At 46.2% G+C, this 144,179-nt stretch overlaps 1 protein-coding gene across 1 annotated transcript; it reads right to left on the reverse strand.

Annotated features, from left to right (window-relative positions):
* Positions 1 to 2,145: 2,145 nt before the first annotated feature.
* Positions 2,146 to 108,041, reverse strand: LOC126426487 (ankyrin repeat domain-containing protein 39-like). The gene is made up of 3 exons (XM_050088397.1): positions 107,742 to 108,041; positions 73,833 to 73,984; positions 2,146 to 2,596 (listed from the first exon to the last, which is right to left on the reverse strand). Exons 1-3 carry the CDS (start codon positions 108,039 to 108,041, stop codon positions 2,146 to 2,148), a joined length of 903 nt encoding a protein of 300 aa, XP_049944354.1.
* Between the last annotated feature and the right edge of the window lie 36,138 nt (positions 108,042 to 144,179).

The following is a 144,179-nucleotide window of genomic DNA, read 5'->3' on the forward strand; positions in this document are numbered from 1 at the left end:
CTCGTTGTAAATGGATTAGTCAAGTGTCTGCATGAACTTTTAACTATTCAATCTTCGTATTTATGGTCAGAGTATGTCAGAGACCTGAGGGTCCATAGGAAAAATTCTGACACCCAGCAAACCACAAAAATTTTGCAGTCATGCGGCAGTGAGTGTATGACACCTACTTGAATGAGGTCAAGATAGGATGTTGTGTTTCTGGTTGGCAAAGTTGTCAAGGTCTGGCATTTCATTCTCAATACCCAGTTAGAGTGTCAATTTCTTCTGCTCCATGTCACACTAACCTCTTCAATAAAGTGTGAAATTATTTGTCAACAGGGAGCTAGGTATGTTTTTCCAGTACTAAATTTGGTTTGTGTGGTTTATGACTTTTTAAATGAGGAAATTGTGGGCATAATGGAGCGGTAGTGGAGGCGATGGAGAATAGGAAGAAAGGTGGATTGCAGGCCATACATGCTGTGTCCAACGACCTGGCTGTGCAAGTGATTCTGGGAAGCGGTGGTCTGTGGATTGTACCCCGAGAGGGGCTTCAGGCCATGGCACTCCCCTCTTTCCACTTACGATCAGAGCAGGAGAGCGCTGGTTCGCAAAAAATTTTATCTGGGCTAGGTAACAGACATCGACAAGGTAGCCAGTTGACAAAAAGTGGGTGGAGGAAACCATTTAAAAGAGACTACTGGAGTCTGATCTTTTGTGCAAACAGTGCTATGGTTAAACTCCAAGCATTCTCAAATTTGGAGCTGGGACGATACGGACAGAATGGCTGGTGCACGTGTTTAGTGGAGGCAAGACTGCAACTCGCCTGACGCCAGGAAGTCAGCAGCTTCTTTTAGTGAGCGGCAAAAACACATTACATGGGTTGGGGGGGGGGGGGGAGGAGACTGACTGGTAAGCTTAACAGCTTCTTTCAGAAATTGGAAGTGGTCGGCCTGGAAAGGTTAGATCTCTCCATAAAAGACTGTTTTCCCATCTAGGTAGAATTTTTGCCAAAACACTGCCATGCTTACTGTGAGAAAGACACCTCCTTACTCTTAAAATCTTTTTCAGACGAAAGCGATTTTGAGTCGCTGATTGGCTGCTCTCACAAAATGCAAATCAGATACTCTCCAGCGTGGGAACCCTGTGCTGTGTCTGGATTGGCTACCCAGATAACAGAACAGTCAAGGGAGTAGAGGATAGTTCGATTGGTTTGTACAGCTAGACGCTTTTTTGCTAATTTGGCTCCTGTGCCAAGGCTTGGTGGAAAGTGACTGTCTTCTGGTCCTCCTCTGGAGGGGAACTTCAGGTCTTTACCTAGTGGGAGAGAGATGTGGTGTGCAACTTATGGTGGACTAAGAGCCAGTGGCAGTTTCCAACTTCACTGACAGTAGAACTGCATATCATCTTACATATCGTGTGTCACAAGGGTGGTCGCAGTTTAATCCATTTGAATAAAATTGAACCTCACATTAGATTCATGTAAACAAAGATTACATTGTAAAAAAGATTAATTCATAACAAAATTTGTATAGTTTCCACCCCAATGAATGCTTTGTCAATCAAGAATCATCCATTTTTCTGATTTGTGTACTTTCTGTAAGAGTTATCAGTTGGTTGTAGTTATAAAAGGATGAATAAAAAATTTTCATTACCTTTGCAATCTTAAAAATGCCACTGTCCTCGTATGCCTGAACTATTATCGTTTTTTTTGGTAATAAATGGGTACACAGTAATTAAACGGTTAATTTTATTAAATTAGTTAATTTGATTGTTAAATTGAGTTATGAAAGTGAGTGCAGATATAGGCAACAAAAATGTGACGAGTAAATTCATTAATTTCACAAACAAAAAATTATGTAGCCCACAGTTTGAAGATTGTTGAGAGTATTTTCTGTATGTAAAGACAGTAACATTTAACGTCACTCAGATATATTTATGATAAAAGTAAGCGATGGCTTGCAGCCTCTTGTTAATGTAGAGTACTCATATCTACCTGTACCTGAGTTTTGCTGTAGTATTACTGGAGATGGGCCCAAATAAGAGACTGCAGGATCAAATTTTTGCATTCTTTATTAAAACTTATTAAGAAGAAGTGTAAAAAAACTGTTTCAAGTTTCTTCCACAGTCATTTGTTGCACAGATAATTTCATGTTGGCATATCTCTGCTTATTTTGCTCTCTGACGATAACCAGGGGGCTTGTCTTCCTTTGGATCCCTGACCCCACTGTTTGCCCCTGCCTCAAGCAGTGCAGTCGCCACATCTAAATGGCCCTCTCTTGCTGCATCGTGCAGTGGCGTCCTCCCTAGAGCATCTCTAGCGTTGGGGTCAGCTGATGCCCCAAGCAGCAGTCGCACCACAGGTGTGTGGCCCTCATATGCAGCCAAGTGCAGAGGTGTGACTTGTCTGTTGTCTCTGGCGTCCACCTCTGCCCCAGCCCCCAGCAGGCGCTTCACCGCTTCCAAGTGCCCACTCTCCGCTGCCCAGTGCAGAGCAGTAGTCTCGCACTCTCCTCTCGCCCCCACATCCGCCCCTGCCGCCACCAGCGCGATGACCTCCTCCATGTCCCAGTCCTCAGCTGCTTCCATCAGCTTGCTGCGGCTTTCCTCTCTGGAAAGGCTGCAACACGAAACAAAAATTCTCTCAGTACTGCAAGCACACATACCTGACAGAGAAAGCTATCATACAGGGAAAAACTGTTCTCAATGCTTATCCATCCAGCAACAAACCTGATATTCTCCTACGATCCAAAAATAGTGTGAAACTGTATTAAGCTGCAGAGGTTCTGTTGTATCTCCTTAATCAAATTCATTTAACTATCCATTAAAAATTGCTTTATTCAATTACTCAAGAAATTATCTTGCCATATTTATTTTCACATTGACTCCTGCAAGTCAGTTCCTGTTACCTGAGGATGCTACTCCATACCAGTCTTTGGTCTACATTGAAATGGATGCTTCTTGCGGCAAATATCAGTGCATGCACGTATGTCTGACAACTAATACAATCTCCAGGTATTTAAAGACATTTTTCTGATATGAGGCCAAACAGATCAGTCCAGTTATTTGCAAATTTCGTGATACAGCCTCACCTAATAGTGACAGTTTGTTTCACACACAACCAGCTGATCGAAACATTTCATTTCAGACATTACAATGACACTAAGGCGACTGCTATTCCAAGTACACTAAGCTTACAACACGATCTTATCACTGAAGTCCATTTTCTTGGATCACCTCTTTAATTAGCAGTTGTTTCTCTCCATACCACTCCCCATGCAAGGCACCCCCAGCTCCTTTCTAACATTTTCTATATGGTGGAGTTGCTTTAAATCTACACAAGCTGGGACATTCATATGAGCACTTTTGTGCCTCAGTGGATTTGGCTAATAAGAGGAGAGACAGGCTAACGTAGCAAAGGCCTGGAGTCTAGGTAAGGATTTCATCTGGGTTATGTCGTGACAAGATGGGGCTCCTGAAATCAAATGTGTAACTGTAAAGCATATAAAAAAAACCTGATGTGAAAACAAATCACAGTTTAGCTATGACGTTGAATATGATGAAGCTTAAGAGAACCATCAGCAGGAATCTATGTGTAATGAAGTCAGGTACTGAAGTACAGAGGAATAAAATGCTAGTTTGCCAGTTGAATGAGAATGGACTTCTCTAACACTGCCTATTAAAGAACGGGAAAAGACAAATGCAGGTACAGGAAAGGAAAGCTGAAGAAATCTTTGTAAAGAGGAAACATAATGATAGGGGTACAGAAGTAGAGACCACTAAAGAATGAAATAGACAAGTACAGGAAAGAAAGCAAAACTGGGCAGGAAGAACTAGAAGAATTTGAAGAAACGCTCGTAAGAAAGAAATCGCAGCAGGCGAGCATAGGTGATGCTTTACGAAATATAGCATAGCCTTGAAATGTTGCTGTGTCAACCTGGCACGTGTAGGAATAGTTAACACAGGAGTACTCAAGCAGCAGATTTGACAATCGTTCCACACTGGCAGCTGTGGAAGTCTGATGTACATGCCAAAAGGCATAGCTCAGGCCAAACACACGCAGCTCGACGGAGTACTTGTACCAAACCCATTTATAGTAAAGTCGTTGTGTGAGCACCACTTCTCTAACACGAAACAGGCTGCCCCTTGAAGCTGTTTGATACTGGAGCAGTCACTACACACACTGCAATTGGCCAACACTGGTCCAACACTATTCGAGGCAGAACAATTCCTTGGCCGAGCTGCAGCCATCCTGTAGTGGGCTGCTGCCTTCTGTATTATAAGGAGTATCAAGAACTTACAGATTGTTTCCGTGGCACACTCTTGCACCCATCCAACATGATCAGCTACTGACTGGATTACACGCCTTGTCAGAATTGCTACCAATGTATGTTCACCACCACATCTGAACTTCCAGCTTACACAGCAGTGAATCAAGAGCTATGATTATTTATTATGGAGAGAGTGTCATGGAAAGAAAGCTTCACCACCACGCTATGTGCAAAGTTTTGTTAAGAATAAGGATCTGTGGGTGTCACTATAGGTATTGGTAAACAGGATTCGCCAGTAACTGTCAGATTCATGTAGTACAAGTTGCTCGATACAAGTTAAAAAAGTCTGTAGTGTAATCATGATGGTGTAGTGCAAGTCAGCATAGGTTTTACGAGGGAGAAAAAGGTAATGGGAATCCCTGTACTCAGGTGTGGAAAGACTCCTGCCTTCTTCAGCTGAAGTGCTGCAGTGTGAACTCTGCACAGCTCACCTGGCCAGCTCACCTCGCAATGCACGACTGCTGCATTGGGATTTGTAAGGCGTAACATCACCTGTGGCTGTGTCTGCTTTATTCTACTCCCTGCTTTGCACGTTTCCGACTGAATATGGTATGTGTGCTACAGCGACAAACTGCACATCAAAAGTGGCTACCATAAAGTACAAGACTTTAAGAAATTCTACTGCATTGAGAGTAAACTTACAAAAGTCGCCGATATGCAGTGGGATTCTGGAACATATCGTGTGGGAACGTTATGAATTACCTCTAAAAAAACGGTCTTTTCACGCACACACAACATGGATTCAGAAATCATCATCTTGTGAAACACAACTAGCTCTTCATTCGCATGAAGTGTTGAGTGCTATTCACAAGGGATTTCATGTCGATTCTGTATTTCTAGATATCCAGAAGGCTTTTGACATTGTACCACTCAAGCGGCTTATATTGGAACCCTGCGACTTCCTGTCTGGGGTCACAGCTTGTAGTAATTGACAGAAAGTCAGTAAAACAGAAGTGATTTCTGGCGTTTCCCAGGTAGTGTTATAGGCTCTTTGCTGTTCCTTATCTATATATACGATTTGGGAGAAACTGAGCAGCAATCTTAGGTTGTTTGTTGATGACGTTTATCGAGTAATAAAGTCATCAGAACATCAAGAACTACGAAACGATTTAGAAAAGATATCTGAATGGAGCGGACATTGGCAGCTGAGCGTAAATAACAAAAAGTGTGAGGTTATCCACGTGAGTGCTAAAAGCAATCCGTTAAACTTCGGTTACACGATAAATCAGTCAAATATAAAGGCCGTAAATTCAACTAAATACCTAGTAATTACAATTATGTACAACTTAAATTGGAAGGAACACACAGAAAATGTAGTAGGGAAGGCTAACCAAAGACTGCGTTTCATTGGCAGAACACTTAGAAAATTTAACAGATCTACTAAGTAGACTGTCTACACTACGCTTGTTCGTCTTCTTTTAGACTACTGCTGCACGGTGTGGGATCCTTACCGGATAGAACTGACGGAGTACATCGAGAAAGTACTAAGAAGGGCAGCACGTTTTGTACTATCGCGAAATATGTCACTGGATGCAGGATTTGGGCTGGATATAAAAGAATGGAGTTTTTCGTTGCGACGGAAACTTCTCGCTATATTGCAATCACCAACTTTCTCCTCCAAATGCGAAAATATTTTGGAGACACCGACCTACATAGGGAGAAACTATCACCTCGATAAAATAAGGGAAATCAGAGCTCATAAGGAAAGATACAGGTGTTCGTTCTTTCCGCGCTCTATACGAGGGTGGAATAATAGAGAATTATGAAGGTGGTGCGATGAACCCTCCGCCAGGCACTTAAATGTGATTTGCAGAGTATCCATGTAGATGTAGAGAGGTACAAAGATTTTCAGAAACACAAGCAAGCACAGTCAAAGACAACATCCTTTGCACAACAAAGCTATTGGTACTGAACATAGCCCTTGAAATGGGGAAGAAATAGCTGAGAATGCACAATTGGAACACTATTTTATAGAAGTAGTTCGTGGATTGTGGGGGGGGGGGGGGGGGGGGGAACAGGAAAAGAAGGGAAATAAGCGATCGGAATGTGGTGGCATAGATGTGTGTTGAAAGTTAGGTGACCTGACGTAAAGCAACTGAACGCCTCTACAGAATCAATGGAGGTGGTAGTAGTAGTAGTAGTAGTAGTAGTAGTAGTAGTAGTAAGGTGAAAACCCTGACAAGAAGAAGGGACAGGATATTAAGAACGTGTGTTAAGATATCATATGATTACTTTCATGGAACTAGAGGGGGAAAAGTGTAGGAATAGATAGAAATTTGAAAGCATCCAACATCTAAATGAGGAATTAGGGCGCAAATGCTACAAACGAAGTTGTCCCCGTTCCCCCTATAGAAAAGGAAATACCGAAGGCAAAGTCTGAACAGTAAATCGGCAGTAGAAACAGCCACAGTCATCATCTACATTGGCCGAGATTTTACCTCATTTGTGTGGGGTTACTGGAGCGGGCAGCTGTGGCAACATTGACAGTGCTTCCAAGATGTTCCACATCCTGAGAAGCTGAGGCAGAAAAGGCAGTCTCCTGTGACAGTTCTGTTTTGATTGTCCAACAATATAATTCTTGTTCCTCGCAGACTTCCCCCTCTCTTTCCTACGATAGACCCCATACTGTCTTTCTTTGTCAATTCCGTAACCACAGTATTTCAATACTGCATCATTGTGTGTTCATCTGGATTTGCACATAAAATTATCTGTTCAATGTTGTAACATAGTTATTCTCTCACCAAATTTTCTACACGCGACTTTGGATTACATACCTTTATTGTTGACACTGGTTTTCTAAACCTGATGAGAATTGTTCTATCACTGAAGTGATCACAGTAACTTATTTCTCTTGCATTCCTATTTTAATTAACCTTCCTCATAATACAATTTTATAGTACAGTAGATATTGTGCCACTGTTCATCTGATCAGATATCTAGATCTAGGCTGCTCCTTAGATTTCCTTCACACATTTTCTAGTTTCCTTACCACAGAGTGGTACTGTGTAATGGTACTTTGTGTGGATGCCATTTCTCGTGTGCACTTAGGAGAAGTAAATGCTAAGTTTCAAAGTGGTGTCCGCTACTAGCTACTGAAACTCCTGGTACAAACCTACTGAGATCTCCACACAAGGATAGCACTAACTAGATATGGCACCCCCCCAGTAGCTGTGCACTCACACCAGTAGAGGTAATCAATGAGTAAAATGTGAAACCCATTGAAAGTAATTATTCAAAGGCTTTTCACTGTTGAAATAAAACAGTTACCGGGTAACGAAAGTCTTTATTATTTGAAATATCAGAATGCACAACATAAAAACACAGTAAGTGAAAAACCCGGCACATAAACATCACAAACTGTCGTTAGTAAAGGTAGGATAGGACTGGAAATCAATCTTCATACTTTCCATGCATAGCAATTTTGGATAACTTACTCTGGCTGCGAATAGAATTCAGAAGTTGGATGATTGTGCACCGAGAAAATGCCCTAGCAATAACACTGTTCATCTGAAAACCGGTGGAAATAGGCTCTCCACAGACAGTTAACTAACATTCTACTTTCGCTAACTGCAAGTCTGCAAATATTATCAAAAGACACAGCCATCTGCAAGAAATTATGCTGCGGCAAAGACCTGCTATTTGTCTTATTGGTGCTGGTGGCTACGCTTGCTCACTAGGCCCAGATGTAAACAACACAGGATTCTGCGCCTATCTGAATCAGACTGTCATTAGGCGCCTCACACCCTTCCGTTAACAAGCTTCCCTGCTCGACACACCATGTTCATTTAACTACAGAACTCTCTTACTCGGCGCACCACGCCCATCTGCCTATCTGCCACGGCAGAACACTGCAGTTCCATGAGGACTGCCCCAGGAGCGCCTTCAGCCATTCGGAGAGAGCGCTTTTTCAGCACCAGTTTAATCAGCTTAAACACACACACCACCACCACCACCACCACCACCACCACCACCACCACCACCACCACTGCAACAGGAAGTTAGCCAGTTGGAGCTTTGTCCAGAAAAATGAGGCAGCTCTATGATTACTGAGCAACTGTGCAGGTAATCAGAGTGAATTTCACGGTTTCCAGCAGGAAAGTCATCTTGCTGGCGTGGTTGGTGTAAAAAGACCTTGCACTCCTCTGTCAGGTGGGCTAGTGTTCTGCCCACATCGTCATGGCATCACACACACCATTTTATCCCTGGTCGACATCCTTCTCTGGCTAGCAGAAAGTAAGTTCTGCCACACCCAGCGTTTTTTTTTTGTTTTTTTGGTTTTAGGGCGCAAAACTTCTATGGTCATTAGCGCCCAGCCCGTGACTTAGGAAACAGTAAAAACCCGAAATTTAAAACCAGCAGCAATGGGAACAAAGTCATAAAATTGGAGAAACTAAAAGCAGAAGGAATGCTTAAAAATCCACTACAGAAAGGGGTTGGTTGTCCCAAAAAAAAGCTTCAAATGACTGACGTCATTTCACTGTCACTAATAAACTGGAGAACGCGGTCGGCTGAGCGCGTGTCATCTGCTAAAATCGACGATAGATCAGGCGATAGCTGTAGACGGGAGCGTAACGGATTAAAATAGGGGCATTCAATTAAAAGGTGTCTTACCGTCCACAGCCGAGAGCAGTGGGGACAGAGTGGGGGAGGATCGCCGCTTAAAAGATGTCGATGGCTAAAAAGACAGTGCCCTATCCGGAGTCTAGCTAAAATTACCTCCTCCCGACGACGCGTTCGGGAGGAAGAGGTCCAAGCGCAAGGAAGGGCTTTCACTTCCCACAATTTATTATGGGGAAGTGTTGACCAATGCGCATGCCATAATTGAGCAACTTTGCGACATAAACCGCTCCGTAGATCGGTGAAGGGAAGCGACTGAATAGCTGGCCGAGGAAGAGAGACTGCAGCCTTGGCCGCTATATCGGCCGCCTCATTCCCACAGATACCAGCGTGTCCCAGGAGCCAGAGGAACGCCACCGTGACGCCACCCAGGTGGAGCAAGCGCAGACAGTCCTGAATCCGGTGGACCAGAGGGTGCACAGGGTAAAGAGCTTGGAGACTGAGGAGAGAGCTGAGAGAATCTGAGCAGATTACGTACTGTATCCGCTGATGGCAGCGGATGTAGTGGACAGCCTGGAGAACAGCGTAAAGCTCCACAGTATAAACCAAACACTGGTGGGGAAGCCGAAAGTGATTTGGGGTGTCGCCAACAATATAGGCACTCCCTACACCTAATGATGTTTTCGAGCCGTCGGTGTAAATAAATGTGGCGTCCGTCATTTGTGCACATAGAGCAGCAAATGCCCGACGATAAACAAGTGTAGGGGTACCATCCTTGGGAAATTGACAAAGGTTACAGAGCAAGTAGATCCGCGGATGGAGCCAAGGCGGTGCTGTACCCCAAGTTGTCAAGAAGGTTTTAGGAAAGCGGAAGGAAAGAGAATGGAGCAGTTGACGGAAGCGGACTCCCGGGGGTAGTAGGGAGGAGGAGCGGCCTGCATACCCTACATCAAAGGAGGCGTCGAAAAAAAGGTCATGGGCTGGATTAGCAGGCATGGAAGACAGATGCCTAGCGTAACGACTCAGAAGGGCTGCCCGCCGATTGGACAGCGGAGGTTGAGCAGTCTCAGCATAAAGGCTTTCCACAGGGCTGGTGTAAAAAGCTCCAGACACTAAACGTAATCCACGGTGGTGGATAGAGTCGAGACGCCGAAGAATAGACGGCCGAGCAGAGGAGTAGACTATGCTTCCATAATCCAATGTCAAGCGCACTAAGGCGCGATAGAGGCGGAGAAGGACCACTCGGTCCGCTCCCCAGGAGGTACCATTCAGGACACAGAGGATGTTAAGGGAACGCAGACAGCGAGCCGAAAGATAGGAAATGTGGGAGGACCAGCACAGTTCTCTGTCATACATAAGACCCAAGAATTTACCGACGTCTGAAAACGGAAGGTTGACAGGACCTAGATGTAAGGAGGGCGGAAGAAACTCCTTATGTCGCCAAAAATTAACACAAACGGTCTTACTGGGTGGGATACGGAAGCTGGTTTCGATGCTCCACGAGTGGAGGCGATCGAGACATCCTTGAAGACATCTTTCAAGAAGGCTGGTCCGTTGAGAGCTGTAGTAGATCGCAAAATCGTCCACAAAGAGGGAGCCCGAGACATCAGGAAGGAGACAATCCATAATTGGGTTTATGGCGATGGCAAACAGTACAACACTCAGCACAGAGCCCTGGGAAACCCCGTTTTCTTGGGAGAAAGTACGGGAGAGAGTAGTGTTCACCCGCACCCTAAATGTGCGCTCTGCCATAAATTCGCGAAGAAAAAGGGGCAGCCGGCCTCGAAAGCCCCAAGAGAACAGTGTGCGGAGGATGCCTGTCCTCCAACAGGTATCGTATGCTCTCTCCAGATCAAAAAATATTGCTACCGTTTGGTGTTCCCGGAGAAAATCGTTCATCATATAAGTGGAGAGAGCAACAAGATGGTCAACTGCAGAACGATGCTTTCGGAAACCGCATTGGGCTGGTGTTAAAAGACTGCGGGATTCCAGCCACCAAGCTAAACGGTAATTCACCATATGCTCCAAAACCTAACAGACACTACTCGTGAGAGGAATGGGGCGATAGCTAGAGGGGAGATGTTTGTCCTTTCCAGGTTTCGGAACGGGAACGACAATGGCTTCCCGCCATCGTCTGGGAAAGGTACTGTCGGTCCAAATTCGATTATAAAGGCGAAGGAGGTAACGCAGACTATGGGTTGACAAATGCAGCAACATTTGGACATGGATACCATCCGGTCCTGGGGCGGAGGAGCGAGAAGAAGAGAGGGCATGTTGGAGTTCCCACATGGAGAAAACAGTATTGTAGCTTTCGTGGTTTTGAGAGGAGAAAGCAAGATGTCGCACTTCCGCTGCACGTTTCTTCGGGAGAAACGCTGGCGGGTAATTTGAAGAGCTGGAAATCTCAGCAAAGTGCTGACCCAATGAGTTAGAAATTGCGACGGGGTCCACTAAGGTATCATGCGCAACAGTGAGCCCAGAGACCGGGGAGAAACTAGGCGCGCCTGAGAACCGCCGAAGCCGACTCCAAACTTCCGAGGAGGGAGTGAAGGTGTTAAATGAGCTAATAAAGAATTTCCAGCTTGCCTTCTTGCTATCGCGGATGACGCGACGGCATCGCGCACGGAGCTGCTTATATTGGATACAGTTGGCCAAAGTTGGATGGTGACGGAAAATGCGAAGAGCACGTCGCCGCTCACGTATTGCGTCACGGCATGCCTCGTTCCACCAAGGAACTGGGGGGCGCCGGGGCAATTCGGAGGTGTGTGGTATTGAACGTTCCGCAGCTGTAAGAATAACGTCGGTAATATGTGTGACCTCATCGTCGACGCTGGGAAAGCGACGGTCATCGAATGTCGCTAGAGACGAAAAAAGTGTCCAATCGGCTTGGGCAAACTTCCAGCGTCGTGAGCGCATATATGGCAGTTGAGGCTGCAATCTAAGGACACATGGAAAGTGGTCACTCGAGTGTGTATCATCAAGGGCGAACCATTCGCAGCGCCGAGCTAGCGGAACAGTACCGACCGCAAGGTCCAAATGAGATAAATGTGTCGTGGAGGCAGACAAAAATGTGTGGACTCCAGTGTTGAGGCAAACTAGATCCGCTTGGTGGAAGACGTCTAGCAATAGTGAGCCACGTGGACAAGGCTGTGGAGATCCCCAAAGCGGGTGGTGGGCATTTAAGTCCCCAACCAGCAAATAGGGGGGTGGAAGCTGACCAAGAAGATGAAGGAGATCAGCTCGTGCCATTGGTGTGGACGATGGAATGTATACCGTACAAAGAGAGAACGTGTATCCAGAAAGGGAAAGACGGACGACGACAACTTGGCAGGAACTGTTTAAGGGGATTGGGTGATAATGGAGAGTATCATGGAGAAGAATCATGAGTCCTCCATGGGCTGGAGTGCCTTCAACAGAGGGGAGGTCATATCGGACGGACTGAAAATGAGGGAGAACAAAGCGGTCATGGGGACGCAACTTTGTTTCCTGAAGACAGAAGATGACCGGCGAGTAGGATCGTAAGAGGATCGACAATTCATCCCGATTGGCTCGAATGCCGCGGATATTCCAGTGGATAATGGACATAGGGTGAACAGAAAAAGGAGGAATGTTACCAATAGCGCTGTCAACTCAACGACTGCTCTGAGCTTGCGACCAACAGCATGGAATGGCATTCAGTCGAAGGCAGAAGATCCTGATCCATATGTTGGTCAGGAGCAGCTCCTGCCACCAGCGATCGGCCGGTTGACCGGCCACCAGCAGTGCGCCTCGGCGACACAGAAGACGGCCGAGGGCGATTTCCGCCAGGTGGTGCTGTAGATGGGACACTCCTTGGCGGAGAAGGAGAGGAACTGGGTTTCTTTGTAGCCTTCTTGGAAGTATGGTGTTTAGATGAAGGAGGAACCGATGGTTGTGAAGTTGCGGTACGTAAAAACTCTTCACGAGTATGCTCTTTTTTCGAAGACTTTGCGTCTGACTTTTGGGCTCGAGATTTAGCAGAACCCGACGAAGGGTGAGATATAGAGTGGGCAGGCGAAAGTGGTGAGGTTGAACGGGCGATCTTTGCGCTGGCCGATCTGACGACCGTGGCACTAAAGGTGAGGTCGCAAGTCTGTGTGGCCACCTCCTTTGTTGGCCGAGGAGAAGCAAGGACAGTGCTGTATTTTCCTGTCTGAGGCACGGTGGGCTGTCGACTGGCGAATAATTTTCGAGCAGCAAAGGTCGACACCTTTTCCTTCACTCTTATTTCCTGGATGAGCTTTTCGTCCTTAAAAACGGGGCAATCTCGAGAGGAAGCAGCGTGGTCACCCATACAGTTGATGCAGCGAGGGGATGGAGGTGGACAAGCACCCTCATGGGCATCCTTGCCACACGTAACACATTTGGCCAGATTGGAACAGGACTGGCTGGTGTGATTGAACCGCTGACATCGATAGCAACGCGCAGGGTTTGGGACGTAAGGGCGAACGGAAATTATCTCATAGCCTGCTTTGATTTTCGATGGGAGTTGAACTTTGTCAAATGTCAAGAAGACAGTGCGGGTTGGAACGATGTTTGTGTCAACCCTTTTCAGAACCCTATGAACAGCCGTTACGCCCTGGTCAGACAGGTAGTGCTGAATTTCTTCATCAGACAAGCCATCGAGGGAGCGTGTATATTCGACTCCACATGAGGAATTTAAAGTACGGTGCGGTTCCACCCGGACAGGGAAGGTGTGTAGTAGTGAGGTACGCAGCAATTTTTGTGCCTGGAGGGCACTGTGTGTTTCTAACAACAGGGTGCCATTCCGTAATCTGGAACAAGACTTTACAGGACCTGCAATTGCGTCGACACCTTTCTGAATAATGAAAGGGTTGACCGTGGAGAAGTCGTGACCTGCGTCAGACCGAGAAACAACAAGGAACTGTGGCAACGAAGGAAGAACTGACTGTGGCTGAGACTCAGTGAACTTACGTTTGTGAGCAGACATAGTGGAAAGTGAGGAAACCATTGCGGAAGAATCCCCCATGATTACCGGCGTCTCCGATGGCGCGCTCCTCCCTTGTGGGGGCCCTCACCGAGGGCACACCCGCCTTAGGTGATTGTTCACACCTCAGGTCACACCTCCCGACAAACGGACGGAGGGACCAATCGGCACTTTCGGAAGGTATCAGCTCGGGTAATCACCCCTCCCTGGGCCTGGCCGTTACCAGGGGGTACGTACGTGTCGTACCTGTCTACCCGGGGTGGGGAATTACGCGTTACCCCGTCACCGGCTACGCATGGAAGTGCGTGGGTCGGCCTTCAGACACGCACAGGGAGGAAAAAAGAGAAAGGGAAAGGAAAGAAGAGGTGGTCTCAAACGCCGCAGCAGAGAAAAGGGCAAAGAGAAGAGGGAAGGAAAAGAGAAGGACAGAGGAAGGACGAGGACTTGCAAGTGTAGAAAGCAAGGAATTTGGAACAGTTTCGAGCGTCCGTCTCCGGACGTAGGCACAAACCATACTCCCAGAGGGGGAGAAAGGGAAGGGAAGAGCCAGAGGTGAGGGGGGGGGGGCGAAGATGGGGGACGGGCAAGGATGCAGAAAGGGAAGGGAAGGTATGCAGCCCGGAAAGGAAGGAGGGCCACATTAGCTCGGGGTCCCGTGCTCTCTATGCACGTGTCCACAAAAGAGTTGTGGACCCCTGGGGGGACACGCCCAGCGTGACCAATGTATACATTCACCGCTTCTCCGCCCCTGACAGCACCAGTCTGAGGCGAGACTAACGTATAGATTTACCTCCAGCATGTCCAATTCTCCGCCTGCCCTTTTGCCTTTGTGGGGGGCCCTAGCCCATTAGCAGGCTTACAGAGTCTCAATTCAGAGCATACTTGATTGATAATTGCACAGAAAAAATAGCGCAAATGAAACCTGAGAGGTGAAGTTGAGGCTACCTGAAAGAGCAACTCCCTTCCAAATTCTATCTTTGTTATGAAGGCGAGAAACGAAACCTGGCGTGGGTAGAAACGGGGATGGTAATCACAGAGGTCATTAACCTGCCATCAGATAAACTAAACAATTGCACTTTTAGTGAAGCAAAATTTTTTTTATGAATACAATTCCATATTTTATGATTATTAAATTCATAGGCATCTGTGCCATTAAATATGGGTTCTATGCTACGTTACATGGAAGGGGGGATGGCGCTGGAAGAAGACAGTAAAAGACTAAGCTGCTCCAGAACCAAACCCTGGGTATGCGATTAACAACTAATGCCCAATAATGTATTAAATATGAGGCAGTGAATAACGTGATGGTCAAGAATAATGACAAGGATCTGATGCAGATCATAAAGAATGGTTGAAAAATGCGTAGATAATAAAATTTTCCAACATAATATGTCGTTTGACACCATGTGTAGTAGGAGTTAGGAGTCTTCTAGATAAATATATTTCTGTGTAATGTGTTAAGGAAATACTTTATTTGCAAGGAAGCGCATAGCAATAATAAGTTGCTTGTTGCAAATGTGAGTTTTTGTGTTAAACTAAAGTGAACAACGACAGTGAAGTATGGTACAGGTTGTAATATAATTCGAAATGGTCGGTAGGGTATAACGGTGCAAGAAATGTCACCTCAAAGGAAAGGTTTCCATTGACTGAAATAGCACAAAGAACTGCGTAAATATTTATATCTAGATGGGAACTACATGACGATATAGGAGTTTTATTGACTTCTAGACTCGCAGGAGGTTTATCAAGCTGACAAAGGAATGTTAGATCACAAGTCTTCAGTGGTCAGTTTTTTTTTGTGGTTTTAGGGCGCACAACTTCAATGGCCCAGACTACGTTAGGAATGCACCGCGAGGCACAAGTTTAAAACAGCAACTAAAAGGGAAAACACGATAAAAGATTGACAGGCATAGGATTAAAAAAACAGTATAATCAAATGTCCTTAGACAGGTTTGTCAAGTTGATAAAATGAACACGAGCAGCTGCTCCTGGGTCATCTGCTAAAATGGCATCGAGAGTACATGGCAGACCAAGATCAAGACGCAGTGTAGTAAAATCCGGACAGGACGTTAAAATGTGGCGGACCGTCAGCAATTTCCCACATGGGCAGAACGGCACCGGCGCAGCCGTCAGCAGATGGCGATGGCTGAACCGGCAGTGTCGAATACGTAACCGGGCCAAAACTACCTTCTCCCACCAAGAAGGGCGTGAGGAGGACATCCAAGCCACGGGAAGAGGTTTCAAGGCCCAAAGCTTGTTGTCTGTAAGTGCAGCCCGATCGGCATGCCACAGCGATAAAATGCGCCGACAAATGACCCTGCTACAATCTGATGAAGGGACACAACAAGAAGCTGTCCGAGGCTGGAGGACCACAGCCTTGGCTGCACCATCTGCAGCTTCATTCCCAGGGATACCGACATGGCCAGGAATCCACATAAAGCTAACTGGAGAACCGTCTTCCACCAGCTGCTGAAGAGAGCATTGGATCCGGTGCATGAAAGGGTGAACCGGATACGGATCACTGAGGGTCTGGATGGCGCTCAGGGAATCGGAGCAGATGGCAAACAGAATGTCGGTGGCGGCAGATATAAAGAACAGCCTGGTAGAGGACAAAGAGCTCAGCTGTGAAGACCGAACAGTGGCCATGGAGCCGGTATTTGAAACTTTGTGCCCCGACAATAAAAAGGACACCCGACCCTGTCACTGGTCTTAGAGCCATCTGTATAAATGGAGGTCATATTAATGAACTTCGAACAAAGTTCGACAAAACGGGAGTGGTATACCAAACCGGGGGTAACCTCCTTTGGGAGCGAGCTGAGGTCAAGGTGAACGCGAACCTGAGCCTGGAGCCAAGGTGGCGTGTGGCTCTCGCTCACTCTAACGGTTGCAGGGAGTGAAAAATTAAGGTGTTTAAGGAGGCGACGAAAGCGAACTCCAGGGGGTAGCAGGGCAGAGACATACAACCCGTATTGACGATCGAGAGAGTTGTCAAAAAAGGAACAATAAGAAGGGTGGTCGGGCATTGACAGTAGCCGACAGGCATACCGACAAAGCAGTATATCGCGCCGGTAGGTCAGTGGCAATTCACTGGCTTCAGCATGAAGACTCGACGAGACTAGTATAAAACGCTCCGATCGCAAGTCGTAAACCCCAATGTTGTATGGAGTTGAGGCGGCGTAAGATGGATGGCCGTGCAGAGGAGTATAAGACGCTCCCATAATCCAGCTTTGAGCGGACGATCGACCGATATAGGCGAAGTAGGACGGTTCGATTCGCTCCCCACGACATACCACTGAGAACACGGAGGACAGTTAGAGAACAGGTTCAATGGGCAGCCAAAAAAGACATGTGGAGACCAGCTAAGTTTCCTGCCAAATGTAAGTCTAAACATTTTGTTGTCTCCACGAATGGGAGAGCAACGGGACCGAGTCATAAGGACGGCAGAGAAACGGAAGCCATTGGCGACACTCCAGGAGTAAAGATGGTCAAGAGAACGCTGAAGACAGCGCTCCAGGAAACATGTACGCTGCGTGCTGGTAAATCGTCCACGAAAAGGGAGCCTGATACATCAGCTGGGAGGCAATCCATTATTGAATTGATCGCTATGGCGAAGAGAGCGATGCTCAAAACTGAGCCCTGTGGCACCCCATTCTCCTGGCGAAAGGTGTCTGACAGGACAGAACCCACATGATCCTGAACTGTCGATCCATTAAAAAGGAACGAATAAAAAGGGAGGCGAACGCGAAGGCCCCATGTATGTATGGTGCGGAGAATGCCCGCCTTCCAACAGGTGTCGTAAGCCTTCTCCAAATCAAAGAACACAGCCACGGTCGGGCGCTTCCGCACGAAGTTATTCATAATGAAGGTCGACAAGGTAACCAGATGGTCAACGGCAGAGCGGCGCCTACGAAATCCACATTGTACATTAGTAAGTAGGCGTCGAGATTCGAGCAGCCAAACCAAATGAGAGTTAACCATTCACTCCATCACCTTACAGACACAGCTAGTAAGCGAGATGGGTCGATAACTGGAAGGCAAGTGCTTGTCCTTCCCTAGCTTAGGAATCGGTACAACAATAGACTCGCGCCAGCATGCAGGAACATGTCCCTCAATCCAGATGCGATTACAAGTACGAAGAAGGAAACCTTTACCCGCAGGAGAAAGGTTCTTCAGCATCTGAATATGAATAGAATCAGGCCCTGGAGCGGAGAACCGTGACCGGGCAAGTGCATTTTCGAGTTCCCGCATGGTGAAAGGGGCATTATAACTTTCACGATTCAAGGAGCGGAAGTTAGGTGGCCTAGCCTCCTCTGCCTGTTTTCAGGGGAGGAAGGCAGGGTGGTAATGAGCGGAGCTCGAAAAGTCTGCGAAAAAGCGGCCGAAAGCATTGGAGACATCCTCAGGGGCCACAAGGACGTCATTCGCGACCGTCAAGCCAGAAACTGGTGAGTGGACCTTAGTGCCAGATAGCCGGCGCAGGTTACCCCAGACAACAGAAGAAGTAGTAGTAAAACTGTTGGAGGTGCTTGTGAAAGCAGCCCAGCTGGCTTTCTTGCTTTCTTTAATAATACGACGGCACTGCGCACGCAATCGTTTGTAAGTGATACAATTCGCCACTGTAGGGTGGCGTTTAAAGGTGCGTAAAGCACGTCGACGAGCACGTAAAGCGTCTGTACATGCTGCGGTCCACCAGGGGACCGTTACGCGACGTGGAGAAGAAGTAGTGTGAGGGATGGAACATTCAGCAGCAGTGAGAATGACTTCCGTGAGGTGTGCGACCTGACTATCGCAGCTTGTGAAGGTTTGATCCTGAAAGGTCGCCCTGGAAGAGAAGAGCCCCCAGTCTGCTTTGGAGATGTTCCACCTAGTTTAGCAGGGAGAGGGGGTATGATGCAGGAGATGGATGACACACAGGAAGTGTGTCGCTCGAATATGTATCAGAAAGGGCATACCACTCAAACCGGCGTGCAAGTTGGGTAGTACATATAGAGAGGTCTAAATGGGAATAGGTGTGAGATGTGTCCGAAAGAAAAGTAGGGGCGCCAGTATTGAGGCAGACAAGATTGAGCTGGTTGATAAGGTCTGCTAACAGGGAGCCCCTCGGGCAGGATGCTGGAGAGCCCCAAAGGGGATGGTGGGCATTGAAGTCTCCATTTAACAAGAATGGTGCAGGTAGCTGAGCAATAATTTGCATCATGTCTGCCCTGGTACCGGCAGACGACAATGGAGTGGAAATGGTACAAATGGAAAATGGAAAATGTAAAAGTGGGGAGAGTAATTCGGACGGCAGCTGCCTGCAGGCCGGTGTGCAATGTGATGGGATCGTAGTAAATATCATCCCGGACCGGCAACATAGCCCCTCCATGAGCTGGAATACCTACCACAGGGGGTAGGTCAAAACTCACAGAGGCGTAGTGTGCCAAGACAATGTGATCGCATGGGTGTAGCTTCGTTTCCTGGAGGGCTACGACGAGCGGACGGTGCAAGCGGAGCAGCAACTTCAATCCTCTCGGTTGGAGCGAATGCTGCGAATATTCCAGCGAATAAGTGCCATCATGATAGGAAAAGGAAGATGAAAGAAGGGGTCACCTCGAAGGCCGCTGAGGGACAGGCTTCGAGAGAGCACTGCCGCCGCTATCAGTAGGCGGACAGTCATCGTCCATTGGTTCTATAGGTTCATCCGCCATCTCATTAAGATGGCCGGGAGGAGCAGCTTCCTCCGCCGGTGGACGGCCAGATGTTCGGCTACCAGCGGTGCGGCCAGGCGAAACGGATGACGGCCTGGGGGCGGCAACCGCTGGGTGGCGCAGGAGAAGAAATGCGCCGTGGTGGAGAAGGAGAACTGTGCTTCCTATGAGCCTTCTTGGAAGGTCGTTTAGTGGAAGTACTGGTCGACGGCTGGGAGTTCGAAGTACATAGGAAGTCTGTACGGGACGGTTCCTTCTTGAAGGCCCGTGCATCTGACTTCTGGGTCTTCGTCTTGGCAGAAGCTGATGAAGGTACTTGTGTCTGAGGGGTGACGGGAGGAAGAGGAGACGTCGATCGCGCGATCTTAGCACTGGCCCAACGGTCGACCGTGGTGCTGAAGGTCAGATCGTATGTCTGCGTCGACACCTCCCTGGTAGTCCGAGGAGAGGCGAGGACAGTGCTGTATTTTCCCGCTGGGAGCAGCGTGGGCTTCCTACTAGCAAATATCTTGCGAGCAGCCGAGGTGGACACTTTCTCCTTGACCCGAATTTCTTGGATACAGCGTTCTTCCTTGTAGATGGGACAGTCGCGGGAGGACGCTGCATGGTCACCCTGACAGTTCACACAACAAGGAGAAGGAGGTGGAGAGTCACCCTCATGGGCATCCCTGCCACAAGTGACACATTTAGCGGCATTGGAACAAGACTGACGAGTGTGATTAAAACGCTGACACTGGTAGCAGCGCGTAGGTGTCGGGACATAGGGGCGAACAATTTTTTTTTTGTGGGGGTTTAAGGGCGCTCAACTACTGAGGTCATTAGCGCCCAGTCACGTTTGTTAGAGCACATGGAATCTAGTAAAACTCAAGGGGATGGGGGGGGGACACCAGAAGGACCTGACAAAGATGCAGATAAAATAAGTAAAAAGGTTAGATGTCTTTGGACATGCCAGTCAAAGTTATAAAACGCAGAATACGAGCAGCTGCTCGAGCGTCATCACCTAAAACATCTGGTAAAGTAGATGGCAGGGACAGGACAACACGAAATTGACTAAAACGGAGACATGAGAATAAAACATGGCGCACTGCTAATGCCTGACCACAAGGGCACTGCGGTGCTGGGTCACCGGAGAGCAGGTAGCGGTGGCTAAACCGGCAATGCCCAATCCGCAACCTGGTCAGAAGGACCTCCTCTCGCCGAGATGGTCGGGAGGAGGTTGTCCAAGCAGTTGGGAGCGGTTTTACTGCCCGGAGCTTGTTTCCTTGGAGGGATGACCAAGCATCCCACCACAACGACACAAGCCTCTTACATACATCCCCACGAAAGTCAGATGACGGGACACAATGGGAGGCTGGCCGAGGCAGGAGGACTGCAGCCTTGGCTGCAGAATCCGCAGCCTCATTCCCAGGCACTCCTACATGTCTGGGAACCCACAGAAAGCTGACAGGAGAACCATTATCAGCGAAAGAATGGAGGGACTGCTGTATCCGTTGAATCAAGGGATTCAACTCAACGACTGCTCTGAGCTTGCGACCAACAGCATGGAATGGCATTCAGCAGAAGGCAGAAGATCCTGATCCATATGTTGGTCAGGAGCAGCTCCTGCCACCAGCGATCGGCCGGTTGATCGGCTGCCAGCAGTGCGCCTCGGCGACACAGAAGACGGGCGAGGGCGATTTCCGCCAGGTGGTGCTGTAGATGGGACACGCCTTGGCGGAGAAGGAGAGGAACTGGGTTTCTTTGTAGCCTTCTTGGATGTAAGATGTTTAGAGGAAGGAGGAACCAATGGTTGTATAGTTGCCATATGTAAAAACTCTTCACGAGTATGCTCTTTTTTCGAAGTCTTGGTGTCTGACTTTTGGGCTCGAGATTTAGCAGAACCCGACGAAGGGTGAGCCATAGAGTGGGCAGGCGAAAGTGGTGAGGTTGAACGGGCGATCTTTGCGCTGGCCGATCTGACGACCATGGCACTAAAGGTGAGGTCGCAAGTCTGTGTGGCCACCTTTGTTGGCCGAGGAGAAGCAAGGACAGTGCTGTATTTTCCTTTCTGAGGCACGGTGGGCTGTGGCGAATAATTATCGAGCAGCAAAGGTCGACACCTTTTCCTTCACTCTAATTTCCTGGATGAGCTTTTCGTCCTTAAAAATGGGACAATCTCGAGAGGAAGCAGCGTGGTCACCCATGCAGTTGATGCAGCGAGGGGATGGTTGGTTGGTTGGTTGTTTGAGGGTAAAGAGACCGAACAGCTAGGTCATCAGTCCCTTGTTTCAAATAGACTCCATTCTGCTAACGGGACATCTCAGAAAAATCAGAACAATAAAACGGAAAAAGGGAAAAACGTAAAAGGGTAGTCACGTTGTCATTAGTAAAAACAAATGAGGGAAGTCGGCAAGAGAACGAACCCAACACCATGCTGAAGCAGCATAGGCAAGACCACCTGTGACTTAAAAGGTACAGCTGCCATAATGCAGAAAGTACGTATGGGAATAGAAAGACTAACCAAGCCTTAAAAAGAAGGGGTAAAAACAGAGTAAAAGGGGAAAAAAGAGGATTCCGGTCAGGGAGGTGAATCGGGAATCTCTGAACACTGCCTACAGTGGGAGACACCCAAACACTCACCGCCCTGCCCCAACACCAGAGAGAGATTAAAAACCTTAAAACTGAGAATAAAAACCACTCTCCCGGAGGAAACCGAGAACCAGAGAGACCATCCGGGAATCGTCAGCCAACATCAAAGGTAAAGTGTGGGTGAGTCTGTACTTAGCACGCAGAGCCAAAAGAAGGGGGCATTCAACCAAAATGTGGGCCACTGACTGGAAGGCTCCACAACCACATAGCGGGGGTGGCTCATCACGCAAAAGAAAACCATGGGTCAGCCTGGTATGGCCAATGCAGAGACGACACAGTGTGGTCGAGTCCTTGCGGGAGAGGCGAAAGGAAGAACGCCATGGGCCTGGTGTCACCTTAATTGCACGAAGTTTATTAGACAGTGGAGTAGCCTCCCAAGAATTGGCCCATGACTGTGCGAAGTGGGATTTGATGTGAAGCTGTAAATCCGCTGCAGGAGGGGTTACAGAAAATGGGGGGTAAGAAACTGCTTCCCCAGCCAAACGATCAGCGAGCTCATTACCCGGGATACCCACATGGCCCGGGACCCACAGGAAGTCAATGGAACAAGCGGCACGGTGAAGATCAGCGAGATGGTCATGGATGGCAGAGACCAAGGGATGGCGCGAAAAACACCGGTCAATAGCAAGAAGGCCACTATCGAGTCCGTACATAACAAAACGCGGTTGTGTTGGGATTGTTTAATTAAGGTAAGGGCCCGGGAAATTGCCATCAATTCCGCAGTAAACACCCCACATGTAGGTGGCAGCAGATGATTTTCCGTTCCAACAGAGGACGTGAAGGCATACCCAACATGATGAGCAGATTTAGAGCCATCAGTGTAAAAAACAACAGCATCCCGAAACTCCCATAAAATTTGGTGGAAAAAGGTACGGAACACCACCGGGGGGATGGAATCTTTCGGACCGCGGCGGAGATCCATCCGAATTCGAGGCCGAGGAACTGACCAAGGAGGGGTGGAGGGGAGGGAGCGAGGAAGACAGGACAAAGAAGGAAGCTGAAAATCACGGTAAAGAGACGCAAGGCGCAGCCCAACCGGTAAACCCGCCCGAGGGCGGGAGTCGGGTGGGCGACGTCCATGGTCTGGGAACAGGATAGAATAGGAAGGATGAGTGGGAGAAGAACGGATAGTAAGGGCATAAGACACCAGAAGCTGGGACCGCCGAACAGAAAGGGGGGGGATCCCAGCTTCAACCAGGAGACTATCAACAGGGCTAGTAGGGAAGGCACCGGTGGCCAAACGGATACCACGATGGTGGACTGGATCCAGCACGTGCAGTGTAGAAGGAGCAGCTGAGCCATAAACTTGACAACCATAGTCCAAACGAGACAGAACTAGAGCACGATAAAGACAGAGGAGGAGGGAACGGTCCACACCCCAAGAGGAGTGGGCAAGGAAGCGAAGGACATTGAGTTTACGGAAACATCCGACCTTCAGGAGTCTGATATGGGGCAGCCAAGTGAGCTTGTTGTCGAAAAGAAGACCCAGGAAACGAAACTGTGGAACCACAGGCAATCGTTGTGCAGCGAGATAGAGCTCTGGATCAGGGTGGACCATAGTACGGCGACAGAAGTGGACCACCCGCGATTTTAAAGGAGAGAATTGAAACTCGTGTGAGAGGGTCCATGCAGAGGCACGCCGTATAGCCACCTGGAGCTGCCGTTCTGCAGATGGCATCGAGGAGGAACTAACCCAAATGCATAAATCATCCACATACAGGGCAGGGGCGACCAAGGGACCGACAGAGGCCACAAGTCCATCGATAGCAATGAGGAAAAGAAGGACACTCAAGACAGAACCCTGTGGGATGCCCGTGTCCTGGGTCCGTGGAGAACTAAAAGCAGTACCAACTCGAACTCTGAATGACCGATGGATCAGGAACTGGCGGATAAAAATCGGGAGTGGGCCCCGAAGACCCCACTGATGAAGGGTTAGTAAGATGTGATGGCGCCAGGCCGTGTCATAGGCCTTGCGAAGGTCAAAAAACACTGCAACCAAATGGCGGCGCTGGGAAAAAGCCTGCCGAACTGTGGATTCCAAGCGAAGTAAATGATCGATTGGAGATCGTCCCTCTCGAAAGCCACACTGGTAAGGGGACAATAGATCCCGAGATTCGAGGACCCAAGTGAGCCAACGGGCTACCAGCCGTTCAAGTAACTTACAAACAACATTGGTCAAACTAATTGGCCGATAGCTGTCAACAGATAGGGGGTACATACCAAGCTTAAGGACAGGAACCACAATGCTATCCCTCCACTGAGAAGGGAAGTCACCCTGGAGCCAGATACGGTTAAACACCCGAAGAAGATGTTGCCGTTGTGGAGCACTGAGATGTTGAAGCAGTTGGTTATGAATGGAATCTGGGCCAGGGGTCGTATCATGAGAAGAAGATAGAGCAGAAATAAATTCCCATTCAGTAAAAGGTTCGTTGTAAGATTCTGACTCACAAGTGGTGAAACATAAGGTGAGAGCTTCAGCCTGCTGTTTTTGATGAAGGAAAGCAGCTGGATAGGAGGCTGACGCTGATGCCACTGCAAAATGGGTCGCAAGATGTTCTGCGAGAACTAATGGGTCCGTACAAATGCCATCTGGGAGGTGAAGGCCTGGGAGGGTGGACTGCCGATGGCAACCTTGGAGAGAGCGAAGTGTAGCCCATACCCGTGACAGATGGACAGTGGAACCAAGGGAAGAAACGAATCGTTCCCAACATATCCGCTTGCTCTGTTTGATTAAATAACGGGCTTCAGCGCGAAGGCGCTTAAAGGTACTAAGGCTGGCTACGGATGGGTGCCTCTTAAAGTGCTGCAAAGCTCGACGGCGATCACGGATGGCAATGGCAATGGCCGTACTCCACCACGGGACTTGCCGGCGACGAAGTGGTCCAGATGAGCGCGGGACAGCTAGGTTAGCAGCGCGAACAATCGCATCAGACACGTCACGTAGGACGTCATCAATACAACCCGACAAAGAGGGAGAAAACTCGACCTGTGCAGTGTATAGAGGCCAATCGGCGCGGTGGAAAGACCAACGAGGTAACCTGTCCATCGGGGAGCGGGAAGGGAGCGTGATAATCAACGGGAGATGGTCACTATCACAAAGGTCGTCGTGTGGCGACCAGTGTAATGAAGGGAGGAGAGAGGGAGAAGAAAGAGAAAGATCAATGGCAGAAAAGGTACCATGACCGGCACTGAAATGAGTAGGGGAGCCATCATTAAGAAGGCACACGTCGTGGTCTGAAATAAATTGGTCTATAAGAAGACCTCGTCTAGATGGAAAGGCACTGCCCCACAAAGGATGATGAGCATTAAAATCCCCAAGGAGGAGGAACGGAGGAGGAAGTTGCTGAAGAAGGGTGGTTAAGGCAGCAGGTGTAAGAGTCCTGTCAGGAGGGAGATAAAGATTGCCAACTGTGACTGCAGAGTCTAAGTGGACCCTAACAGCAACCGCTTCCAATGTAGTTTGGAGAGGAATCCACATGCTAGCAATATCTGTACGGACCAACGTACAAACGCCACCAGAAGCCCGCAAGGGTCCGACCCGATTTCGACAGAAAACACGGAACCCACGGAGGGTCGGTGAGTGAGCATCAGTAAAATGAGATTCCTGGAGAACCACACAAGCTGCAGAGTAGGACGAAAGAAGGGATTTCAATTCCGGAAGGTGACGATAGTAGCCATTACAATTCCATTGGAGAACCACAGAACGATGGTTTAAATGAGGGCTGAACACGCTAAATCCAGTCATACCGCCGAGTCCCCACCCGTCATCGACAAGGAGGGGGCGACATCCATGAACGACAGGTCAGAATCCGGTTGTGAAGTCGGGGAAGGGACCTCCGGTGACACCAGAGGCTCTTTGTCCCGGGACTTATGTTTCTTCTTTTCAGGCTGAGATCGAGGAGGGCTGTGTGGCATAAAGGAGCCAGCTGCAGCAAGATCAGGAACAGAAAGAGACCGGGCGACCTGGGGGCCGATAGACCGCGGCTCTCGCGGTCGCCGCGCGGCAGCAGACCGTTGACCTGGAAGGTGCCGGGAAGGGGCATCCCGGGAGAGGCGCCCTTGACCAGCAGACGCCGAAGGAGTGGGACACTTCTCCGGCTGGGGAGGGGGAGCAGCGCCCATTGGAGGTGTTGGAGCCGCAGGGGAAGGGGGGAGGAGAGGGGTCTGGGATGGGGTAAGGAAGGGGGAGGAAGGGATGAAGATGTAACCAAGGCGTAACTAGATGTCATGGACACAGGGTGCAATCGGGCATATTTCTTACGGGCCTCTGTGTAGCTTAAACGATCAAGGGACTTATACTCCTGTATCTTTTTTTCTTTCTTATATACTGGGCAATCTGGTGAACGTGGAGAATGACTACCATGACAATTGACACATACAGGAGGGGGAACACAGGGACTCCCCTCATGGAGTGGACGTCCACAGTCACCACAGAGAGGGTCCTGGGAACAGCGAGAAGACATGTGGCCAAAACGCAAGCACTTAAAACACCGCTTAGGAGGTGGGATGTACGGCTTCACATCACAGCGATAGACCATAATCTTTACTTTCTCAGGAAGGGTATCCCCTTCAAAGGCCAGGATAAAGGCACCAGTATCAATACGATTATCTTTAGGACCCTTCTGAACTCGCCGAACAAAGTGAACACCCCGCCGTCCGAGATTGTCCCGAAGTTCCTCATCAGTTTGAAGGATGAGGTCCCTGTGAAAAATCACACCTTGTACCATATTTAGAGACTGGTGAGGGTAATGGACACAGGAATTGTGCCAAGATGGGTACAGGCACAAAGGGCCGCAGACTAGGCAGCTGAAGCAGTTTTTATCAGCAATGAACCCGACCGCATCTTGCTCAGGGAGTCCACTTCGCCAAACTTGTCTTCAATGTGTTCCACAAAGAATGAAGGTTTGACACTGGTGAAAGTATCTCCATCAGTCCTGGTGCAAACTAGATAACGGGGGAAAGGTTTTGCCCCTAGACGACGGGCCTGACCCTCTTCCCAGGGGTTAGCCATGGAAGGGAAGGCCGAAGGGGCAAGAGAAGCAGCACTTGAGGAATCAGTACCACGCAGAGAGACGGCCACAGAAGAACGGCCAGAGTTTTGAACCCGTATGCGTTTCATCTGCATAGCGTCCGCCCCGATACCACCCACTCCGATCAGGGGCTCTCCTCACGGGCGCCACCCAGCCACAGCAAGGGCCGTCTGGCACGGCGGCCATTGCCGGGAGTTCTGATGCTCCAGGATGACGAGCAACCACTCCAAGGCATGCATGAGGAGGTCACAGCTCAGGTATCAGAAGTGTGATCCCTGTGTGTTCAGGGGGCTCAACCAAAAGGGTACATAGCGACCCCACCACACGGGCTGGCTACCGTGCTGGCTATGCACCCTAGCATCAGACAACAACGTAAAAGAAAAGGTGGAATGTACTAGGAGGGCGCACGTCGGAGACACTAGGTAAGGTGCTCTTCCCCAAATGGCTCACACTACGGAAGAGAAATTTTGGAATGGAGGTCAAACCACAGATGGGGACCAAGGAATGCCAAAAGGAGGAGATGATTACGCAACAAAGCCGGAGTGTAAAACCAACAGAACCAGGAGGATAGTGGGGGCCAACACAAGCAAGGACACCAATAGAGGGAGAGGAGAGGGCGAGGGGAAAGGAGCATGGAGGGGAAAGGAGGGGAAGGGAAAGGAAATGCAGCCCAGGGGAGAAAGAAGGCTGCAATGGCTCTGGGCCCCGTGCTCGCCACGCACGTATCCACAAAAGAGTTGTGGACTCCCTGGGGGGAGCGAGGGGATGGAGGTGGACAAGCACCCTCATGGGCATCCTTGTCACACGTAACACATTTGGCCGGATTGGAGCAGGATTGGCTGGTGTGATTGAACCGCTGACACCGATAGCAACACCTAGGGTTTGGGACGTAAGGGCGAACGGAAATTCTCATAGCCTGCTTTGATTTTCGATGGGAGTTGAACTTTGTCAAATGTCAAGAAGACAGTGCGGGTTGGAATGATGTTTGTGTCAACCCTTTTCATAACCCTATGAACAGCCATTACGCCCTGGTCAGACAGGTAGTGCTGAATTTTTTCGTCAGACAAGCCATCGAGGGAGCGTGTATATACGACTCCACATGAGGAATTTAAAGTACGGTGCGGTTCCACCCGGACAGGGAACGTGTGTAGTAGTGAGGTACGCAGCAATTTTTGTGCCTGGAGGGCACTGTGTGTTTCTAACAACAGGGTGCCATTCCGTAATCTGGAACAAGACTTTACAGGACCTGCAATTGCGTCGACACCTTTCTGAATAATGAAAGGGTTGACCGTGGAGAAGTCGTGACCTGCGTCAGACCGAGAAACAACAAGGAACTGTGGCAACGATGGAAGAACTGACTGTGGCTGAGACTCAGTGAACTTACGTTTGTGAACAGACATAGTGGAAGGTGAGGAAACTATTGTGGAAGAATCCCCCATGATTACCAGAATCTCCGATGGCGCGCTCCTCCCTTGTGGGGGCCCTCTCTGAGGGCACTCCCGCCTTAGGTGATTGTTCACACCACAGGTCACACCTCCTGACAAACGGACGGAGGGACCAATCAGCACTTTCGGAAGGTATCAGCTCGGGTAATCACCCCTCCCTGGGCCTGGCCGTTACCAGGGGGTACGTACGTGCCCTACCTGTCTACCCGGGGCGGGGAATTACGCGTTACCCCGCCACCGGCTACACATGGAAGTGCGTGGGTCGGCCTTCAGACACGCACAGGGAGGAAAAAAGAGAAAGGTAAAGTTAAGAAGAGGGATCTCAAACGCCGCAGCGGAGAAAAGGGTAAAGAGAAGAGGTAAGGAAAAGAGAAGGATGAAGGAAGGATGAAGACATACATGCAAGGAAGGCGAAGAATGCGGTACATTTACAAGCGTCGAACTTCGGCCGTAGGCACAAACCATACTCCCAGTGGGGGAGAAAGGGAAGGAAAGAGCCAGAGGTGAGGTGGGGGGGGGGGGCGAAGATTGGGGATGGGGAAGGATGCGGAAAGGGAAGGTATGCAGCCCGGAAAGGAAGGAAAGCCACATTAGCTTGGGGTCCCGTGCTCGCTACGCACGTATCCACAAAAGAGTTGTGGATCCCCTGGAGGGGAGCACTGAGTGAGTCAGAGCAGAGTACATACGGTGAATGGCGGCGGCGGCGGGCATACTGAACAGCCTGATGGAGAGCAAAAAGCTCGGCCGTAAAGCTCGAACATTGGTCAAGGAGCCGGTATTTAAAGGTGGCGGCCCCAACGACAAAGGCACAGCCGACACCATCGTCAGTGTTGGAGCCATCGGTGTAAATAAAGGTGTGACCGGCAAGTCGAGCACGAAGTTCGACAAACCGTGAGCAATACACTGCAGCCGGAGTACCCTCCTTCGGGAGTGAGTTGAGGTCGAGATAAATACGAACCGGAGCCTGGAGCCAAGGTGGTGTCGGGCTCTAACCCTTTCTGAAGGTGGTAGGGAGGGCAAAATCCAATTGTCGAAGCAGGCGACGGAAGCGGACTCCGGGGGGCAGCAGGGCAGACACATACAACCCGTACTGACGGTCGAGAGAATCGGCGAAGAAGGACTGGTAAGAGGGGTGGTCAGGTATAGACAACAGCCAGCAGGCATACCGACACAGCAGTATGTCGCGCCGGTAGGTCAATGGTAATTCGGCAGCTTCAGCATAAAGACTCTCGACAGGACTAGTCTAGAAGGCTCCGGTCGCAAGACGTATCCCCCGATGGTGGATGGAGTTGAGCCAGCGTAAGAGGGATGGCCGAGCGGACGAGTAGACGAAGCTCCTATAATCCAGCTTCGATCGGACAATGGACCGATACAAGCGAAGCAGGACAGTGCGATCCGCTCCCCAAGATGAACCGCTAAGAACTCCGAGGACATTAAGGGAACGTGTACAGCGGGCAGTCAAATAAGAGATATGTGCAGACCCACATAGTTTCCTGTCCAACGTGAGCCCTAGAAACTTAGTTGTTTCCACGAATGGGAGAACAACGGGACCGAGATGTAAGGATGGCGGAAGGAACGCTTTATATCGCCAAAATTTGATACGAACCATCTTCTCGTCAGAGAACCAGAAGCCATTTGCCACGCTCCATGAGTAGAGGCTGTCTAGACAACGCTGAAGGCAGCGCTCCAGTAGGCATGTTCTCTGGGCACTGCAGTAGATCGCGAAGTCATCGACAAAGAGAGAGCCTGAGACATTAGGTGGAATACAATCCATAATTGGATTGATCGCGATGGGGAAAAAGGGCTACGCTCAAGACGGAGCCCTGAGGCACTCCGTTCTCCTGGAGGAAGACGTCGGACAATACGGAACCCACACATACCCTAAACTTTCGATCCGTTAAAAAGGAATCAATAAAAAGGGGCAGGCGACCGCGTAGGCCCCACCTGTGCATAGTGCGGAGGATACCTCCTCTCCAACAGGTATCATAAGCCTTCTCCAAGTCGAAGAACACGGCTACCGTTTGGCGCCTTTGCAAAAAGTTGTTCATGATGAATGTCGACAAGGTCGCAAGGTGGTCAACAGCGGAGTGGCGGCGACGAAAGCCGCATTGGACATTAGTAAGTAGCCGTCGAGATTCAAGAATCCAGACTAACCGAGCATTAACCATGCGCTCCATCACCTTACAGACACAGCTTGTAAGAGAAATGGGGCGGTAACTAGAAGGAAGGTGGCTATCCTTCCCGGGTTTGGGTATAGGAACAACGACAGCGTCACGCCAACGCATGGGGACCTGACCTTCGGTCCAGACGCGATTGTAGGTACGAAGGAAGCTTTTGCCCGCCGGAGAAAGGTGTGCCAGCATCTGAACGTGAACGGCATCTGGCCCCGGAGCAGAGGATCGGGACAGTGCAAGCGCACGTTCGAGTTCCCGCATAGTGAAGGGGGCATTATAAGTTTCCAGATTCAGCGAGTGGAAGGAAGGTCGCTGAGCCTCTTCTGCCTCTTTCCTGGGAAGGAAGGCAGGGTGGTAATGGGCGGAGCTTGAAACCTCCGCGAAAAAAACGGCTAAAGGCGTTGGAGATATCCACAGGATTAACAAGGACCTCATTACCTGAGGTCAGGCCAGGTACCGAGGACTGGGCCTTAATGCCTGACAGCCGGCGCAGGCCACCCCAAACGACGGAAGAGGGAGTAAAACTGTTAAAGGAGCTGGTGAAAGAGGCCCAACAAGCTTTTTTGCTGTCTTTGATGACTCTACGGCATTGCGCTCGGAGACGTTTGTATTCAATACAATTCGCCAACGTAGGATGGCGGCGAAAGGTACGTAAAGCACGTCGTCGAGCACGGATAGCGTCCCTTCAAGTCTCGTTCCACCAGGGGACGGAAACGTAATGTGAAGAAGAGGTAGTACGAGGAATGGAACGTTCGGCAGCATTGATGATAACAGCCGTGAGGTATTCGACCTGACTGTCACAACTGAGGAAATCGTGGTCTGGAAAGGTCGCCAGGGAGGAGTCAAGTCCCCAGTCAGCTTTCGGTATGTTCCAGCGCGAAGGACGTGGGGATGGGGTGTGGTGCAGGAGACGAACGACACAGGGGAAGTGGTCGCTCGAATAGGTGTCAGAAAGGACATACCACTCGAACCGACGGGCAAGAGTGGTAGAACAGATCGAGAGGTCCAAGTGGGAGTAGGTATGAGTAGAGTCCGAGAGGAAAGTCGGGGCGCCGGTATTGAGGCAGACAAGATTGAGATGGTTGAAGACATCCGCCAAGAGTGAGCCTCTTTGACAGGATGCAGGAGAGCCCCAAAGGGGATGATGGGCATTGAAGTCGCCAAACAAAAAAAACGGCGGGGGAAGCTGAACGATCAGTTGCATCATGTCAGCCTGACTAACAGCAGATGACAGTGGAGTGTAGATGGTACGAACTGAAAAAGGAAAAGCAGAAAGAGTAATACAGACATCTATTGCTTGGAGTGGGGTGGTCAATGGGATGGGATGGTAATAGACATTGTCCCGAACGAGCAACATGACCCGACCATGAGCTGGGATACCATCCACAGGGGTGAGGTCATACCACTCCGAAGTATAGTGGGTAAAGGCAATACGGTCAGTCGGGCTCAACTTGGTTTCCTGGAGACCAAGGATGAGCGGACAGTGCAGGCAGAGGAGCAGTTGTAAATCCTCCCGATTAGATCGAATACCTCTTATGTTCCAATGTAACGAGGCCATCGCTAGTCAAAAAGTTGGGGGAACGACACGGGGAAGAGGTGGTCACCTCGACGGCCGCGGAGGGCCAGGTTGCGAGGGAACAACGCTACAACCGGCGGGAGGCGTACCCGGTTCCATCGAGTCGTCGCCAGCTGCGGCCGCTGTCCCCGGTTGTGTAGGAGGGGCAGCATCATTTGCCGACGAGAGGCCAGCTGAGCGCCTGGCAGCAGAGCGTCCCGGCGAAATTGAGGACGGCCGGGAGCAGCGACTAACGGATGGAGCGTCAGACGAAACGCGCCGGGGTGGAGAGGGGGATAGAGACTACTTCTTGGAGGCCTTCTTGGAAGGCCGAGGAGGCACAGGGATGGTGGGCTGGACCCGAAGAAGGTCCTCACGCGTGGGGTCCGTTTTGGAACGCCGGACCTCGGAAGCTGGGGTTCAGAACGTTTCCCCGATTGACGCCTGAGAAGAGGTTCGCTTCTCAGGTGGCGGGGGGAGAGGAGGAGGAGGAAGGGTGGCCCCTGCGGCAGAGGTGGCAGGGGCCATGGGGAGGAGGATTTGGAAGGGAGGGATTTGGGAGGCGGAGGCAGAGCCCCCTGATGGGCGGAGGAGGCGGAGGGGGGACAGGATAGGGGTGAGGATACCGCGGAAGGAGTGGACACAACTGAGGCAAACGAAGTGGTCAATGGCACGGGATGGAGGCGGTCATACTTCTTCCTGGCCTCAGAATAAGAGAGCCGATCCAAAGTTTTGAGTTCTTGTATCTTCTTCTCCTTCTGGCATGCGGGGCAGTCTGAGGATCTAGGCGAGTGGATGCCAGGACAATTAATGCACCGAGGTGGTGGGGTGCTTGTACGTTGCTCACGAAGAGGACGTCCACAATCGCCACAAAGGGGCTCAGCCTCACATCGTGACGACATGTGCCCAAAGCGCAAACACCGAAAACAGTGCATAGGAGGCGGGACGTAAGGTCGCACGTCGCACAGGTAGCACATCACCTTTACCTTCTCCGTGAGAACGTCCCCCTCGAAGGCGAGGACAAAGGCCCCGGTGTCGATGCGACAGTCTTTGGGGCCGCGCTGGACAGTCGCCGGGAGAAACGCACGCCTCGGCGCACCAGGTTGGCCCTGAGCTCCTCATCAGATTGTAGCAGGAGGTCACTATGAAAAATAACCCCCTGCGTCCTATTTAGTGCCAGATACGGGACAATGGACACTGGGATGTCCCCTAGGCGGTCGCACGCCTGGAGCGCCGCCGACTTTCTTTTGAAAGACTCGGCCGCAGAGCGACCTGATACGTGTTGACGTTTCATCTGCGAAACGTCCGCCCTGATACCACCCACTCCGACCAGGGACTCTCCCCATGGGCGCCACCCAGCCTCAGCAAGGGCCACCAGGCAGGATGACCGTTGCCGGGAGTCCTGATGCCCCAAGGAGACAGGCATCTACTCCTTTGCCGTCGTGGGGAGGGTGCAGCTCAGGTATCGGCAGTACGATCCCTGTGTTGTCAGGGGGCTACAACCTAGAGGATACATGACGACCCCACCACAACAGGCTGGCTACCGTGCTGGATTTCTGGTGCCATGCGAAGTCCATCATGATCGCTGGTGCAGATGGGGACGCACTATGGGCGTAACTTGTACAACCCATCAGGCGTTTAGGCCCAATTTGAGGAATAGTGGGTATGGTTACAACGCCGGTACAATGCTTAGTGCCAAGGTCTTAGTGCACTTAGGACCAGTGGTACACCACGTAAGGTGTCCTTCCCCAAAAGGCTCGTACTTCAGTAGAATTTTGAAAAATGGAGGTCAAACCCCAAGTGGGACCATCACATGGAAGGCCGAAACAGTTGAAACTCCTTTTAGTCGCCTCTTACGACAGGCAGGAATACCTCGGGCCTATTCTTACCCTGGACCCACAGGGAGAGCGAACAGAAATAACCTCGTAGCCCGCTTTGAAACGCAACGGCAGCTGAACACTATCAAAGGTCAAGGAAAGTGTCCGGGTCAGTACAAGGTCATTGTTGACCTTTTTCATGACCCTATGGACAGCTGTCACGCCCTGCTCAACGAGGAAAGACAATCTCCTCGTCAGTCAATCCGTCGAGTGATCGAGTATATACCACACCTTGAGACGAATTTAAAGTGCGGTGAGCCTCCACCCGGACAGGGAACGTGTACAGGAGTGTGGCCCGAAGCAGTTTTTGTGCCTGAAAGGCGCTCTCAGTTTCTAGTAATAAGGTACCGTTACGCAACCTGGTACAAGATTTGACAGATCCGGCTATGGCATCTACGCCCTTCTGGATAATGAAAGGGTTGACAGAGGAAAAATCCTTGCCGTCCTCAAATCGAGAAACTACGAGGAACTGTGGGGCAGACGGTAGTACTTTCGTCACTGGTGGCTGGTCAAGTTTCCATTTATGGGCAGAAGTCGAGAGAGAAGAAGACAAATCCATTGTGGAGGAATCTCCCATGATTGCCAGCGTCTCCGATGGCGCGCTCCTTCCTTGTGGGGACCCACTCAGAGGGTACTCCCGCCTTAGGTGAATGTTTACACCTCATATTACACCTCCCGAGAAACAGACAGAGGGACCAATCGGCATGATCAGAAGGTATCAGCTCAGGCAATCACCCCTCTCTGGGCCTGGCCTTTACCAGGGCGTACATGCATGCCTTACTTGTCTACCCAGGGTGGGGAATTACTCGTTACCCTGTCACCGGCTACGCATACGAACGCGTGGGCCGGCTTTCAGGCGCGCACAGGGAGGAAGGAAGAAGGAGGAGAAGGCGGCGGCAAGGAGAAGGCGGCGGCAAGGAGAAGGCGGCGGCAAGGAGAAGGCGGCGGCAAGGAGAAGGCGGCGGCAAGGAGAAGGCGGCGGCAAGGAGAAGAAGAAGGCAAGGGAAAGAGTAAGGAGGACAGTGAGATGGAGAAGAACAAAGTAAAGAACCAACCAAAGGAAGGAAGAAACGAGAAGTGAAAAACAAAAATGACAGCAAATATAGGTCGTGGAACCGTCCGTCTCTGGACGCAGGCACCAACAACCCCCTAGAGGGGGAGGGACTCCTTTTAGTCGCCTCTTACGACAGGCAGGAATACCTCGGGCCTATTCTAATCCCCGGACCCGCAGGGGGAGTGGTTAGGTTGTCAGAGGCTTAACAGCAATTGTAACAGATGGGATTTAATAAGTTATTGGCACTGCCCTAATTTAATACTGTGGTATTCGCCAAATGGCTTTAGTAAAGCCGTAGAGATCTTGAACGAAGGCAGACAGCTCTGATGTCTTTCCATCAAGGATGGAAGAAAGGCATATGCCATGGCCACTTTGCCAGAAAAGCTAATGTACCGAAGCACGACATTCACTGTGGATCATCCATATTGCATATACACTACTGGCCATTAAAATTGCTACAGCAAGAACAAATGCAGATAGTAAACGGGTATTTATTGGACACATATACTAGAACTGACATGTGATTACACTTTCACATATTTTGGGTGCATAGATCCTGAAAAATCATTACCCAGAATAACCACCTCTGACCGTAATAACGGCCTTGAGACACCTGGGCATTCAGTCAAACAGGGCTTGGACTGGGATCAAACGAAGGGTAGAGCCACGGGTAGTAACACATCTGAAATGTAACGTCCACTGTTCAAAATGCCGTCAGTGGAAACAAGAGGTGACCGAGACGTGTAGCCAAAGGCACCCCATACCATCACACTGGGTGATACGCCAGTATGGCGATGACGAATACACGCTTCCAATGTGCGTTCACCGCGATGTCGTCAAACACGGATGCGACCATCATGGTGCTGTAAACAGAACCTGGATTCATCTGAAAAAAAAAATGACGTTTTGCCATTCATGCACCCAGGTTCATCGTTGACTATACCATCGCAGGCGCTCCTGTCTGATGCAGCATCAAGGGTAACCGGAGCCATGGTCTCCGAGCTGATAGTCCATGCTGCTGCAAACGTCGTCGAACTGTTCGTGCAGATGGTTGTCGTCTTGCAAACGTCCCCATCTGTTGACTCTGGGATGGAGACGTGGCTGCACGATCCGTTACAGCCGTGCGGATAAGATGCCTGTCATCTCGACTGCTGGTGATACGAGGCCGTTGGGATCCATCACGGCGTTCCGTATTACCCTCCTGAACCCACCGATTCAATATTCTGCTAACAGTCATTGGATCTCGACCGATGCGAGCAGCAATGTCGCGATGCGGAAAACCACAATCGCGATAGGCTACAGTCCGACCTTTATCAAAGTCGGAAACGTGGAGGTATGCATTTCTCCTCCTTACACGAGGCATCACAACAAAATTTCACCAGGCAACGCCGGTCAACTGCTGTTTGTGTATGAGAAATCTGTTGGAAACTTTCCTCATGTTAGCACGTTGTAGGTGTCGCCACTGGCGCCAAGCTTGTGTGAATGCTCTGAAAAGCTAATCATTTGCATATCACAGCATCATCTTCCTGTCGGTTAAATTTCGGTTCTGTAGCACGTCATCTTCGTGGTGTAGCAATTTTAGTGGCCAGTAGTGTATTTAGTAACAAAGTGAAGCACAAATATGCAGGATAGAGAGGTGTAGCACTGAGGCAGATACAGCGATTACTGTGACCGCCTGCTTTACTACACAGAAAAATTTCCACATCAGCACCGTATTCTGCCTGTTTGCACATCTCTGTATTTGAATACAGATGCCTGTATCAGTTTCTTTGGCGCTTCAGTGTAAAGCTATGAGTAAGGCAAAAATGATTTTTTTTACCGAGTAGTTTCTGTAAAATTGGTTGCGAAACCTTCAAGGCGTGAGTATTCTGTAATCAAAGCACGTCACTAGCTGGCCGAAAGCGGGCATACAATGTCGGTCTCTCTTTCCGAACAAATCGTCCAGCGCTTTGGACGAAAACTGGTCGCTGAGCGCGTCAGAGTGTCCTGTGCAGAATCTGCAACTCTTCCTTAGAATTCTTCTGATGGCCCAGTCTAGCATGCGCCGTACTTCCTATTAATTTCCCTTGATCGTTCCACTTCAGACCACTCTTTACACATACTCCTGGATATGCTATGTAAGTAACTGCATCCCATGATTATTCTGCAATTGTGTAATCACACAACAAAGGGGTTTCTGTCTATGTATTTGCAGTACGTTACTTTTATGCTGAAGGACAACTGCTATTCCCTGCACTAAGTGTCACGACGTCTATGTACAACAGCATCATCCGCAGAAAGCTTCCTCGGACTTCCGATGTCTACAAAGCCATTCACACAATTATATTGTGAAACTTAATGGTTCTGGAATGCCATCCTGAGGCACTCTTATGATTACATATACTTTAAGAAATTCCTCTGTTCAGAATGACAATGTTTTCTGTTTGCTAGAAACTCTTCAATTAAATGACACTTGGTCCTATATTCCATAGATTCGTATTTTGTTTATTACTTGGCAGCGTAGAGCTGCCTCCAATGCCTTCCACAGGTAAAGGAGCACGGCATCCACCTGGGCACCTTTATCAATTGCTTTGTGGGTCTCCTAGGCGAACGGAACAAGCTGGGTTTCACCCAAGCGTCGTTTCTGGAGCCCGCGTTGGTTCCTACAGAGGGGGATTTTCAGTCTACAGAAATGTTTCTATATGCGAGGGTAAAATATGTCCCAAAATTCTACAATATACCGACGTCATAGAAATATAACCTATATATCCTTGCATCTGTGCGTAGAACTGGTGTCCTGTCAGGTCCAATGGCCTTCTCCGTTGATCGATTTCTGTTGCTTTTCTAGCCCTTCGTCGCCGATTTCGATGTGTCATTTTGTTATTCATGCGAATGTTTAAACGAGGAACTATAGCGCGATGTTCCTGTACGAAAGTTTTGGAAAGGCGTAGAGGCGTTTCGAAAAGAATATACGTATTGCAAAGTATTATTTTGTCCAAACTATCGATCGCTGCGCCTCTGCTATTGGAGAAACGAATACATAATCTAGCTTATATTAATAACCGCTAGATGTCAGTTGACTGTTTTGCTTGGCAACCGTCATATATTTAAAATGGCTACTCCGCTGCAAAAATCGTATCGTGTTCTCGAGTTTGCCAAGTTCATTCAGTGATTACAGTGCAAAGACGTTTCAGGTTGAGGTACCAAATTGATCCTCCGATTCTTTTTTCAACAAGACAAGGCACCCCCCTCCACTGGAGTCGCCAAATGCGTGAATATCGGAATGAAACTCTACCGAACCGTTGGATTGGTCGTCAAGGAGCTGGCGACTTAGCATGACCGAGCGAGGTGGCGCAGTGGCTAGCACGCTCGATCCGCATTCGGGAGAACGACGGTTCAATCCCGCTTCCGGCCATCCTGATTTAGGTTTTCCGCGATTTCCCTAACATCGCTCCAGGCAAATGGCGGGATGGTTCCTTTGAAAGGGCACGGCCGACTTCCTTCCTAGTCCTTCCTAGTCCGATGAGACTGATGACCTCACTGTCTCGTCTCCTCCCTCAAAACAACCCCAAACCAACTTAGTATGTCTCAGCTGGGCTCCACAGTCACCGGATTTGACACCATCTGACTTCTTCCTGTGGGGGCTTCGTTAAAGACAACGTTCCTGTACCACCACTCCCACAGAATCTGGAAGAGTTGAAGAACCGGGTCTGTACTGTCATAACATCAGTGAGGGACAACATGCTTGCCCGAGTATGATGGGAATTTGACTATCAGTGTGATACTGTACGTGTCGCTGATTGAGGACATATTGAACATCTGTAATCTGAACTTGAGAAGTTTGTGAGTGTGAAGTTTCATATTCGTACGTCTTAAATATATGCATTCGAAATATTTATTGATTTATTTAACCTGGCAAGATTAGGGCGATCAGGCCCTCTCTAACCAGGCATTCTACTTATTTTACATTCATTTGTTTTAGTAGGCATGTTAAATTACATCTAGTACAAAAAGTGGAAAACAATTACAAAGGCCCACTTGGAAAAATACATACATATAGAGTTTATATTCATAGATGAAAGTACTGTTATAATTAGACGAGACAGATTTTAGATAGGAATGCTAGCAGCAGGTAGTATGAGGGAGACTGATGGTAAAGGGAGGAGAATAGACATGATGAAACATAATCAAGGAAATAGAAAGGAAAAGAAGATTGTGTGGCTAATAGAGATACATGAAGAGGAAGAAGAAAAAGGAGCAAGATAGGAGACACTAGCTTCGCTATTTGACAGAGGACAGGATTGGCCTTTTACATTAATTTTTTGGAAAACTTTATGTGGATGATAGTAGGAAATGCTTCAACTTCTTAAAAGCAGCAGGGGATTGAATTTTGCGGAAAATAAGGGGCAGTTTGTTCTAGAGGCGGACAGCTGCAACTGAGAAGGAGTTTTCAAAAGTTTTTGTTTTGTTAGTGGGCACAGTTAGGATACCAAATAAGAGTGAACTCGTGTTTCGATTATGATGGCATGAAAGGTGTTTAATCTCTGAAGCAAGGTACTGAGGGGCTTGCGCGACGAGTAGTCTGACGTAGACAAAATGTGGTAGTCACGCAATTTGTCTGGCCGCAGCCAACCTAGCTGGGTTTTTTTTTTTTTTTTGGTGGGGTTTAAGGGCACTCAACTGCTGAGGTCATTAGCGCCCAGTCACTGTTGTTAGAGCACATGGAATCTAGTAAAACTCAAGGGGATGGGGGGGGACACCAGAAGGACCTGACAAAGGTGCAGATAAAATAAGTAAAAAGGTTAGATGTCTTTGGACAAGCCAGTTAAAGTTATAAAACGCAGAATTCGAGAAGCTGCTCGAGCGTCATCAGCTAAAACATCTGGTAAAGTAGATAGCAGGGACAGGACAACACGAAATTGACTAAAACGGAGACATGAGAATAAAACATGGCGCACTGTTAATGCCTGACCACAAGGGCACTGCGGGGCTGGGTCACCGGAGAGCAGGTAGCGGTGGCTAAACCGGCAATGCCCAATCCGCAACCTGGTCAGAAGGACCTCATCTCGCCGAGATGGTCGGGAGGAGGTTGTCCAAGCAGTTGGGAGCGGCTTTACTGCCCGGAGCTTGTTTCCTTGGAGGGATGACCAAGCATCCCACCACAACGACACAAGCCTCTTACATACATCCCCACGAACGTCAGATGACGGGACACAATGGGAGGCTGGCTGAGGCAGGAGGACTGCAGCCTTGGCTGCAGCATCCGCAGCCTCATTCCCAGGCACTCCTACATGTCCGGGAACCCACAGAAAGCTGACAGAACTACCATTATCAGCGAAAGAATGGAGGGACTGCTGTATCCGTTGAATCAAGGGATGGACCGGATAGGGAGCTCCAAGGCTCTGAAGAGCACTGAGTGAGTCAGAGCAAGGTACATACGATGAATGGCGGTGGCGGCGGGCATACTGAACGGCCTGATGGAGAGCTAAAAGCTCGGCCATAAAGCTCGAACATTGGTCGAGGAGCCGGTATTTAAAGGTGGCAGCCCCGACGACAAAGGCACAGCCGACACCATCGTCAGTTTTGGAGCCATCGGTGTAAATAAAGGTGTGACCGGCAAGTCGAGCACGAAGTTCGACAAACCGTGAGCAATACACTGCAGCCAGAGTACCCTCCTTCGGGAGTAAGCTGAGGTCGAGATAAATATGAACCGGAGCCTGGAGCCAAGGTGGTGTCGGGCTCTCACCCTCTCTGAAGGTGGTAGGGAGGGCAAAATCCAATTCTCGAAGCAGGCGACGGAAGAGGACTCCGGGGTCACAGCAGGGCAGACACATACTACCCGTACTGACGGTAGAGAGAATCGGCGAAGAAGGACTGATAAGAGGGGTGGTCGGGCATAGACAACAGCCAGCAGGCATACCGACACAGCAGTATGTCGCGCCAGTAGGTCAATGGTAATTCAGCAGCTTCAGCATAAAGACTCTCCACAGGACTAGTGTAGAAGGCTCCAGTCGCAAGACGTATCCCCCGATGGTGGATGGAGTTGAGCCAGCGTAAGATGGATGGCCGAGCGGACGAGTAGACGAAGCTCCTATAATCCAGCTTCGATCGGACAATGGACCGATACAAGCGAAGCAGGACAGTGCGATCCGCTCCCCAAGATGAACCGCTAAGAACTCCGAGGACATTAAGGGAACGTGTACAGCGGCCGCCAAATAAGAGACATGTGGAGCAACACAGTTTCCTGTCCAACGTGAGCCCTAGAAACATAGTTGTTTCCACGAATGGGAGAACAACGGGACCGAGATGTAAGGATGGCGGAAGGAACGCTTTATATCGCCAAAAGTTGATACAAACAGTCTTCTCTTCAGAGAACCGGAAGCCATTTGCCACACTCCATGAGTAGAGGCTGTCGAGACAACGCTGAAGGCAGCGCTCCAGGAGGCATGTTCTCTGGGCACTGCAGTAGTTCGCGAAGTCATCGACAAAGAGAGAGCCTGAGACATTAGTTGGAATACAATCCATAATTGGATTGATCGCGATGGGGAAAAAGGGCTACGCTCAAGACGGAGCCCTGAGGCACTCCGTTCTCCTGGAGGAAGACGTCGGACAATACGGAACCCACACATACCCTAAACTTTCGATCCGTTAAAAAGGAATCAATAAAAAGGGGCAGGCGACCGCGTAGGCCCCACCTGTGCATAGTGCGGAGGATACCTCCTCTCCAACAGGTATCATAAGCCTTCTCCAAGTCGAAGAACACGGCTACCGTTTGGCGCCTTCGCAAAAAGTTGTTCATGATGAATGTCGACAAGGTCGCAAGGTGGTCAACAGCGGAGCGGCGGCGACGAAAGCCGCATTGGACATTAGTAAGTAGCCGTCGAGATTCAAGAATCCAGACTAACCGAGCATTAACCATGCGCTCCATCACCTTACAGACACAGCTTGTAAGAGAAATGGGGCGGTAACTAGAAGGAAGGTGTCTATCCTTCCCAGGTTTGGGTATAGGAACAACGACAGCGTCACGCCAACGCATGGGGACCTGACCTTCGGTCCAGACGCGATTGTAGGTACGAAGAAGGAAGCTTTTGCCCGCCGGAGAAAGGTGTGCCAGCATCTGAACGCGAATGGCATCTGGCCCCGGACCAGAGGATCGGGACAGTGCAAGCGCACGTTCGAGTTCCCACATAGTAAAGGGGGCATTATAAGTTTCCAGATTCAGCGAGTGGAAGGAAGGTCGCCGTGCCTCTTCTGCCTCTTTCCTGGGAAGGAAGGCAGGATGGTAATGGGCGGAGCTTGAAACCTCCGCGAAAATAACGGCTAAAGGCGTTGGAGACATCCACAGGATTAACAAGGACCTCATTACCTGAGGTCAGGCCAGGTACCGAGGAGTGGGCCTTAATGCCTGACAGCCGGCGCAAGCCACCCCAAACGACGGAAGAGGGAGTAAAACTGTAAAAGGAGCTGGTGAAAGAGGCCCAACAAGCTTTTTTGCTGTCTTTGATGACTCTACGGCATTGCGCTCGGAGTCGTTTGTATTCAATACAATTCGCCAACGTAGGATGGCGGCGAAAGGTACGTAAAGCACGTCGTCGAGCACGGATAGCGTCCCTTCAAGTCTCGTTCCACCAGGGGACGGAAACGTAATGTGAAGAAGAGGTAGTACGAGGAATGGAACGTTCGGCAGCATTGATGATAACAGCCGTGAGGTATTCGACCTGACTGTCACAACTGAGGAAATCGTGGTCTGGAAAGGTCGCCAGGGAGGAGTCAAGTCCCCAGTCAGCTTTCGGTATGTTCCAGCGCGAAGGACGTGGGGATGGGGTGTGGTGCAGGAGACGAACGACACAGGGGAAGTGGTCGCTCGAATAGGTGTCAGAAAGGACATACCACTCGAACCGACGGGCAAGAGTGGTAGAACAGATCGAGAGGTCCAAGTGGGAGTAGGTATGAGTAGAATCCGAGAGGAAAGTCGGGGCGCCGGTATTGAGGCAGACAAGATTGAGATGGTTGAAGACATCCGCCAAGAGTGAGCCTCTTTGACAGGATGCAGGAGAGCCCCAAAGGGGATGATGGGCATTGAAGTCGCCAAACAATAAAAACTGTGGGGGAAGCTGAACGATCAGGTGCATCATGTCAGCCCGACTAACAGCAGATGACGGTGGAGTGTAGATGGTACAAACTGAAAAAGTAAAAGCAGAAAGAGTAATACGGACAGCTATTGCTTGGAGTGGGGTGGTCAATGGGATGGGATGGTAATAGACATTGTCTATTACCATGAGCTGGGATACCGTCCACAGGGGTGTGGTCATACTGCTCCGAGGTATGGTGGGTAAAGGCAATACGGTCAGTTGAGCGCAACTTGGTTTCCTGGAGACCAAGGACGAGCGGACAGTGCGGAGGAGCAGTTGTAATTCCTCCTGATTAGATCGAATACCTCTTATGTTTCAATCTAGCAATGCCATCGCTAGTCAAAAAGTTGGGGGAACGAGACGGGGGAAGAGCTGGTCACCTCGACGGCCGCGGAGGGCCAGGTTTCGAGGGAACAACGCTACAACCGGTGGGAGGCGGATCCGGTTCCATCGGGTCGTCGCCACCTGCGGCCACTGTCACTGGTTTTTTTTTTTTTTTTTAGGGCGCACAACTTCAACGGTCATTAGCCCCCAGACTACGTTAGGAATGGATCGCGAGTCACAAGTTTAAAACAGCAACGAAACGGAAAACACGATAAAAGCCAGGCTGACAGGCATAGGATTAAAAAAAAAGAAAACAGCAAAATCAAATGTCCTTAGAGAGGGTTGTCAAATTGATAAAATGAAGAACGCGAGCAGCTGCTCGTGGGTCATCCGCTAAAATGGCTTTTTTAGAGTACAAGGCAGGCCAAGATCAAGACGCAGTGTGTTAAAATCCGGACAGGACGTTAAAATGTGGCAGACCGTCAGCAATTGCCCACATGGGCAGAACGGCGCCGGCGCAGCCGTCAGCAGATGGCGATGGCTGAACCAGCAGTGTCCAATTTGTAACCAGGCCAAAACTACCTCCTCCCGCCGAGAAGGGCGTGAGGAGGACGTCCAAGCCACGGGAAGAGGTTTCAAGGCCCGAAGCTTGTTGTCTGTAAGCGCAGCCCAATCGGCATGTCACAGCGATAAAATGCGCCGACAAATGACCCTGCTACAATCTGACGAAGGGACACAACAAGAAGCTGTCCGAGGCTGGAGGACCGCAGCCTTGGCCGCGGCATCTGCAGCTTCGTTCCCAGGGATACCGACATGGCCAGGAACCCACATAAAGCTAACCGGAGAACCGACGTCCGCCAGCTGCTGAAGAGAGCGTTGGATCCGGTGCACGAAAGGGTGAACTGGGTACGGATCACTGAGGCTCAGGATAGTGCTCAGGGAATCTGAGCAGATGACATATGCAGAGTGTCGGTGGCGGCAGATATAAAGAACAGCCTGGTAGAGCGCAAAGAGCTCAGCTGTGAAGACCGAACAATGGCCATGGAGCCAGTATTTGAAACTTTGTGCCCCGACAATAAAAGAACACCCGACCCCGTCATTGGTCTTAGAGCCATCTGTATAAATGAAGGTCATATTAATGAACTTCGAACGAAGTTCGACAAAACGTGAGTGGTAGACTGAACCTGGGGTAACCTTCGGGAGCGAGCAGAGGTCAAGGTGGACGCGAACCTGAGCCTGGAGCCGAGGTGGCGTGTGGCTCTCGCCCACTCGAAAGGTTGCAGGGAGTGAAAAATTAAGGTGTTTAAAGAGGCGACGAAAGCGAACTCCAGGGGGGTAGAAGGGCAGAGACATACAACCCGTACTGACGGTCGAGAGAGTCGTCAAAAAAGGAACAATAAGAAGGGTGGTCGGGCATTGACAGTAGCCGACAGGAATACCGACAAAGCAGTATATCGCGCCGGTAGGTGAGTACCAACTCAACAGCATCAGCATGAAGACTCTCGACGGGACTAGTATAAAACGCTCCGATCGCAAGTCGTAAACCCCGGTGTTGTATGGAGTTGAGGTGGCGTAAGATGTATGGCCGTGCAGAGGAGTATACGAAGCTCCCATAATCCAGCTTGGAGCGGACGATCGACCAATATAGGCGAAGTAGGACGGTTCGATCCGCTCCCCACTACATACCACTGAGAACACGGAGGACATTTAGAGAACGGGTACAACGGGCAGCCAAATATGACATGTGGAGACCAACTTAGTTTCCTGTCAAATGTAAGACCTAAAAATTTTGTTGTCTCCACGAATGGGAGAGCAACAGGACCGAGTCATAAGGACGGTGGGAAAAACTCTTTGTAGCGCCAGAAGTTAATACAGACCGTCTTCTCGGCAGAAAAACGGAAGCCATTGGCGACACTCCAGGAGTAAAGACGGTCAAGAGAACGCTTAAGACAGCGCTCCAGGAAACACGTACGCTGCACGCTGCAATAGATGGTAAAATCGTCCACGAAAAGGGAGCCTCATTCATCAGCTGGGAGGCAATCCATTATTGGATTAATCGCTATGGCGAAGAGAGCGACGCTCAAAACTGAGCCCTGTGGCACCCCATTCTCGTGGCGAAAGGTGTCTGACGGGACAGAACCCACACGTACCCTGAACTGTAGGTCCATTAAAAAGGAACGAATAAAAAGGGAGGCGAACGCGAAGGCCCCATGTATGTATGGTGCGGAGAACGCCCAGTTTCCAACAGGTGTCGTAAGCCTTCTCCAAATCAAAGAACACAGCCGCGGTCGGGCGGTCATTCGCGACCGTCAGGCCAGAAACTGGTGAGTGAACCTTAGTGCCAGATAGCCGGCGCAGGCTACCCCAGACAACAGAAGGAGTAAAACTGTTGACGGTGCTTGTGAACGCAGCCCAACTGGCTTTCTTGGTTTCTTTAATAATATGACGACACTGTGCACGTAATCGTTTATAATTGATACAATTCGCCACTGTAGGGTGGCGTTTAAATGTGCGTAAAGCACGTCGACAAGCACGTAAAGCGTCTCTACATGCTGCGGTCCACCAGGGGACCGGTACGCGACGTGGAGAAGAAGTAGTGTGAGGGATGGAATATTCAGCAGCAGTGAGAATGACTTCCGTGAGGTGTGCGACCTGACTATCGCAGCTTGTGAAGGTTTGATCCTGAAAGGTCGCCCTGGAAGAGAAGAGCCCCCAGTCTGCTTTGGAGATGGTCCAACTAGATGAGCACAGAGAGGGGGTATGCTGCAGGAGATGGGTAACACACGGGAAGTGGTTGCTCGAATATGTATCAGAAAGTGCATACCACTCAAACCGGCGTGCAAGTTGGGTAGTACATATAGAGAGGTCTAAATGGGAATAGCTGTGAGATTTGTCCAAAAGAAAAGTAGGGGCGCCAGTATTGAGGCAGACAAGATTAAGCTGGTTGAAAAGGTCTGCTAACAGGAAGCCCCTCGGGCAGGATGCTGGAGAGCCCCAAAGGGGATGGTGGGCATTGAAGTCGCCAGTTTACAAAAATGGTGCAGGTAGCTGAGCAATAAGTTGCATCATGTCTGCCCTGGTAACGGCAGACGACGATGGAGTGTAAACGGTACAAATGGAAAACGTAAAAGTGGGGAGAGTAATGCGGATGGCAACTGCCTGCAGGCCGGTGTGCAACGTGATGGGATCATAGTAAATATCATCCCGGACCAGCAACATAACCCCTCCATGAGCCGGGATACCTACCACAGGGGGTAGGTCAAAACGCACAGAGGTGTAGTGTGCCAAGGCAATGTTATCGCATGGGCGTAGCTTCGTTTCCTGGAGGGCTACGACGAGCGGACGGTGCAAGCGGAGCAGCAACTTCAAGTCCTCTCGGTTGGAGCAAATGCTGCGAATATTCCAGTGAGTAAGGGCCATCATAAGAAAAAAAGGAAGATGAAAGAAGGGGTCACCTCGAAGGCCGCTGAGGGCCTGGTTTCGAGCGAGCACTGCCGCCGCTATCAGTAGGCGGACAGTCATCGTCCATAGGGTCTATAGGTTCATCGGCCATCTTGGGAAGATGGCCGGGAGGGGGAGCTTCTTCCGCCGGTGAACGGCCAGATGTTCGGCTACTAGCGGTGCGGCCAGGCGAAATGGATGACGGCCTGGGGGCGGCAACCGCTGGGTGGCGCAGGAGAAGAAATGCGCCGTGGCGGAGAAGGAGAACTGTGCTTCCTATGAGCCTTCTTGGAAGGTCGTTTAGTGGAAGTACCGGTCGAAGGCTGGGAGGTCGAGGTACGTAGGAAGTCTGCACGGGACGGTTCCTTCTTGAAGGAACGTGCATCTGACTTTGGGGTCTTCGTCTTAGCAGAAGCTGATGAAGGGGCTGGTGTCTGTGGGGTGATGGGAGGAAGAGGAGACGTCGACCGCGCGATCTTAGCACTGGCCGAACGGATGACTGTGGTGCTGAAGGTCAGATCGCATGTCTGGGTTGCCACCTCCCTGGTAGTCCGAGGAGAGGCGAGGACAGTACCGTATTTCCCCGCTGGGAGCAGCGTGGGCTTCCTACTAGCCAATAGCTTGTGAGCAGCCAAGGTGGACACTTTCTCTTTGACCCAAATTTCTTGGATACAGCGTTCTTCCTTATAGACAGGACAGTCGCGGGAGAATGCGGCATGGTCACCCTGACAGTTCACACAACGAGGAGACGGAGGTGGACAGTCACCCTCATGGGCATCCCTGCCACAAGTGACACATTTAGCCGCATTGGAACAAGACTGTCGAGTGTGATTGAAACGCTGACACTGGTAGCAGCGCGTAGGTGTCGGGACATAGGGGCGAACAGAAATAACCTCGTAGCCTGCCTTGATGCGCGATGGCAGCTTAACACTATCAAAGGTCAAGAAAAGTGTCCGGGTCAGTACAAGGTCATTGTTGACCTTTTTCATGACCCCATGGACATCCGTCACGCCCTGCTCAGCGAGGAAAGATTGAATCTCCTCGTCTGTCAATCCGTCGAGGGATCTAGTATAGTCCACACCACGAGACGAATTCAAAGTTCGGTGAGCCTCCACCCGGACAGGGAACGTGTACAGGAGTGTGGCCCGAAGCAGTTTTTGTGCCTGAAAGGCGCTCTCAGTTTCTAGTAATAAGGTACCGTTACGCAACCTGGTACAAGATTTGACAGATCCGGCTATGGCATCTACGCCCTTCTGGATAACGAAAGGGTTGACAGATGAAAAATCCTTTCCGTCCTCAGATCGAGAAACGACGAGGAACTGTGGGGCAAGCAGTAGTACTTTTGTCACTGGTGGCTGGTCAAGTTTCCGTTTTTGGGCAGAAGTCGAGAGAGATGGAGTGAAATCCATTGCGGAGGAATCCCCCATTATTGCCAGTGTTTCCGATGGCGCACTCCTTCCTTGTGGGGACCCTCTCAGAGGGCACTCCCGCCTTAGGTGAATGTTTACACCTCAGGTCACACCTCCCGAGAAACAGACGGAGGGACCAATCGGCATGGTCAGAAGGAATCAGCTCAGGCAATCACCCCTCCCTGGGCCTGGCCTTTACCAGGGGGTACGTGCGTGCCTTATATGTCTACCCAGGGCAGGGAATTACGCGTTACCCCGTCACCGGCTACACGTGCGGACGCATGGGTCGGCCTTCAGGCGCGCACAGGGAGGAAGCAAGAAGAGGAAAAAGAAGAGAGAGGGAGAGAGAGGACAGACTGTCGCAAACGCCGAGGCGGAGACCAGAGAAGGCAATGAGAAGGAGGCAATGAGAAGGAGGCAATGAGAAGGAGGCAATGAGAAGGAGGCAATGTGAAGGAGGCAATGAGAAGGAGGCAATGAGAAGGAGGCAATGAGAAGGAGGCAATGAGAAGGAGGCAAGGGAAAGAGTAAGGAAGACAGTGAGGTGGAGAAGAGCAAAGAAAGGAACCAACCAAAGGAAGGAAGAAACGAGAAGTGAAAAAGCAAAATGACCGCAAATAGAGGTCGTGGAACCGTCCGTCTCCGGACGCAGGCGCTAACTACCCCCTTGAGGGGGAGGAACTCCTTTTAGTCGCCTCTTACGTCAGGCAGGAATACCTCGGGCCTATTCTAATCCCCGGACCCACAGGGGGGTGTCCCTGGTTGTGTAGGAGGGGCAGCATCATTTGCTGACAGGAGGCCAGCTGAGCGCCTGGCAGCAGAGCGTCCCGGCGAAACTGAGGACGGCTGGGAGCAGCGACTCACGGATGGAGCGTCAGACGAAACGCGCCGGGGTGGAGAGGGGGATAGAGACTACTTCTTGGAGGCCTTCTTGGAAGGCCGAGGAGGCACAGGGATGGTGGGCTGGACCCGAAGAAGGTCTTCACGCGTGGGGTCCGTTTTGGAACGCCGGACCTCGGAAGCTGGGGTTCGGAACGTTTCCCCGATTGACGCCTGAGAAGAGGATCGCTTCTCAGGTGGCGGGGGGAGAGGAGGAGGAAGAAGTGTGGCCCCTGGGGCAGAGGGGGCGGGGGCCACGGGAGAGGAGGATTTGGAAGGGAGGGATTTGGGAGGCGGAGGCAGAGCCCCCTGATGGGCGGAGGAGGCGGAGGAGGCGGAGGAGGGACAGGATAGGGGTGAGGATACCGCGGAAGGAGTGGACACAACTGAGGCAAACGAAGTGGTCAATGGCACGGGATGGAGGCGGTCATACTTCTTCCTGGCCTCAGAATAAGAGAGCCAATTCAAAGTTTTGAGTTCTTGTATCCTCTTCTCCTTCTGATATGCGGGGCAGTCTGAGGATCTAGGCAAGAGGATGCTAGGACAATTAATGCACCAAGGTGGTGGGGTCCATGTATGTTCCTCATGAAGAGGACGTCCACAATCGGCACAAAGGGGCTCAGCCTCACACCGTGACGACATGTGCCCAAAGCGCAAACACCGAAAACAGCGCATAGGAGGCGGGACGTAAGGTCGCACGTCGCACCGGTAGCGTATCACCTTTACCTTCTCCGGGAGAACGTCCCCCTCGAAGGCGAGGATAAAGGCCCCGGTGTCGATGCGACGGTCTTTGGGGCCGCGCTGGACTCGCCGGACGAAATGCACGCCTCGGCGCTCAAGGTTGGCCCTGAGCTCCTCATCAGATTTTAGCAGGAGGTCACGATGAAAAATAACCCCCTGCGTCCTATTTAGTGCCAGATGTGGGACAATGGACACTGGGATGTCCCCTAGGCGGTCGCACGCCTGGAGCGCCGCCGACTGTGTGGCGGAGGTGGTCTTGATAAGAACGGCCCCTCAACGCATCTTGCTGAGAGCCTCGATTTCCCCGAAGATGTCCTCAATGTGCTGAACAAAGAACATGGGCTTGGAGGTGGCAAACGTCCCCCCATCAGTCCGAGAACAGACCAAATAGCGGGGTAAGAACTTCGCCCCAACCCGGCGGGCCTGTCCCTCCTCCCAGGGAGTGGCCAAGGCGGAAAGGGCAGGAGAACCAGAACTAGAAACGGTACCTTTTCTTTTGAAAGACTCGGCCGCAGAGCGACCTGATACGTGTTGACGTTTCATCTGCGAAACGTCCGCCCCGATACCGCCCACTCCGACCAGGGGCTCTCCCCACGGGCGCCACCCAGCCTCAGCAAGGGCCACGTGGCAGGATGACCGTTGCCGGGAGTCCTGATGCCCCAAGGAGACGGGCATCTACTCCTTGGCCGACGTGGGGAGGGTGCAGCTCAGTTATCGGCAGTACGATCCCTGTGTTGTCAGGGGGCTACAACCTAGAGGCTACATGACGACCCCACCACAACGGACTGGCTACCGTGCTGGATATCTGGTGCCATGGAAAGTCCATCATGATCGCTGGTGCAGATGGGGACGCACTATGGGCGTAACTTGTACAACCCATCAGGCGTTTAGGCCCAATTTGAGGAATAGTGGGTGTGGTTACAACGCCGTTACAATGCTGAGTGCAAAGGTCTTAGTGCACTTAGGACCAGTGGTACACCACGTAAGGTGTCCTTCCCCAAAAGGCTCGTACGTCTGTAGAATTTTGAAAAATGGAGGTCAAACCCCAAGGGGGACCATCACATGGAAGGCCGAAACGGTTGAAACTCCTTTTAGTCGCCTCTTACGACAGGCAGGAATACCTCGGGCCTATTCTTACCCCGGACCCGCAGGGGGAAACCTAGCTGGGAGTATGAAGCACTAACATGATCATATAGGCGAATGTTGCAGGTGTAAAGCACACAGGCATTCATGGTTAGTTCTAGTTGTATTTTGTTTTCACTACTCATGTCTTGTTGAATTACATCACAATAGTGGAGGTTTGGTGGAACGAGTGGTTGCACGAGCTGGCGTTTCAAGTCCTGTGGAAATAAGTCCCGAAACTTTGCGAGCATAGAGACAAGCGGTCGTCTTCCGGCACACTGTGACTATTCTCCACCCAGTTGAGATGCTCATCCAAAGTTACACCCAAGTTCTTAACTGTTTTCTGATATGGTATTTGAATACTGTCGAGCAGAATAGGAACCAGCCGTTCGCGTAAATCTGAACTTATTATTTTCTGATGGGCTACTAAGATTACTTGTGTCTTTTTTGCATTTAGTTTAAGCTCCAGGTTATTCGTCCATGTCACTACTGAAGACAGATCACCATTCATCTGAGCGATTGCAGTGTTTATATCTGCAGGTCTGACGCTTGCGTAGAGCTGGAGGTCGTCGGCGTAGAAATGATATTTACAGGACAGAACCGACGAAATATCGTTGACATATAAAGAAAACAAAAATGGTCGTAAGACTGATTCTTGTGGCACTTCCGAGGATACATGTTTCCAGGAAGATTTTTCATTTACGCGGACAACACATTGCTGTCTTTAGTAGCTCTCAAACCATCTCATCTCATCGCACTACCTAAGAAATTAAGCTGTTGCATTTTCCTGAGCAATATGTCAAAGACTAGTGTCAAAAGGTTTGCTGAAGTCTAGTAGCGTCAATATTGTTGCCTTTCGGCTGTCTATGGCATATTTCAGGTTATCAGTTACTTTAATTAAAGCAGTGTTTGTGCAGTGATGTTTACAGAAACTGGACTGAAATTTTTCATATAGGGTGAATTCAGGCAGGTATTCAGTTATTTGATCACAAACAGTATATTCAAGTGCTTTGGAAACAGCAGGCAGTATGCTAATTGGTCGGTAGTCACTAGGCAGTTGGGGGTCTCCAATCTTAGGGATGGGTCGAATTATGCTTCCTTTCCATGCAGTGGGGTATATTCCGTTCACGAGGGAAAAATTAAATATGTCAGTTAAGACAGGTACTAAGATATCGGCAACATTCTTAATCATGGTTATTCTGATTCTGTCATTGCCTATCGCGTCAGAAGAGATTCTCATTATTGCTTCTCTTGCCGTATTTATTGTTGTGTGTTTTAGATGGAAGGCATCGTTGTTAGTTATCCAGTTAGGGGATTCTTGTGGACGGTAATTATCAGCCGTGCGGGTATTCAGAGGTGCAGAGAAGAATTCATTTAATTCGTTAGCTGAGACATGAAAAGCAGTTTCCGATTTTGCCTTTCCGACCCCCAAGTTACGGAGATTCTTCCATAGTCGTGGGCATCAGATCGCTGCATACAAGGGAGCGAGCGTGCCTGATTTTAGCATTGCGAATGCATTGCTTCACTCTGTTCCATAGCTTTCTATATTCTTCGAAACGCTCGGGTTTCGGATCTGCCATTTTTTGTTATGGTTTTCGGGCGCAAAACTGCTACGGTGATTAGCGCCTGGTCTGTGACTTAGGAAAAGGTAAAAAAAACAGCAGCAATGGGAACAAAACTCAAAAAATTGGAGAAACTAAAAACAGAAGGAAAGCTTTAAAAACCACTGTAAAAGGGGGTTGATTGTCCCCAAAAAGAGTTTCAAATGAATGTTGTCATCTCACTGGCACTAATAAACTCGAGAACGCGATCGGCTGAGCGCTAAAATGGAAGATATATCAGGCGACAGCTGTAGACGGGCGCGTAACTGAGTAAAATAGGGGCACTCAAGTAAAAGGTGTCTTACTGTCCACAACAGAGGAATGGGGACAGAGTGGGGAAGGATCGCCACTTAAAAGATGTCTATGGCTAAAAAGACAGTGCCATATCCGGAGTCTAGTTAAAATTACCTCCTCCCGACGAAGCGTTCGGGAGGAAGAGGTCCAAGCACAGGGAAGAGCTTTCACGTCCCGCAATTTATTATTCGCAAGTGCCGACCAATGTGCGTGCCATAAAAAAGCGACACGACGACATAAAACACTCAGTAGATCGGCGAAAGGAATCATGCCAAAAGCTGGCCGAAGAAGAGAGACCGCTGCCTTGGCCGCTATATCGGCCGCCTCATTTCCACAGATACCAACGTGTCCTGGGATCCAGTGGAACGCTACAGAGACGCCCCCAAGTGGAGCAAGTGGAGGCAACTCTGAATCCGGTGGACCAGAGGATGGACAGTGTAGAGACTGAGGAGAGAATTAGAGAATCTGAACAGATAACACTGTATCCGCTGATGGCAACGGATGTATTGGACAGCCTGGAGAACAGCATAAAGCTCTGCAGTATAAACCGGGAAGCCGAAATCTATTTTAGGTGTCGCCAACAATACAGGCACTCCTAACACCAAACGATGTTTTTGAGTCATCAGTGTAAATAAATGTGGCATCCTTCATTTGTGCGCAGAGAGCAGCAAATGACTGACGACAAACAAGTGAAATCTTGGGAAACTGACAAAGGTCACGGAGCAGGCAGGTCCAGGGATGGAGCCAAGGCGGTGCTGTACCCCAAATTGTCAAGAAAGTTTTAGGTAAGCGGAAGGAAAGAGAATGGAGCAGTTGATGGAAGTTGACTCCCGATGGTAGTAGGGAGGAGGGGGGGCCTGCATACCCTAAATCCAAGGAGGCGTCGAGAAAATGTCGTAAGCCGGATTTGCAGGCATGGAAGACAGATGACTAGCATGACTCAGAAGGACAGCTCGCCGATTGGACAGCGGAGGTTCAGCAGTCTCAGCATAAAGGCTTTCCACAGGGCTGGTGTAAAAAGCTCCAGACACTAAACGTAATCCACGGTGGTGGATAGAGTCGAGACGACGACGAATAGACAGCTACAATACGGTTTTCTCCATGTGGGAACTCCAACATGCACTCTCTTCTTCTCGCTATTCCGCGCCAGGACCGGATGGTATCCACATCCAAATGTTGCTGCATTTACCATACCATAGTCTGCGTTACCTCCTTCGCCTTTATAATCGAATTTGAACCGACAGTACTTTTCCCAGACGGTGGCGGGAAGTTATCGTCGTTCCTGTTCCGAAACCTGGAAAGGACAAACATCTCCCCTCTAGCTATCTCCCCATTTCTCTCACGAGTAGTGTATGTAAGGTTTTGGAGCGTCTGGTGAATTGCCGTTTAGCTTGGTGGCTGGAGTCCCGCATTCTTTTAACACCTGCCCAATGCGGTTTCCGAAAGCATCGTTCTGCAGTTGACCATCTTGTTGCTCTCTCCACTTATATGATGAACGATTTTCTCCGGGAACACCAAACGGTAGCAATATTTTTTGATCTGGAGAGAGCATACGATACCTGTTGGAGGACAGGAATCCTCCGCACACTGTTCTCTTGGGGCTTTCGAGGTCGGCTGCCCCCTTTTTCTTCGCGAATTTATGGCAGAGCGCACACTTAGTGCGGCTGAACACTACTCGCTCCCGTACTTTCTCCCAAGAAAACGGGGTATGCTTCCATAGTCCAATGTCGAGCGCACTAAGGCGCGATAGAGGCGGAGGACCACTCGATCCGCTCCAGAGGAGGTACCATTCAGGACATGCAGGGTGTTGAGGGGTCGCAGACAGCGAACAGAAAGATAGGAAAAGTGGGATGACCAGCACAGTTTTCTGTCAAACATAAGACCCAAGAACTTAGCGAAGTCCGAAAACGGAAGGGTGACAGGTGCTAGATGTAAGGAAGGTGGAAGAAACTCTGTACGACGCCAAAAATTAACACAAACGGTCTTACTAGGAGAAAAGTGGAAGCCGGTTTCGATGCTCCAAGAGTGGAGGCGATCGAGACATCCTTGAAGACGTCGTTCAAGACGGCTGGTCCGTTGAGAGCTGTAGTAGATCGCAAAATCGTCCACAAAGAGGAAGCCCAAGACATCAGGAAGGAGACAATCCATAATGGGATTTATGGTAATGGCAAACAGTACAACACTTAGCAGAGCCCTGGGGTACCCCGTTTTCTTGGGAGAAAGTACGGGAGCGAGTAGTGTTCAGCCGCATTAAGTGTGCGCTCTGCCATAAATTCGCGAAGAAAAAGGGGGCAGCCGACCTCGAAAGCCCCAAGAGAACAGTGTGCGGAGGATTCCTGTCCTCCAACAGGTATCGTATGCTCTCTCCAGATCAAAAAATATTGCTACCGTTTGGTGTTCCCGGAGAAAATCGTTCATCATATAAGTGGAGAGAGCAACAAGATGGTCAACTGCAGAACGATGCTTTCGGAAACCGCATTGGGCAGGTGTTAAAAGACTGCAGGATTCCAGCCACCACGCTAAACGGTAATTCACCATATGCTCCAAAACCTTGGAGACACTACTCGTGAGAGAAATGGGGCGATAGCTAGAGGGGAGATGTTTGTCTTTTCCAGGTTTCGGAACAGGAACGACGATAGCTTCCCGCCATCGTCTGGGAAAAGTACTGTCGGTTCAAATTCGATTATAAAGGCGAAGGAGGTAACGCAGACTATGGTATGGTAAATGCAGCAACATTTGGATGTGGATACCATCCGGTCCTGGGGCGGAATAGCGAGAAGAAGAGAGTGCATGTTGGAGTTCCCACATGGAGAAAACCGTATTGTAGCTTTCGCGATTTTGAGAGGAGAAGGCAAGAGGTTGCATTTCCGCAGCGCGTTTCTTCGGGAGAAACGCTGGCGGGTAATTTGAAGAGCTCGAAATCTCAGCAAAGTGTTGATCCAATGAGTTAGAAATTGCGACGGGGTCCACTAATGTATCATGCGCGAGAGAGCCCAGAGACTGGGGAGAAACGAGGCGCGCCAGATAACCGTTGAATCCGACTCCAAACTTCCGAGGAGGGAGTGAAGTGTTAAATGAGCTAGTAAAGAAGTCCCAGCTTGCCTTCTTGCTATCGCGGATGACGCGACAGCATCGCGCACGGAACTGCTTATAGCGGATACAGTTGACCAATGTCGGGTGGTGTCTGAAAACGCGAAGCGCACGCCGCCTCTCACGTACTGCGTCACAGCATGCCTCGTTCCACTAAGGAACTGGGAGTCACTGGGCAATTCGGAGGTGCGAGGTATTGAACGTTCCGCAGCTGAAAGAATAACGTCTGTAATATGAGTGACCTCATCGTTGACGCTAGGAAAGTGACGGTCATCGAATATCACTAGAGACGAAAAAGTGTCCAATCGGCTTGGGCAAACTTCCAGTGTTGCGGGCAAATATATGGCAGGTGTGGCTGCAATCGAAGGACACATGGAAAGTGGTTACTCGAGTGTGTATCAGCAAGGGCGAACCATTCGATGTGCCGAGCTAGCGGAACAGTACCGACCGAAAGGTCCAAATGAGAGAAATTTGTCGTGGAGGCAGACAAAAATGTAGGGTCCTCAGTGTTGAGGCAAACAAGATCCACGTCTATCAATAGTGAGCCACACAGACAAGGATGTGGAGATCCCCAAAGCGGGTGTTAGGCATTGAAGTCCCCAACCAGCAAATAGGGGGGTGAAGCTGATGAAGGAGATCAGCTCGTGCCATTGGTGTGGACGATGGACTGTATACAGTACAAAGAGAGAAAGTGTATCCAGAAAGGGAAAGACGGATAGCAACAGCTTGGAAGGAAGTGTTTAAGGGGATTGGGTGATAATGGAGAGTATCATGGAGAAGAATGTGCTGGAGTGCCTTCATCAGAGGCGAGATCAAACCGGACTGACTGAAAATGGGGAAAAAGCGGTCGTGGGGATGCAGCTTTGTTTCCTGAAGATAAAAGATGACTGGCGAGTAGGATCGTAAGAGGATCGACAATTCATCCCGAACGGCTCGAATGCCGCGTATATTCCAATGGATAATGGACATAGGGTGGACAGAAAATAGAAGAATGTGACCAAGGTCACCCACAACGACAGCTCAGAGCTTGCGACTGACAGTGTGGAATGGCAGTCAGCCGAAGATCCTGATCCATATGTTGTTCAGGAGCAGCTCCTGCCACCAGTGATCGGCCAGTTGATCGGCCGCCAGCAATGCCCCTCGGCAACACAGGAGACGGCCGAGGGCGGCTACCGCCAGGTGGTGCTGTAGATGAGACACGCCGTGGCGAAGAAGGAGAGGAACTGGGTTTCTTATTAGCCTTCTTGGAAACAGGATGTTTAGATGAAGGAGGAACTGATGGTTGTGAATTTGGGGTACGTAAAAAATCTTCATGTGTAGGCTCTTTTTTGGAATTAGGGATGTCTGACTTTTGGGCTCGAGGTTAAGCGTTACCCGATGAAGTGTGAGCCTTAGAGTGGGCAGGCGAAAGTGGTGAGGTTGAACGGGCGATCTTTGCTCTGGCCGATCTGACGACTATGGCACTAAAGGTGAGATCACAAGTCTGCGTGGCCACCTCCTTTGTTGGCCGAGGAGAGGCAAGGACAGTGCTGTATTTACCTGTCTGAGGCACAGTGCGCTTTCGACTGGCGAATAATTTTCGAGCAGCAAAGGTCGACACCTTTTCCTTCATTCTGATTTCCTGAATGAGCTTTTCGTCTTTAAAAATGGGGCAATCTCGAGAGGAAGCAGCGTGGTCACCCATACAGTTGATGCAACAAGGGGATGGAGGTGGACAGGCACCCTCATGGGCATCCTTGCCACACGTAACACATTTGGCCAGATTGGAACAGGACTGGCTGGTATGACTGAACCACTGACACCGATTGCATCGCATAGGGTTCGGGACATAAGGGCGAACGGAAATTGTCTCACAGCCAGCTTTTATATCCGATGGGAGTTGAACTCTGTCAAATGTCAAGAAGACAGTTCGGGTTGGAGCGATGTTCGTGTCAACCCTTTTCATGACTATGAACAGCCGTCATGCCCTGGTCAGACAGGTAGTGTTGAATTTCCTCGTAAGACAATCCGTCGAGGGAGCGTGTATAAACGACTCCATGTGAGGAATTTAATGTGCGGTGCGCTTCCACTCAGACAGGGAAGGTGTGTAGCAGTGACGTACACAACAGTTTTTGTGCCTGGAGGGCACTGACTGTTTCTAACAACAAGGTGCCATTCCATAGTCTGGAACAAGACTTTACAGGACCTGCAATTGCTAAGACTCCTTTCTGAATAATGAAAGGGTTGACCGTGGAGAAGTCGTGACCTTCGTCAGACCGAGAAACAACAAGGAACTGTGGCAACGATGGAAGAACTGTCTGTGGCTGAGACTCAGTGAACTAACGCTTGTGAGCAGACATAGTGGAAGATGAGGAAACCATTGCAGAAGTATCCCCCATGATTACCGGCGTCTCCGATGGCGCTCTCCTCCCTTGTGGGGGCCCTCTCTGAGGGCACTCCCACCTTAGGTGATTGTTCACACCTCAGATCACACCTCCCAACAAACGGACAGAGGGACCAATCGGCACTTTCGGAAGGTATCAGATCGGGTTATCACCCCTCCCTGGGCCTGGCCGTTACCAGGGGGTACGTACGTGTCCTACCTGTCTACCCGGGGCAGGGAATTACGCGTTACCCTGTTACCGGCTATGCACAGAAATGCGTGGGTCAGCCTTCAGACACGCACAGGGAGGAAAAAAGAGAAAGGTAAAACAAAGAAAGGGAAAGGGAAGAAGAGAGATCTCAAACGCCACAGCGAAGAAAAGGGTAAAGACAAGAGATAAGGAAAAAGGGAAGGACAAAGAAGGATGAAGACTTGCAAGCAGAGAAAACGAAGGTGTTACATTCTCTAGCGTCCGTCTCCGGACGTAGGCACAAAACATACTCCCAGAGGGGGAGAAAGGGAAGGAAAGAGGCGGAGGTGAGGGGGGGAGGGGGGGGGGCGAGGATGGGGAAGGATGCGGAAAAGGAAGGTATGCAGCCCGGAAAGGAAGGAGGGCCACATTACCTCAGGGTCCCGTGCTCAATACGCACGCATCCACAAAAGAGTTGTGGACCCCCTGGGGGGTCAGATCTGCCTTGAAACGCCTGTGGGCAGTATCCCTATTATTCATCATTTGTTGTAATTCAGCTGTCAGCCATGGAACAGGAGATATTCTTACACGGATTGTGCGTACAGGTGCATGTTTGCCAGAGCGCAGTGAGTTTACCACCAGGTTCATTAATTTTGCCATCGATTGTAGGTTCTCTAATTATTTGATGCCATGAGATTTCTGAGCAATCTGCTGTTAGAGCGTCAAGGTCAATAAGTTTCATGTTCCTACAAGTTATGTAACGCGATTTAATCCTTGGGGACTGCACAGAGTAGGCCAAGAATATTACATCATGTGCTGAGAGGCCTGGGGCCGAAGTTTGACCAACATCTCTTACTTTGTCAGTCTGTTTCGTTGCGATTACGTCTATAAGAGTATGACTGTGCGCCGTATGGTGTGTAGGTTGTACTGGAATAATGTTCATGCTATTGCAACTAAACAATCTTCTTAGGTTTATTGCGGAGGGAGTGTCCCTTAGCAGGTCCATGTTCAAGTCACCCATTACGATGACATGTTCGTATTGACACTGAAGTGAATGTAATTCCGACTGAAGGGAATTCATTGAGCTTCTTTTTGGCGGCTTGTACACGACACCAGTCCAGAACTTCATACTTTGTATAATTATTTCAGTGAACATGAATTCAGCCTCTTTTCTTAAGCAGGGTTTGACGTACATAAGACTAACTTTGAGATGTGTTCGTATACAGGGTGTTACAAAAAGGTACGGCCAAAGTTTCAGGAGACATTCCTCACACGCAAAGAAAGAAAATATGTTACGTGGACATGTGTCCGGAAATGCTTACTTTCCATGTTAGAGGTCATTTTATTACTTCTCTTCAAATCACACTAATCATGGAATGGAAACACAAAGCAACAGAACGCACCAGCGTGACTTCAAACACTGTTACAGGAAAGGTTGAAAATGTTCTCCATTAGCGAGGATACGTGCATCCACCCTCTGTCGCATGGAATCCCTGATGCGCTGATGCAGCCCTGGAGAATGGCGTATTGTTTCACAGCCATCCACAATACGAGCACGAGGAGTCTCTACATTTGGTACCGGGGTTGCGTAGACAAGAGCTTTCAAATGCCCCCATAAATGAAAGTCAAGAGGGTTGAGGTCAGGAGAGCGTGGAGGCCATGGAATTGGTCCGCCTCTACCAATCCATCGCTTCTCCGAATCTTGTTGAGAAGCGTACGAACAATTCGACTGAAATGTGCAGGAGCTCCATCGTGCATGAACCTCATGTTGTGTCGTACTTGTAAAGGCACATGTTCTAGCAGCACAGGTAGAGTATCCTGTATGAAATCATGATAATGTGCTCCACTGAGCGTAGGTGGAAGAACATGGGGCCCAATCAAGACATCACCGACAATGCCTGCCTAAACGTTCACAGAAAATCTGTGTTGATGACGTGATTGCACAATTGCGTGCGGATTCTCGTCAGCCCACATGTTGATTGTGAAAATGTACAATTTGATCACGTTGGAATGAAGCCTCATCCGTAAAGACAACATTTGCACTGAAATGAGGATTGACACACTGTCGAATGAACCATTTGCAGAAGCGTACCCGTGGAGACCAATCAGCTGCTGATAGTGCCTGCACACGCTGTACATGGTACGGAAACAACTGGTTCTCCCGTTGCACTCTCCATACAGTGACGTGGTCAACGTTACCTTGTACAGCAGCAACTTCTCTGACGCTGACGTTAGGGTTATCGTCAACTGCACGAAGAATTGCCTCGTCCATTGCAGATGTCCTCGTCGTTCTAGGTCATCCCCAGTCGCGAGTCGTTGGCTGGAATGTTCCGTGCTCCCTAAGACGCCGATCGATTGCTTCGAACGTCTTCCTGTCGGGACACCTTCGTTCTGGAAATCTGTCTCGATACAAACGTACCACGCCACGGCTATTGCCTCATGCTAATCCGTACATCAAATGGGCCTCTGCCAACTCCGCATTTGTAAACATGGCACTGACTGCAAAAGCACGTTCGTGATGAACACTAACCTGTTGATGCTACGTACTGATGTGCTTGATGCTAGTACTGTAGAGCAATGAGTCGCATGTCAACACAAGCACCGAAGTCAACATTACCTTCCTTCAATTGGGCCAACTGGCGGTGAATCGAGGAAGTACAGTACATAGTTACGAAACTAAAATGAGCTCTAACATGGAAATTAAGCGTTTCCGGACACATGTCCACATAACATCTTTTCTTTATTTGTGTTTGAGGAATGTTTCCTGAAAGTTTGGCCGTACCTTTTTGTAACACCCTGTATACGCGCTGACCCCGCCACCTCGCTTTTTTTATGTCTGCCATAAGAAACGTGTACCCTGGGAGATGAGTAGATGCAGAGGATACGTGTGGTTTTAACCACGTTTCGGATAAGAGGAGTACGTGGTAGTTTAGTTGGTTGAAGAGGAGGCTTAGTTCTTTGTAATGTGCAGGTAAAGACTGGATGTTGCAGTGCGCTACTAAAAGCTCTGACGCGTTCCGCTGGGCAGCCTGGAGTAGGGTGGCAAACTGGCTTGTCCCTTTGTTAGGCACTGATCGCGAGGGGCACTGGCCGCTGCTTCCGCGAAGTGGCTTAACAAAGGGGTGTCCGAGATTTTGTGCGCCCTGTTTGCGACTCCACTAGTGCCAAAAGAAAGGCGATCGCAAGAGATTTCCTTAGGTTGCTGGGGTATAGAAAATGGAGTAGTGGTATTCGGTGCACGGAGAATATGACCAATACAGTGGCAGCTGTGTCACTGTATCCTCTGTCGTAGGAGGTGAAATTTAATTAATGTATTTGAAACAGCTTAGGATGGAAATAGGGGAAAGGGGAGGGATTTAAAAGACCAATGGTGCCAGCAGAGAGAAGCAAGCTTGCTTAATAGATTATCGTAGAAAGCTATGAACAATTTAAACCGAAGAGATGGGTGATTAATGAACTAAAGGAGAGACTAATAATTGCAATGGTACTGTTACAGAATGGGAGAGAAACTGAGCAAATAAAAATAGTATTAGTAGTAAATAAAATTAAGTAAAAGCTACAGCTACAAAAAAATACAAAGTTAATACAATTACATAAACAATTGGTTGATGTTACAAATATTGGGATAATTAAAAAGGTAATACAATTACAAGGCAGTATATCTGAATATAGGGATGTTACAGTTTGCAAATGTTAAGTTTGCACTTTTGGCTTGAGTAGCTTCACTTAATACTATTCAGTTCTGTCATGTTTGTGACTTTTTTCCAGCTGCTGTCTTAATGATTACTCTGCCATCCTGAGTCCACACATTCTGAGGACCGATATGGGATACTGCACTGTTTAAAATCTTTAGCCATTCGTGTGTGAAATCTTCCCTTATTTTAAGCCCTGTCCTTGCTAACTTCTCCTGGGTAAAGATACCTGCCCTTTTTCGGTATGAGACAAATTTAACTGTAATTGGACGACGTTTGGTAGCACCTGGTACTTTTCGCCCCACCCAATGCCTCCTGTCGATGTCTACCCTAGTCACTTCAACGCCTAATTTTTCACGTGCAACCTGTGTAAGCAGTTTGTGTCGTCTTCCTTATTTTCTGCTACTCCAAATAATCTTAGACTCTCTCACCTTTGGTACTGTTCTAGCTCGTCTGTTGCGGCAGATAGTTTTACTTCCAACTCCAGTGCCTTTTCTCGTATTCAGACAGACATTTTCAATGCTGTAATTTCGGCAGTATTGGCCTCAACAGTTTCACGCATTTTGGCCAATACTGCTGCCGTTAATGTATCCGATATAGTGCCTGCTATCAGATCGAGAAATACGTATATTGATTTTGAAACACCCTGTATTTCGATCGTTTGTGTGTCGCCCTATGCTTCAGTGCCATTATGACCAGTGTGCGTGTGCGGACACGCTGCTGCGACCCATTTACTAATTTTACCTGAGACCAAAACAGGTTTGCTGTCAAGTCTGCAGCCAATTTTACTTTCGCATTCATTGGACGCTTTACAGATAGCCTACCACTCGCTAATTTTGGCCTCCTTTAGTTTGTTTGTGAGGCTGTGGCTGCATTTCAATTTGCAGGGAAGTTCTCTTTGGTTTCTTGGCTTCTTTCTAACGACTGGGTTAGCACATAGCGTCTTTTCCACCGCTCACTTTCGCTCGGCACATAGTATTCTGAAGCATATTGTAGCACGTGGCTGTATCTGCAGTGCCGCTACACATGGAGGTCTGGTGTTGGCTGTAATTATCATGTGACACCGAAACATAGTATGTAAGCTAATGCGCCTTATTGCTAAACCGAATTACGCTGGAAAAAATTAGTTCCAATTATGGCCACCTGGTGCTAATATGGCACTGTACACTGTATGACAGTGTGACACCGGCATTGCCATTTTACAAGCCACAAAGTGCGTGAGTGGACTTCATCCAGAAGAGACTGAACGCTTTTAGTCTAACGTTTATGCTGGCAGCAGCAATTGCAGTGCTGCGCAGAGGATATCTCCGACTGAAACGTCGGAGGAGAGGCCTGTTATCAACTCGTTTAAAGAAGATAACGGAACTCGAAAACACCTGTGAGTTTGGTGTGGCGCCTGGAAGAGGAATGCGTCCTATACCGGTGGAAATTTACGTGTTTGCTGTTGATATAACTGACCGTACAGCATGGACCGTGGGTAGTGCTAGTGCAGTTAGACGAGAATTCTCCCTCCATGGTCAACAGTACAGAGAGATGTGGTCTGTTTTGCAAATGGTACCTGTACAGGATCCATATGGTGCAGCAACTGAGACTTCACAACTCTTTGGTTTCTGGCACAGATCCAAGTGAGCAAGCATCATTCTATGGGGAGACGAGGCACATTTTACACTACACAGTGCAGTGAATACACAGAACTGTCGAATTCGGAGTACTGTTACACCGTGTGTGGAGCTTTGAGAGCTACTGCACTCGCCGTATGTGACTGGGGTACGGATTCACAAGGACCGTTATTCTCAGTCCATGTTCTTTGAAGAGAATACACCCAGTGCGTCTGTCAAGTGTACCAAGACAGAGTATCTGAGTATCTAGTAGCGCAGAAACCGAGAAATGGACATTACTATACAAATGTGACAGTAGAAAACAAGTGCATACCAGGTGACAATTATTGAACTTCATGAAAAAACTTTAATTAGTGACAAACTAAGGCGTGCACACAGATTTAGGTTATGATAGGTTAGAGTGGCTGCCACCATTGGCAATGATGTGGCGCAGAGAGCGAAATCCTGCATGATCCACTGAAGTGTCGGAACATCTTCAAGAACAATTTGTGTCACAGTCTCCCAGTTGATTCCTTCCTTCTTCCAGCTCTATGCGCACAAATGAAGGATGCCACATTTATTTACACTGATAGCTCAAAAACATTTGGTGTTGGGAGTACCTATATTGTTGGCGACACCCCTAATCGATTTCGGCTTCCCGACCAGTGTTCGGTTTTTACTGCAGAGCTTTACGGTGTTCGTCAGGCTGTCCAATACATCCGTCGCCATCAGCGGATACAGTATGTCATCTGTTCAGACTCTCAGCTCTCCCCTCAGTCTAAGCTCTACTCTGTCCACCCTCTGGTCCACCGGAATCAGGACTGCCTCCACATGCTCCACTTGGGGGACGTCTCTGTGGCGTTACTCTGAATCGCAGGACACATTGGTGTCCATGGAATCGAGGCAGCTGATATAGTGGCCAAGGCTGCAGTCTTCTTCAGCCTCCTGTTCACATGGTTCCCATCGCCGATCTACAGAGTGTTTCATGTCGTCGTGTTGCTCTTTTATGGCATTCACATTGGTCTACACTTCCCAATAATAAATTGTGGGATGTGAAAGCTCTTCCTTGTGCTTGGACCTCTTCCTCCCGAACGCGTCGTCGGGAGGAGATAATTTTAACTAGTCTCTGGATAGTGCACTATCTTTTTAGCCATCGACATCTTTTAAGTGGCGATCCTCCCCCACTCTGTCCCCACTGCTCTCAGCTGTGGACGGTAAGACACCTTTTACTCGAGTGCCCCTATTTTACTCCGCTACGCGCCCGTCTACAGCTGTCGCCTAATATATTTTGGTCTTATGTCAAAGCGGTAGGTGGATCAAAACAAAATGTCCAGACACACTGTGACCAAAATGGTACTGAAACAGAGGATGACAGACTAAATGCCTAAATAATAAATGTCTTTTCCAAAGCTGTTTCACAGAGGAAGACTGCACTGTAGTTCCTTCTCTAGATTGTCGCACACATGACAAAATGTTAGATATCGAAACAGACGACAGAGGGATAGAGAAACAATTAAAATAGCTCAAAAGAGGAAAGGCCACTGGACCTGATGGGATACTAGTTCGATTTTACACAGAGTACGCGAAGGAACTTCCCCCTTCTTGCAGCGGTGTACCATAGGTCTCTAGAAGAGCGTAGCGTTCCGAAGGATTGGGCAAGCGCACAGGTCATCCCCGTTTTCAAGAAGGGACGTCGAACAGATGTGCAGAACTAAAGACCTATGTCTCTAACGTCGATCAGTTGTAGAATTTTGGAACACGTACTATGTTCGAGTATAATGACTTTTCTGGAGACTAGAAATCTACTCTGTAGGAATCAGCATGGGTTTCGAAAAAGACGGTCGTGTGAAACCCAGCTCGCGCTATTCGTCCACGAGACTCAGAGGGCCATAGACACGGGTTCCCAGGTAGATGCCGTGTTTCTTGACTTCTGCAAGGTGTTCGATACAGTTCCCCACAGTCGTTTAATGAACAAAGTAAGAGCATATGGACTATCAGACCAATTGTGTGATTGGATTGAAGAGTTACTAGATAACAGAACGCAGCATGTCATTCTCAATGGAGAGAAGTCTTCCGAAGTAAGAGTGATTTCAGGTGTGCCGCAGGGGAGTGTCATAGGACCGTTGCTATTCACAATGTACATAAATGACCTTGTGGATGACATCAGAAGTTCGCCGAGGCTTTTTGCGGATGCTGTAGTATGTTGAGAGGTTGTAACAATGGAAAATTGTACTTTTTTGTGGTTTTTGGGCGCAAAATTTCTATGGTCATTAGCGCCCGGTCCGTGACTTAGGAAACAGTAAAAAACAGAAATTGAAAACCAGCAGCAATGGGAACGAAAGTCATAAAATTGGAGAAACTAAAAGCAGAAGGAAGGCTTAAAAATCCACTACAGAAAGGGGTTGGTTGTCCCCAAAAAAGCTTCAAATGACTGACGTCATTTCACTGGCACTAATAAACTTGAGAACGCGGTCGGCTGAGCGCGTGTCATCTGCTGAAATCGACGATATATCAGGCGACAGCTGTAGACGGGAGCGTAACGGATTAAAATAGGGGCATTCAATTAAAAGGTGTCTTACCGTCCACAGCTGAGAGCAGTGGGGACAGAGTGGGGGAGGATCGCCGCTTAAAAGATGTCGATGGCTAAAAAGACAGTGCCCTATCCAGAGTCTAGTTAAAATTACCTCCTCCCGACGACGCGTTCGGGAGGAAGAGGTCCAAGCACAAGGAAGAGCTTTAATGTCCCGCAATTTATTATGGGTAAGTGTCGACCAATGCGTGTGCCATAAATGAACAACACGTCGACATACAACGCTCCATAGATCGGCGAAGGGAATCGATTGAATAGCTGGCCGAGGAAGAGAGACTGCAGCCTTGGCTGCAATATCGGCCGCCTCATTTCTACAGATACCAACGTGTCCCGGGAGCCAGAGGAACGCCACCGAGACGCCCCCCAGGTGGAGCAAGCGCAGACAGTCCTGAATCCGGTGGACCAGAGGGCGCACAGGATAAAGAGCTTGGAGACTGAGGAGAGAGCTGAGAGAATCTGAGCAGATTACGTACTGTATCCGCTGATGGCGGTGGATGTAGTGGACAGCCTGGAGAACAGCGTAGAGCTCCGCAGTATAAACCGAACACTGGTCAGGAAGCCGAAAGTGATTTGGGGTGTCGCCAACAATATAGGCACTCCCTACATCTAACGATGTTTTCGAGCCGTCGGTGTAAATAAATGTGGCGTCCGTCATTTGTGCACATAGAGCAGCAAATGCCCGACAATAAACAAGTGAAGGGGTACCATCCTTGGGAAATCGACAAAGGTCACGGAGCAGGCAGATCCGGGCACGGAGCCAAGGCGGTGCTGTACCCCAAGTTGTCAAGAAGGTTTTAGGAAAGCGGAAGGAAAGAGAATGGAGCAGTTGGAAGCGGACTCCCGGTGGTAGTAGGGAGGAGGGGCGGTCTGCATACCCTACATCAAAGGAGGCGAAAAAAATATCATGGGCTGGATTAGCAGGCATGGAAGACAAATGGCTAGCATAACAGAAGGACAGCTCGCCGATTGGACAGCGGAGGTTCAACAGTCTCAGCATAAAGGCTTTCCACAGGGCTGGTGTAAAAAGCACCAGACACTAAACGTAATCCACGGTGGTGGAGAGTCGAGACGCCGAAGAATAGACGGCCGAGCAGAAGAGTAGACTATGCTTCCATAGTCCAATGTCGAGCGCACTAAGGCGCGATAGAGGCGAAGAAGGACCACTCACAGTCCTCTCCCCAGGAAGTACCATTCAGGACACGGAGGGTGTTGAGGGATCGCAGACAGCGAGCCGAAAGACAGGAAACGTGGGAGGACCAGCACAGTTTTCTGTCAAACATAAGACCCAAGAATTTAGCGACGTTTGAAAACGGAAGGTTGACAGGACCTAGATGTAAGGAGGGCGGAAGAAACTCCTTACGTCTCCAAAAATTAACACAAACGGTCTTACTAGGAGAAAAGCGGAAGCCGGTTTCGATGCTCCGAGAGTGGAAGCGATCGAGACATCCTTGAAGACGTCGTTCAAGAAGGCTGGTCCGTTGAGAGCTGTACTAGATCGCAAAATCGTCCACAAAGTGGGAGCCCGAGACATCAGGAAGGAGACAATCCATAATGGGATTGATGGCAATGGCAAACAGTACAACATTCAGCACGGAGCCCTGGGGTACCCCGTTTTCTTGGGAGAAAGTACTGGAGAGAGTAGTGTTCACCCGCACCCTAAATGTGCGCTCTGCCATAAATTCGCGAAGAAAAAGGGGCAGCCGACCTCGAAAGCCCCAAGAGAACAGTGTGCGGAGGATGCCTGTCCTCCAACAGGTATCGTATGCTCTCTCCAGATCAAAATATATTGCTACCGTTTGGCGTTCCCGGAGAAAATCGTTCATGATATAAGTGGAGAGAGCAACAAGATGGTCAACTGCAGAACGATGCTTTCGGAATCCGCATTGGGCAGGTGTTAAAAGACTGCAGGATTCGAGCCACCACGCTAAACGGTAATTCACCATACGCTCCAAAACCTTGGAGACACTACTCGTGAGAGAAATGGGGCGATAGCTAGAGGGGAGATGTTTGTCCTTTCCAGGTTTCGGAACAGGAACGACGATAGCTTCCCGCCATCGTCTGGGAAAAGTACTGTCGGTTCAAATTCGATTATAAAGGCGAAGGAGGTAACGCAGACTATGGGTTGATAAATGCAGCAACATTTGGACGTGGATACCATCCGGTCCTGGGGCGGAGGAGCGAGAAGAAGAGAGTGCATGTTGGAGTTCCCGAAAGGAGAAAACAGTATTGTAGCTTTCGCGATTTTGAGAGGAGAAAGCAAGAGGTCGCACTTCCGCTGCACGTTTTTTCGGGAGAAACGCTGGCGGGTAATTTGAAGAGCTCGAAATCTCAGCAAAGTGCTGACCCAACGAGTTAGAAATTGCGAAGGGGTCCACTTATGTGTCATGCGCGACAGTGACCCCAGAGACCGGGGAGAAACTAGGCGCGCCTGAGAGCCGTCGAGGCCGACTCCAAACTTCCGAGGAGGGAGTGAAGGTGTTAAATGAGCTAATAAAGAATTTCCAGCTTGCCTTCTTGCTATCGCGGATGACGCGACGGCATCGCGCACGGAACTGCTTATAGCGGATACAGTTGGCCAAACTAGGATGGTGTCTGAAAACGCGGAGAGCACGTCGCCGCTCATGTATTGCATCACGGCATGCCTCGTTCCACCAAGGAACTGGGGGGCGCCGAGGCAATTCGGAGTTGCGTGGTATTGAATGTTCCGCAGCTGTAGGAGTAACGTCGGTAATATGTGTGACCTCATCGTCGACGCTGGGAAAGTGACGGTCATCGAATGACGCTAGAGACGAAAAAAGTGTCCAATCGGCTTGGGAAGACTTCCAGCGTCGCGGTCGCATGTAGGGCAGTTGAGGCTGCAGTCTAAGGACACATGGAAAGTGGTCACTCGAGTGTGTATCATCAAGGGCGAACCATTCGAAGCGCCGAGCTAGCGGAACAGTACCGACCGCATGGTCCAAATGAGAGAAATTTGTCGTGGAGGCCGACAAAAATGTAGGGACCCCAGTGTTGAGGCTAACTAGATCTGCTTGGTGGAAGACGTCTAGCAATAGTGAGCCACATGGACAAGGATGTGGAGAACCCCAAAGCGGGTGGTGGGCATTTAAGTCCACAACCAGCAAATATGGGGGTGGAAGCTGACCAAGAAGATGAAGGAGATCAGCTCGTGCCATTGGTGTGGACGATGGAATGTATACAGTACGAAGCAGTACGAAGAGAGAAAGTGTATCCAGAAAGGGAAAGATGGACGGCGACAGCTTGGAAGGAAGTGTTTAAATGGATTGGGTGATAATGGAGATTTTCATGGAGAAGAATCATGAGTCCTCCATGTGCTGGAGTGCCTTCAACAGAGGGGAGATCATATTGGACGGACTGAAAATGAGGGAGAACAAAGCAGTCATGGGGACACAGCTTTGTTTCCTGAAGACAGAAGATGACCGGAGAGTAGGATCGTAAGAGGATCGACAATTCATCCCGATTGGCTCGAATACCGCGGATATTCCAGTGGATAATAGACATAGGGTGAACAGAAAATGGAGGAGTGTGACCAAGGTCGCTGTACACTCAACGACTGCTCTGAGCTTGCGACCGACAGCATGGAATGGCATTCAGCCGAAGGCAGAAGATCCTGATCCATAGGTTGGTCAGGAGCAGCTCCTGCCACCAGCGATCGGCCGGTTGATCGGCCGCCAGCAGTGCGCCTCGGCGACACAGAAGACGGCCGAGGGCGATTTCCGCCAGGTGGTGCTGTAGATGGGACACGCCTTGGCGGAGAAGGAGAGGAACTGGGTTTCTTTGTAGCCTTCTTGGAAGTATGATGTTTAGAGGAAGGACGAACCGATGGTTGGGAAGTTGCCGTACGTAAAATCTCTTCACGAGTATGCTCTTTTTTCGAAGTCTTGGTGACTGACTTTTGGGCTCGAGATTTAGCAGAACTCGACGAAGGGTGAGCCAGAGAGTGAGCAGGCGAAAGTGGTGAGGTTGAACGGGCGATCTTTGCGCTGGCCGATCTGACGACCGTGGCACTAAAGGTGAGGTCACAAGTCTGCGTGGCCGCCTCCTTTGTTGGCCGAGGAGAAGCAAGGACAGTGCTGTATTTTCCGTTCTGAGGCACGGTGGGCTGTAGACTGGCGAATAATTTTCGAGCAGCAAAGGTAGACACCTTTTCCTTTACTCTAATTTCCTGAATGAGCTTTTCGTCCTTAAAAACGGGACAATCTCGAGAGGAAGCAGCGTGGTCACCCATACAGTTGATGCAGCGAGGGGATGGAGGTGGACAAGCACCCTCATGGGCATCCTTGCCACACGTAACACATTTGGCCGGATTGGAACAGGACTGGCTGGTGTGATTGAACCGCTGACACCGATAGCAACGCGTAGGCTTTGGGACATAAGGGTGAACGGAAATTGTCTCACAGCCCAGTTTTGTATTCGATGGGAGTTGAACTCTGTCAAATGTAAAGAAGACAGTTCAGGTTGGAACGATGTTCGTGTCAACCCTTTTCATGACTATGAACAGCCGTCACGCCCTGGTTAGACAGGTAGTGTTGAATTTCCTCGTCAGACAATCCGTCGAGGGGGCATGTATAAACGACTCCACGTGAGGAATTTAATGTGCGGTGCGCTTCCACCCGGACAGGGAAGGTGTGTAGTAGTGACGTACACAACAATTTTTGTGCCTGGAGGGCACTGACTGTTTCCAACAACAAGGTGCCATTCCATAATCTGGAACACGACTTTACAGGACCTGCAATTGCTAAGACCCCTTTCTGAATAATGAAAGGGTTGATCGTGGAGAAGTCGTGACCTTCGTCAGACTGAGAAACAACAAGGAACTGCGGCAACGATGGAAGAACTGTTTGTGGCTGAGACTCAGTGAACTTACGCTTGTGAGCAGACATAGTGGAAGATGAGGAAACCATTGTGGAAGTATCCCCCATGATTACCGGCGTCTCCGATGGCACGCTCCTCCCTTGTGGGGGCCCTCTCTGAGGGCACTCCCGCCTTAGGTGATTGTTCACACCTCAGGTCACACCTCCCGACAAACGGACGGAGGGACCAATCGGCACTTTCGGAAGGTATCAGCTCGGGTAATCACCCCTCCCTGGGCCTGGCCGTTACCAGGGGGTACGTTCGTGTCCTACCTGTCTACCTGGGGCATGGAATTACGCGTTACCCCATCACCGGCTACGCACGGAAATGCGTGGGTCAGCCTTCAGACACGCACAGCGAGGAAAAAAGATAAAGGGAAAGGAAAGAAGAGAGGTCTCAAACGCCGCAGCGGAGAAAAGGGTGAAGAGTAGAGGTAAGGAAAAGAGAAGGACAAAGGAAGGATGAAGACATACAAGCAAGGAAGGCGAAGAATGCGGTACATTTACATGCGTCCTCCTCCAGACGTAGGCACAAACCATACTCTCAGAGGGGGAGAAAGGGAAGGAAAGAGCCAGAGGTGAGGGGGGGGGCCAAGATGGGGGATGAGGAAGGATGCGGAAAGGGAAGGTATGCAGCCCGGAAAGGAAGGAAGGCCACATGAGCTCGGGGTCCCATGCTCGCTACGCACGTATCCACAAAAGAGTTGTGGATCCCCTGGGGGTGGGGGGGGTGGGGGGGGGGAAATTGTACTGAAAAGCAGGAGGATCTGCAGCGAATTGACGCATGGTGCAGGGAATGGCAATTGAATTTCAATGCAGACAAGTGTAATGTGCTGCGAATGCACAGAAAGAAAGGTCGCTTATCATTTAGCTACAATATAGCAGGTCAGCAACTGGAAGCAGTTATTCCATAAATTATCTGGGAGTACACATTAGGAGTGATTTAAAATAGAATGATCATATAAAGTTGATCGTCGGTAAAGCAGATGCCAGACAGATTCATTGGAGGAATCCTAAGGAAATGCAATCCGAAAACAAAGGAAGTAGGTTCCAGTACGCTTGTTCGCCCACTGCTTGAATACTGCTCAGTAGTGTGGGATCCGTACCAGATAGGGTCGATAGAAGAGAGAGAGAAGATCCAACGGAGAGCAGCGCACTTCGTTACAGGATCATTTAGCAATCGCTAAAGCGTCACGGAGATGATATACTCCAGTGGAAGACTCTGCAGGAGAGACGCTCAGTAGCTCGGTATGGGCTTTTGTTGAAGTTTCGAGAACATACCTTCCCGAGGAGTCAAGCAGTATATTGCTCCCTCCTACGTATATCTCGCGAAGAGACCGTGAGGATAAGATCAGAGATTAGAGCCGACACAGAAGCATACCGACAATCCTTTCCATGAACAATACGAGACTGGAATAGAAGGGAGAACCGATAGAGGTACTCAAGGTACCCTCCGCCACACACCGTCAGGTGGCTTGCGGAGTATGGATGCAGATGTAGATCTTCCATTTTAGCAGAGGACACGCACTCTGCCGATCGCGTCCTCGAGTTTATTAGTGTCAGTGAGATTACATCAGTCATTTGAAGCTCTTTTCGGGGACAAGCAACCCCCCTTCTATAGTGATTTTCTAAGCTTTCCTTCTGTTTTTTAGTTTCCCACTTTCTTTTCGCTCCCACTGCTGCTGATTTCCAATTGGTTTTTTTACCTTTTCTTAATCCACGGACAAGGCGTTGATGACCGTAGCAGTTTTGCGCCCTAAAACTGTAACAAAAACAAAAAACTTATCACGAACACTACCCGTCCTCTCGAACTTGCAAATAAAGTTCTTGATTGTTAGCACACTTGCACCCGCTGTCTTCAGCTTCAACGCGGTCGCGAACTTCCTTTGAGCCGCAGCAAGGCCCTTATTACTCGCATAGTAGGGCTTCACAAGCGCTATAACCTCGGGCACGCTGTACTGCGATATTTTCACGTGCAAATGGCCGACAACAAGGCGCATGCACATGCGCATACCAGCTCCCATCATGCCCCTAGGCTAACCGTGCAGTTTGAACGACCTAGCACAAACCGATCTTAACTTATGACTATATTTCATATAGGTCAACAATTGCCACACTGTATATTTTCTTTAATCTGAAATGCTCAGCTTGCTGCATCCTGTGTGAACACAGCCGGCAGAAAAGCGGCGTGACTATTGCGTGCGCTGATAGCGCATAAAATGTTGCGTAGTGAGTACCTGCTTTCTGGTGCCTGTGCCTCAGCAGACTCTTTCGCTGCAGCCTCGGGCGCCGCCGGCTGCCCCACGCCTGCTCCGTCGCCAGACTCCAGCTGCCCGCCCTGGCCACCTGCTAGGCTGCCTCTCCCAGACTCTGCCATCACAGTCACAGTCTGAAACATATACATCGGATATCGGTGGGTCTATATAGTTTCCACAGGATGGCAATCACCTGTTGGACGATTTCTAATTGACAGGTTTGTCATTTTGATGTGTTTAAATGGAATAAACTACTAGGTCCACCCCCCCCCCCCCCCCACACACACACACACACACACACACACACACACACACACACACACACACACACACACGAGAATAATATAAATCACCTATAGTGTTTAATTTTATTGCCTCATCAAGTTTCAAGATTTCCACTTTTCTGAAGATTTTAGTAGTTAATCACACAGCACACATTTACAGAACACTTTGTAAGTAGGCTGTTTAGGTTTTTTTATTGGTAACGCCACCTCTGTATGAAAATCACTGGCTGTGTGGTGTGCAGTCTGTGGCTAGTTTGCATTGTTGTCTGCCATTGTAGAGGGGCAGCTGGATGTTAACAGCGCGTAGCGTTGCGCAGTTGGAGGTGAGCCGCCAGCAGTGGTGGATGTGGGGAGAGAGATGGCGGAGGTTTGTAATTTGTCATGAACTGATATATATATTATGACTTGTGATGATATTAAGGTAAATACATTGTTTGTTCTCTATTAATATCTTTCATTTGCTAACTATCCCTATCAGTAGTTAGTGCCTTCAGTAGTTTGAATCTTTTATTTAGCTGGCAGTAGTGGCGCTCGCTGTATTGCAGTAGCTTGAGTAGCTAAGATTTTTGTGAGGTAAGTGATTTGTGAAAGGTATAGGTTAATGTTAGTCAGGGCCATTCTTTTGCAGGGATCTTTGATAGATTGCGTTGCGCTAAAAAATATTTTATGTCAGTTTAAGCACAGTCATGTATAAATTGTTCAAAGTGGAAGTTTCAACTTTGCCATATCAATATATGTTTTATTGTCACTTGCTCTGCTTAAAATACTTAAAAAATTAAATATTTATGTTTTGCCATTTTAAAAATGAGTGTTTAAAGAGTGACTTTGGAAAGTTTATTATCCATGCCGTATCTTGCTGAATTCTGTGCCCAGCAAAAAAAAAATTTATCAGAGTTTTATTTTAGTTTCCTCAACAGTTTTGTGCTGTTATGCCGAACTTCAGGGAGCCTTAATCTTTTAGCACAGTTTATAAGCTTTTAAATAAAAACACTAGGTATGAAACACACACCCGACCGTTCATCTGTGAAGCCTATTATAAAATAGTCCCGTCGCAAAGTTGACTATTTTGTGTGTACATGCTATGTACACTAACATTTTGTGCCACCGTTCAAAACTGAATAGTGAGAAATGAGGTAAGCCATCGTTCACTGGAAAATTACACCAGGGGTCTACATGCCTCTTACGGTGGCTACAATGGTCCTAAACACGTCGTGGCAGTAAAACCTTCTGGAAAGGTATCTGTAGCTGGATGCGGTCTCTTTCAGAAGTCTAACTTAAATTGCGTTGGAAAGTTCAGTAATGTGCTAAATTCAACCTATGGTGGAACAGCTGACAAACCGATTGCCTTCAGGAGGTAGTGATTACAGAACAGTTGGAAACTGGTTCCACACACTTAGATCGTGGCCTGGACGGATCGAGCGAGATGGCGCACACTGAACTCGCATTCGGGAGGACGGCGGTTCAAACCCGTGAGCGGCCGTCCTGATTTAGGTTTCCTGTGATTCCCCTGAAGCAATCCAGGTGACGGCCAGGGTGGTTCCTTTCAAATGGCACGGCCGATTTCCTTCCTCGTCCTTTGCTAATCCGAGCGCGTGCTCTTTTTGTAACGACCTCTAATGTCTACGGCAGTTTGAGTCCTAACAGTCCTTTACCCGTTTACATAGGAGCGAATGGAACCGAACACAAGTCGGCGAGCATTCTCAGATCGATTCGTCAGTGTTCACTAGCATTAACTGGCACCTGAACAAGCCGTTACACTATGGTGATGAGGGTGGGGGTCCGGGGGGCAAGCGAAATCTATGTAACAAGCATAAGGCGTGAGCGCTGCGCCACCGTTCTCTGCAGCTAGTAATTCGCACACACGATACCACGCCACAGTGAAAGCCACGACAGGAAACATTAGTGAAAGAGAATTTTGAATGTCGTGCACGCTGTTTCTGATGAAGAAAGAAAAAGTAGCGTAGGTAGAAGACTATTTAGTTGGCTTTATTTTTACCTAAGAGTGATGTGTGTGTGGAGACGGCAGTAAAACTTAACTACAACTTCCCTTAGAATCAGTTCAGAACTGTGACTGTGTGTCGGTTGAAGTTTTCCTTTGACTTCCGGTAACAGGACGGAATTTAAAAGCACAACAGTAATTACCGAGCACGAACATATCCTAAAGAAAAGCGGGCACTTACACTTTGTGTTAGCAGCTGGAATCAATGTTAATGATTGTTTCGCATTTCCCTAGCTGCTACATCTCATAGCTTCGGATGTCTGCGCCGACATACGCAAAGTATTTCAAGGATTTTATTGAACGTGTAAGGGATATAACGTTAATAAATTATCATCAACGGACTATAAATACTCACGCGTCACACTACTCGATATCTGCTATACAGGGTGATTCACGAAGATATGCAAATATTTTAATGTTATTCTACACGTAGAACTAAAGCAAAAAGTTCATACGAAGATAGGTCCGCAAATGTTTAGTTACGGCTAATAAAAGATTTTGCCTGACATTCAGCAACTTTGCTAATATGAAGGAATCGCAAAACCGCACGAGGTCAAAGTAAAGCAGAATTTCCATTTATTTTTTTACTGATCTGGTGAATCTAATAAAACATGTCCCAGGCGTGTGTCTGCAGTAGTTTTCCACAACATCCAGAGAAGCAAAGATTATACAACTAAATTTGTTTACTTCCCATTAAGAATGTAGAAACTTTTATGTCATTGTTGTCAACCGCTAGTTGTTTCTGTCGTTTCCTAACCTTGAAACGAGTTAGTTTTCTGTATTGCTTAATGAAAGAACATAATAGTTTATGTGAAACCACATAGTAACTTTTGTAGCTCTTAGATGATTTATGAAAGAGGGATGCCTTTGAAATTTACGATAGAGGAATACGCCGATATGGTGTTTATGACAAATGTGATAAAGCTACGGCTGCAGTTAACGAATATCGCTTACGTTATCCAACTCTGAGGATTCCGAATGCACGGACCATTAGTGGAGTATTTCGAATGTTGCTTGAGATATATTCTCTACCTAGCGTTCATAATGAGTACGAGTGCTCAATACGCGAAGACGACGAGGATATTATGGATGCTGTTCATCGTAGCCCGGATAAACAGTACACGACGTATCTCTCAATGATTAGGCATTTCACAATCTAAGGTATGGCGTACTCTGAAGTACAATAATCTGTATCCTTACCATAAACAAAATATGCATCATGTACATCCGGGAGATCCTGCCCTTCGCTTGGCGTTGTGCATCTGGTTAAATCCTAATCGGCGGTTACACAAATACATTTCATTTACTAATGAGGCACAGTTTACTCGAGATGGTATAAAAAAATTTACGTAACTAACACGTATGGTCTGAAGCAAACCCACATGCAACAGTGCAACGCAATTTCGAGCAGCGACTTAGCATAAACGTGTGGAGTGTGGTATAATGGACCATTCATTTTCCCAGGACGTATAACTGGCGAGACGTACGAACAATTCCTTCAAAAAGAATGCCCTTCTTGCTCGAAGATGTTCCACTTTCTACGCGATTGCAAATGTATTTTCAACATGACGCCGCGTCCACATTTGACGAACGCCGTTACTACACGTTTAAATGAACATTTTCCCCAGAAATGGATTGGTCGTGGTGCTACACGTCTGTGCCCACCCAGATCGCCCGATTTAACACCAATGGATTTTTGCGTGTGGGGATGGTGGAAAGTTTATGAGCACAAATCAATACACGTGAGGCATTACTTGCATTATGAATGCAATAGATGAAATTACCAACAACCCTGTGAAACAAACGAGCAACAAAATGTAGTCACATGTGCAGCTAAATGCATTGAACTCTGAAGGCACATTTTTGAACATTTGTTGTCACTGTCTTGTGAAATTTTAACCGTGTAACTTCTGTAACACTGAGCTTTGTTTTTTTCGGTTTAACATGAATTCACGTGTGCTATTGTATTAATAAAAGATTATCTAATACTGTTTCAGTTAATGTTATTACCATCAGTTTCCAAAAAATTAAATTCTCTACAGCTTCTGTTGAAAACTGCAGTTCTCTGGAACTTAGAAACAGATTGGGCCAAGTAGGTAGTTCATTAAAAATTTTACGAAATTACGTCTTTGCTTCTCTGGATGTTCTGGAAAACTACTGCACATACACGTCTGGAACACGTTTTATTAGATTCGCCAGATCAATAACAACAAAATAAATGGAAATCGTGCTTTACCTTGTAGAGTTTAGCGATGGCTTCGTATTAGCGAAGTTGCTTAATTTCAGGCAAAATCTTTTATTAGCCAAACTACTTAAACATTTGTGGACCTGTGTTTATATGAGTTTTTTTCCCTTTAGTTTTACTTGTAGAATAACATTAAAATATTTGCATATCTTCGTGGATCACGGCAGATACTGCGCTGCCAGGTAAACATTTTCTTTTGCCATCCAAAAGCAGCTAACATCGCACTGATACACCAGCCATGTAACTGCAGCTGCCATGAACGTAAGCAACGCAAATGAACGTGTATTTTTAATATTTATCGTAGTAACACATTCACTTGTTTAACTTCAATAAATTTATCGCGCTTTTCTGTTTTAATAACAGAAAAGTCGAAGTTTGTGCTTATTCAGTCCGTTCCTGGTGGATAGCAGCCTGGAATGAATTTAGCGTCTTTCTCAACTCCCAGCTTGGACCGTTGACTGCTTTACAGTTTTCTGTGAATCATATTTCTTTGCATCAGCATTTGAGCTGTGGACTCTGGGATCCCAAAAGCATGTACACCGAAGGTACACCTGCCTAATATCGCCAGGGCCCCCTCGCGCACGCAGAAGTGCCGCAACACTACGTAGCACGGACCCGACTAATATCTGAAATAGTGCTGGAGTGAATTGACACCATGAATCTTCACAAATTCCCAAGAGTACGAGAGGGTGGCTATCTGAACAGCACCTAGCAAGGCATCGCGGATATGCTCAACAATGTTCAGGTCTTCGAGTTTGGTGGCCAAGGGAAGTGTTTAAATTCAGAAGAGTGTTCCTGGAGCTACTTTGTAGCATTACTGGACGTGCGGGTGTCGCATTGTCCTATTGGAATTGCGCAAGTATGTCAGAATGCACAGTTGACGTGTATTGACAGGATGCTTAGGTACATATGATCTATCAGTCGCATCTAGACTTATCGGGGGTCCCATATCATTCGAAATGCACGCGCCCCACACCATTACAGAGCCTCCACCAGCTTGAACAGTCCCCTGCTCATATGCAGGGTCCATGGATTCATGAGGTTCTCTCCGTACCCGTACACGTCCATATGCTCAATACAATTTGAAACGCGACTTTTCAGACCACGCAAAATGTTTCCAGTCATTAACAGTCCAGTGTGTGTTGGTGGGCCCAGACGAGTAGGCTTCCGGCTCCTAAAGCCCATATCGGTAATGTTCCGTTCACTGACTACTTGATGTACCAGTACTGAAATCTGTAGTAGTTTGCGGAAGGGTTGCACTTCTGTCACGTTGAACGATTCTCTTCAGTCGTCATTGGTTCCGTTCTTCCAGGATCTTTTTCCGGCCGCAGCGATGTTTGAGGTTTGAAGTTTAACCAGATTCCTGATATGCCCGTTTCACTCGTCAAATGGTCGTATAGGAAAATCCCCACTTCATCGCTATCTCGTATATGCCGTGTCCCATCGCTCGCGCGCCGACTATGTTACCTGCCATTGTAGCAGCAGTAGCCGATCTAACCTGCGCCAGACACTTGTTGACTGATACAGGCGTTGCCAACAGCAGCGCCGTATTCTGCCTGTTTACATATCTCTGTATTTGAATACGCATGCCTATACCAATTTCTTTGGTGCTTCAGTGCATAATACACATTCTGTCACGCAACTCACGTCGACAACAGAAGTAAACAGGCTAAATATTTACTCTAACTTTCACTGATGGTTCGCTGAAGAGGCAACTAGAGAAACCCGAGCGAATCCGAACCGAACACGGCCGAACACTGTTCACTTGCGCTCGCCTGCTTTCGACGCAAGATATTCCTCGGCCGCCGACACTAACGCACTTTGTTTTCTTCTTGAACGGGAACATTCATCGATTAGATGTGTGACAGTTGTCACCGCTTATCCCCTCCCCCATCGTCATCTTTCTGTGGTGACTGATCTGTAGAGTTTTGGTTTTAAGTTGGAGAAACCAGTGTATGGGTGAGCTTAATAAAGGTTCAGGTAAAAGACTGATGGCCCAAAGTATATATTCGCTCCATATATCACGCACTTTCAATTATAAATCTATGAAACAACGAAATTTCGAGAATACAGATTACAAATAGACATATGTCCAATGAGCATTTCGCTGTACGTTATGAGCACGTATCAAACCTAACATGGCAGTAGGCACTACGCAACTCACTTATTCGCTGGTAGCGCATTTCCCAGTATTTCCGTACATTTAAAGTTTACTATGATGTTCCACACTTCCGCAGTACACAATTTGAAGGACGATAGTTACCAAATACAAATCGGTTTCACAAAGAACGAATATTATCTGGCATCTACGCGGGCAGTTTGTTTCAGCCCTTCACATCACAGGAAAGCGGATGTCAACGTGGAAACTGTTTCGTCACACGTTTGTGAACGAAATATTTTGTACCAGTCTACTCTTAATGTACGTTAAAGTAACTTCCAGTCTGGATAAACTCATTACATTTCACTCATTAAGCCTGTACGATGATGAAAAATACCGCTTTAGTTGTATGATAAATCTTTCTGGAAGCCGTTTAATGGTTCAATTCTACAGCTGTGGATGCTGCTTCTCTTTGCTGTCTGAAGAATAAAGGTGCAAGAATCATATTTCTGTGATACAATAGCGTACTGTTTTATTTTCTTCGTGGAATTCAAATTAAATATTCGATAATGACGTTTATTAAATCATGTACCAGTTGGCGCAGCTGCATCTGAAGTGTATATTTGTTAAATAACCAAGCATAAATACGAAATTCACCAAACACGGCACTTTTATCAAATGAAGGCTCCTTTGTTAAATTTTCAGGACACACAAGAACATACTTAACAGACACTACACAGTTCCTTCTCCAAGGTAAAGCACAAGTGATGTGCAAATTTGGAAAATGGCTAAAGTTGACAAAGGGTAGAATTGCATATGTTTTAAATATCTTTTCTTGAATGATATGAGGTACCTATCTCTGACAATACCAAATGCCCATTTCAAGGTACAGCCCTACGTACTACAGGCCTACCAACCCTACAGAGACTGCAAACATTACTACAGAGGCACTGTGAGTATTAAAGTTCGTCATTGTGACTTCTGAGGGGCGATCTGATATCTACGAGTTATTGACATACAAGCCAAGATAGCTTAAAATTTTTACTTAGAAGACCGGTTTCCGCAGTATTAAATTGAGTACAGCTTTTGACGTGACCTAGGCCCTATCAACCCAGGGGCTTAATGTTTTATGTTGTGTTCCTATTGAGAAATGTCGATAGTGGAACTGGCGAGCTTTCTCAACTTCAAAAATAGTAGGTGGCTCTGAAGAGTTACGGTTACTATTGTGATACAGATCCGATGACGGCAGTTTAGGCCTAATTCTGCCGGAAACGGTTATTTAAATAAAAATCTTAAGCAATCGTGGCTCGTAGTTGATTAATAACTGCCAATATACTGTAAGACGCACATATTGTACTCTAAATACTGTATGTTCTGGAATGTTTTGCTTTGTTGATATTTTGGGGATGCTAACTCCTACAGGCAAAATCTCTGGTAAATGGTAGTACTTTCAAAACTAAACAAAAACCTACATTCGAATATCATACGATTTTTACTATTAAATATTGCTTCAGGTCAAATATTTACTTAAAATACATAACTGTGGGCTCCATCCGGGTTCCCAGATTTCGCGACGACAGTTAAGTCCATTTTTTTCCTTCTCTCCGAATCCTCTGGGGAACGAACCTTACTAAATCTACTTCTGAAATGGTTAAAGCAAGTTTATGGCAGCACAACCACCCATAATTTCGTGCTAAAGTGCCGTGACGCAAATCCTATAGCACTGCAGAAACTTTACACTTCAGAGCTCTGGGAAAAAAATGGCGGATACGCCAGCTCGTGCTTATAGGAACCTTAGTGGATGCTGTGACGCCACTTCTTGGTGAGTAATTTTCTTTATAGCACTGTTTGCCGTATTTTCGTTGGTTTCGAGAGAAATTCAGTTAAAGGTGTGTATGAGAAGCAATGCTATGTTGATTGTCGAAGGAATTATTATATTCAGTTAGTTTATCAGTCTTTTGTTTAGGATGAAATTTTTTTTAGTCCTAGTGTTTATCCTGGCACGCACTACAGCAATAGCTTTTGCGATACATCTTTGGCTGCCATGTAGCCTAATATTGGTATCGTTGGGTGCCGCGAATAATAGGCGATGTCAGAAAACGCTGAGTAGGACTGCTTATACTGTTAAGTGTGAAATCACATTTATAATGCGAAATACTGTCCCTCTTATTCACTCACGCATTAGTAGAAAACCGATTCTGTTTTAGTATGGTCTTTTTTCCGGGTTCTGCAACTGTTCCCAGCTGGTGGATGCTTTAGAACCTGAGAACACAAATTCGTTGGCTCTGTTACCGTGCATACCGCCCACGTTTTTTATTTCGTTGTGGCGTCGTTTATTTTCTTACGAGGAATGTCAGTACGATGTTTAGCGAACGAAGGTCCATCACTGCACCCGATATCTTATGCAATCAGACACCTCCCGTTTCCGTATAGCGCACGGGATAGCAAATTTTATGCTTTTTAGAAGTAGAAATATATCATGGCTACCTTTTGCTATCAGAGATGAATGTAATTACACGTCCTTGTGTTTCAGTAGCTGCTAGATGTCCGCTGAAGTTCTACCACAGATTGCTTGTTATTAAGCAAACGAGCCAGTCAAGGTTTTTAGAAAAGCGATTGACAATAAAAGACTAAATTCAGGCCATTCAACATTCTAAGCACGACAAAAGCTGTGAAAGTTTGCACATTAGAAACTCCACACCCGTTTGGTAATTCATCTAAGCCTGCACTAACAGCAATAGTCAGGATACAATTGGAATGGGACAGTCTGACCTGACTATGCAACATTAGTTTGACACCAAGAACGTCATTCTAAAATATCCTGAATATCGAAAGTAAATTGTAAAGTGGCCAGCAGTAACACGACGCATTTGAGTAACAACGACGGTGTGCTTCGCTGACACATCATACTATTACTGGAAGCGAACTGAGCGGGAGCCATATTGGACTAAATGTTTACGCAGCCAAGTGCTATTACTAGTGGTTTCCATTACGTCATATGCTGCTAAAATATGCTGTTTATGTGATTGTGTGTTCAGGAACTCTCAAAAACGCACAATGGTACCATCTCGACCGGTAACTGCAACAACAGACCATAGCAGTAGCCAATACAAAGCAGTGCCTTGACAAGTTTTTTTACACCCAGCAGTGATTCAAGTTTTGTCTTATCCAGTACTTCTAAGGGAAACTTTTTGTTCCACTGCGAAAGATATTTCTTCTATCATCACGTATCTTTATTGGCTAAGTGCGATTTAGGGACCCACCTCATCCCACAGCCCACTGAACTTCTGGATGTGGTGCCAAACTAATCTACAGCATAGCTCTATTTCTAGTTTAGATTGAAGAGTGCTAATTTGGAAGAGTTCTAGAAACCAACGAATGTGGTAAGAGATTGAACTGTAGAGTAGCCTGATGTTTATTTTCGTGCTACATTTAAAGGTACTCTGCCATATAAAACGCACCTTTCCGTTATACAAATTAAAAGTGCTGGATAAATTCAGAAAATATGTAATACATAATGGCACGTTTCTCTTAGTCTGATGTATATTATGTTCATCTACCGCTAATGAACTATGAGAAATGCAGGAGGTCCACCACGCAAATATTACCCCGTTATTCCTTACTAAGAAGGATTTTTCCAGCAGATTCGTAGAAGTACAGCATTACATTCAGTTTCCAGTTTTCTCATCAAAATGGCGAGAGCACAAGACAAGACCTCCCTTCCAGTTCACGCTACACTTTTCGTACCTGAAATCTGTCAAGCAGCGGGATTTATGAGAAAACAGTTATGGTTAGCAATAAGAAGTTCGGGAGTAACCATTTCAACAGGATATCTTGTTCCGTTTAGCCTCGACGGTGAAATAAAAAGAGAACAGGAAAATACCATCGCTGCGCAAAGTAAGTGTAAAGCACGCGCAAGAATGAAAAGAAGTACTTCTTACCTTATTAATTCGGTTGAGACGGCAAACTACCTATGTGCAGCACAGTGTAACTCATCACACCGCTGCCACCACCACTGTGTCCAATCGAACGACGCACAGAGTGTCGATCTCACGAGTGCCACGCGGTCAGTCCTGCCAACTGCTCTAATGATGCCGCATTTTCAGAAGAACGAACGTCGCTATGAAAAGGGGTACTCACGGATTCGAGCCAAGAGCTGATTATGAAAATTTATTTGTTCTGCAAAAGGGCGATACACGCGCAGCAACAGACCTGCCGACCGACGGATTGGACGAGTGTACGAGTTTTGACCGACCGACTGACCGACCGACCGACGAACTTTCCCCTGTCGGCCGTCGGGCGGGTAGAATCACGCTACAGCCGAGCCCTAGACCCCTTCACCCAACAAATCGCGTAGTGTGTAGCGCTGACGTGCCAACCGCCCGACAAAACTCCGTCTATTGTCACTGGCGCAGGATTCAATGCCGCGCTACAGAGTGAGAGGTGGCCGAAATTTTGACAGAGTTGGTTGGTTTGTTGGTTGGGGGAAGAGACCTAACTGCGAGGTCATCGGTCTCATCGGATTAGGGAAGGAAGTCGGCCGTGCCCTTTCAAAGGAACCATCCCGGCATTTGCCTGGAGCGATTTAGGGAAATCACGGAAAACCTAAATCAGGATGGCCGGACGCGGGATTGAACCGTCGTCCTCCCGAATGCGAGTCCAGTGTGCTAACCACTGCGTCACCTCGCTCGGTTTGACAGAGTTCCTGAAGAAATTTACAGGCTGCAGATGTTTATCGGTAACGTCGAGCGAGGAGCATAGCAGGAGAGCTGCAAGAAATGAAGCACATGTTTGAAGTTTTAACGAATCCGTATTGGTTTATGTGTCACACAGCATGAGAGACATGTATTTTATGAACTGAAGTCCATCGACCTTCTCCATTTCGGCTCTTAAGTTTTATTTCTGATAATTATCGGACATGAAGTCTAAAAATCGAAGTAGATTAGACCTTATATTTCATTCCCGATACATTTCGGAAGTGAAGCCGAAATACAGATAGTCAATGGATGTTTATCCATAAAACATACTAGCTTCATTGTTATCGGTGTAGAGCCCATATCCAACCCTTCTGCTAAGAAGAGCAAAGTGTCAGAATTATTTTACAATTGTTGCATGCTGATACACGGCGTATCAGAAAGAAACATCCGATCTGAGAGAATCATAACTATAATGTTATTTGAGATACGTGCGTGAACGACGTACTGTTGGAAAGAGAAAACTCTCGAGTTTTACATGGTTCCCGCTAGGTGGCAGCAGTGTGCGCCCATTTCAGTTCTAGTAAAAATGGTGTCGGGACGACAGAAGAGCGTTTTGTGTTCTACATTTTGCGCAGTGCGGGTCAGTAATAACTGTTGAGCGTGACTTTCGTACTAGGTATGGTGTGGATCCTCCTGCAGCACAGAGCATTAGACGATGGCATGAACAGTTCCGAGAAACAGGTAGTTTGCGTCAAGGCAAACCGCCGGGCCGTCCCCGAGCGTCTGACACAGTCGTCGAACGCCTCCGCCATAGTTTCACAAGGAGTCCGCAGAAATCCGTTCGCCGTGCAGCTCGACAGCTCAGCATGGCCCCGATGGCCGTCTGGTGTGTGTTTCGTCGATGTTTACAGATGAAACCGTACACAATTCATCTACTGCAAGCTCTTTGTGAAGGTGACAAAGCCAGTCGGGATGGCCTAGCGGTTCTAGGCGCTACAGTCTGGAACCGCCCGACCGCTACGGTCGCAGGTTCGAATCCTGCCTCGGACATGGATATGTGTGATGTCCTTAGGTTAGTTAGGTTTAAGTAGTTCTAAGTTCTAGGGGACTGATGACCTCAGAAGTTAAGTCCCATAGTGCTCACAAGGGAACCTCCCCATCGCACCCCCCTCAGATTTAGTTATAAGTTGGCACAGTGGATAGGCCTTAAAAAACTAAGCACAGATCAATCGAGAAAACAGGAAGAAGTTGTGTGGAAATATGAAAAAATAAGCAAAAATATACAAACGGATTAGTCCATGTGCAAGATATGCAACATCAAGGATAATGTAAGATCAGCAGCACGTGGTCCCGTGGTTATCGTGAGCAGCTGTGGAGTGAGAGGTCCTTGGTTCAAATCTTCCCTCGGGTGAAAAGTTTACTTTCTTTATTTTCGCAAAGTTATGATCTGTCCGTTCTTTTCATTGACGTCTCTGTTCACTGTAATAAGTTTAGTGTCTGTGTTTTGCGATCGCACCGCAAAACCGTGCGATTAGTCGACGAAAGGACGTGCCTCTCCAGTGGGAACCGAAAACATTTGATCGCAAGGAAATAGGTCAACCGATTCCTCCACAGGAAAACACGTCTGATATATTCTATACGACACTGGTGACGGCATGTGCGTCACATGACAGGAATATGTTGACGACCCACCTAACTTGTACACTTGGCGAATGGGTAAAAAGAATCTTCTACCTTGCCCGATTTAGGTTTTCTTGTGGATGTGATAATCACTCCCAAAACTGAAAATAAAAAGTTAAAATTTTCATCCTAGGGAAGGCTTGAACCAAGGACCTCTTGTTCTATAGCTGTTCACGCTAACCACGGGACCATGGCAATCCTGACCTTGCTCTTTCCTTGCTGTTCCCTATGTTGCGCATGGACTACTCAGTTTTCATATATTTCACACAACTTCTTCCTGTTTTCTCGATTGATCTGTGTTCAGTTTTTCAAGGCCTATCCACTGTGCCAACTTATAACTAAATCTGAGGGGGGTGCGATGGGGAGGTTCCCTTGTCAGAGCCATTTGAACCATTTTTGAAGGTGACAAACAACAACGTGTGGAGTTCCGTAATTTCGTTCTTGGCAAGATGTAGGACGACAGTTTCCTTCCACGCTTAGTGGTTAGTGACGAGGCAACATTCCATTTAAATGGAAATGCGAACCGTCATAAAGCGAGAATATCGGGTACAGAACAATCACATGAAGTTGTACAACATGGCTGGGACTCTCCAAAATTTTAAAATGTTTTGTGCAATTTGACAGGGAAAGATACATGGTCCATTTTCTTTTTTTTTTTGCGAGACCACTGTTACTGGAAGCACATATCTCGATATACTCGAGAACTTTCTTTTCCCACAGCTGGAGACTGATTCAAACGACTTCATTTACGAACAGGATGGGGCACCGCCACACTGACATCTGGAATTGCGGTAATTTTTAAATCAAAGGAGTACAGAACGATGAGTCCGTTGCATTGGATCAAATAATTCGGCCTTACACTACTGGCCCCCAAGGTCACCGGACCTGATTGTATGTTATTATTTCTTGTGGGGGATTATGAAAGACTGTCTATGTGCCTTCGTTACCAACGACAATGAATGAACTCTTCGGATAACAGCAGCTGTAGAAGCTGTAACTCAAGACAATCTCGCTGCGGTGTGGGAACAACTCGAATATCAAATTGACTTATTCCGTACGTCTCAAGGGGGAGGGGGGGGGGCATATTGAACAGGTATAAAAAGTTTTTAAAAAAAGCTTTTCGAGTTTCCCGTTCATCATGAAACAAAATTCACTGTATATGATTTTTTGTTTCAGAAATATACATGTGCCAAATCGGACGATTCTTTTTGATAGCCCCTGTGTATCTGTTGTTGCATTTGTTATATGATGTGCAGCACCGCCATTTGTTGTCTTTCTTCTTCTCATTTCAAACGAGTTCCTTAAACTTACAGGGGCATCTTTTACGCTACATACGTAAAAAAGAAAATAATTAAGTGTACAGGAACATATTTTGTTTTATTTATTTTGCTCCAGCATGATTTATTTGCTCAGTTAAATATAAACGACGTTGCAGATTCCAGGAATTGCTTGTGTAATAATTGTAGGGATTCAACAGCACTGAATCTGAGGTCCTCCCAACTTATACCACTGGTTAGAAACAGAAAATCAGCTAACAGCCTCTCCTTACACTTCACAGCCTCTTTCATGACTGTGTTCTTTTTCCCTAAGAAAGGTTTCATGACTGCATTCTTTTTGCTTAAGAATGGTTTCATGATATTTAGCAGCTCCGAAATACATGTTTCGTTCATTGCTAGATAGTTACGAAAATCATCAGCTCCCAGCCCGTTAGGTACCAGAGCGCTTTAGTTATTTCGTTGGCTGTAGCTTTCTCTCAGATTTTTGGGCCTTGTTATCTCTAAATCAGGGCCTCCCAACGTATGGTCCGCGGATCCCTTAGGGGTCCGCCGGCTCTTTCTAGGGGGTCCGCGGCAACCCTTCACCAAATCGTGTAAAATAACGAGTAAAATTATTGAATAAAAATGTGAAAATCAAATTCATCACTTTTTTTCGTGTGAAAAACGTGTACTTTTACTTCATGTCGTATTCCCAAGCAGCCTTTGCGGTTCCTAAGTGAGAACGCATACACGGCTTCTCTGATCGACTGTTTCGCAACAATACGGGGGTCATTTGTGCGCCGGCTCACGGTGCTAGATGCGCTGAAACCTTTTACGCATGCGCGGAGCGAGCTTTGTCGACCAATCACAGTGCTCGCTGACATGTATGCGGTCCCAGGCATCATTAAATGTTAAACTTGCTTTGTCAGTGCATTGCCTATTTCATAAGTCGATTTTTGACCAGTTTATTACTTCTAACATGGATCGGTGGCTGAAGTCAGGATCATTGAAGAAGGGTGCAGTTTCTCTATCGCCTTCACAATAAGGGAAGTTTCCAGTTGAAATCAATGAGGAGCGAGGACGAGCAAAGGAAGAACAATCACAAGAAGCTCCACAGTCGGATTTATTATGTGAAAACGCAGCAAGTACACCATTGGTTGCAATATCCTGTGGCAGTGGAATAACCAAGAAGTGTAAATACAACGAAAGCTATTTAGAAATGGGCTTTATGGAGAAAAAGGAGGGTAAAGCTCAGTGTGTAATTTGTTCGCGAGTCCTTCCGAACAGTTCAATGGTTCCAGTTAAATTGCGCCGCCATTTTGAAGGTACTCGCCCGGATTTTCAGGCTAACGACATCGATTTTTTCAAAAGGAAGAGTGCTAAACTAGCTGCTTCTCAGCACTGCATGAAAACCCATGCAAAAACAACTAATGAAAATTCATTAAAAGCTTCTTTCTTGGTTAGTTATCGAGTGGCAAAAACACGCAAAGCTCATGCCGTTGCAGAAAATCTCATAAAGCCGTTTGTTAATGATATTGTTTCTTGCATGCTAGACGAAAAGGCAGTAAATCTTGTATCTTCGGTGCCATTATCAAACAATACTGTCAAGAGACGCATTGTTGACATGTCAAATGATGTGAAAGACACTCTTGTTTCTCGCATCCAACACAATTCATTTTCTCTGCAGATAGATGAATCCACTGATGTTGCAGGATTAGCGATTTTATTGGCTTTTGTCCGTTATGAATATTCTGGATGTTTTGAGGACCTCATACTGTGTAGACCACTACCTGACAACACAACAGGTGCTGAAATATTCCGTCTATTGGATGATTTTTTAAGGACCAACGAAGTTTCATGGTCTAAATTGCATAGATGATGCAAAAGCTATGACGGGTCCTACAGTCGGAGCAATAACGAAAATAAAAGAATTGCAGCAGTAGTCATTGTGCTCCCCACAGATACGCTTTAGCTACGAAACAAATACCTGTTTCGTTCAAGGAAGTTTTAGACGAATCCATTCGAATCATTAACTACATAAAATCAAGACCGGTGAAGTCAAGACGCTTCACAATACTGTGTGAAGATATGGGAAGCCTCCATCGTTCCCTGCTTTTCCACACAGAAGGGAGGTAGCTCTCATGTGGGAATGCACTCTCTCGGTTGTACGAATTAAGATTGGAAGTCTTAGCTTTCCGTTTGGAGCATAACTCCAAATTAGCAGACCTTATTAATGACGAAAATTGGCAATGTATACTTGCCTATTTGTCAGATATTTTCTCCAAATGAATATTTCAGTCCAAGGGCAAAGTGAAACAAAGGTCACTGCTCTCGACAAAGTTCGAGCATTCAAGATGAAAATCAATTTTTGGGCAGAGAGTGTTGAGGAGTGGGAGGTCGAGTGTTTTCCTCTTCTCAAAGAGTTTTTGAAAAACAAAACATTGGCGCTTGGGAAGAATTTGTTTCATCAAATCCTGGAACATCTCCGAAGCTTGATGTCATTGTTGGAGCCTTATTTCCCAACAGCTGAAGATGAGAAGCTGCAGAAATACGAATGGGGTCAACCCATTCACTGTATCCAAAAAGCCGAACATTCTATCATCAAATGGATATGAGTTGTTGACAGAAATTGCCACAGACCCTACCTTGAAATCAAGTTTTGACATTGACGGTTAGTCAAACTTTTAGATCCGTTTGGAGAACAAGAAATATTGCCCCCTTGTTGAAAAGGCAAAACGTGTACTTCTTCCGTGTGCCACAACATACATGTGTGAATCTGGATTCTCGATCTATGGTGCCCACAAAACTAAGTACCGAAGCTGTCTAGATGTGGAACCAGACATCTGTCTCCAGTCGTCAAGAATTGAACCCACCTTTTCAAAATTGTGTCAGCAGAAGCACCCTCAACCATCACATTAGGATTCCATTATTACTCCTAAAGCCTCATCCATAGTAAAGAAGAAAGCATTTTTCTTCGTAGATGCTCAGTGAACGTACCTGAACTGTGTAGGAATTTTGTTTCTGTCTCCTATCATTTACAAAATAATTATTAATTGAATTCTGTTGGCATTGATATTTTTGTTACGAAAATTAAAATGATCTGTAAAGCTAATTTCTTTTCTTTATAATATATTCCGTCCTCTCAAAAATATGGCCTGCCTATACTTCAATTACAATTACTTGCTATTACTCTGACACTATATTGTGGCAACTGGCTGCGAGCGTAAACAAATGAGGACTTTTCACGTGCCACCTTGTAAAAGGTAAACCTCCTCTGCCAGAATTGTTTCCTTTGAGAAAAAAAAAGTCTTGCGATCTGTGAAATGCTTTGTCTTCTTATATAGAAACAAGAGAGTCTGTTTGTTTGTTTCCATAATTTGTTTACAGTAGAGGCTGACTGCCACGATATAGTGTCCAAGTAGTAGTTGAGGTTGTCAGCTGTGGCTAAACTGTTGCCAGGCTGCCTGCCAGTTGCCAGCTACCAACTGACAGTACACTGTTGCAACGCCACCTGCTAGCTGCCGGCTATGGACTGACAGCTGCCGTTCAGTAGACATAGTCTGTCTGTAAACTCAAGAGCGAGCAGCGCTTTTGGTGGGGGAAGTGGCCTTTTCCGGAAGATCCCTGCCACTGGCCTACAGGGCAACCCAAAATCAGTTGCCCGTTACCTGTCTAGCGGTGTAGTTCGGGGTGCAGTGATATACGTCGTTTCTGTTCGTGGGATCGTAGTTGCCAATCTCAGTCAGTTGACTTTGTGTACTCATGGATAAACTTCAGTATCCGCAAGTGATACCGAGCGAGGTGGCGCAATGGTTAGACACTGGACTCGCATTCGGGCGGACGACGGTTCAATCCCGCGTCCGGCCATCCTGATTTAGGTTTTCCGTGATTTCCCTAAATCGCTCCAGGCAAATGGCGGGATGGTTCCTTTGAAAGGGCACGGCCGACTTTCTTCCCCATCATTCCCTAATCCGATGAGACCGATGACCTCGCTGTCTGGTCTCCTTCCCCAAACAACCCAACCCCCAACCCCCCCCCCCCCCTCGGAAGTGATGGATAATCGCCCTGCATTGCAAGAATATGTGCATAATACGAAGGAGATATTTGCGCAGAACGAGCGTTCGATCGTCTCTAACGTTATTACAGCTTGTGTTAAGGAGGCGACACAGAAAGAACTGTTGGCTAATATTACCAGTCCCAATCAAAGGGCAGCAGTATATGCAAACGTCAGCCTCGCCAAAATAGGACGCATAAGGAAGGAACGCGAAAACAAGGCGCATGGCGCATTATTTACTAATAATTTAGGGAGGAAACTCATCGTTATAGACAGTTTCACAAAATCGGTCATTCGACAAACGATGGAGGACTTTTACATAAACCAAAAAATAATGCCGACATTACGGAAATTACTCACTGGCGTGAAACAAAAAATACATTTTCGTTGCAGAAAGATGTTTTACACAAGATATTGCGTGAAATGGGATTTACCTGGTAATGCTTTTCAGACATGTTTACGAAGACAGTGACAAAAAAAAAAAAAAAAACCAGTGCGAATCGAACTAATACAACACACGTAATTACAAATTTCTGGTTACTTTTTAAACACTCTTCATGTTGCAAGAATTGTTAAGTTTTAATGCAGCCCTTCAAAGAAAACTTCTACCTTTTAGTAGAAACACAAAGTAAGAACAAGCCTTAAATTCTACACACTGATTGCACTATATCTGGTTCGTCTTACGAATAGAGAAACATACATTCATATGAATAGGCATTCGGTTCTATGTTTGTAGTAGAATCCTGACTTCCGTTAATATTATTTACTCTATAATGCTTTGTTTCGAAGAAGCTATCGTCTTTTGTTTTCCTTATATTCTTAACGCATTTGTCTAAAAACAAACGCAGCCGGGACGTATCTGTACACGGCGTCGTCACATTTAAAGCGCGCGCCGCGGCAGGGCCGGTACTACGTTGTGGAACAGCCGATAGAAGCGCCCTGTGACGTAACTGGGTTGGCAGAGTGGGGACTCGCGCGCTCGCTCTTCAGTTTACCGACAGACTATACGCAAAGATGTAAAAATAACTAGACTTTCCGAGTTACATGGACAAGAAAATCGATTGTGGTACTGGAAAGCGGTTTTATAAAAGCAGATTTCCAGAATCGATTTTGAAGTGTTTACCTGACCAACCAAAAGCGGAACTGGGACATCGGCTTACGAAATCCGGTTTTCGAATCACATGTAAACAGGATGAATGTATTCCCACACATTGCGCAACAGATGTCACAATAGTCCTTTTAAGGCAATTCCTTGGCCTTTTTTCTTTCGTGATGTGTTTGTATCCCGAATCATGGGTCTGCCTCTTTTCTTCACAGCTGCGTGGAATAGCCGCACAGTCTGAGGCGCCTGCCGGAGGTTGGAGCCCTCCCTCGTGTGTGTGTGTGTGTGTGTGTGTGTGTGTGTGTGTGTGTGTGTTGTCCTTAGCGGAAGTTAAACTTAGGTTAATAGTGTGTAAGACTAGGGACTGATGACCTCAGCAGTTAAGTTGCATAGACTTTACATACATTTGAACATTTTTCTTCGGATTTCACAGAAAACCACACACACACACACACACACACATGACTGTTATTAAATATGCATGCTCCTTACACAACAGTAGCCAAACAGTGGAAGGGAACAGACCACAGGCGGCAGCTTGTCAACAGTGAACAGTTTGGGCGTGACGTTGATTGCTCTTGGAGGAAGGCAACTCCAACGTGTGAAATGTCAATTACCAAGTAATTTTAATCAGGCTATAGTGTGTTGAACAAAGGGAGAAATTCCACTAGTAAGTGTCTGGATGCAGTGGGAATTCAAATTGGATCGTTAATTCCAAGTTGTTTTCATTTGTCTCTAAACAAAAGACTATTAATACATCGGGGGGGGGGGGGGGGGGGTTACTGGGAACATGGCACTTGCATTAACAAGCTTTTAGTTCCCATGGGTTTCGCTCTGAAATTTAAAGTTACTGTGCTCTTGAGTGACTAGGGGTCCACCATGGATTTTCGACTGAAGAAGGGGTCTGCCAGCTGGAAAGGTTGGGAAGCCCTGCTCTAAAATATAAATATAAAAAAATGAAATGAAATGATAATATAGCACCGTTGGCCGGGAGGTCCCATTCGGGGGAGTTCGGCTGCCTTATTGCAAGTCCTTTTTAGTTGACGCCACTTCGGTGACTTGCGAGTCAATGATAATGAAAATGATGATGGACACACAACACCCAGTCGCCTGCTGGGAATCGAACCCGGGCCCCCCTGCATGGTAGGCGGTAATGCTACCGCTACGTTACGGAGCGTAAAACATAAAGTTAGATAAACAAATAATTGTACCGAGCGAGGTGGCGCAGTGGTTAGCACATTCGAGTCCCACTCGGGAGGACGATGTTTCAAACCCACATCCGGCCATCCTGATTTAGGTTTTACATGATTTCCCTAAATCACTTCAGGTAAGTGCCAGCACGATTCCTTTGAGAAGACACGGCCGATTTCCTTCCCCATCCTTCCCTCATCCGATGAGAGTGATGACCTCGCTGTGTGGTCGCCTCCCCCAAATCAACCAACCAACGAAATCACAACAACAGTGCGGCACTGTAATCGCCGGGTGCAGTCAGTGGAGACATGTGTGGGCTGATAAACTGGTGCATGTGTAGGGGCCTTAAACATGCGTACTGTGTCAAGGGCTCCACACAATGCACATACTGCAAGCTCGACAAGCATGCACGATCAAGTATTCGGTGCAAGTATGCTTGACCACCTGTTGCGCAATTTTGCAAAGCATTAGGAAAATTCAGACTGCTTGAAGGACGATGGGTTTCCAATGACGGAAATGTGCCAGGTCACTTCTGTAGCCGAGTGGCTATGCCCGAAGCGGTAGCTCAGCGTGTTCGGTCAGAGGACTGCCTGCCTTCGGTAATAGTAACAGAAAGAAAACTGAGTGAAATTACAGTGGACTGAATTCGAAAGATGGCATTCAGCATCAGCACAGAACCATTGGCGACAAATCAACGAAGAAACAGATCGAAAGAAAGAGGCCGAGAAATAGTGGTTAGCGTCTGTGCCTCCTGTGTGAAGGAACCAGCATTCGATTCCCGGTATCTCTTGAAATCTATTCTGAGTTGGGGAGGTCTGGGGAGGAGGGTCCACTCAGCACGGTGAGGTGGCTGAGTGCAGAAGCAGCAGGACCCACCTGCCGGCAGTGTTAGGCTGGGGTGGACTGTTGGGTTGATGTCCGCACTGTAATGCACCTCTTTCTCCGGGAGACAAATATTAATTATTATCAGTAGTAGTATATTAAGCTACAAATTATCATTTTAAACCTGTGTGGTCTCCCTCGTGTGCCTAGTCGACCACAAGTCCCCGTCACGCTGTTCACTCTGACAACAGAGTACATACAGGGCTGAAGACATGGAGAAAGAAAGGTATCGCCACAATTTGAATTTAGAGTAATATAACTTTCTTACCTTTATTGGTCATTGTTGCACGCTCGTGGTCCAGTGATGAATCTCGCCATCCGCTGTTTGCTAAATCAATTTGAGGTCCAGGGTGTGTATTCTGCTGCGTTAAGAACTGACTATTTAAACTTCCAACTTTTATTTTATAAATGCTGATCGTGACGATATTCAATAATTTTCAATGTAACAGCTTTTCCATTACATCATTTCGTTCCCTCTAGTCTTGACCTTTTCAAAGCAAGAGTATTACAAGACGTCTCAACACCAACTGCCCATTGTCTCTACACCCGCCAACAACCGGCTCCTGTTCACAGAGCTTACAAACTGTGCAGTACTGCCAACCTTCGTGGTATATCGATATTTTACACATCGCACGTATGCATATATGAGAACATAGTACGAAAAATGAAAATTGTTTATAATATAGTTCTGTGGCAATACATCTCATGATGGTCCTTATATTAACAGTTATGTAACAAAATAATAATATGTTTATGCTTACGTAGTTAAAGTTCACTTGCTGCTTCAAGCTGATTGACGGCACCGCACACCTCGCCAGCCGGTGGTATCGGTAGTTTCAGCAGTCCGTTACATTACAACATGCCCTAAATTATAACCGATCCTCCCACCACCCTGTAGACAGCAGTCGGCCAGTGGTAACAGGCCTGAGGCCCAATCCCCGACTGGCGTTTACGTTTACTCAAGCATTAAGCACTGGATACACAGAGGTAAACAAACTGCCATTTTGACTCCCAATCTGAGGACAGTGTTGTATACTTCGCGTGGTGCAGGAAAGTGAATCAGCGAATTTCGCTTTATTTTATTGTTCCGCGACGCCAAATGGTGTTTCCTTGTGTGTATTACTCTCTTACAGTCTGGGTGATTGACGTAATGTTTATCAATTGCTCACCTATGTTCGAGAGTAACAGTTAAAAGCATTAGCCACTAGCGAGGGGTTACTTAGTTAATTGCTTTTTCAGTCAGTTTGATATTGCCTTGACTATCTGACCTAGCACCCAATACTCTCTTTAATAACTTGCTAGGCTGCTTTAGCTTTATTCCCAGATTTGCGAAACAGTTTGTCATTTGAGAGTTTTTTTTTTTTTAAATAACCTCTGATAGATTTCTTTTAAAGCTTTTGAAACAGTCAGTAAAACTGCAAGTCCCACTTGTGCTGACATGCAATTTTTATGTCTGCTGTATTCCATTTTAACCTTATTCCGTAACTGCTTACAAATGCGACTCTTACTTACCGTAAACTTAAGTGGGTGCACCATACATAAACCAGAAAATACGCTACTGCTAACCCATTTTAACCGTGTTTGGTAAATATTTATAAGACCAACGTATGGCTTACATGGAATGTAAGTGAATGCATCATATTATAAATGCTCGTCTAATCACCTGCTTCAATTTAACATTCAAGCAACAGAAATTAAAAAACAACATCACCAACTCGATTAGACAAAACAGTTAACATGCCTGCACTTCGTCTCTTCAAGTCAATCGTAAGTCAATTCATTTACTGCGCTGTGATATCACCTGTGCAACGAATGTACATTTGATGGCCTTAAGAGCATATGAAAAAGTGTACGTGTTCTGTATATTTTAAATCAGGGCCTTCAATGTGGGTTTCCAAATGGCGGATTGTTCAGCTTGTATATAGTGCTCCAGTGAACATACCAAAGTTAGGCCTACCACTTCCTTATTCCATGAAAATATGAGACATCTAAAAAGACTGTGATCAGCTGACCAATAATTCCTGAAATACAAATACTGTGGTAACAGAACTTATGATGACGTGATACTGAATTAATACACTTTGCATCCGAATAATGTTTATTAACACCTTAAGTAAAGTACAGTAGCACATCGTGCTTAGTACTTGCATTGTATTTGTATATTTCACCTGAGCTTCACACAGCTGCTTGTTATGTAGTAAAAGTCTACACATGAAATAAATAGATTACACTTAAGAATCATTGCATTGGCAGTAGTACTATCCGAAACATTTGTTCGATCACATGACCAGTAATGATGTAAGACATTTAACTAATGTAGGCTAGAGGGTGTCTCTCCTATGGGTTGTCAGACACTTTTCCTTTGCTCTTTCGACAAAGGATTGCAATTTATTTTTTGCATCGTATAGCTGGAGTTTCCACAAACAAAAGACTACTCCTCAGGTCTTTCATGTGACGCCCAGTGATGACGGAAATAGTCGATTTGTTTCTCATTGTGAGGAAAATGATCTTTTAAAGCGCGATTTTATGTGACGCGTTGGACTGAGCGGTCCGAGATTAGCCCAGTGCATTTATTTTGTCGATATGTATTAACAGGGTCGTTTATTATTTATTTTATTTATTTATTTATTTCATTAACAGTACAGAGTAACCAACCACCTTGGAATGTAAGCTGAGCCGGATGCTTCTGAATCTAATAGCAAAGACTTCTCATTGTTACAATCTTATTGGTATACAGTTGTTAATGTTGTTTTTAATAATATAAAGAACTTAATACACACTACTGGCCTTTAAAATTGCTACACCAAGAAGAAGTGCAGATGATAAATTGGTATTCATTGGACAAATATATTATACTATAACTGACATGTGATTACATTTTCACGCAATTTGGGTGCATAGATCCTGAGAAATCAGTACTCAGTACAACCACTTCTGGCCATAATAACGGCCTTGATACGCCTGGGCATTGAGTCAAACAGAGCTTGGATGGCGTGTACAGGTACAGCTGCCCATGCAGCTTCAACACGATACCACAGCTCATCAAGAGTAGTGACTGGCGTATTGTGAGGAGCCAGTTGCTCGGCCACCGTTGACCAGAAGTTTTCAGTTGATGGAAGATCTGAAGAATGAGCTGGAAAGGGCAGAAGTCGTTTTCTGTATCCAGAAAGGCCTGTACAGGACTTGCAACATGCGGTCGTGCATTATCCTGCTGAAATGTAGGGTTTCACAAGGATTGAATGAAGGGTAGACCCACGGGTCGTAACACATCTGAAATGTAACGTCCATTGTTCAAAGTGCCGTCAATGCGAACAAGAGGTGACCGAGACGTGTAACCAATGGTACACCATACCATCACGCCGGGTGATACGCCAGTATAGCGATGACGAATACACGCTTCCAATGTGCGTTCACTGTGATGTCGCCAAACATGGATGCGACCATTGTGATGCTGTAAATGGAACCTGGATTCATCCAAAAACATTGGCGTTTTGCCATTTGTGCACCCAGGTCCGTCGTCGAGTACACCATCGCAGGCACTCCTGTCTGTGATGCAGCGTCAAGGGTAGCCGCAGCCATGGTCTCACAGCTGATAGTCCATGCTGCTGCAAACATCATCGAACTGTTCGTGCAGATGGTTGTTGTCTTGCAAACGTCCTCATCTGTTGACTCAGGGATCGAGACGTGGCTTCACGATTCGTTACAGCCATGCAGATAAGATGCCTGTCATGTCGACTGCTAGTGATACGAGGCCGCTGGGATCCAGCACGGTGTCCCGTATTACCCTCCTGAACCCACCGATTCCATATTCTGCTAACAGTCGTTGGATGTTGACCAATGCGAGCAGCAATGTCGCGATACGATAAACCGCAATCGCAATAGGCTACAATCCGACCTTTATCAAACTTGGAAACGTGATGGTATGCATTTCTCCTCCTTACACAAGGTATCACAACAACGTTTCACCAGGCAACACCGGTCAACTGCTGTTTGTGTATGAGAAATCGGTTGGAAACTTGCCTCATGCCAGCACGTTGTAGGTGTCGCCACCGGCGCCAAGCTTGTGTGAATGCTCTGAAAAGCTAATCATTTGCATGTCACAGCATCTTCTTCCTGTCGCTTAAATTTCGTGTCTGTAGCACGTCATCTTGGTGGTGTATCAATTTTAATGGCCAGTAGTATGTAACGGTTTCTCTGAGGTTACAGCAAATTAAATGCTTAACAATTGTTAAAATGGTTCCATATAATTTGTTACTACCTAGTTGATGAGAATATAATTTGTATAATGCAAATGTCAAAGAAAAAAAAAAAGGAAATGTAACACAATGCGCGTGGAAAATAATTTGTAGCATGTAGAGAGAGGTAATATTCTATATTTGGATGTGTAATACCGTCTAAATAGCATCTTGGTTAATAATGGCCTATTTCTATCTATTTCAGATGAGAAGGTCTCAGTACAACCTCGAGGTATTCTCATCTGAAATCGTCTGTGCTCCCCTTACCTTAACAGGGACAGTGAACCACGAACAAAAAGTCCTACTCCAGCGGTGACTGAGTTGCACTGCATGTTTGGCAGTACAGTGCACGCAAAACGTCATGGCCACTGGATGCGCTAGGGAAGTGAGGGGAGAGTGGCAGTGGTGGGGGGATCGCTCAGAGCGCTGTTGGGGAAATGCCGAGCTCTGAAGAGGAAAGTGCCGTTCTAGGTCGAAGCGTATGGTCAAATTTTTGTAAATATTAAGTGGCGTCCCTCCACGCCCACACTTGCATGGTAACCATTCAAAAAGATCCGTCACCTGTACTTTTGTTAGAATCTACAATGAATTCCGCCGAAAATGCAGCGATTTATTTCCGCCTGGCTTCTTAATCATTTGTAACTTTCAGAGAAGCCTCATGAGTGATGAATTTTGAGTAAAACCTACACATTTCTCTGGCTGCCACCTCAAAATTTGTTTCTTTTGCCAAAACACAGTGGACTTTACGCAGTCTCACCTCACTAATGTGTTTTGCAGGCACAACTGTGAGAGAACTCTGAAACAGTGGTATATTAAGTTTATTACGTGGGGAACTGAGAGAAAGTAAAGTCAGTAGCTTATGAAAAAGCACATTCTCGGTGCAAAAAAAAACATGTTATTTCTTCATGTATGTTGTTCCAAAACACATCGCATTCCTCTTACCAGCTATCGATGGCCTTCAAAAATTTCATTGAAAAAGTCTGTGGTTAGTGGAATAACATGGTAGATAATAAGGTTTTGTGTAGTACCTATATGGTGAACAAAATATTCTTTCTGTGCTATCATTTGCCAAAATCTCATTTCGACATCTCAAACTGTTTGTGAAATACGAGGAATGTTGTAGGTGTAGAACCTTGTACCAAGGAAATAAGGGAGAGGATGTTATGGGTGGCCAGCATCCTCTTTCTACAACACAAATGCTCACGTAGATCAATGCGTTCTTTATTTACATAAATTATAAGCTTTTATTTAACCGGAATAGAGACCACACATTGTGGTACAAGCACTTCAGTCACTGTCCTTTGTTCTGGGGACGTAGTGCAGACCGCCGGTTCTGGCTTTAGCGTATCGTTCCATCGTTGCATTTGGTTTATCGGACGTCAGGTACCTTCAACAAGATTATCATCAGTCACCAGTTGGACTGCCACTACTCTAAGTTACCATCTTGTGAAGTGAATGCAACTCTTGGCTGCCTATCTCTTCGCTCGCGAAAAGTGTTTGTTGCCAGACCTTCTCAGAGGTCGATTCCTGAAGCACCGTCTGTGGCCCCTTGGTTCTTGTAATACATGTGTGTTCTAAAAGGGGGTCTAATGGCCAGTAGTTCAGTGTAACGCTCCTTCAGCCCATGCCTTCTGTGGAGATAATCTGCCTCAGTACCCTTGTGTTTTATTATTGTATTATTTATTAGAATACCTTGTAATGCCTACATTAATGGTTAATAGTTCTGGTCGCCTTTTGGAATAAATCTAGCAGTGTAGTGTTCAGTAGATGTTAAGAGTTGTGTTACAAAGTTTGCCATCATCTTGTTTCACCCGTCTGGTGATCAGTTGCTTGTTATTAATTGACCTTTGCTATTGTATTTGCTGTTTTACAGGAGGTTTCTAAATTTTTTAATTTATTACCATTCTTGGCGTGTAAGGCCTTCAGCCGTGATTGTGGTCATTTGCATTAAAATTCTAATTTGGTATTTGTATTTACGCAGTAAGCCTGTGAAACCTTATTTACTGCCATTCCAGGCGTCTGATGCCTTCTGCTGTGTTTGTGGCGACTTGCCTTTAATATTTCAGTACCTGTAATTTGTAAGTTGATGCGAGTTTTCAACAATTCTGTATTTATTTCCATTCCTGGCGAGTAAGGCCTTCTGCCCAGAACACAGTGGCTTCCTTTTAAAACATTATCTGCTGTCTCTGTATTTAATGGTGATTTGCTAAATTGTAACTCACTGAAAACAACTATTATTTACACAGTTGTTTATTCCTTCATTAATTATGTGTGCTATTTTTATGTATTGTTGAGTCTGGAATTACTGCTTTAAAATAAATTGTGTGTAACTGTAAAAGGCCCCATCCACAATGGTAACCGGATCTTGCCTTCCCTTGACCACCAGGTTTCACTTAAATTTACTCAGTTACGACATGAGTAACATTAAAACAACAAGTAGATCAGTTATTGAAATCAGTAATTGATTCCAGCTGTAGATATTGTTGAAACAAATCACAGACGCTGTAGAAATATTTCGTCACTACTCACTATGATGAGGACAATGTGAGCATCGAAGTTAAAAGTTTTGTTAAATTCTCAATACTTTGGCAATTGACTAATTAATATCGAGTCTGTAGGGTCACGTATGGTGCCCTATAATAGCGTGACACACACTTTTGTCACTAGATTTATTTATTTAATACCTTACTGGAGGACTTTTTGTAAAAAAAATGTTCAAATGTGTGTGAAATCTTACGGGACTTAACCGCTAAGGTCATCAGTCCCTAAGCTTACACACTACTTAACCTAAATTATCCTAAGGACAAACACACACATCCATGCCCGAGCGAGGACTCGAACCTCCGCCGGAACCAGCCGCACAGTCCACGACTGCAGCGCCTCAGACCGCTCGCCTAATCCCGCGCGGCGGCTTTTTGTAATCAAGAAATATATTTTACATCTTATTTCGCAGCGCCTTGGTCATACGAATCTCATTTCCTTTTGCGTACCTATAGTCTACCGCCGCATTATGCCGTTTTTAGCACATCAAGCTGTCACTTCACGTCAGGCAAATATAATGGATGCTGCATGGCAAACCTCCCTCAACTACCATTGCTTACGTTATCCCTTTTCTGTTTACGTGCGCTACACATTTATCACCGAATATAACTCGCAGTAGGGTCGTCCGCTTGTGTTCCGCCACGTCACTGGAACGCCAGCACGTGACACAGAAAGTCACCAAACCAGCATCAGATGCGCATAATGACACTGCACTCATATTGAACACACTAAATCACAAATGCAGATCCCTGAAGTGCAAAGTCGAATTTATATCTCCATCAATTCTCCGTTTCCTGCAGTCGACAGAGCTTTGTCACTGCCTTACCGACTGATTGCCACCATGAAGATTTCATGAACGACTTCGCTGTCACGACAACTCTATGATGGCAGACATCTATAGCTAAGTCTGTCTGTTTTGTGCTTGTTCATCGGTGTTGCCGCATTCATTCACAATATGCAGTACGTAATTCGATTCGTCCTTTTACTATATATTCAATTTATGAGTTTACATATGAATTACACGCGGGGGTAATTACAAAATAATTTCTGTGTCGCAACAGGTAACGCTCTGGCTGGAGGAATTGTTTCCTGTATGATTCCATGCAAAACGCAAGACTGCTGTGTAGTGTGAGCTTTTTGCTCTTTCTTTTCCTAAGAAAAACACGAGAGTAGTAACAGTAAGTCAACTTAGTCATGAATTAGAGCCATAGTTCATAAGAAATACACTACTGGTCATTAAAATTGCTACACCATGAAGATGACGTGCTACAGACATGAAATTTAACCGACAGAAAGAAGATGCTGTGATATGCAGATGATTAGCTTTTCAGAGCATTCACAAGGTTGGCGCCGGTGGCGACACCTACAATGTGCTGACATGAGGAAAGTTTCCAACGGATTTCTCATACACAAACAGCAGTTGACCGGCGTTTCCTGGTGAAGCGTTGTTTTGATGCCTCGTGTAAGGAGGAGGAATGCGTACCATCACGTTTCCGACTTTGATAAAGGTCGGATTGTAGCATATCGCGATTGCGATTTATCGTATCGCGGCACTGCTGCTCGCGTCGGTCGAGATCCAATGACTGTCAGCAGAATATGGAATCGGTGGGTTCAGGAGGGTAATACGGAACGCCGTGCTGGATCCCAACGGCCTCGTATCACTAGCAGTCGAGATGACAGGCATCTTATCCGCACGGCTGTAACGGATCGTGCAGCCACGTCTCGACCCCTGAGTCAACAGATGGGGACGTTTGCAAGTCAACAACCATATGCACGAATAGTTCGACGACGTTTGCAGCAGCTTGGACTATCAGCTCGGAAAACATGGCTGCGGTTACCCTTGACGATGCATCACAGGCAGGAGCGCCTGTGATGGTGTACTCGGCGACGAACCTGGGTGCACGAATGGCAAAACGTCATTTTTTCGGATGAATCCAGGTTCTGTTTACAGCATCATGATGGTCGCATCTGTGTTCGCCGATATCGCGGTGAACGTACATTGGAAGCGTGTATTTGTCTTCCCCTTAGTGGCGTATCACCTGGAGTGATGGTATGGGGTACCATTGGTTACACGTCTTGGTCACCTTTTGTTCGCATTGACAGCACTTTGAACAGTGGACGTTACATTTCAGATGCTTTGCGACCCGTGGCTGTACCCTTCATTCGATTCCTGCGAACCCTACATTTCAGCAGGACAATGCACGACCGCATGTTGCAGGTCCTGTACGGGCCTTTCTGCATACAGAAAATGTTCTTCTACTGCCCTGGCCAGCACATTCTCCAGATCTATCACCAATTGAAAACGTCTGGTCAATGGTAGCCGAGCAACTAGCTTGTCACAATACGCCAGTCACTACTCTTGATGAACTGTGGTATCGTGCTGAAGCTGCATGGGCAGCCGTACCTGTACACGAAGCGCTGCTTGACTCAATGCCCAGGCGTATCAAGGCCGTTATTACGGCCGGAGGTGGTTGTTGTGGGTACTGATTTCTCAGGACCTATGCACCCAAATTGCGTGAAAATGTAATCACATGTCAGTTCTAATATAATATATTTGTCCAATGAAAACCCGTTTATCATCGGCATTTCTTCTTGGTGTAGCAATTTTAATGACCAGTAGTGTAGTTGAAGACATTTGTGTGTAAAATGAAATTAGACAAGGACTATAACGTTAGTGAGTTGGTCTGTTGAGGGTATGACTTCAAACCTGAGCCTGTGTGGTAGCTGTTAACTCAGTCCTACTACGTTATTTAGCTTTTAAAATTGTCATCGGATGAAACCACCATAAACGTGCAATTTGACTGCTAGTTGCCGCGTTCGTTACTTCTTTCTGTTTTTATTCATTTAATAGAATTCCAATCAATCCGGAGAAAGCATGAATTTAACTGCCATCATTCCGTGACTCCAACAGCAACAATCAACCGCTGATGTAGCGACAGATCTCTGTGGTCTGCAGTACACAGAGAATTAACGGAAAGATAAACTCAGCTTCTACATCACTACGTTCTGCATCTGCGATTATTGTCTGAATGTGCTCACCATCAGTACAATGACACTATGCAAATGTGATGCTGGTTTCGCGTGCTGGCTCTCCAGTGACGTAGCGGAACATAGGCGGGTGACCGGGCTTGGAGTCATTCGGTGAGGTATGTGTAGGGTACGTAAAGAGTGAGTAATTTGAACAGGGCTGGCTGAGCGAGGTTTGCCATCCAGCACCGTTATACAGGGCGCAGAAAAACATTTTTAACAAAAGTGCAGGGGGAAAAGACAGCATGAAACACAGGAATTTGTTTATGCCAACTAAGGGTTCTAGCTGCAGATTTTCAGCGCTGCAGAAAAGGAACTGAAATCTGACATACAGATGTCTTTATTCAAAATGGTGGGTAATTTGCAGAAAAAGTATTCGTAAACAGAATGTTTGGATTAAGCAATCGTCACTTTGAGAACAACATAAATTTAAAGTATCATTTACATGGGTATCGGACTTAGTTGACGTTTCAGAAATGAAAACGATAACATCTCCATGTTCCATTTTTCGATATATCTTAAAAGGGCCAAAATAGAAGAAAAGTGAGCCACACCTTAATCAACATAATTATGTGTAGCAAATATTCAAACTCGCCACCGTTTCCTCGCTGCTGTAGCGCCTTAAATAATCAAATGCGACCTTTAGTTTCGTATTCAAATTCTTTCATTCGATGCTGTCTTTGTGCCCTACACTTTTGCTCAAATTTTGTTTACGTATCCTGTATATGCCAGACGAGGCGTGACAGAATGTTGGACGAATTCTTAAGAGTCCAGTACACTTAGTTTTTCGCAGAATGTGCTGAAAACGGAAAATGACGGAATGCGTTGGTAGCGATTTGTAACTTTAATATTAAGTAGACAATAACTAAATAAAGGGAAATGTGATAGTATAACAAAGGCGCTAAGAAAATAGACATAAAATACCTTTATTGATTACAAAAAGTGCTCTAGTAAAGTAATAAACATATAAAACGCCTTGACAAGAGCGTCAGTCACGCTATTATTGAGCAACATATGAGACCCACAGAATCGGTGTTAATGAGAGCGAAGGCTATCCACTGTTGGTCAATTGCCAAAAAATTGAAACCGAAACAAAATTTGTAACTACGTTAGTCACATTGTTCCTATCATCGTGAGTAATGACGAAGTACTTTGATATCATCTGTGATTTGAGAGTGATGACTCAGAGCCTGTTAAAAACGGTGATATTAACTCAACTTTGTTTCTCAGTATGTAGATACAACCAGTGGCGGGTACTGAAAAACCTCAAGGGGGGGGCGCTAAAGATATCTTGAGCTACCTTTACTTTTACAGTAATAAAAGATAATCAAGTCACAGGCAAAGTTTAAGAAAGTTTTATTTAAGCTGATTATACACATATACAATACAATGCCATCTTATGATATAAATAATTTACAATTTTGGTTCTCTACCTTAAATGATTAATTCTATGCTCCTATTCTTCCTGGCAAATTGGTCAATTACATCGTCAATAGGACAGTCAATGTCAGGGTGAGTGTTCCACAGAGCTATGCCACTAAATCGATCCTCCTCCATTGTCTCTGTACAAGAAAACAGTAGAATATTCGCGACTTTTCTCGAACAAATGCCAGACAGAATAACGTATCGAGCATCACTAGAATGGTCGCGACTTTTCTCGTAGGTATGTGTTAGCTACCTATGTGCCAGACAGAAACGTATAAAATACGATGACGCAGGCGCGCGTGCTACATAGGAAAGCACGACTACTCGATAACTCGATTCAGTCGAGTCGAGTGACAAAAGAGACGAACGAATAGGGTGCGGGCTGACTGGTGAGGGCGGCGTGGGTGGTAATGCGTGCGGCCCCGCAAGAAGGAGGGCGCCCCCCTCCCCCCCCCCCCCCCCCCCCCCCCCCCCCCCCACCCCGCGCCCTTTATGTATCCACCACTGGCTACAACATACGGACAATGATCTATGGAACCATGTAGCTGCCGTTTTTCTCCCGCCAAGAGGCAAACACTATTCTCTTTAATCAAAATATCCACGGGTGTACTGCCTGTCTACAGTGTCCAACGGGCACAATATTTCGGCGATTATACATGTCGCCATCATTAGGTGAACCGAGGGACTGAGATCCTGTGAATGTGCCGGCACGGAGATCCATATGCTATGGCTGCTCAGGGGGAACTGGGTTCGGCCGCTTTTTTTTTTTTTTTTCACTTTTCATTCCCTTCTCAGATCGAGAAGGGCGGGCTGTTATAGAGCGTGCGTTGGGCTCTTTTCAGCCATGGGGTTAAAGTTGTTCTGTTTTGGCACTGTTTATTATTTTTTGCTGGGGTGCAAGGAAGGGGGGGGGGGGGGATTTCTTCCAATTGGGAATTTATTTGCAGGAGTTTGTAGGGGACAGTTCCGGTATTTAGCGGCCAAGGAAAACCTGCAAAACCCGGCCAGAACTGCTTGTTATGCTCTCCTTCTCTTTATTTACCGAGTTGCCGGCGTCGTTGGCGCTGGCGTTCACGGTTGGCAAGGGCGGCTTCGCGTTGTCTTTCGCGTTCCGCCTCTCGCTCTCTTCTGTATTTTTCTTCTCGCACATAGCTTCTTATGAGCTCCTTGCTTACCAAGTAGCTCGTTTGATGCTCACTGCGGTCGTCAATGTCCGGGTTGGTGACGTCCAGGATCTCTCTGTCCACAAGGTAGTGGCTGTGATTCACAAACTCCTTGGTTTGGACACATGAGTCCTGGCGTGCTCCCTTGCCTTCTAATATGGCCTGTGTGGCCCGACTTATCGTCATGTTCTTCGGCCAGGCCGTTTGTGTGGCCTGGTCGTCTTTATGCAGCTCATCCGTCTGCAGCGCCTGCGTCTCCTTGGTGGCGTCGCGGCGGAGCGATTCACGGAGGGTGAGGCAGGCGGCCTCCATCTCTGCATGGAGAACCATGCGGAATCGTGTTTCCGCCTCTCGGAGGGCCGACTCGATGTCGGGACCAGCTGTCGCCGCCGTCTTCCCACTCGCTGCGTCGTGCCGCCGCCCCCCTCCTCCGCCCTTGCCACAGGCGGCGGGGGAAGGCGGCCGCACGTGAGCGGTGGCCGTCGTCGAATCTCCTCCGGGTGCCGCCGTTGTTCCCGCGCCGTTGCCTCCTCCTCTCGCTGTTTCCTCCGTCCCTCTGTTGTTCGCCGTGGCTGCGGAGCGTTGTCGCCTCCTTCTCCTGCGGCGTCGCCTCTTTGCCTGGGGCGCCGTCTCCTTTGCAGTGGCGGGATTTCGGCCGTTGAAGGCCTGACATCCGCGCCAGTTGGCGACGTGCTCACCGCCGCAGCGGGCGCACGTCGGTTTGACGTCTTCGGTGCTGGTACAGGTGCGGGTGTCATGGTGACGTCCGCACTTGACGCACCTGGCGGCGTTGCGGCAGTGCTTTGCCACATGTCCTTCCTCCTGGCACTTGAAGCACTGTGGCTTCGTGTCCAGGTGGGGGGGGGGGGGGGGGGGGGGGAGGGTCTCCGGCTGCACGTGGAAGCCCAAGAGCTTCCGGATGTCAAGAATGCCCCCGCCGTTGTCGGCCGCTGGTGTGGCGACAATAAACAGAGGCGGTTTCTTTCTATTGGTTTTGTTGTGCAACCTGACGGTTGCGTCAACAAAACCTTGGCGGCGCAGTCCTTCTTTCACCGCTCGCTCCGTGAGGATCCAAGGCAGTCCCCTCAGGAGCGCCTTGGTGACTTCTTTGCGACGAGTCTTTTGACCCATCGCACCTCTTTCCGGGGCGTCCACCGTGTGGGCGGCCACAAGGGCCTTTAGGGCCCTGTAGTCGTTCCAGTCAGCGGCCTGGAGCTTGATGGTGGCGTCGGAGTCAACGGACTCAACGACGACCTCCTTGTCGCAGCACTGCCCCATCTCATCATAGAGTTCCACCCACTCGACCTCCCTGCACTTCATGTACAGGGCGGGAGGGGGGGAAACTGCTTCTTCTGTCGCCGAATTGCCGCCTCTCGCGACATCACGTCCCACGCTGCTCATCTTAACCATACTGCGCGCTGGGGTTTGACAATTTGCTTTTTTGCCGTTAAAACAGCAATACGACAATTTGCCACTCGCGCGCAGTACGATCTCCTCGCTGACTCTCCCGCAGTAGCAGAGCGCCGCGTGCTACAGTGACCTGCGCGCTACGGCTGCCACAACTCGACCGGTTCGGCCGCGGCGGCGGCAGATTTAAATACCCTCCGCCCGCGGCGCGCTCCCTCCGCCGTCCGCGCCCCGCGCCACGGTCGCGCGGTGGAACAGATTGCGACGGCGTCTGAGATGACGTCGGTGTGATGGCTCTGTCCGCCGTGGTCGTCACAACTATACGTTTGCTCGATTTACTCTCGATTAACCCAATCGCTGGTTCCCACGCCTTGCTAAGATTATAGCCACCGTCACGGTTTATGAGGTCGTCATTGGTGCGAATTTCGATGGCCTCTCTAACAACGCTGTCCCAGTATCTCGACGTCTGTACCAGAATCCTCGTGCGTTCATATACCATGGCGTGATTTTCCGACAAACAATGTTCAGCGACCGCCGACTTGCTCGGATACATCAGTCGAGTGTGCCTCTGGTGTTCACGGCATCGATCCTCGACGGTACGCATCGTCTGACCGATATACGACTTGCCACATTGACACGGAATCTGGTACACGCCGGCCTTCCTCAAACCGAGGTCATCTTTGGCGCTCCCCACCAGTGCACGAGTTTTATTTGGAGGACAATACACAGTTCCGACCCGGTGTTTCTTCAAAATGCGGGCGATTTTCCCCGAGAGTGAGCCCGTGTATGGAATAAACGCAGTGCCTCCCTCCTCCCTCGTAATTTCATCCATCTCCACAGGTTGTGCTGTAGTGGTTGGGCGGAGAGCACGTTGAATCTGCCAGTCTGAGTACCTATTTTTTCGAAATACAGTTCTCCGATGTTCCAATTCCTGGGGTAGACTGTCTGCGTCAGAGATATTGCGCGCCCTATGTACTAGAGTTTTAAGTACCCCATTCCTCTGCGAAGGGTGGTGGCAGCTGTCTGCATGCAAATACAGATCAGTGTGCGTTGTCCTCCGATACACCCCATGACCTAGGGTGCCGTGAGCCCTTCTCTTGACCAAGACGTCAAGGAAAGGTAATTTACCCTCCGTTTCAGTCTCCACAGTGAATTTGATGTTGAGGTGTATGGAGGTTTAAATGTATAAGGAAGTCAAGGAGTTTATCCATACCATGTGGCTCGATGACGAACGTGTCGTCCACGTAACGGAAAAAGCAAGTAGGTTTCCATTCGGATGACGACAGGGCTTCCTTTTCGAAGTTCTCCATGTACAAATTCGCTACCACCGGTGAGGGTGGGCTACCCATGGCGACTCCCTCCGTTTGTTCGTAGTATTCTCCAATCTGTTCCACCGCGCGACCGCGGCGCGGACGGCGGAGTGAGCGCGCCGCGGGCGGAGGGTATTTAAATCGGCCGCCGCCGCAACCGAACCCAGTTCCCTCTGAGCAGCCATAGCGTACGGATCTCCATACCGGCACGTTCACAGGAGCTCAGTCCGTCGGTTCACCTGATGATGGCGACATGTATGATCGCCGAAATATTGTGCCCGTTGGACACTGTAGACAGGCAGTACACCCGTGGATATTTTGATTATCAAATACGCCGGGAGAAACTCAAGAATCACACTATTCTCTTTATTAACGGTTTTGGCTATACAGAATGGTGGTAAGTTTTATCTGAAGGTCTCCATCAGGGTGAGCTACCAGAATTTAATATTTTCTACAGTTTATGAAGCCTGTTTACTGATCAGGCAAGGTGAACAGTACGATAGACACGACGTTTCACGGGACACAACATTCAGATGATGAAAATTTCGGAAACCATGTTTCTCTAGTTATGTTTACATATTAAAGCTTGATAGGTTTTACTAGTCCGAAGAAGCGTTCATGATGCGAGCTTCATAATTTTTACGCCCATGTTCTCTGTAATGCAACAGTTCTTGGTACAGTGAACTTATTGGTCTTTTCTAATATCGAGATGGGACTTTAACAAATGGTGGAGTGTATGGATTCCTTACGGACGCCAATGAAATCATGAGGAGGAGGAGAGGCTGCATCCTGATGTGGGGAAACTGTATCACAGACATCGACACCTTCTCTGGCAGCAGGGCGAATGTGGTACGGTCCCGAGAAAAGGTGATGGACATTTGAAAATACGATATTGCGGTGCCTGTGTTACTATGATCACGATGCAAAGCTCCTTTCCAAATGCAAGCAAGTGCAATATCGTATGTATCTGCCTATATCGGGCACGCAACTTTCAAGTACAACGTGTGACCTACACAGGAACGTACATAATGCACTTAAGAGTCCAGGTCGCAGACGCGTGGCTGCGGAGATAGGCAAGTTTGGGTCTGATTCTGAGTCGTGCACGGATACCCGAATGGTGAGGCGACCGAGATTTTCACCGTCGTCATTCCGTTCTACAGGTGGTGGTTGTGCTTATTCACAACTGCGACTACATTTAATGTATTTCCTAAATAGTCTCGAAGTGTTACTGAGGTTTAACTCGACAAGAGCACGAACAGTGTCTGACGCAAAAATGCTGTCGCGAGCAACTCTGTTCGCAGTTGTGACGGAATTGTCGGCCCACAGCAGGTTTCGCGTCAATTTATAAACACCGAGTCATTTTAATAATATGTTTGTCTGATACTGCCGAACTGCAGAGCGGTGAACTAGGAAGTGTTGCGAATACTATAATGAGTTGAAGGCTTTTCTTAGCTGCAGTTTAACCTGAAGCACGTGTGTTTCCTGTGGATTTAGGCAGACAGCATTATGCTCTTTCAGTCTGTTCCCCTAAGCAATGGCAGTCAAAAACAGAGGATCCTTCTTCCACTACCTGAAAATCTTGATGGAACCTTTCACCTTGTTCCTCGCTACAGTCACCACGATTTCCGGAAATCTATCAATGTGAATGTGGAGGAAGTGACTCTTAATGCTCATATTAGCCCCCAAGCTTCTGAAGTTTCTGAGCGTGTTTTGCGCCAGTTCCTCATGACTATGTGCTTTGCGGTTGCCCAAGAAATTCTTCACAACAGAGACAAAACTGCTCCAGGCGGATGCTTCAATGTAATTCATAGATTTAATGAATTCCAATTCATGTATAAGCTTCCGAATTTGGGGGCCATCAAATATGTTGTTGTTGTTGTGGTCTTCAGTCCTGAGACTGGTTTGATGCAGCTCTCCATGCTACTCTATCCTGTGCGAGCTTCTTCATCTCCCAGTACCTACTGCAACCTACATCCTTCTGAATATGCTTAGTGTATTCATCTCTTGGTCTCCCCCTACGATTTTTACCCTCCACGCTGCCCTCCAATGCTAAATTTGTGATCCCTTGATGCCTCAAAACATGTCCTACCAACCGATCCCTTCTTCTACTCAAGTTGTGCCACAAACTCCTCTTCTCCCCGATTCTATTCAATACCTCCTCATTAGTTACGTGATCTACCCACCTTATCTTCAGCATTCTTCTGTAGCACCACATTTCGAAAGCTTCTACTCTCTTCTTGTCCAAACTGGTTATCGTCCATGTTTCACTTCCATACATGGCTACACTCCATACAAATACTTTCAGAAACGACTTCCTGACACTTAAATCTATACTCGATGTTAACAAATTTTGCCATTGCCAATCTACATTTTATATCCTCTCTACTTCGACCATCATCAGTTATTTTACTCCCTAAATAGCAAAACTCCTTTACTACTTTAAGTGTCTCATTTCCTAATCTAATCCCCTCAGCATCACCCAATTTAATTTGACTACATTCCATTATCCTCGTTTTGCTTTTGTTGATGTTCATCTTATATCCCCCTTTCAAGACACTGTCCATTCCGTTCAACTGCTCTTCCAAGTCCTTTGCTGTCTCTGACAGAATTACAATGTCATCGGCGAACCTCAAAGCTTTTACTTCTTCTCCATGAATTTTAATACCCACTCCGAATTTTTCTTTTGTTTCCTTTACTCCTTGCTCAATATACAGATTGAATAACATCGGGGAGAGGTTACAACCCTGTCTCACTCCTTTCCCAACCTCTGCTTCCCTTTCATGCCCCTCGACTCCTATAATTGCCATCTGGTTTCTGTACAAATTGTAAATAGCCTTTCGCTCCCTGTATCTTACCCCTGCAACCTTTAGAATTTGAAAGAGAGTATTCCAGTTAACGTTGTCAAAAGCTTTCTCTAAGTCTACAAATGCTAGAAACGTAGGTTTGCCTTTCCTTAATCTTTCTTCTAAGATAAGTCGTAAGGTTAGTATTGCCTCACGTGTTCCAACATTTCTACGGAATCCAAACTGATCTTCCCCGAGGTCCGCTTCTACCAGTTTTTCCATTCGTCTGTAAAGAATTCGTGTTAGTATTTTGCAGCTATGGCTTATTAAACTGATAGTTCGGTAATTTTCACATCTGTCAACACCTACTTTCTTTGGGATTGGAATTATTATATTCCTCTTGAAGTCTGAGGGTATTTCGCCTGTCTCATACATCTTGCTCACCAGATGGTAGAGTTTTGTCATGACTGGTTCTCCCAAGGCCATCAGTAGTTCTAATGGAATGTTGTCTACTCCCAGGGCCTTGTTTCGACTCAGGTCTTTCAGTGCTTTGTCAAAATCTTCACGCAGTATCTTATCTCCCATTTCTTCTTCATCTACATCCTCTTCCATTTTCCATAATATTGTCCTCAAGTACGTCGCCCTTGTATAAACCCTCTATATACTCCTTCCACCTTTCTGCCTTCCCTTCTTTGCTTAGAACTGGGTTTCCATCTGAGCTCTTGATATTCATACAAGTTGTTCTCTTCTCTCCAAAGGTCTCTTTAATTTTCCTGTAGGCAGTATCTACTTACCCGTAGTGAGACAAGCCTCTACATCCTTACATTTGTCCTCTAGCCATCCCTGCTTAGCTATTTTGCACTTCCTGTCGATCTCATTTTTTAGACGTTTGTATTCCTTTTTGCCTGCTTCATTTACTGCATTTTTATATTTTCTCCTTACATCAATTAAATTCAATATTTCTTCTGTTACCCAGGATTTGTATTAGCCCTCGTCTTTTTACCTACTTGATCCTCTGCTGCCTTCACTACTTCATCCCTCAGAGCTATCCATTCTTCATTTACTGTATTTCTTTCCCCCATTCCTGCCAATTGTTCCCTTATGCTCTTCCTGAAACTCTCTACAACCTCTAGTTTTTTCAGTTTATCCAGGTCCCATCTCCTTAACTTCCCACCTTTTTGCAGTTTCTTCAGTTTCTATCTGCAGTTCATAACCAGTAGATTGTGGTCAGAATCCACATCTGCCCCTGGAAATGTCGTACAATTTAAAACCTGGTTCCTAAATCTCTGTCTTACCATTATATAATCTATCTGATACCTTTTAGTATCTCCAGGATTCTTCCAGGTATACAACCTTCTTTTATGATTCTTGAACCAAGTGTTAGCTATGATTAAGTTATGCTCTGTGCAAAATTCTACAAGGAGGCTTCCTTTTTCATTTATTCCCCCCAATCCATATTCACCTACTCCTTCTCTTCCTTTTCCTACTGACGAATTCCAGTCACCCATGAATATTAAATTTTCGTCTCCCTTCACTACCTGAATAATTTCTTTTATCTCGTCATACATTTCATCAATTTCTTCATCATCTGCAGAGCTAGTTGGCATATAAACTTGTACTACTGTGGTAGGCTTGGGCTTCCTGTCTATCTTGGCCACAATAATGCGTTCACTATGCTGTTTGTAGTAACTAACCCGCACTCCTATTTCTTTATTCATTATTAAACCTACTCCTGCATTACCTCTATTTGATTTTGTATTTATAACCCTGTAATCAGCTGACCAAAAGCCTTGTTCCTCCTGCCACCGAACTTCACTAATTCCCAGTATATCTAACTTTAACCTATCCATTTCCCTTTTCAAATTTTCTGACCTACCTGCCCGATTAAGGGATCTGACATTCCACGCTCCGATCCGTAGAACGCCAGTTTTCTTTCTCCTGATAACGACGTCCTCCTGAGTAGTCCCCGCCCGGAGATCCAAATGGGGGACTATTTTACCTTCGGAATATTTTACCCAAGAGGACGCCATCATCATTTAATCATACAGTAAAGCTGCATGTCCTCAGGAAAATTTACGGCTGTAGTTTCCCCTTGCTTTCAGCCGTTCGCAGTACCAGCACAGCATGGCCGTTTTGGTTAATCTTACAAGGCCAGATCAGTCAATCATCCAGACTGTTGCCCCTGCAACTACTGAAAAGGCTGCTGCCCCTCTTCAGGAACCACATGTTTGTCTGGCCTCTCAACAGATACCCCTCCGTTGTGGTTGTACCTTCGGTACGGCCATCTGTATCGCTGAGGCACGCAAGCCTCCCCACCAACAGCAAGGTCCATGGTTCATAGGGGGGCCATCAAATATACCAGCTCTTAATTTTCCGTTACTGAATCCAGGGAGTGATTTGCATATATATTTGGAACAGTAACTGTTTTTGTCCAATCCTTTCACAAATTGCTTCATTAGATCAAGCTTGATATGAAGTGGTGGAAGGATGATTTTGTCCCTGTCACCTAATGGTTCTTTTAGGATATTAGCTGCTCCTACAGGAAAGCTATCTCTTGATGGCCATGGAACTTTTTCCCAGTGATCATGCCTTGCTCTGCTGTCCCACATGCAAATAAAGCAAGGGAATTTTGTGTACCCACTTTGTCTCCAAGGAAAAGTTAACTATTTTTTAATCGACATAGACAGGCCATTGGTGTCGACTATCATAGTTTCTGGAGAATCATCTGGATATTTTCGTATTCCTCAAGAAATTTCGTCTAGTGGCCAATCGGTATGGATACATAACAGTTACTATTATGCAGCAACACACATTTTAGGCTTCTGGCTGAACAATCGATAAAAAGCCTCCAGTCTTGAGGTTGATAGTTTGGTAGTATTATTTTTAGTAGTAAACCAGGAATATCACTGCAATAAACAAGTACATCATCTTGACTGAAGTATGTAATTAGATCTTCTTCTCTTGTCTGGTAAGCTGTGAGTTTAGTTCCTGGTTGTAGACAACTCTGCTCATTTAGTCTAGATGTCAAGAGTTGAGAAGTCTGTATAGAAAGACCGGGGTCTCTTATCAAATCGTGACGCTGTTCCTCACTGAAGAGCCGATGTTTTGTGGAACTTCCTTCGTTTTCAGATTAATTACTACTAGTGTTCACATTCTGCAAATCATCATCATATGAAGGACGTAGTTTTGGCAGAGTGGTGAACACTGGTACAGGAATGTCATCGCTATGTGGCACAGGTCACCTTGCTGATTCTAAATGGGGATATTCGCACTTATGCTTCTTGTAGCGAATGAAACGTTTTGCATTGACAATGCAAAAATAACAATCATTATGGTTGTTTTTTGGCTCTCACCACAGTATTGGAAATACAAAATTTAAACCCCTTCGTCTACCATTAGTCCACAGTCGTAAAGACTCAACACAGCTTTTGCAAACTTTATGAGGAGCTCTGTGTTTATCTTGGTCTCACAGTTTAATCCCAAAATACGGAAGAGAGGCCTGTTTCACAAAGTCAGTGATGTTCTTCCATTGTTCTTGCAGAGAGTATTCTCCACAGATATAGCAGAACACATCGGGAGAGTTGAAACAATCTCTACACGAATAACGCATGGTTATCTATGAAAAGAATAAAATAAAATAAAAATCATATTTGCAAAAATATATTATTATAAATATGATAAGGTGGAACTAATAAGAAAATATATATTACAATATGATTTATAACTTACATTTAACTAATAGTAATGTAATAACTAATCGCGACATACGTTTCTCTTGATACAGTGAATGAGAAATTCTTCACTAACAAAAAATAATAACAGCTTAACAGCTATTACACAAGTCACATCCTCTCACACGCTCGTTCCTCGCTCGATTGCCACTCTGAGCACAAACAAGGGGGTGGGGGATCCTGACCTTCAATGCAGCAGTGTGACCGACTGAGTCTCCTTGAAATTGTGGGACACAAGAGTGAGTCTCAAATTACTATCACGTCCCATAATCTCACATTCTCCTCCATAATGTGTAACATATAAGGTATTACATTTGTACATACGCAATCACAAAATATAAGATGAGTAGGCACACAGAACTATGGAATTCACAACTGATTTACTGATAATTTTTAACGATTAAACGCAACATGTCAGAGATAGCCTGTGTCTAAGAAACTCGAGCCACTTGGGGACATCCATTTTCAGATTCAGCATACCAAATATACCCAGTATACATTCACATATACTTGGCAACAAAGAAATGTTTTTTGTAGAGTTGTGTTATTTATTGGTAAAAGATAGTCATAAAGTTTATAATGCGCTATTTTCTTACAGTCATAGAAAAGAGAGAATCTTAGTTTCGTATTTCTTCTCATATTTTTGTATAAGTTTCCTCATAAGTATGAAATTCCCTTTGTGTATTCGTCTTCTCTGTAAATTCTTTTTAATACATTAATGCCAAGAATATATTCCATACTTCTCAAATGTCTACAATTAAAGGTAGTTTGAAATAATACAGTTGTTGTTGTTGTGGTCTTCAGTCCTGAGACTGGTTTGATGCAGTTCTCCATGCTACTCTATCCTGTGCAAGCTTCTTCATCTCCCAGTACTTACTGCAACCTACGTCCTTCTGAATCTGCTTAGTGTATTCATATCTTGGTCTCCCTCTAAGATTTTTACCCTCCACACTGCCCTCCAATGCTAAATTTGTGATCCCTTGATGCCTCAGAACATGTCCTACCAACCGGTCCGTTCTTCTTGTCAAGTTGTGCCACAAACTCCTCTTCTCCCCAATTCTATTCAATACCTCTTCATTAGTTATGTGAACTACCCATCTAATCTTCAGCATTATTCTGTAGCACCACATTTCGAAAGCTTCTATTCTCTTCTTGTCCAAACTATTTATCGTCCATGTTTCACTTCCATACATGGCTACAATCCATACAAATACTTTCAGAAACGACTTCCTGACACTTAAATCAATACTCGATGTTAACAAATTTCTCTTCTTCAGAAAAGATTTCCTTGCCATTGCCAGTCTACATTTTACATCCTCTATACTTCGACCATCATCAGTTATTTTACTCCCTAAATAGTAAAACTCCTTTACTACTTTAAGTGTCTCATTTCCTAATCTAATTCCCTCAGCATCACCCGATTTAATTTGACTACATTCCATTATCCTCGTTTTGCTTTTGTTGATGTTCATCTTATATCCTTCTTTCAAGACACTGTCCATTCCATTCAACTGCTCTTCCAAGTCCTTTGCTGTCTCTGACAGAATTACAATATCATCGGCGAACCTCAAAGTTTTTATTTCTTCTCCATGGATTTTAATACCTACTCCGAATTTTTCTTTTGTTTCCTTTACTGCTTGCTCAATATACAGATTGAATAACATCGGGGAGAGGCTACAACCCTATCTCACTCCCTTCCCAACCGCTGCTTCCCTTTCATGTCCTTCGACTCTTATAACTGCCATCTGGTTTCTGTACAAATTGTAAATAGCCTCTCGCTCCCTGTATCTTACCCCTGCCACCTTCAGAATTTGAAAGAGAGTATTCCAGTCAACATTGTCAAAAGCTTTCTCTAAGTCTACAAATGCTAGAAACGTAGGTTTGCCTTTTCTTAATCTTTCTTCTAAGATAAGTCGTAAGGTCAGTATTGCCTCACGTGTTCCAATATTTCTACGGAATCCAAACTGATCTTCCCCAAGGTTGGCTTCTACCAGTTTTTCCATTCGTCTGTAAAGAATTCGCCTTAGTATTTTGCAGCTGTGGCTTATTAAACTGATTGTTCGGTAATTTTCACATCTGTCAACACCTGCTTTCTTTGGGATTGGAATTATTATATTCTTCTTGAAGTCTGAGGGTATTTCGCCTGTTTCATACATCTTGCTCACCAGATGGTAGAGTTTTGTCAGGGCTGGCTCTCCCAAGTAGTTCTAATGGAATGTTGTTTACTCCCAGGGCCTTGTTTCGACTCAGGTCTTTCAGTGCTTTGTCAAACTCTTCACGCAGTATCGTATCTCCCATTTCGTCTTCATCTACATTCTCTTCCATTTCCAGAATATTGTCCTCAAGTACGTCGCCCTTGTATAAACCCTCTATATACTCCTTCCACCTTTCTGCTTTCCCTTCTTTGGTTTGAACTGGGTTTCCATCTGAGCTCTTGATATTCATACAAGTGGTTCTCTTTTCTCCAAAGGTCTCTATAATTTTCCTGTAGGCATTATCTATCTTACCCCTAGTGAGACAAGCCTCTACATCCTTACATTGTCCTCTAGCCATCCCTGCTTAGCCATTTTGCACTTCCTGTCGATCTCATTTTTGAGACGTCTGTATTCCTTTTTGCCTGCTTCATTTACTGCATTTTTATATTTTCTCCTTTCATCAATTAAATTCAATATTTCTTCTGTTACCCAAGGATTTCTATTGATCGCTGCTCCTCGGCTCGGCTATTGAAGAAACGAATACATAGTCTAGTTTGTATTAATACCCGCTAGATGTGAGTTGTCTTCTGTTTTGCTTGGTAACCATCACACGTTTAAAATGGCTAGTCCAAGTTTGCGAATTGCAATTCCATGATTAGAGTGCAAAGACGTTTCAGATTCCAGAACCAAATTGATCCTCTGAATGGGTGGAATATTCGCAGATAGTATCGACAGTTTGTAGGTACAGGATATGTATGTAAAGGAAAGAGTCCTGGCCAACCTCGTGTTCCTGAAGAAAGTTTTGCATGAGTTCAAACTGCTTTCCAAAGTAGTCCTTCAAAATAAACTCGTCATCCCAGTCAGTAGTTACAACTGCCTACAACAGCAATTTGGCGTGTTTTGAGACATCCGTTGGTTATGAAGCCGTATAAGCTGCAGCTGTTGCAAGCTCTGCGTCGTGATGACAAACAGAAATGTGTGGCATTTTGTGACGAGATTCTTGATGCTATTGACAATGATAACATTTTCGCAAAATGCATTGTGCTCCATGATAGAGCGACTTTCCGTGTTAGTGGTCAGGTAAACAACACAATGCTCGAATCTGGGGCCTACAGAACCCACATGTAGCCACTGAACATGTATCAGATTCGCGCAAAGTCAATGTGTTTTGTGCGATATCCAAATCATCTGTTTATGGCTCATTCTTCTTTGATGGAAACACAGTTAACAGTCAGCAGTATCTCACTATGTTACAAAACTGGTTGTTTCCGAAGCTGCACGAAGACAACTTCATTTTCCAACATGATGTGGCACTCCCTCACTGGAGTCGCCAAATGCGTGGATATCTGAATGAAACTCTGCCAAACCATTGGATTGGTCGTCAAAGGGCTGGCGACTTAGCATATCTCAGCTGGGCTCCACAGTCACAGGATTCCTGTGCGGTTTCGTTAAAGACAACGATTATGTACCGCCACTCCGACAGAACCTGGAAAAGTTGAAGAACCATATCCGTACTGCCATAACATCAGTGATGAAGGATATGATTGTCTGAGTATGGGCGGAATTTGAGTATAGATGGATACTGTTTGTGTCACTAATGGAGGACATATTTATCATCTATAATGTGAACTTGAGAGATTTGTAAAAATGTGTGTAAAGTATCATATGCAGATGTCTTAAAGTTTAATAAATACGTGCATTTGAAGTATGTATATTCCTTTTGAAACACCCTGTATTTGCAAATATCACATTGAAGTTGTTTCTGTCTTGGTTTATTACTTCTCTCCATAAAAATGACAAACTTAAATCTGTCCCATACATTAGTCATACTTTTTTGGTTGATTTATAAGAAAAAACAATTATTAGAATTTGAAAAAATAAAAATTATCTTAGAAGTTTTTGAAAAAAATTTATCCCCTTTATTCTCAAATTTAATTTTTTTAGTGCACAAGTTTCTTTTATTTTTAGTATCAGTTAAAATATATAATTCTTCTGATTTTCTTTTCAGTTAACAGATTTGGTTAAATTCACTGAATATATTACATTAAGGGTGAGGAGGGTGGGGTTAATGCAATTGGGCGGTAGCCTCAGGCCTGGGGCGCAACCGGCATTTTCCATCTACTCTTACAGCATCACTGAAATTTCTTAGTGATTTGTATAAGGAGCTTAGGATAACGCCGCGCTGTATAACAATGTTCTAAGGACGAAAATTTAGGGGCAACGAAAAAGAGATGACTCAAAGAGCTCAAAGATTTGTTGCTAAAGTCGTGCATAACATCCAAATAGGCTCTATACAGAACTGTGATCAGTGTCAGTTCAACTATGAGCTTTCTTCTGAATGAATGTTATCCATGAAAGGTGAGAGAAACAGTGTTTCGGTGTTGTAATCACTTGGCAGTGCAACACACACCTACAAGATCGATATGGCTGTAACAGTGGATGGACGATCGGCAGGTAAACTCCATATATACTTCCGAGAACTAACTGAAAAACCTGGGCCCCTTGTGTCAAGACAAATACAAAAATGGTGTGTTTCATAGATTCAAGTTTAAGCAGGAAGGTGACGAAAGAACATCTTAACACATTTGGTGACAAAGTCAATAGTACTTTATGAACCTGCTCTCTACATGAGGATGTACTAAGGCAAGTCCGGAGGGAAATATGTAGTTTTACGAATTATTCCGCCTGAAACTACAAGATGTGGACAACCTCTGGACGTGTATATCTTCGAGCAATATAAAAAATTTTCCAAGAGAATAGTAGATTTTCCTAAAATACGTTCCAGGAACATGTAGCCGACATTAGATCAGAGATTCTTTGTCATGAAAATTAATTCTCTTATGTACAGTCCATTATCTGTGGAAATACATAGCCCAAAGCTTCGGTACAGGTGGCAGAAAACTCGTTAAGATATTGGTGAACCTATGAACAATTTCAAAAGTGTCACTGAGTTGGCGTTCAGCACTGACATTACAGAACGTGCAGTTATGACCGTGATGACCTTGCTTCCCTTCACTGTGCGTTACGTGGGCATTCATATTGTTTTGAGCATTTTACTAAAAGTCCTCACTTGCATTTTTAGTTGTGCAACCTGCATAGCGTGCGACTTCTGCAGCGGCATCTGCAGTGACATCTAGAGAATCTGTGCAGAGTCTTGAAGAAAGATGTTACTTGCGAGCAGTTTGAGAGAGACGTAATGTTCGTGTAACCAAAATGTCGTACAAATGTGTTCTTTCAAACGTAAATACTTTAGTTGTAAGAATGAGTTAAATTTCACTGAAGCAGCAGGTAGGATTAAGCCTTTTGAATGTTCCAGTAATTTTAATCCATACTGTATTAACTCACTTCCAACATGCTGCATGGAAATAGGCAGCAACTTACTGTGATTAAATGAAATTATGAAACCGTCGAAATTGCACAGTTTTATTTAAATGACGACCAGTGTCGGACCTTTGTCAGTTATCAAGCTATCCACGTAGGCGCCACTACACAGTGTGTATTCTGGCCACATTGCTTGTGTGAGTGGCTAAGTGGTGCGTGCAGCACGGGACTATGGTATGGAAATAGTACTTCGCACTTGGCCACTCAAACAAGCAATGTGGCCAGCATACACACTGTGTGGCAGCACCTATGTGGATAGCTCGATAATTGACTAAGGTCCGAAACTGCATGCAGCACAAGACTGCAGTATGTAAATAGTACCTTGCACTTGGCCACTCAAACAAGCAATCTGGCCAGCATACACACAGTGTGACGGCACCTATGTGGATAGCTTGATAATTGACTAAGGTCCGAAACTGCATGCAGCACAAGACTGCGGTATGGAAATAGTACCTTGCACTTGGCCACTCAAACAAGCAATGTGGCCAGCATAGACACTGTGTGTCGGCACCTATGTGGATAGTTTGATAATTGACTAAGAGCCGAAACTGCATGCAGCACAGGACTGCGGTATGGAAATAGTACCTTGCACTCGGCCATTCAAACAAGCAATGTGGCCAGCATACACACTGTGTGTCGGCACCTATGTGGATAGTTTGATAATTGACTAAGAGCCGAAACTGCATGCAGCACAAGACTGTGGTATGGAAATAGTACCTTGCACTTGGCCACTCAAACAAGCAATGTCGCCAGCATACACACAGCATAGCGGCACCTTTGTGGATAGTTTGATAATTGAGTAAGAGCCGAAACTGCATGCAGCACAAGACTGTGGTATGGAAATAGTACCTTGCACTTGGCCACTCAAACAAGCAATGTGGCCAGCATACACTCTGTGTGTCGGCATCTATGTGGATAGTTTGATAATTGACTAAGGTCCGAAACTGCGTGCAGCACAAGACTGTGGTATGTAAGTAGTACCTTGCACTTGGCCACTCAAACAAGCAATCTGGCCAGCATACACACAGTATAGCGGCACCTATGTGGATAGCTTGATAATTGACTAAGGTCCGAAACTGCATGCAGCACAAGACTGCGGTATGTAAATAGTACCTTGCACTTGGCCACTCAAACAAGCAATCTGGCCAGCATACACACAGTGTGGCGGCACCTATGTGGATAGTTTGATAATTGACTAAGAGCCGAAACTGCATGTAGCACAGGACTGTGGTATGGAAATAGTACCTTGCACTTGGCCACTCAAACAAGCAATGTGGCCAGCAACACACTGTGCGTTGCCACCTATGTGGATAGTTTGATAATTGACTGAGATCCAAAACCGGTCGCCATTTAAACAAAAACAAACATATGAGCAACTTTGACAGTTCCTTCATTTCATTGAACCATACATAACTGTCTGTATTACGTTCTTATTACCTTTATATTTTTATTCTTTTATTTTTCGTGTCTACAACATGTGTTATGAACCAAGCCGTTATTTCAAAAGTCTACACGTCAGTACCAAACATTATTGCGTCTGCAAGTGAAATAAACATTGCCATAACTACGGAAGCTCCAGCTGGTGGAACAGAGTCGTGACAGCCAGGTGGTCGTTTCGATCAGCTAATCTTCTTTGGGAAGAGTGGAGGGCTACAGTCTTGCACACAGCAGACTCCCATGTGCATGCGCATGCGACCTGCCGCCGCCTCGGACTACTGATCAACTACCGGTGTCGTCACAGGCGGTCCCCGGGCGACTGTATGCAACTAAAGAGCTGTGTTGGCAAAGACATGGAGTGTCTTTCTCGGCTCGCGGTGGAGTCTCGGTAAGCCAGCAGTTATTTGGTACTAGGGTGACAGACACAGCGATGATGGGTCATCATAGGATGTGCGTTGCTATTTTTCTTCTTGAGGGAGGAGAGGGGAAAACTGGTGGAGTTTACCTCTCAGCGTTCGCATATAGCTCTACCTCACAGACAAGAGTTTCTACATTTCACAACTAGGGTACAGGTTCCTCAGACAAGGAAAGAGCCCTTCCCCCTTTCTTGTTTTGAAAACCTTTCTAAGGTAACTAGTAACTACTCCAAGTGGAAGATTTGCCTTTTCCATACTTCAAGGCGCATTAACCAACTTAACTCTCGGAATATACTTTGCACCCGGTTTCATTCTGAATAAAATTTTGACATCAAGATCAGCCAGACGAGATTCGAACTTTAAGATTTATCCTTTAACTTTTATTTTTTGGATATTTATTTTTGTGATGTCATTTTTCTTTGTTTTCCTTTAATTATTTTTTTCACTACAGATAGGTAAACTGACTACTGTTAATGTCTTTAACAATGGAATTAACGATGGATGAGCAAGCAGCTTTGTTCTGGCCGAATACTTTTCAGCACCTTATGAAGGTACAATGCAGTGCACCAATATTGAGTAACGATTTTTCCACCTGAAAATGGTCTGCATATGTCAACAAACATAACTAATGCTGGATCAGTTGGTATTATTGAATTAATATCTCTGTTTATCCCTGCTATTGGAGGACTTTGTTTCCTGACACAATACGCACTTTCTCAATAATTTTTTAATTCCGTGCCACCATTTGAATAGTACTGGCATTAAAATTCATTTAATTTTCTAGGCAGTTTTATGACCACAAGGTGGCCCCATGCTAAATGTGTCTACCAAATCAAAATCTCTTCAGCCTCTTTAGGAATACATACTACCCACGTGTCAGTTTCATCATTACGTCTGTAAGGTCCCACATTTCAGGGGCATAGTGCAACGCTGGTCCTCCTATTGTTGAAATATTCTTTCTTCCATAGACAGACACTGTGGATGCTGACAAACTTAATTTTGCACATATCCAAATAAAGACGCCGTAGCTTGCTTATTGCAGCAGCAATATTTTTGTGAGCGAATTTGTTTTGAAATTCAATTTAGCTTTTTCTATTCCTGAGTCAGCGAAGACTTTTCGTTCTCCTTTACAAAAAACTGTTTAAAATCTATGCTCTTGCATCAATGCTTCAACTCTGTGACTGAATGGACTTTACACTGGGAGTTAGTACTCGGCATACAAATCCACTCACACATATATAGTGTCCTGGAGTCATACGCTGGTCTGTACTCAAGGTCTGATTTCAGCATTTTACGCTGCTGGAACGAAAGCAAAATCTTTCGGCGTATTTTATTGATATAAAACATTTTTTCGGTATCCGCAAAATACTATTAACATTATGATTTCCATTCCCGTGCAACGTTCTTCCTTTGTATATTGCGCACAGTTCAGTCATTTTGGACACGATTTCACACAAATCCTGTGATAAATACGACACAGATCAGGGACGGCCTTTAATTCATTTATAGTGCGAAGCCTTACAAGATCCATTAACACCTTGAGCTTACTGTAATTCGGCCGAATCCCTTCTGGTGGTGAAACTGATAAAAGGAGAAAAGGAAGATTTTAATTCACAGTCATGGGAGTGCATGGCACAGCCTGGGACGGGACAAGAAAAGAAACAGGAGTCCAAATCAGTGGGAGGCATCCCAGCCTTCATCAAGTTGTTTCTGGTTATCTCCAAAAATTGTTTACTGTTTCTATCTGACAGGTAGCTCAACAGTGAATCTAGAGTCCTACATAGAAGCTGAAAGTTTCCCATGGGTGACCTGTAGGCTGTTAAAATTGCAGGAGAATTTTTCTGGAGTAACAACTCACAATCACATGCTTCCAGCTTCTTGTCTAAAACAAATATTACTCTTTTCACTACTGTAGCCCTTGTGCTGAACTGTAAGATATGAAGCGACTCCTCCCTTCCACAATACAATAACGCTGCACGAAAAAGATGACAGTTAATAACGAGTTCCATCCAACTATTCTATCCCCATAGCTGTATGGCGTTCAGACAAACAGGCATCATCTACTGAATCAGAACTATGTAAATACACCGAAGATGAAACAAGCTCATACACTTTTTTTTGTCTTCCGTCTCCTAATGTTCTGACCTATCAACTCACTCTACTTCTGAGAACTGTTGGATTTGTTGTGCTCCTGCTGTGTTCTGATATCTTCCCAGACTGCTTGTCTGTTAGCTGATCACGATCTACAAAACGCGCCCCCATGACAGCAGTAACTTCAGAGGGTTGTCCTTGTGTGTCCGTGGCCCTCTTCAAATCCTGCAAGCAGCTCTGCTCGTCTCTGGTGCGACTGCTTGACGATAGGCGATCGGGTTATTCCCCTTGTAGCGGAGGAAACTCATGACTCCCCTGATCCACTCCCTTCCATACCTCCTTTAGCTTGCACGCCATTTCCTTTACGTGTTCATTGCTGATTCCAGCGGCTGATCGTGCAATGGCCAAAGGTGAATGCATCTTTCTTCCACATACAATTTCATACGGACTTAGGCCAGTTGCCGTGTACATTTTTGTATTGTAAGCGCTCACGACGTATAGAAGACACACATTCCAGCTGATTGCTGATTATGTAGTGGCTAACCATCTTAATGATCGTTCTGCAAACTCGATCAATCGTCCATTTTCTCCAGCATGTACTGGTGTACTTCCTAGTTGCGTTATTTGCATTGGCTTCAAGCTTGCTTAAGCAATTCGCTCATGAAATTGCAGCCTTGGTCATCGATTATGCTTAATGGTGATCCAAACTTTAGAATCCACTCTTTTACAAAAACTTTAGCCATGGTCTTGGTATTCTGATCCGGTATTGGTATCATGAGGAGATACCTGGAGAAGTGATCTAAAATCATTCCCATCTTTAGTCCCTTAATCTTAGGCAATGGTCCAATGACGACGAGTTGTACTCTTTCAAATGGTTCACTAGTCTCTGGCAGTTCTTGTAATAATGGTGCCTTAATTTTTCCCAAATTACTTCGTGCGTTAAAGGAATCACATTGTGAAACAAACACAAAAAGTCAGATTTACGACTGGGTCACCAGTATACCTCAGCTGTTTTAATATTTGTAGCTTTTTCACTGCAGTGCTTAGACAATAAAGAAGAACCAAGTTGTTCTGTACTTATTTCTCCTCTCATACTGTCAGGAATAACTAGGCGGTTTCTTTTACTGATGATTTTGTGAAGCAATCCATCCTTTTCGACAAAACGTTGATAGCTTTTCCATATTTTGCATTGTGGATCCACTTCTTGATCTGATTTTAACTCTTCCTCATAACTTATTGTAACATAAACACGAACCTTTTGGCTCATCACACCATCATTTACGCATAGTCCAACAGATCAGTGAATAACCGGAAACTCGAACTCACTCAGTCACGAAGCCCACTTCGTTAGGCTGGGACTTGGGTTCTTTAAGCTCAATAACCATTTTAATGTAGCACAGTCTGTAATCACTGTAAATTCTCTTCTTTTCAAGCAACATCTGTTATGTGCTGTACCAAAAACTTAAGCGGAGAACTCCTTTTATGTTGTAGAATAATTACATCTACTTTGTTTAATTGTCTGGAAGCAAACGATATCGGGTGTTCACAGCCTTCAGTTTCTTGAGACAAAATAGCAACAACAGCGCAACTTGAAGCTTCTGTTGGAAGAATGAAGGGCTTGCTGAAATCTGTGTAGGCTAAAACTGTATCTGTGGTTAGGAAAGTTTTTATTTTTCCACTGTCTTTATGCTTGCTGTCGATCTACTAAATACGTTTTTTTTTTAGCAGCTGTGTCACTGTATGTGATTTATTTGTGTAACCAGCTGTGAAAGATCTATAGAAATTCGCTGTTTCCAGGAATGACTGCTCTTCCTTTCAATTCTGTGGTTCAGGAAAGTTCTTGATAGCTTCAGTAAAATTGGAACATTGCAGATGGCTTTAATGGTTATAACATGTCCAAGGTATCCACGTGACTTTGTGTAAAATGATATTTATCTAGTGGCAATGACAGATTTGCCCTTCTTATACGTTCAAAAACTACATGAAGTCTCTCAGTATATTGCTGAGTATTTTCACTGAAAATTATTACAGGGTATACAAGAGCTTGTACTGGTACAAGCCCTCAGAAAACTGAATCCATTAGGAACTCAAGGATAGATGGCATTGTGAAGTCGAAATTGCAGACGCAACTATTTGTATAGTCCCGTTGCTGTAACAAAAGAAGTTCTCCCTTGATCATCTGAATAGACAGTCAGCTGATGATATTCGCTTGTTAGACCACAAATCAAACACATTTGCCCAAGTAATGTGGGGTTTCTACCATTTCTGGTAAATGGTAAATGTGGGATGTGGTTACTGTATTGTAAGCGTGATAATTCACACAAAAACGGAAATGTGGCTCTCCAGAATCATATTTCTTTCTAACAAAACAACTGGTGAAATCTGATAACCTGCAGAATCTCTTGGTTCTATAATTGCGGCTCCCAGTTGTCCATCGCCATTTCTTCTACCAGCTCTCTTTGAGTGAATGGTTTTCTGTATTGTTTCTGGGGAGCTGTTGCTGCACTTGCAGTAGTACTACGGTGATGAACCAGATAAGTGACTGGTGACTCTGAACAGTTCTGGCGAAGATCCGCATACTCCAACAAAGTATGGATTAATATCTTTCGCTCTTCAACTGTCAAATGTTCTATATTTGTCAAATTTTGTTCTTTAGTTCATTATTAATTTCGACTTCTTGTTGAGTTGTCAGTACCACTGCAAAAATCTATCTACGTAACTGCGGCATTTGAAACTTCATTTCGGACCTGTATGACATCTCTTTTACTTATGCTCTACACTTCTGCAACCTTCGTTCCTCCTGGCAATACAACGTCTTCGTTGCTCAAGTTCGTTATTGTTATTGGGACTCTAGCTATATTCTGTCTCACCACTGTAGCCACACCTACACTTTCGCCGATATAACGGTGTATTTTGTCCATTAACTGACATTTATACGACCACTCGCGGCCAATAACAGAGCTCTTCCTTGCACCAGAATGACTTGACTTGGGCCGGCCGGGGTGGCCGAGCGGTTCTAGGTGCTACAGTCTGGAACCGCGCGATCGCTACGGTCGCAGGTTCGAAACCTGCCTCGGACATGAATGTGTGTGATGTCCTTAGGTTAGATAGGTTTAAGTAGTTCTAAGTTCTAGGGGACTGATGACCTCAGATGTTAAGTCCCATAGTGCTCAGAGCCATTTTGAACTTGACTTCGACATAGATTGTTTTTCCTGCACCCTGGGGAATTTGCTGAGGCTGATAAGTCTGTACATCAACTTGGGGGGCTTAACTGATACGTCTGTCGAGATGATCGATCCCAAGACATCAGTGTTGCCGCTCCTTTGAGTACTATCTGAAAAACAATTTCGTAGGTCGTATTTTCTACGGCTACTCTGACCCTCCTATCTGCTACAAATACCTCCGCCTCGTTAGCGGACAAGAAATCATCCAAGTACATCGTCGTAGCGTGTTTCGTTGTTGCACCTAGCTCAGCAGCCCACACGCAGAGGAAATATTTCAGCCACAAACAGGCCGCACCTTATTGACTATGTCAATATAGGAACTTGGATTAGCGATCATGAAGTCATTGAAGCGACTATGATTGCGAAAGCTAATAAATCAGTCAAGAAGACTAGGCGAGTGTTTCTGCTAGATAGAGCAGATAAGCAGTTGTTAACATCTCACTTAGACAGTGAACTGACATCACTTAGTTCCAGTAAGATGGATGTAGAGGACTTATGGGCAAAGTTTACCCAGATTGTAAATCGCGTGCCTTGTAAGTGGATAAAGAATAGAAAAGATCCACCATGGTTTAAAAACGAAATTCGGAAATTGATGAGGAAGCAGAGCCTGTTGAACGTTCGGTTCAAAAGAGGACACACAAATGACGACAAGCGAAGGTTAGTAGAGAATCGTGCGTCTGTGAAAAGATCTAAGCGCTAAGCGTACAATAACAACCACTGTCACACCTTAGCAAAAGATGTGGCAGTGAACCTGAGAAAATTCTGGTCCTCTTTAAAGTCCCTAGCGCGGAGATAACTTCCCTGGTCTGCAGCAACTGATCGACTCCTCTCAGAATGCCGACAACATCTAAAATAGTCGTCAGTGGAAATAACGCCAACTACACACACAACGTGACAAACACTTGCACGAAGACCTGAACGATACCCAACAGTAACTAAACACCAACGAAGACAAATCGGGAGTCGATGCACACACACACACAGCCGACTCCTGAACGATCGGCGAGTCAAAACGCGTCGCCCGGTAGGACGACCGACTGACGATCCACCAAGACCGTGGCCCGGCTCAATAGTCCAGTCAAATAGCAGATATACCTTGCAAAAGGTGGGGTAGAAGATTTTATTTTTTTAACTCGTTCATATTACTGGAAAGGTTAGAAAACCAAGTTTTGGCAACAAAATTTTTCTTGGGAAAACTTTATGCAGTCAAAAAACTTCGAAAATTTCGGACATTTTTCAGTTTTTTCAAAATATCTCAGTTTCATTTGCTCCTATCGCTTTGACGTCTATTTTCTTTTTTAAAGAGCACAAAATTCTCTACAAATTTGATTTTTACTATTTTCTTCTACTCCCAGTATCTAAGGCGTTACGGCACGTCAAAAAATACCAATTTTTCAAATTTCGAGCAAAGTGGCAAATTACCTAATTTTTGAACACTGTTATTTCCGTTTCTATTTGTGTAGTATAAACATATTACCCATCATGTTATTTGTTGGAATTTACCACCTCACTCTGCTGCAGGGCCAGGACAAACAGCATCATATTCAGTAACTACGAACACATTCACGTCGGATTGCGTGAAGTTTATTTGTGTTACAATATGTGATACGATTGCATGCAGGTGCCGTAAATTTTCTACAGTTGATTGACGTTAATGATCAGTTATAAGAAAAAGTATGTAGAAATTGTTCTTTAGCGGACAAAAGCGTATTTATTCTTTGGCGGGCGGAAGGCGATTATCTCTGGTGATTGTTCACAGCGCGCTGACAGCTATTAGCACACAACAATAAGGGTCCTACAGTTTGGAGTCGCTTCCATTCAGTATACGTTGTGGTGCTGAAAATGAGTATGTCTGACATGAATTTGTGTTTCATTTGCGAAAAAAATGTGGTGAGTGGTGGACGGAATGTGAAAAAGAGCACAATTATCGATTGTAGTGCTAAACGCAGGGAGTCTGCTCAAACCCGTTTTTTGAAAACGCTTAGTGAAGTGATGGTGCATGAAGCATGCTACAAGAAGTACATTAATGAGAGAATGATAGCAGCTATCCTTCGACATCTTCGGGAACCAACAAGCATGATACGTCGGTCGCAGAAAAAAGGTCAGTTCCATTTCAAAGAGAAATGCTTCTTATGTGCAAAAGGGAATTCTGATGACTTTTTAATCAAGCAGTTAAGATTGCCATATGCCAAACTAAATTTGGTTTACAAAGTAATGAAATTCGAAGTGCAATCGACAGTATTAGAAACGGCTAAATGACGTGGTGATGAATCTGGTCAACAAGTGATAGAGCGGATTCAAAATGTAAATGATTTGGTTGCTGCAGATGGGTGGTACCACAGATTTTGCTACAGTAAGTTCTTTCACCGTGTTTCAGCTACTGGACAGAAACGAGTTTACCGACCTGCAACACAAGTAGATGAAGGCATGGAGGCTATATTTGCCTACGTGGAAACCAATTCGGAAGAATGTCAGCTTTCTATGGACGATCTGTTAGAGCAAATACCCACATCATCTAGTCCTGATATTCGAAGTGTCAAGGCTCGCCTTTTCCATAAATATGGTGACGATGTGATGATAGCTGAAACAGCTTCAAAGCCAACAGTCGTATGTTTCAAGAATGTTGGGCACCAACTACTCAGTGAAAATTGGTACACCAAAAGAAATTCAGATTCTCAGCAAGAAAGACTACGAATCGTCAAAGCAGCTGCAAATATCATATTAGACGATATAAGATCAGTAGCGTACGATGTAAAACAGATCCCTCCCTCTGATAATTTCTTATGTGATGTAGAGTTTGTCATACCAGAATCTGTAAGATTGCTCTTTGAAACTATAATTTCGAAACACAAGCGGTCTCCCAGAAAATGGGGGAAAATATGTGCTTCTCTTGCTCATGCACTCAATTGCTGCGAGGCCACGTTCATTTATTTCATCGCTTTTGACTGCTATTAGTGCATACTTGTACCGGAAGTTTGGCTCAAAACATCTCATCCAGGTTTTGTCTTCCCTTGGCTTTGCAGCATCTTATACGGAAGCTGCCCTATTGGAAGTGTCTTCAGTCCTTCAGCTTGACAACGAAAGACAACGAAGTGATGCATTTTGCCAATTTGGGTTTATAATGCAGATTTCAATGTAAACAAACTAGATGGGACTGGTACTTTTCATGCAGTGGGAGGTATAATGTGTGTTACTCCTCATGATGCATTGCTTCCTCAGAAAAATATTAAAAAGTTGAATCATCATCCCTCAGCTCAACTTGTTAGTGAAGCCGGAAAAAATGACATACAGACATTCCACAGAACACACGTTGGAGGGCTGAAGGCTGTAAAAATTGAAGATTTGGACATAATTGCTCCTGCAAAAGGTGAGATCGTCATCTCAACAGCGGAAATTACGTGGTTATATTGTAAATGGTGTCAGAATGCAGCTGTTTCAGGATGGAATGGTTACATGGAACGCTTGACGGCAGGCAAAGAGTATGAACGTTCTAAAATAAAGTATCTTCCATTTCTTAATTCATCACGAACCCATTATGACACCATATATACTGCTCTGATGATAGCTGGAGATGCATGTAAAAGACATAATCAGACTACATGCTTTGTCACATTTGATCAGCCTCTGTATTGGAAGACAAGGGATATTGTGGAGATTGACCTTCCTGAATTTCATAACGTGGAGGTCCGACTTGGAGGTTTCCATTTCCTTATGTCGTTCATGGGATGTATCGGTATGATCATGGGCAGAAGTGGATTAAAGGACTTATTTGGTGTAATATTCGCTGGAAACAGCGTTGAAAAGATTTTGTCAAGACATGCATATTCCAGGGCTGTGAGGGCGCATTTATTGTGTCACCTTGCTTTGGCCTGTCAAGTGTGGGATCACATTGAGCTAACAGAAGATGAATGTGGGACATTGAATGACTTATCTTCTCCTTGTGGTGAGTCAGAACTGTCAGTTGGCCAGGATACCAGTGTTCTCAGGGAACAAGTCATAAAAAAGTTTGTAACTGCCCTGAAAACGATTGAAAGTAAGGGACCCACAGCAAAATTATGGGTTCAGTACTACAAGATGGTCACTCTCATTAAATAATTTATTGAAGAGGATCGATCAGGCAGTTGGAAACTTCATCCTGAAAGCGTGCGAAAAATGCTTCCCTACTTCCATTCAGCTGGACATTTTATGTACGCTAAAAGTGGCCACCTCTACTTACAGGATATGTTGAGACTCGAGGAAAAAATGGATTTATCAGAATATGAGAAGTTCACAACGAAAGGTCATTTTACAATCCGGCTATCAGAAAAGCATTGGTCAGGGGTTCCTTCCACATGACTATTGAACAAACATTGATGAGAACCATGAAGAGTTCTGGAGGACTTACTTCTGGCCAAGGAATTACGGATAGTTATTAACCAGATGGACATTGGGTATGACTCACATGCAGAACATTTGTGAGGAAATTGAGTCGTATTGCGAAGTGACCGCAGTAACATCAGAACAGCATGTAGATGCAAGAAGTTGTCGCATCGAACGAGATGGCATAGACTTGCGTAAGCTGCGTGATTGGTCTTCAGTGCACCCTCCCTTCCCTGAAAGTGATTTTATAACGTCTAACAGCAGTGGTGTTGTCGGAACGGAGGATGTTAATTGTCATATGTGTCACGAAGAGGGGGAAAAAGGCATGAAAAGAATAGTTGGTGACAATTTCCACGATGTAAAGTTCCGTAGAAAAGATGAAGTTGTGACTCTCCTTTCTGCGTTCAATTCTGTAAAAGCTGGGAGCACTAAAATTACTCCTGTCGATCCTTTAACTCTTTTCCAACGGATTTGTTTAATGAAACAAAGTGAGGAAGAGTTAAAAGCCTTTCTGAAATTTGAACTTGCTCCTTACCCAATGTCCCTATTCTCATAAAAAGACATACGAAAAGGAACAAAATCTTCATTCTACAATGCCTTTGTTCCAGTGGATGAAGAGTACCTTATCCACAAAGTGACTTGAACTCGAAGTGTTTGCTTCAAGTCAATAGCCCAAAGCTATGTTTCTTACCTGCAACGTCATTTTGGATCTCAGTTTGCTATTGTATTTGATGGGTATCCATGTGAGGGAGACAAATGTAGCACAAAGAGTGCTGAGAGGATTCGTAGGTCCAAAAAACGTTCTTCGGTTGACGTTGTGGTTGAATCAGAGATGGTGAACCAAGTCCCTCAGGACAAGTTCTTGTACAAACTTCTTAAAAAGGAATTTCTGGAGTGTAGCATTGAAGTGCACCAGGCACAAGAAGATGCTGACGTTATGATTGTAACATCTGCCATTTCAAGAACCAAAGATTTTGTAAGTGTTGTCATTGTAGGAGCAGATGTTGACCTGCTTGTGCTCATGACCGGTTTGGGGCAAGGCATTGAAAACTTATTTCTCTTAAAGCCAGGAAGAGAAAATGCAGAAGACAAGTGGTTTTCCACTGCATCTTACAAGTTTGACAGTGAATATATTCTGTTCACTCACGCCTTTAGCGGATGTGATACAACATACGCTTTTTTTGGTCAAGGAAAAATTAAGTGCTGCAATATTGTTGCGAAAAATGAACACATAACCTCAGCGCTTTGCACGTTCAATAAACCACATGCTACCCGTGAAGAAATAATAACAGCAGGAGAACAGGTTACTATCGCATTGTATAGTGGAGGTGTCAGCAGTTCCCACACACTAGACCATTTGCGGTACCAGCTATTCGCCAAGTCTGCCACAAAAAGCAAACTGAATCTTGCACCGTTGCCACCACACAAGTTGCTGCACAACATCATTCGTTGCGGACTTACCAACAAGTCCAAAGTTGGATGGGAAACTGGAAACCTCCTGAGAAATGGGGCAGGGATCACAATGACCACGTAATGAGCAAAGATCCAGCACCTGAAACACGTCTTCACATTGTTTCATGCTCATGCAAGCTGAACTTTGGCGGAGCGTGCTCCTGCAGAAAAGCGGGTTTGAAATGTTCTTCAATTTGCAAGAAATGTATTGGGGTCAACTGTGAAAACGTACCAAAATTTTTATATGAAGACAGTGAAGAAGATGTTATGGAGGATGTTGAGGAAACCGCTGACGGAATCAACGAACTTGCTGAGGCTGACTCGCTGTTTAAAGAAGAGGTCAATCTGGGATCAACTCTATGTACAGACCCTGAATCCGTAACTCAAGGTATTTCTGGTGACACTGAGGAACCTGGCCCATCAAAACGTTGGAAGTGATGCTCATATCTGTCTCAAGTGCGCTAAAGTGCGATATTACAAGTATTACACACCCAGAACTGTCAACATTTTTTAGTAACTGACAATGCATTTTAATTGTAATAAAGCTACTTATTTTTAATGTCAACTGTGTGGCTTTTATACACAAGAATAATTATCTACCTAATTAGGTTGCCTATTGCAGCTAATAATAGTTCAGTTTCCTGAGACAATTTATTGTGTGTGTGTGTGTGTGTGTGTGTGTGTGTGTGTGTGTGTGTGTGTGTGTCTTAATGATGTATTTTTATATTTATAGTTTTATATTTATAGTTTTACAAATACCAGGGCTGAGGTGGCCCATAGTGAACTTCAGCTAGTGATGTAAGAATCACAATAGTTGGCTGCCCAGCAAGCCTCATGTTGCATACAGAGAAATTGAATAACTGAAAGTGAGGCGGTAAATTCCAACATATAACATGATGTATAATGTATTTATACTACACAAACAGAAACAGAAAAAATAGTGTTCAAAAATAAGGTATCTTACCACTACGCTCAAAATTTGAAAAATTGGTATTTTTTGAGGAGCTGTAGCGTCTTAGATACTGGGAGTAGAAAAAAATGGTAAGAATCAAATTTGTAGAGAATTTTGTGCTCTTTAAAAAATAAAATAGACGTCAAAGCGATAGGAGCAAATGAAACTGAGATATTTTGAAAATACTGAAAAAAGTCAGAAATTTTCGAAGTTTTTTGACTGCAGATGGATTTCCCAAGAGAAATTTCGTTGGCAAAACTTGGTTTTCTAACCTTTCCAACAATGTGAACGAGTTAAAAAAATAAAATCTTCTACCCCACCTTTTGCAATTTACAGGCTTTTTTTCTGACAGTTTCACTGGGCTACAAGTGATGCGTGGTGGCAATGGTCGGGCGAGCCATATCGGCGCAGACCTCACTGCTGCTCCGACCCGACTGCACTACTGTCACATTGCAACTCTCCAACTGGCAGATTCGGACTCCGCTCCAGATGCGTTCGAACTGACTGGCAGCCCAAACTCGTGATCCGAACTCGCTTACGACAGACAACGACCGGGAAGTAATAGCAGTTGAGCAAAGGTAATACGAGAGGGGATATATCGATACACGCTGCTAGTGCCTCTGACGGTCAGGCAAAACAGCAAATCATTGACACCAGTAATGTAAATTAACGTAGTGAGGTGGAAATATGTTAAAAACAGGGTGTAAAATACATTATGGTGGGGACATGAGCCACACACGGCTCAACAGTGAATAATAGTAGTATTACATTGAGAGTAATTGGTATCTTCTCATCCACTACATCCACACTCTACCCTTGCAGTATCACTGGAATATCCTGTAATTCAATGGTTGGCTTGTATGTTAGGATCCAGTACCCACCAGCACCATGCTGTTTGAGACTGAAGATGCTGCTCAGCAGGACATGGCTGCCTCTGGCTCACTTCTGTGACTCGAAGACAGTTATATCCATGGTCTGCTGTTGGGTGTCTTCATCAATGAGAAGCACAGACAGTAGCAGATTCTTGTTTGGCTCCAACATGCTGACTAGTTTCGCTACAAAACTCCACATGCCAGAGGTCACTGCCACTGCTGCAGGTGTACACCTACATTTACATCTATGTGGCTGCTCTGCAAATCACACTTGAGTGCCTGGCAGAGGGTTCATCGAACCACCTTCACAATATTTCTCTCTTATTCCACTCTTGAACTGTGTATGAAAAAAAGGAACACAAATATCTCTCTGTGCGGGCTCTGACTCCCTTATTTTATTATGATAATCGTTTCTCCCTATGTAGGTCAGCATTAAAAAAATATTTTCGTCTTACTATTCTGCAGGGAGGTGCTAAACGACCTCAGCTGCTGTTGACATATCATCATCCCTCCACTGACTAAAGCTAGAACTGGTGAGCGACTGTGCCAGCCTTATACCTCAGGTGTTCCAGATCATGTGGTGGGATCTCGCACAGGCATCAGTTGGTCAGGGATTCTGGAAGAAGAAGGTTCGCTGCAACACTCTCTGTGTGGCTCCACGGAGAGCCCTTATTAGTTCAGCATATTACTGCAATGTCTGTTATGCTAAACACACAGTGTAGCACCTAAGAGTAATATGACTTATTTGCTCTATTGGTGGCAGTGGAAGGTGTAGATTAACTAGTCATTTCAAAAATGGTTCAAATGGCTCTGAGCACTATGGGACCTAACTTCTGAGGTCATCAGTCCCCTAGAACTTAGAACTACTTATACCTAACCAACCTAAGGACATCACACACATCCATGCCCGAGGCAGGATTCGAACCTGCGGCCGTAGCGGTGGCGCGGTTCCAGACTGTAGCGCCTAGAACCGCTCGGCCACTCTGGCCGGCTTTGTAACATTCAACTGAGCACACCTACGATCTATAAAAACTTCACCAACGTTACCTGACAGAGAACTCAATAACATTTCACTGCATATCTTTCTCTTTAAATATTGGAAACAAACACTGTCTGCAAGTTGACAGCGACTATATGTCGTGATCCTATTGAACATACATGTACTGGTCCACTGGAGTAGGGGACAAGTGATCAAAGTCGCTTCCAAGGGCCTGTGTACATAGCTCATGTCCCTGTTGCAGCTCCCTACAGTTGGAGTGGGAATCAAGTTAACATGCAGAACTGTTTCCAGATTTTGGTTTCCATCAGCTGCAGCACTATATGGGCCTGCAGACTCTTTCTCTGATGTGTCAGTGTGAGACACTGAAGTGTTTCCAGACCTTGAGTTTCTACTACATTCTTCGCATACTGCGCTCATAGAGGCTCATATAGCTACAAAACAAGGGTTACTATACTTTCAACTATCTACCTCGATTACTTTCAGCCTCATCCCATCTGAAATGCATGCATGTGGATTATCAGAAATAGAGAAATCTGCAGGAATATTTTTAGCATGTTGATGTATATAACACATATAAAATCAAACCACATCTGGTTATGTTAGCAATATGAGCAAATGCATACCGAAAAAAAATGTGGAGAAAATGATCTAAAAATTGGTAAAACAAATTACAAAAATTGACTGAAAGTACATATGGAAAATTGAGGAAGAAGGGAGAGTACTTACATATCTGCTTACCACACGAAAGTTCTTGTACGTGGGTTGAGTGTGTGACAGCAAGAGAGATACAAGAAGAAAATCGAAATGGAAGCATTGGTTCTCAGGGAAACACTAATATGATTATTGGCAACGATGAGACGGCTGGAGTAGACTGTTTAATGTGGACGATCTATAAACGTAGAGTAATAAATTTATATATGTTAAATGACAAGCCCGGGTGTGACCAACTCACAGATTTTTATAAAGTCTCTGGACATGTGACTACGAAAATATTTTATATCCTCCTTGTTAAAGAGTCTTATATTACCAGGTTTGGGGCTGCTATATACAACTACTGAACGGTTTACATCCTTTACCCTGTGCAAGACTGCCTAAGTGTTTTAAACTTAAACAAACAGTATTTACAAAATGCTTGTCTGTACTCTCTACGAATCGCAACCATGTGGTTCTGCTAATAATTACCTTACTGAACAGTTGTTGCACGGTTTATAACAATATTCTGCAGTAATGAGGTGGTTTGAATATATACAAGTTGACCGCTGTCTTAGACGATTTCCTTGGAAGTTGTCCAGAGTGTGAGTTGGAGTGCTATCTACCCACAATCGTTAATAGTAAACCTCCCCATACCAAAGTCAACAGAGGACTTGCAACACATGTGTGACGAATCATGTCCACCAAACTGTTGGGAATCCTATTCCGGCCCCGTCCTTCCAATGTATACGAAGTACACCATTGTCCAGTCACATTTTGAACATGAATCGAAGCGTCAGTTTCATAACTACACTACTGGCCATTAAATTGCAACACCACGAAGATGACGTGCTATAGACGCGAAATTTAACCGACAGGAAGAAGATGCTGTGATATGCAAATGATTAGCTTTTCAGAGCATTCACACAAGGTTGGCGCCTGTGGCGACAACTACAACGTGCTGACATGAGGAAAGTTTCAAACCGATTTCTCATACACAAACAGCAGTTGATCGACGTAGCCTGGTATAAGGAGGAGAAATGCGTACCATCACGTTTCCGACATTGTTAAAGGTCGGATTGTAGCCTATCGCTATTGCGGTTTATCGTATCGCGACATTGCTGCTCGCATTGGTAGAGATCCAATGACTGTTAGCAGAATATGGAATCGGTGGGTTCAGGAGGGTAATACGCAACGCCGTGCTGGATCCCAACGGCTTCGTATCACTAGCAGTCGAGATGACAGGCATCTTATCCGCATGGCTGTAACGGATCGTGCAGCCACGTCCCGATCCCTGAGTCAACAGATGGGGACGTTTGCAAGACAACAACCATCTGCACGAACAGTTCGATGATGTTTGCAGCAGCACGGACTATCAGCTCGGAGACCATAGCTGCGGTTACCCTTGACGCTGCATCACAGACAGGAGCGCCTGCGATGGTGTACTCAACGACGAACCTGAGTGCAGGAATGGCAAAACGTCATTTTTTCGAATGAATCCAGGTTCTGTTTACAGCATCATGATGTTCGCATCCGTGTTTGGCGACATCGCGGTGAACGCATCTTGGAAGCGTGTATTCGTCGTGGCCATAGTGGCGTATCACCCAGCGTGATGGTATGGGGTGCCATTGGTTACACGTCTCGGTCACCCGTTGTTCGCATTGGCGGCACTTTGAACAGTGGACGCTACATTTCAGATGTGTTGCGATCCGTGGCTCTACCCTTCATTCGATCCTTGCGAAACCCTACATTTCAGTAGGATAATGCACGAACGCATGTCGCAGGTCCTGTAAGGGCCCTTCTGGATACAGAAACTGTTCGACTGCTGCCCTGGCCAGCACATTCTCCAGATCTCTCACCAACTGAAAGCGTCTGGTCTATGGTGGCCGAGCAACTAGCTTGTCACAATACGCCAGTCACTACTCTTGATGAACTGTGGTATCATGTTGAAGCTGCATGGGCAGCTGTACCTGTACACGCCATCCAAGCTCTGTTTGACTCAATGCCCAGGCATAACAGGGCCGTTATTATGGCCAGAGGTGGTTGTTCTGGGTACTGATTTCTCAGGATCTATGCACCCAAATTGCGTGCAGATGTAATCACATGTCAGTTCTAGTATAATATATTTGTCCAATGATTACCCGTTTATCATCTGAATTTCTTCTTGGTGTAGCAATCCTAGTGGCCGGTAGTGTACTTTGATTCTAAGTCACTGACATAGCTTTGTGAGTTGCTCCAAATCCTGTGTGTTCAATTGCTTGACAGCTGTGCTGTGCCTGGAGTTAGAGGATCATGCTGTGTAATTTCACATGTTAAATACCGCTGCTATGCATTTGTCTATTTCCTCATAACAAGTATTTTTCATTGTTGACGATCATTTTATTAAGCTGATGCAAGCATACTATAATTTATGAATCACAATCAGATGTAAACAGTGGGCGCTATGCACTTCCAGAGAGCTATATTGCGCATGTATTACAGAGAATCTACGTTTTTCTTTGGTGCAGAAGGAAGTAGTTTCATAATCTTAACGTCTGTCACGGTAGCGAATGGGATAGAAAATTGCAGGATTGCTGTATGTCAAATGTTGGATGTATATGTACTGCACTATAGCATTAAGAGCGTTGCATTCTGCACAACTAATATTTCAGAAACCACATGGCATTAACACTATATTGTGTTTAAGTGCAGAACTGTGTAGCCTTAGGAGCTGGTGTGTTGGTGTTCTACGATAAGTTTGCTCTTGCCAATACTTTCTTGGTACGCTCTCCAAGCACTAGAACAGTACTCCAGAATTGAAATCACATTTGATTTATGTAAAATGTTTCAAAGTTTGTCCTTTAGGTGCTCCATCATTCATAAACCATACATTTATTCTTGACTGTCTGTTATATCTCTGCAGCACTCTCATATCTACTATACACCAATAACGGGTGCCTTCTTCCTGGACATGAACACGTCTGGAGAGATCTTGTGCACTTGGACAGGTGCAATTAGTAAGGCTGGTGTGGAACAGTCTTCTCTGAACAGCAGTTGTGGACTCAGCTCGCTCTGTCCCTATATGAGATGTGGAATGTAGTGGGTGTAGTACCCTCCTACTGCTGATCTGTCGCAAATTAAATCGGTGACTTTGTTGCAGGGAGGATTGATCAAAGACAATGTGGGGATATCTTTCGATCTTTGACTTTATCCTGCGAATGCTATGTGACTCCCATCCACATAGGAGAAGATGGCAAATCGTAATAGAATATTACTGAATTGGTAAAGTCTTTCTTCCCTCCACCAGTGTGATTGACAACTGATAGTGCATACTTTCCATGCTTTATGGGTTTAAATCCTGTAGAATACCTCCCTGTTCCACATATGGTTATGCATTGTAAGTAACAAAAATGAAAGACGCGGTGTCCAAAGATTTCGAGGTCAAGATGCTACCACGTAGGACGCCAAAACAGCTACCATATATCTGAGTGCAATATGCACCACGAACATGAGGAATTAATGCTCTAGGTCTCTTCGAAAATGGAACACTGAGACATCTGCTGCCCCATCACTGTGGTAGATCGCATTAAATGTAGAGGTGTTTGGACAGCTTTATGGAAACGTTCCACAATGCCAAAAACTCTTCCAGTTGCCATATGCTTCAATAGCTTCCACATTTTTGTCAATAAGAAACACTGCCTCTGTCTTTTATTTCAACCATCCTGTGTGTTGTGGGAGCAGCGTAGTTTACATGTGATGTCCAGCTTTCTGTGAGAGCCAATGGATCGGTACATAGCTGTAGTCATACACTACTTCGATGTGTTATTGCAAAAACCAATGTATCAAACTGCTTATGGAACAATAACACAAGAATCCTCTCTTCTGATTGATAGTCTGTGTGCTATGGCCTTCCTTCAGTACGGGCGACCAAACCTTATGCTGATCTGTGTCTGCAATTTTCGATCACTGGTCACCTACTCCAGTGGACCAATACATTTGTATTTAATGGGAGCACCACACTGGTCGATGTCAACAAGCTGACGGTATTGTTTCCAATATTTCTGGAGAAAGAGGTACTGTGACATTTTATTGAGTTCCCTACCACGTTAAGTTAGCGAAGTTTTTATAGTTCGTGGGTTTACTTAGTAGGGTGTTACATAAGAAAAAGCAAAGCAGGGAGAGAGAGAGAGAGACTGTGCTGTCAACAAAAGCTTGGACACGATTACACTGTCACATACCTACCACAGAAATCATAGGAATACGATAAAGGAGATTTGGACAGTACAGGGAGATATTTATAGACAGTCATTCAGTATTGATGAGCTCTAGATATTATGCTTCTGAATTTCTTTGTGCAGTCCATGTATACTCTGCATGGTTGTAAATTTCCTCCTGTACACCAGTCTGCTATTTTTCTTATTGTGATAGCCCTCCACTAGGCAATGATAGATGGAGTACCAGATAGCCTTCTAACTAATGGAACAGTACTGTCGGAAGGTGATGGGATTTGGAGATAAATAGCAGGAATCTGTAACCTGGTGGGTACATTTATTACTCTTAAAATCAGCGGATTCAAATGCTATAAGTCAAAGACTGGAGGATTCGTGAGAATACATCAGTTAAGAGATACTCTGATGGAAAGAGAGTTGAGAGGTGAGCTCTATACCTTTTCTCCTAAGTATTGTTAGCAAATGTATTACAACTCCTCACATAGGTCTCGTGAAGTGACTGCAATAAGTAAAGACACATTCAGCAGTAGAATTCCGTCTTTGTTCTCTCAATAGATGAGAGACATCATTTTCCCATGAGTTTTGTCTGCCTATAATAGGATGGACTGACATCTTGATAGGTAGACTAAATTTACATCTACGTCTACATCTATATGCATACCTCACTAGCCATTGTACAGGGAAAAACAAAGAGTACGCTGTGCCACTAATAGTCATTTCCTTTCCTATTCCACTCTTAAGTAGAGACATGGAGAAAGACACTGTCCATATGCCTCCATATGAGTGTTAATTTTTCTTATCTTATCTTCATTTTCTGTACATACAAACCGAGCGAGGTGGCGCAGTGTTTATCACACTGGACTCGCATTCGGGAGGACGACGGTTCAATCCCACATCTGGCCATCCTGATTTAGGTTTCCTGTGATTTCCCTAAATCGCTCC

Source organism: Schistocerca serialis, chromosome 11, assembly GCF_023864345.2.
Source record: "Schistocerca serialis cubense isolate TAMUIC-IGC-003099 chromosome 11, iqSchSeri2.2, whole genome shotgun sequence".
Classification (NCBI taxonomy): domain Eukaryota; kingdom Metazoa; phylum Arthropoda; class Insecta; order Orthoptera; family Acrididae; genus Schistocerca; species Schistocerca serialis.

Coding starts and splice junctions, on each gene's coding strand:
- LOC126426487 (XM_050088397.1), bottom strand. CDS start 108,041: ATGGAGGCCGCCTGCCTCACCCTCCGTGAATCGCTCCGCCGCGACGCC. Junction 73,985..107,741: donor AGCATCAAACGAGCTACTTG/GTAAGCAAGGAG, acceptor TATATGTTTCAG/ACTGTGACTGTGATGGCAGA. Junction 2,597..73,832: donor GCACAGGCACCAGAAAGCAG/GTACTCACTACG, acceptor TTCGTGTTGCAG/CCTTTCCAGAGAGGAAAGCC.